A 127857-nucleotide genomic window follows, 5' to 3' on the forward strand; every position below is an offset into this window, starting at 1 on the left:
TACATAAGGGGGGATATGATCTCCATGTATAATACATAAGGGGTGATATGATCACCATGTATAATACATACGGGGGGTATGATCTCCATGTATAATACATAAGGGGGGATATGATCTCCATGTATAATACATAAGGGAGGATATGATCACCATGTATATTACATAAGGGGGATATGATTTCCATGTATAATACATAAGGGGGGATATGATCTCCATGTATAATACATAAGGGGGGATATGATCTCCATGTATAATACATACGGGGGGGGATATGATCTCTATGTATAATACATAAGGGGACATATGATCTCCATGTAAAATACATAAGGGGGATATGATCTCCATGTATAATACATAAGGGGGATATGATCTCCATGTATAATACATAAGGGGGGGGGTATAATCTCCATGTATAATACATAAGGGAGGATATGATCTCCATGTATAATACATAAGGGGGGGGGTATGATCTCCATGTATAATACATAAGGGGGGGGGGGTATGATCTCCATGTATAATACATAAGGGGGATATGATCTCCATGTATAATACATAAGGGGGGATATGATCTCCATGTATAATACATAAGGGGGGATATGATCTCCATGTATAATACATAAGGGGAGATATGATCTCCATGTATAATACATAAGGGGGGATATGATCTCCATGTATAATACATAAGGGGGATATGATCTCCATGTATAATACATAAGGGGGGATATGATCTCCATGTATAATACATAAGGGGGGATATGATCTCCATGTATAATACATAAGGGGGATATGATCTCCATGTATAATACATAAGGGGGGATATGATCTCCATGTATAATACATAAGGGGGGATATGATCTCCATGTATAATACATACGGGGGGGATATGATCTCTATGTATAATACATAAGGGGACATATGATCTCCATGTATAATACATAAGGGGGATATGATCTCCATGTATAATACATAGGGGGGATATGATCTCCATGTATAATACATAAGGGGGGGGGGTATAATCTCCATGTATAATACATAAGGGGGGCATATGATCTCCATGTATAATACATAAGGGAGGGGGGGGATATGATCTCCATGTATAATACATAAGGGGGGTATATGATCACCATGTATAATACATAAGGGGGGATATGATCTCCATGTATAATACATAAGGGGGATATGATCTCCATGTATAATACATAAGGGGGGGGGATATGATCTCTATGTATAATACATAAGGGGACATATGATCTCCATGTATAATACATAAGGGGGATATTATCTCCATGTATAATACATAAGGGGGGGGATATGATCTCCATGTATAATACATAAGGGGGGATATGATCTCCATGTATAATACATAAGGGGGGGGATATGATCTCCATGTATAATACATAAGGGGGGATATGATCTCCATGTATAATACATAAGGGGAGATATGATCTCCATGTATAATACATAAGGGGGGATATGATCTCCATGTATAATACATAAGGGGGATATGATCTCCATGTATAATACAAACGGGGGATATGATCTCCATGTATAATACATAAGGGGGGATATGATCTCCATGTATAATACATAAGGGGGGATATGATCTCCATGTATAATACATACGGGGGGGGGGATATGATCTCCATGTATAATACATAAGGGGACATATGATCTCCATGTATAATACATAAGGGGGATATGATCTCCATGTATAATACATAAGGGGGATATGATCTCCATGTATAATACATAAGGGGGGGTATAATCTCCATGTATAATACATAAGGGGGGCATATGATCACCATGTATAATACATAAGGGGGGGATATGATCTCCATGTATAATACATAAGGGGGGGGGGATATGATCTCCATGTATAATACATAAGGGGGGTATATGATCACCTTGTATAATACATAAGGGGGGGATATGATCTCCATGTATAATACATAAGGGGGATATGATCTCCATGTATAATACATAAGGGGGGGGGGATATGATCTCTATGTATAATACATAAGGGGACATATGATCTCCATGTATAATACATAAGGGGGATATGATCTCCATGTATAATACATAAGGGGGGGGGATATGATCTCCTTGTATAATACATAAGAGGGGGGGGATATGATCTCCATGTATAATACATAAGGGGGGGATATGATATCCATGTATAATACATAAGGGGGGGGGATATGATCTCCATGTATAATACATAAGGGGGGATATGATGTCCATGTATAATACATAAGGGGGATATGATCTCCATGTATAATACATAAGGGGGGATATGATCTCCATGTATAATACATAAGGGGGATATGATCACCATGTATAATACATAAGGGGGGATATGGTCTCCATGTATAATACATAAGGGGGGATATGATCTCCATGTATAATACATATGGGGGGATATGATCTCAATGTATAATACATAAGGAGAGATATGATCTCCATGTATAATACATAAGGGGGATATGATCTCCATGTATAATACATAAGGGGGATATGATCTCCATGTATAATACATACAGGGGGGATATGATCTCCATGTTTAATACATAAGGGGAGATATGATCTCCATGTATAATACATAAGGGGGGATATGATCTCCATGTATAATACATAAGGGGTATATGATCTCCATGTATAATACATAAGGGGGATATGATCTCCATGTATAATACATAAGGGGGGGGGTTATGATCTCCATGTATAATACATAAGGGGGGATATGATCTCCATGTATAATACATAAGGGGGATATGATCTCCATGTATAATACATAAGGGGGGGGGGATATGATCTCCATGTATAATACATAAGTGGGAATATGATCACCATGTATAATACATAAGGGGGGGATATGATCTCCATGTATAATACATAAGGGGGGATATGATCTCCATGTATATTACATAAGGGGGGATATGATCTCCATGTATAATACATAAGGGGGGGATATGATCTCCATGTATAATACATAAGGGGGATATGCTCTCCATGTATAATACATAAGGGGGGATATGACCTCCATGTATAATACATAAGGGGGGATATGATCTCCATGTATAATACATAAGGGGGGATATGATATCCATGTATAATACATAAGGGGGGATATGATCTCCATGTATAATACATACGGGGGGGGGGGATATGAACTCTATGTATAATACATAAGGGGACATATGATCTCCATGTATAATACTTAAGGGGGATATGATCTCCATGTATAATACATAAGGGGGATATGATCTCCATGTATAATACATAAGGGGGGGGGGGTATGATCTCCATGTATAATACATAAGGTGGGGGTATGATCTCCATGTATAATACATAAGGGGGGGGTATGATCTCCATGTATAATACATAAGGGGGATATGATCTCCATGTATAATACATAAGGGGGGATGTGATCACCATGTATAATACATAAGGGGGATATGATCTCCATGTATAATACATAAGGGGGGATAAGATCTCCATGTATAATACATAAGGGGGGATATGATCTCCATATATAATACAGAGGGGGGAAATGATCTCCATGTATAATACATAAGGGGAGATATGATCTTCATGTATAATACATAAGGGGGATATGATCTCCATGTATAATACATACGGGGGGAGATATGATCTCCATGTATAATACATAAGGGGGGATATGATCTCCATGTAAAATACATAAGGGGAGATATGATCTCCATGTATAATACATAAGGGGGGCATATGATCACAATGTATAATACATAAGGGGGGGGGTTATGATCTCCATGTATAATACATAAGGGGGGATATGATCTCCATGTATAATACATAAGGGGGATATGATCTCCATGTATAATACATAAGGGGGGGGGGGGGATATGATCTCCATGTATAATACATAAGTGGGAATATGATCACCATGTATAATACATAAGGGGGGGATATGATCTCCATGTATAATACATAAGGGGGGATATGATCTCCATGTATATTACATAAGGGGGGATATGATCTCCATGTATAATACATAAGGGGGGGATATGATCTCCATGTATAATACATAAGGGGGATATGCTCTCCATGTATAATACATAAGGGGGGATATGACCTCCATGTATAATACATAAGGGGGGATATGATCTCCATGTATAATACATAAGGGGGGATATGATATCCATGTATAATACATAAGGGGGGATATGATCTCCATGTATAATACATACGGGGGGGGGGGATATGAACTCTATGTATAATACATAAGGGGACATATGATCTCCATGTATAATACTTAAGGGGGATATGATCTCCATGTATAATACATAAGGGGGATATGATCTCCATGTATAATACATAAGGAGGGGGTTTATGATCTCCATGTATAATACATAAGGGGGGGGTATGATCTCCATGTATAATACATAAGGGGGGGTATGATCTCCATGTATAATACATAAGGGGGATATGATCTCCATGTATAATACATAAGGGGGGATGTGATCACCATGTATAATACATAAGGGGGATATGATCTCCATGTATAATACATAAGGGGGGATAAGATCTCCATGTATAATACATAAGGGGGGATATGATCTCCATATATAATACAGAGGGGGGAAATGATCTCCATGTATAATACATAAGGGGAGATATGATCTTCATGTATAATACATAAGGGGGATATGATCTCCATGTATAATACATACGGGGGGAGATATGATCTCCATGTATAATACATAAGGGGAGATATGATCTCCATGTATAATACATAAGGGGGGCATATGATCACAATGTATAATACATAAGGGGGGGATATGATCTCCATGTATAATACATAAGTGGGCATATGATCACCATGTATAATACATAAGGGGGGGGATATGATCTCCATGTATAATACATAAGGGGGGATATGATCTCCATGTATAATACATAAGAGGGGCATATGATCACCATGTATAATACATAAGGGGGGGGATATGATCTCCATGTATAATACATAAGGGGGATATGATCTCCATGTATAATACATAAGGGGGGGGGATATGATCTCCATGTATAATACATAAGGGGAGGATATGATCTCCATGTATAATACATAAGGGGGATATGATCTCCATGTATAATACATAAGGGGGATATGATCTCCATGTATAATACATAAGGGGGGGGGGGGTATGATCTCCATGTATAATACATAAGGGGGGGGGGGTATGATCTCCATGTATAATACATAAGGGGGGGGGGGTATGATCTCCATGTATAATACATAAGGGGGATATGATCTCCATGTATAATACATAAGGGGGGATGTGATCACCATGTATAATACATAAGGGGGATATGATCTCCATGTATAATACATAAGGGGGGATATGATCTCCATGTATAATACATAAGGTGGGATATGATCTCCATATATAATACAGAGGGGGGAAATGATCTCCATGTAAAAATACATAAGGGGAGATATGATCTCCATGTATAATACATAAGGGGGGATATGATCTCCATGTATAATACATAAGGGGGATATGATCTCCATGTATAATACATACGGGGGGAGATATGATCTCCATGTATAATACATAAGGGGAGATATGATCTCCATGTATAATACATAAGGGGGGCATATGATCACCATGTATAATACATAAGGGGGGGATATGATCTCCATGTATAATACATAAGGGGGGGGATATGATCTCCATGTATAATACATAAGAGGGGCATATGATCACCATGTATAATACATAAGGGGGGGGATATGATCTCCATGTATAATACATAAGGGGGATATGATCTCCATGTATAATACATAAGGGGGGGGGATATGATCTCCATGTATAATACATAAGGGGGGGATATGATCTCCATGTATAATACATAAGGGGGATATGATCTCCATGTATAATACATAAGGGGGATATGATCTCCATGTATAATACATAAGGGGGGGGGGGTATGATCTCCATGTATAATACATAAGGGGGGGGGGGTATGATCTCCATGTATAATACATAAGGGGGGGGGGGTATGATCTCCATGTATAATACATAAGGGGGATATGATCTCCATGTATAATACATAAGGGGGGATGTGATCACCATGTATAATACATAAGGGGGATATGATCTCCATGTATAATACATAAGGGGGGATATGATCTCCATGTATAATACATAAGGTGGGATATGATCTCCATATATAATACAGAGGGGGGAAATGATCTCCATGTATAATACATAAGGGGAGATATGATCTCCATGTATAATACATAAGGGGGGATATGATCTCCATGTATAATACATAAGGGGGATATGATCTCCATGTATAATACATACGGGGGGAGATATGATCTCCATGTATAATACATAAGGGGAGATATGATCTCCATGTATAATACATAAGGGGGGCATATGATCACAATGTATAATACATAAGGGGGGGATATGATCTCCATGTATAATACATAAGGGGGGGGGGATATGATCTCCAAGTATAATACATAAGGGGGGCATATGATCACCATGTATAATACATAAGGGGGGGATATGATCTCCATGTATAATACATAAGGGGGATATGATCTCCATGTATAATACATAAGGGGGGGGGGATATGATCTCCATGTATAATACATAAGGGGGGGATATGATCTCCATGTATAATACATAAGGGGGGGATATGGTCTCCATGTATAATACATAAGGGGGGATATGATCTCTATGTATAATACATAAGGGGGATATGATCTCCATGTATAATACATACGGGGGGGATATGATCTCCATGTATAATACATAAGGGGAGATATGATCTCCATGTATAATACATAAGGGGGGCATATGATCACCATGTATAATACATAAGGGGGGGATATGATCTCCATGTATAATACATAAGGGGGGGGGGATATGATCTCCATGTATAATACATAAGAGGGGCATATGATCACCATGTATAATACATAAGGGGGGGATATGATCTCCATGTATAATACATAAGGGGGGATATGATCTCCATGTATAATACATAAGGCGGGATATGATATCCATGTATAATACATAAGGGAGGGTTATGATATCCATGTATAATACATAAGGGGGGGTTATGATCTCCATGTATAATACATAAGGGGGGATATGATTTCCATGTATAATACATAAGGGGGATATGATCACCATGTATAATACATAAGGGGGGATATGGTCTCCATGTATAATACATATGGGGGGATATGATCTCCATGTATAATACATAAGGGGAGATATGATCTCCATGTATAATACATAAGGTGGATATGATCTCCATGTATAATACATACAGGGGGGATATGATCTCCATGTATAATACATAAGGGGAGATATGATCTCCATGTATAATACATAAGGGGGATATGATCTCCATGTATAATACATAAGGGGGGGTATATGATCTCCATGTATAATACATAAGGGGGATATGATCTCCATGTATAATACATAAGGGGGATATGATCTCCATGTATAATACATACAGGGGGGATATGATCTCCATGTATAATACATAAGGGGGGATATGATCTCCATGTATAATACATATGGGGGGATATGATCTCCATGTATAATACATAAGGGGAGATATGATCTCCATGTATAATACATAAGGGGGATATGATCTCCATGTATAATACATACAGGGGGGATATGATCTCCATGTATAATACATAAGGGGGGATATGATCTCCATGTATAATACATAAGGGGGGGTTATGATCTCCATGTATAATAAATAAGGGGGGATATGATCTCCATGTATAATACATAAGGGGGATATGATCACCATGTATAATACATAAGGGGGGATATGATCTCCATGTATAATACATAAGGGGGGATATGATCTCCATGTATAATACATAAGGGGGGATATGATCTCTATGTATAATACATAAGGGGGATATGATCTCCATGTATAATACATAAGGGGAGATATGATCTCCATGTATAATACATAAGGGGGGCATATGATCACCATGTATAATACATAAGGGGGGGATATGATCTCCATGTATAATACATAAAGGGGGGGATATGATCTCCATGTATAATACATAAGAGGGGCATATGATCACCATGTATAATACATAAGGGGGGGGATATGATCTCCATGTATAATACATAAGGGGGATATGATCTCCATGTATAATACATAAGGGGGGGGGATATGATCTCCATGTATAATACATAAGGGGGGGATATGATCTCCATGTATAATACATAAGGGGGATATGATCTCCATGTATAATACATAAGGGGGATATGATCTCCATGTATAATACATAAGGGGGGGGGGTATGATCTCCATGTATAATACATAAGGGGGGGGGTATGATCTCCATGTATAATACATAAGGGGGGGGGTATGATCTCCATGTATAATACATAAGGGGGATATGATCTCCATGTATAATACATAAGGGGGGATGTGATCACCATGTATAATACATAAGGGGGATATGATCTCCATGTATAATACATAAGGGGGGATATGATCTCCATGTATAATACATAAGGTGGGATATGATCTCCATATATAATACAGAGGGGGGAAATGATCTCCATGTATAATACATAAGGGGAGATATGATCTCCATGTATAATACATAAGGGGAGATATGATCTTCATGTATAATACATAAGGGGGATATGATCTCCATGTATAATACATACGGGGGGAGATATGATCTCCATGTATAATACATAAGGGGAGATATGATCTCCATGTATAATACATAAGGGGGGCATATGATCACAATGTATAATACATAAGGGGGGGATATGATCTCCATGTATAATACATAAGTGGGCATATGATCACCATGTATAATACATAAGGGGGGGGATATGATCTCCATGTATAATACATAAGAGGGGCATATGATCACCATGTATAATACATAAGGGGGGGGATATGATCTCCATGTATAATACATAAGGGGGATATGATCTCCATGTATAATACATAAGGGGGGGGGATATGATCTCCATGTATAATACATAAGGGGGGGATATGATCTCCATGTATAATACATAAGGGGGATATGATCTCCATGTATAATACATAAGGGGGATATGATCTCCATGTATAATACATAAGGGGGGGGGTATGATCTCCATGTATAATACATAAGGGGGGGGGGGGTATGATCTCCATGTATAATACATAAGGGGGGGGGGGTATGATCTCCATGTATAATACATAAGGGGGATATGATCTCCATGTATAATACATAAGGGGGGATGTGATCACCATGTATAATACATAAGGGGGATATGATCTCCATGTATAATACATAAGGGGGGATATGATCTCCATGTATAATACATAAGGTGGGATATGATCTCCATATATAATACAGAGGGGGGAAATGATCTCCATGTAAAAATACATAAGGGGAGATATGATCTCCATGTATAATACATAAGGGGGGATATGATCTCCATGTATAATACATAAGGGGGATATGATCTCCATGTATAATACATACGGGGGGAGATATGATCTCCATGTATAATACATAAGGGGAGATATGATCTCCATGTATAATACATAAGGGGGGCATATGATCACCATGTATAATACATAAGGGGGGGATATGATCTCCATGTATAATACATAAGGGGGGGGATATGATCTCCATGTATAATACATAAGAGGGGCATATGATCACCATGTATAATACATAAGGGGGGGGATATGATCTCCATGTATAATACATAAGGGGGATATGATCTCCATGTATAATACATAAGGGGGGGGGATATGATCTCCATGTATAATACATAAGGGGGGGATATGATCTCCATGTATAATACATAAGGGGGATATGATCTCCATGTATAATACATAAGGGGGATATGATCTCCATGTATAATACATAAGGGGGGGGGTATGATCTCCATGTATAATACATAAGGGGGGGGGGGGTATGATCTCCATGTATAATACATAAGGGGGGGGGGGGTATGATCTCCATGTATAATACATAAGGGGGATATGATCTCCATGTATAATACATAAGGGGGGATGTGATCACCATGTATAATACATAAGGGGGATATGATCTCCATGTATAATACATAAGGGGGGATATGATCTCCATGTATAATACATAAGGTGGGATATGATCTCCATATATAATACAGAGGGGGGAAATGATCTCCATGTATAATACATAAGGGGAGATATGATCTCCATGTATAATACATAAGGGGGGATATGATCTCCATGTATAATACATAAGGGGGATATGATCTCCATGTATAATACATACGGGGGGAGATATGATCTCCATGTATAATACATAAGGGGAGATATGATCTCCATGTATAATACATAAGGGGGGCATATGATCACAATGTATAATACATAAGGGGGGGATATGATCTCCATGTATAATACATAAGGGGGGGGGGATATGATCTCCAAGTATAATACATAAGGGGGGCATATGATCACCATGTATAATACATAAGGGGGGGATATGATCTCCATGTATAATACATAAGGGGGATATGATCTCCATGTATAATACATAAGGGGGGGGGATATGATCTCCATGTATAATACATAAGGGGGGGATATGATCTCCATGTATAATACATAAGGGGGGGATATGGTCTCCATGTATAATACATAAGGGGGGATATGATCTCTATGTATAATACATAAGGGGGATATGATCTCCATGTATAATACATACGGGGGGGATATGATCTCCATGTATAATACATAAGGGGAGATATGATCTCCATGTATAATACATAAGGGGGGCATATGATCACCATGTATAATACATAAGGGGGGGATATGATCTCCATGTATAATACATAAGGGGGGGGGGATATGATCTCCATGTATAATACATAAGAGGGGCATATGATCACCATGTATAATACATAAGGGGGGGATATGATCTCCATGTATAATACATAAGGGGGGATATGATCTCCATGTATAATACATAAGGCGGGATATGATATCCATGTATAATACATAAGGGAGGGTTATGATATCCATGTATAATACATAAGGGGGGGTTATGATCTCCATGTATAATACATAAGGGGGGATATGATTTCCATGTATAATACATAAGGGGGATATGATCACCATGTATAATACATAAGGGGGGATATGGTCTCCATGTATAATACATATGGGGGGATATGATCTCCATGTATAATACATAAGGGGAGATATGATCTCCATGTATAATACATAAGGGGGATATGATCTCCATGTATAATACATAAGGGGGGGTATATGATCTCCATGTATAATACATAAGGGGGATATGATCTCCATGTATAATACATAAGGGGGATATGATCTCCATGTATAATACATACAGGGGGGATATGATCTCCATGTATAATACATAAGGGGGGATATGATCTCCATGTATAATACATATGGGGGGATATGATCTCCATGTATAATACATAAGGGGAGATATGATCTCCATGTATAATACATAAGGGGGATATGATCTCCATGTATAATACATACAGGGGGGATATGATCTCCATGTATAATACATAAGGGGGGATATGATCTCCATGTATAATACATAAGGGGGGGTTATGATCTCCATGTATAATAAATAAGGGGGGATATGATCTCCATGTATAATACATAAGGGGGATATGATCACCATGTATAATACATAAGGGGGGATATGATCTCCATGTATAATACATAAGGGGGGATATGATCTCCATGTATAATACATAAGGGGGGATATGATCTCTATGTATAATACATAAGGGGGATATGATCTCCATGTATAATACATAAGGGGAGATATGATCTCCATGTATAATACATAAGGGGGGCATATGATCACCATGTATAATACATAAGGGGGGGATATGATCTCCATGTATAATACATAAGGGGGGGGATATGATCTCCATGTATAATACATAAGAGGGGCATATGATCACCATGTATAATACATAAGGGGGGGGATATGATCTCCATGTATAATACATAAGGGGGATATGATCTCCATGTATAATACATAAGGGGGGGGGATATGATCTCCATGTATAATACATAAGGGGGGGATATGATCTCCATGTATAATACATAAGGGGGATATGATCTCCATGTATAATACATAAGGGGGATATGATCTCCATGTATAATACATAAGGGGGGGGGGGGTATGATCTCCATGTATAATACATAAGGGGGGGGGTATGATCTCCATGTATAATACATAAGGGGGGGATATGATCTCCATGTATAATACATAAGGGGGATATGATCTCCATGTATAATACATAAGGGGGATATGATCTCCATGTATAATACATAAGGGGGGGGGGGGGTATGATCTCCATGTATAATACATAAGGGGGGGGGTATGATCTCCATGTATAATACATAAGGGGGGATATGATCACCATGTATAATACATAAGGGGGGATGTGATCACCATGTATAATACATAAGGGGGATATGATCTCCATGTATAATACATAAGGGGGGATATGATCTCCATGTATAATACATAAGGTGGGATATGATCTCCATATATAATACAGAGGGGGGAAATGATCTCCATGTATAATACATAAGGGGAGATATGATCTCCATGTATAATACATAAGGGGGGATATGATCTCCATGTATAATACATAAGGGGGATATGATCTCCATGTATAATACATACGGGGGGAGATATGATCTCCATGTATAATACATAAGGGGAGATATGATCTCCATGTATAATACATAAGGGGGGCATATGATCACAATGTATAATACATAAGGGGGGGATATGATCTCCATGTATAATACATAAGGGGGGGGGATATGATCTCCAAGTATAATACATAAGGGGGGCATATGATCACCATGTATAATACATAAGGGGGGGATATGATCTCCATGTATAATACATAAGGGGGATATGATCTCCATGTATAATACATAAGGGGGGGGGGATATGATCTCCATGTATAATACATAAGGGGGGGATATGATCTCCATGTATAATACATAAGGGGGGGATATGGTCTCCATGTATAATACATAAGGGGGGATATGATCTCTATGTATAATACATAAGGGGGATATGATCTCCATGTATAATACATACGGGGGGGATATGATCTCCATGTATAATACATAAGGGGAGATATGATCTCCATGTATAATACATAAGGGGGGCATATGATCACCATGTATAATACATAAGGGGGGGATATGATCTCCATGTATAATACATAAGGGGGGGGGATATGATCTCCATGTATAATACATAAGAGGGGCATATGATCACCATGTATAATACATAAGGGGGGGATATGATCTCCATGTATAATACATAAGGGGGATATGATCTCCATGTATAATACATAAGGGGGGGGGGATATGATCTCCATGTATAATACATAAGGGGGGGATATGATATCCATGTATAATACATAAGGGGGGGGGATATGATCTCCATGTATAATACATAAGGGGGGATATGATCTCCATGTATAATACATAAGGCGGGATATGATATCCATGTATAATACATAAGGGAGGGTTATGATATCCATGTATAATACATAAGGGGGGGTTATGATCTCCATGTATAATACATAAGGGGGGATATGATTTCCATGTATAATACATAAGGGGGATATGATCACCATGTATAATACATAAGGGGGGATATGATTTCCATGTATAATACATAAGGGGGATATGATCACCATGTATAATACATAAGGGGGGATATGGTCTCCATGTATAATACATATGGGGGGATATGATCTCCATGTATAATACATAAGGGGAGATATGATCTCCATGTATAATACATAAGGTGGATATGATCTCCATGTATAATACATAAGGGGGGATATGATCTCCATGTATAATACATAAGGGGAGATATGATCTCCATGTATAATACATAAGGGGGATATGATCTCCATGTATAATACATAAGGGGGGGTATATGATCTCCATGTATAATACATAAGGGGGATATGATCTCCATGTATAATACATAAGGGGGATATGATCTCCATGTATAATACATACAGGGGGGATATGATCTCCATGTATAATACATAAGGGGGGATATGATCTCCATGTATAATACATATGGGGGGATATGATCTCCATGTATAATACATAAGGGGAGATATGATCTCCATGTATAATACATAAGGGGGATATGATCTCCATGTATAATACATACAGGGGGGATATGATCTCCATGTATAATACATAAGGGGGGATATGATCTCCATGTATAATACATAAGGGGGGGTTATGATCTCCATGTATAATAAATAAGGGGGGATATGATCTCCATGTATAATACATAAGGGGGATATGATCACCATGTATAATACATAAGGGGGGATATGATCTCCATGTATAATACATAAGGGGGGATATGATCTCCATGTATAATACATAAGGGGGGATATGATCTCTATGTATAATACATAAGGGGGATATGATCTCCATGTATAATACATAAGGGGAGATATGATCTCCATGTATAATACATAAGGGGGGCATATGATCACCATGTATAATACATAAGGGGGGGATATGATCTCCATGTATAATACATAAGGGGGGGGATATGATCTCCATGTATAATACATAAGAGGGGCATATGATCACCATGTATAATACATAAGGGGGGGGATATGATCTCCATGTATAATACATAAGGGGGATATGATCTCCATGTATAATACATAAGGGGGGGGGATATGATCTCCATGTATAATACATAAGGGGGGGATATGATCTCCATGTATAATACATAAGGGGGATATGATCTCCATGTATAATACATAAGGGGGATATGATCTCCATGTATAATACATAAGGGGGGGGGGGGTATGATCTCCATGTATAATACATAAGGGGGGGGGTATGATCTCCATGTATAATACATAAGGGGGGGATATGATCTCCATGTATAATACATAAGGGGGATATGATCTCCATGTATAATACATAAGGGGGATATGATCTCCATGTATAATACCTAAGGGGGGGGGGGGGGTATGATCTCCATGTATAATACATAAGGGGGGGGGTATGATCTCCATGTATAATACATAAGGGGGGATATGATCACCATGTATAATACATAAGGGGGGATGTGATCACCATGTATAATACATAAGGGGGATATGATCTCCATGTATAATACATAAGGGGGGATATGATCTCCATGTATAATACATAAGGTGGGATATGATCTCCATATATAATACAGAGGGGGGAAATGATCTCCATGTATAATACATAAGGGGAGATATGATCTCCATGTATAATACATAAGGGGGGATATGATCTCCATGTATAATACATAAGGGGGATATGATCTCCATGTATAATACATACGGGGGGAGATATGATCTCCATGTATAATACATAAGGGGAGATATGATCTCCATGTATAATACATAAGGGGGGCATATGATCACAATGTATAATACATAAGGGGGGGATATGATCTCCATGTATAATACATAAGGGGGGGGGATATGATCTCCAAGTATAATACATAAGGGGGGCATATGATCACCATGTATAATACATAAGGGGGGGATATGATCTCCATGTATAATACATAAGGGGGATATGATCTCCATGTATAATACATAAGGGGGGGGGGATATGATCTCCATGTATAATACATAAGGGGGGGATATGATCTCCATGTATAATACATAAGGGGGGGATATGGTCTCCATGTATAATACATAAGGGGGGATATGATCTCTATGTATAATACATAAGGGGGATATGATCTCCATGTATAATACATACGGGGGGGATATGATCTCCATGTATAATACATAAGGGGAGATATGATCTCCATGTATAATACATAAGGGGGGCATATGATCACCATGTATAATACATAAGGGGGGGATATGATCTCCATGTATAATACATAAGGGGGGGGGATATGATCTCCATGTATAATACATAAGAGGGGCATATGATCACCATGTATAATACATAAGGGGGGGATATGATCTCCATGTATAATACATAAGGGGGATATGATCTCCATGTATAATACATAAGGGGGGGGGGATATGATCTCCATGTATAATACATAAGGGGGGGATATGATATCCATGTATAATACATAAGGGGGGGGGATATGATCTCCATGTATAATACATAAGGGGGGATATGATCTCCATGTATAATACATAAGGCGGGATATGATATCCATGTATAATACATAAGGGAGGGTTATGATATCCATGTATAATACATAAGGGGGGGTTATGATCTCCATGTATAATACATAAGGGGGGATATGATTTCCATGTATAATACATAAGGGGGATATGATCACCATGTATAATACATAAGGGGGGATATGATTTCCATGTATAATACATAAGGGGGATATGATCACCATGTATAATACATAAGGGGGGATATGGTCTCCATGTATAATACATATGGGGGGATATGATCTCCATGTATAATACATAAGGGGAGATATGATCTCCATGTATAATACATAAGGTGGATATGATCTCCATGTATAATACATAAGGGGGGATATGATCTCCATGTATAATACATAAGGGGAGATATGATCTCCATGTATAATACATAAGGGGGATATGATCTCCATGTATAATACATAAGGGGGGGTATATGATCTCCATGTATAATACATAAGGGGGATATGATCTCCATGTATAATACATAAGGGGGATATGATCTCCATGTATAATACATACAGGGGGGATATGATCTCCATGTATAATACATAAGGGGGGATATGATTTCCATGTATAATACATATGGGGGGATATGATCTCCATGTATAATACATAAGGGGAGATATGATCTCCATGTATAATACATAAGGGGGATATGATCTCCATGTATAATACATACAGGGGGGATATGATCTCCATGTATAATACATAAGGGGGGATATGATCTCCATGTATAATACATAAGGGGGGGTTATGATCTCCATGTATAATAAATAAGGGGGGATATGATCTCCATGTATAATACATAAGGGGGATATGATCACCATGTATAATACATAAGGGGGGATATGATCTCCATGTATAATACATAAGGGGGGATATGATCTCCATGTATAATACATAAGGGGGGATATGATCTCCATGTATAATACATAAGGGGGATATGATCTCCATGTATAATACATAAGGGGGGATATGATCTCTATGTATAATACATAAGGGGGATATGATCTCCATGTATAATACATACGGGGGGGATATGATCTCCATGTATAATACATAAGGGGAGATATGATCTCCATGTATAATACATAAGGGGGGCATATGATCACCATGTATAATACATAAGGGGGGGATATGGTCTCCATGTATAATACATAAGGGGGGGGATATGATCTCCATGTATAATACATAAGAGGGGCATATGATCACCATGTATAATACATAAGGGGGGGGATATGATCTCCATGTATAATACATAAGGGGGATATGATCTCCATGTATAATACATAAGGGGGGGGGATATGATCTCCATGTATAATACATAAGGGGGGGATATGATCTCCATGTATAATACATAAGGGGGATATGATCTCCATGTATAATACATAAGGGGGATATGCTCTCCATGTATAATACATAAGGGGGGGGGGATATAGATCTCCTTGTATAATATATAAGGGGGGCATATGATCACCATGTATAATACATAAGGGGGGGATATGATCACCATGTATAATACATATGGGGGGGAAATGATCTCCATGTATAATACATAAGGGGGATATGATCTCCATGTATAATACATAAGGGGGGGGGGATATGATCTCCATGTATAATACATAAGGGGGGGATATGATCTCCATGTATAATACATAAGGTGAGGATATGATCTCCATGTATAATACATAAGGGGGGGGGGGATATGATCTCCATGTATAATACATAAGGGGGATATGATCTCCATGTATAATACATAAGGGGGGATATGATCGCCATGTATAATACATAAGGGGGGATATGATCACCATGTATAATACATAATGGGGGATATGATCTCCATGTATAATACATAAGGGGGATATGATTTCCATGTATAATACATAAGGGGGAATATGATCACCATGTATAATACATAAGGGGGATATGATCTCCATGTATAATACATAAGGGGGGGGGGATATGATCTCCATGTATAATACATAAGGGAAGGATATGATCTCCATGTATAATACATAAGGGGGGGATATGATCTCCATGTATAATACATAGGGGGGATATGATCTTCATGTATAATACATAAGGGGGATATGATCACCACGTATAATACATAAGGGGGATATGATCTCCATGTATAATACATAAGGGGGGATGTGATCTCCATGTATAATACATAAGGGGGGATATGATCAGCATGTATTATACATAAGGGGGATATGATCTCCATGTATAATACATAAGGGGGGATATGATCTCCATGTATAATACATACGGGGGGGATATGATCTCCATGTATAATACATAAGGGGATATGATCTCCATGTATAATACATAAGGGGGAATATGATCTCCATGTATAATACATAAGGGGGGGATATGATCACCATGTATAATACATAAGGGGGGGATATGATCTCCATGTATAATACATAAGGGGGATATGATCTCCATGTATAATACATAAGGGGGGGATATGATCTCCATGTATAATACATAAGGGGGGGGGATATGATCTCCATGTATAATACATAAGGGGGGATATGATCTCCATGTATAATACATAAGGGGGGATATGGTCTCCATGTATAATACATAAGGGGGGATATGATCTCCATGTATAATACATAAGGGGGATATGATCTCCATGTATAATACATAAGGGGGGATATGGTCTCCATGTATAATACATAAGGGGGGATATGATCTCCATGTATAATACATAAGGGGGGATATGGTCTCCATGTATAATACATAAGGGGGATATGATCTCCATGTATAATACATAAGGGGGGATATGGTCTCCATGTATAATACATAAGGGGGGATATGATCTCCATGTATAATACATAAGGGGGGATATGATCTCCATGTATAATACATAAGGGGGGATATGATCTCCATGTATAATACATAAGGAGGGATATGATCTCCATGTATAATACATAAGGGGGATATGATCACCATGTATAATACATAAGGGGGGATATGATCTCCATGTATAATACATAAGGGGATATGATCTCCATGTATAATACATAAGGGGGATATGATCTCCATGTATAATACATAAGGGGGATATGATCTCCATGTATAATACATAAGGGGGGATATGGTCTCCATGTATAATACATAAGGGGGATATGATCTCCATGTATAAATACATCAGTGGCTCATATAGTGAACTCGGTGTAGTTATTCCCCCTGAGGTCATCACATAGGAAAAGGGGGCGCTCTTTACGTCTGGAGGAAAAGAAATGTAATCTCCAAACACGGAAAGGTTTCTTCACAATAAGAGCTGTGAGAATGTGGAATAGACTCCCTCCAGAGTTGGTTGTGTCCAGCTCAATGGATTGCTGTAGGAAAGTCCTGGATTCTTTCTTGGATACACAGAATATAACTGGATATAACATTTATAGGGAGAGTTGATCCCGGGAATATCCGATTGCCTCTCGGGGGATCAGGAAGGAATTTTTTCCCCTGCAGGAGCAAATCGGATCGTGCTTTGCTGGGTTTTTTGCCTTCCTCTGGTTCAACTGTAGGTGTAGGATTATAACTTTTTCTTTTCTTTATTTCTTTTATGGTGGAACTAGATGGACTTTTGTCTTTTTTCATCCAGGCCCTCTTAATACTCTAGTTTTTATTGCTTTGTAACTGTATTGTCTCCCTTTATAATGTAAAGATCTGTGCAAACTGTGGGCGCTATATAAATCCTGTATAATAATAACAGGACAGCTCTGAATTTCTGACATAATAAACAGGTATTTTTTTTAATTTTCATTCATTATTAAAACAAAATGTTTACAATGGTATATTTAATAGGCCAAACGGTAGGAAAAAAGAGATGTTCATTTTCAGTGTTTTCAGACAATTAAATTGAAATTCCCCATTATTATTATTATAATACAGGATTTATATAGCGCCGACAGTTTGCTCAGTGCTGTACATTATGGTGGGAGGCAATACATGAGACAATACAGTAACAATATGATTCAGTACATGAGGGGTTCGAGGGCCCTGCTCCTTGGAGCTTACAATCTAGGAGGGAGGGGATAGTGGTACAGGAGGAAATAGTTGTGGGGGATGGAGTGATAGGAAGAGTGGAGGAGTTCAGTATTAGCTGAGGGCGGGGTAGGCTTCCCTGAAGAGTTAGGTTTTTAGAGTACGCCTAAAGGTGAGCAGAGTAGGTGACAGTCTGATGGATTGGGGTAGGGGGTTCCAGAGGATGGGGGAAGCCCTGGAGAAGTCCTGGAGACATGCATGGGAGGAGGAGATAAGGGAGCTAGAGAGTAGGAGGTCTTGTGAGGAGCGAAGAGTACGGTTTGGGTGAAATTTGGAGACAAGTTTGGTGATGTAATTAGGGGCAGTGTTATGAACGGCTTTATATGTCAGTGTTAGCGTTTTAAATTGTATCCGTTGGGCAATTGGAAGCCAGTAGAGGGATTGGCAGAGGGGGGTGGCAGATACAGAACGGTTAGTAAGGTGGATGCGTCTGGCCGCAGCATTCATGATAGACTGAAGTGGGGATAGCCTGTGGTGAGGTTGGCCAATGAGGAGGGAGTTACAATAGTCGAGGCGTGATATAACAAGGGAGGGAATAAGTTGCTTAGTGGTTTCCGAGGTTAAGAACCGGCGTATCCTGGAGATGGTGCGGAGGTGAAGTCTACATGAGTTTGTCAGCAATTGGACCTGGGGCTGGAAGGACAGATTGGAGTCTGGGATGACACCTAGTACTCTTGCTTGAGGGGTGGGACTGATGGTGGTGTTGTTGGTCTTGATGGAGAAGTAAGGGGGGGCGCGGGCTGGGGGGAAAACTAAGAGCTCGGTTTTGGAAAGATTTAGTTTGACGAAGTGGAGTGACATCCAATCCAATATGTCGCTTAGTAGGCTTGTGATACGGGTGGAGACTGAAGGGGTGATGGTAGAGAGATAGATTTGCGTGTCCTCAGCATAGAGATGGTAATTGAAGAAGTGGGAATGTATCAATTGGCCAAGGGAGGAGGTGTAGATGGAGAAGAGAAGGGGCCCGAGGACAGAACCTTGAGGGACCCCAACAGAGAGGAGGAGTGAAGAGGAGGTGGCAGCATTATAGGTAACACTGAAGGAGCGCTGGGATAGATAGGAGGAGAGCCAGGAGAGAGAGGAGTCTCTGAGGCCAAAAGAGTTTTTTGAGGAGGAGGGGATGGTCAACCGTGTCAAAAGCTGCAGAGAGGTCGAGGAGTAGGAGTACTGAATAGTGGCCATTAGTTTTGGCTGTTAGCAGGTTGTTGGTGAGTTTGAGTAAGGCAGTTTCGGTGGAGTGTAGGGGCAGAAGCCAGACTGTAGTGGATCGAGGAGGTTGTTGCCGGTGAGGTGGGAACTCAGGCGATTATACACTTTTTGCCTATTTATTTTACATATCTTTTTTCTTTTCGCGTTTTTTTAAAGCACATGCTAATGTGCATAATGTGCAGCCTCTACACATAGGAGTTCAACTTTGTGATATCTATCTATCTATCTATCTATCTATCTATCTATCTATCTATCTATCTATCTATTATCTATCTATCTATTATCTATCTATCTATTATCTATCTATCTATCTATCTATCTATCTATCTATCTATTATCTATCTATCTATCTATCTATCTATCTATCTATCTATCTATCTATCTATTATCTATCTATCTATCTATTATCTATCATCTATCTATCTATCTATCTATCTATCTATCTATCTATCTATCTATCTATTATCTATCTATCTATCTATCTATCTATCTATCTATCTATCTATCTCCCACAATTCTCTGATGGAAATCCCATTGCTAGCTGGGAGACAACACAAGACAGTTCATTTCCTCAGAAGCTCTGACCCCGATGCTCATTGTGTTTGTATTGTTCTTCCTGCAGACAGTGAAAACTGCATAAAATGTCCTGATGATGAATGGCCAAATGAGAAGAAGGATCGGTGTGTTCCAAGAGTGGTGGAATTTCTCTCCTACACTGATGACACCATTGTTGCAGTATTTTCAGCCGTCTCCATCCTCTGTTGCCTTCTGACTGGTTTAATATTGGGGATATTTATACATTACCAGGACACCCCCATTGTTAAAGCCAATAACCGGAACCTGAGCTATCTTCTCCTGGTCTCCATCATGCTGAGCTTCCTCTGTGTCTTCTTGTTCCTCGGCCATCCAGTAGATGTGACCTGCATACTCCGTGTCACCTCTTTTGGTGTCATCTTCTCAGTTGCCATCTCTTCTCTACTTGCCAAAAGTATCATGGTGTGTATTGCCTTTAAGGCCACCAAACCTGGGAGTCCCTGGAGGAAATGGATGGGAACCAAACTGCCCAATTGTATCATTTGTGTCTTCTCACTGGTCCAAGTCATAATCTGTGTCACTTGGTTGTCTATTTCTCCCCCCTTCCAGGATCGAGACACTCACTCTTATCAGGGGAAGATCATCATTCAGTGTAATGAGGGTTCAGTTATCGGCTTCTACTCTGTCCTGGGATATATGGGGCTTCTGGCAGCTGTGAGCTTCATTATCGCTTTTATGGCCAGGACATTACCGGACAGTTTTAATGAGGCCAAGTACATCACCTTCAGCATGCTGGTGTTCTGCAGTGTCTGGATTGCCATGATCCCGGCCTATCTGAGCACCAGAGGGAAATACATGGTGGCTGTGGAGGTCTTTGCTATAATAGCATCAAGTTCTGGACTTCTTGGCTGTATATTTTTCCCAAAATGTTACATAATTCTGTTCAGACCTGACCTGAATACAAAGACAGTTATCCGCTGATATGTATGGAGCAGCACTGGGCTACCTGTAGTTATGGCATTATCTCTATTAGTGTTCATTTTAGTATTGTACTCATGGTTGGGAATTTAAATATTTAATACTTACCTCTTCGGTAGATGGTGAGTCTAACTGAGTCTCTCTTGAAGAGCTATGGATGCCACTATTATCAGATACTTTGGGTTTGTTGGAAACCTTGTCCCCTGCTGGGTGTAGTGATTCCTCCCATCAGCCGTTACATCACTACAGAACAATGTAGTCTCTTATTGAGGAGGAACCACAGTGACCAGAGGGGGACAAAGTATCAAAAACATCCTAAAGCGTCAGATACCAGAGACACCCATCACTCAAGAGAGGGAAGATTTCCGTCATCACCTTCCATAAAGGTAAATATTAAACACGTTCTCTTAGAAGATGATTGTGATGTCATTTGTCAGTGTCACATTCATTATATTTATCATTGTATGTAGATGTATCCGACTATATCAATAAATTCATAAAGCAGTAAAGGTGTACAGAAGAATGAAGTCATACAAATTACAGGAGCATAAATGACACGAAGAAAAACAGTAATGCAAACAGCAGGTCACATAGAATTAGTAGACTGAAAGGAAGTTTACAGCCAGTAGTAATGGTGGAGAACAAATGTCTTCATCTTGGGGATGTAAGAGGGAAGGAAAAGGGAGTATAGAGAGGGAAGTTAAAGTGGAGCTCCACCCAAAAGGGGAAGTTCCACTTGAAGCCTTTGTCCCCCGCTCCTCATTAAGGATTGGCACCTTTGGGGAGCGATTGCCCGAATTTGACAGGTACCCGCTCCCACTTCCCCTGCAATCGCCTGGGCGATCGGAAGCGGAAGTTGTCCTCCCCCCTCCCTCCCTGTAGTCTTTTGTGTCACGTGACAGGTCCCAGAAGACTATGGGGCCATTCAGGAAGCGCAACGCTTCTCGCACATGCTCAGTGGGCACCCCGGCTGTGAAGCTGCAAGCTGTCACAGCCGGGTGCCCACAATGAAGATGCCGGCGCTGGAGAAAGAAGACGGCCGGTGAAATCAGCGGTGGTGGTGAGCACATCTCTGGACCCAGGGACAGGTAAGTGGCTGTATTTTAAAAGTCAGAAGCTACGGTTTTTGTTATTTTTTTTCCATGTGGAACTCCGCTTTGCGGTTAAGGCAGGGTAGAAGGAGGAGAAATACTGGAGGAGGGTAATCAAACACGGGAGTGGACTAACAATACAAGGAAATAGTTCCAGTCAGCAATACAAGGCAATGTAAGTACATGTCATCAATCTTATAAAGTACAATCTGCGTTATTTAGCCATATGGACCAAATTAGAATGAATTTTTGTGCTAATAATTTTTATTTAATTCTGGTATTTTTTCCATTTCACATTGGTAGTTTAAATCTCTAAGAGTGTTGACCATACTGGGCTGTGAAAGGGAATTCCATATTCTAACAATGGTGCGTTCAGCTGCACAAAGTAGGTAGAGAACCACAAAATGTAACATTAAGGGGTATTTGTAAAGTACCTAAATTCAGTAATGTAAGGACAGTGTCAGGTAAGATCTAAGTGCCCTATAATATCAGAGGCTAGGAAGTAGATAGCATTCCAGTAAGGGTGCATAAAATATGGGGAAAAATCCTGTTTCTCCACATAGTAACCAGCACCTAGGGGACCATGTCAGGTATAATTTAGGTAACGTGAAGTGGGTAGAATACCAATGATGGAGTGTTTTTTGGTCAAGTTCCCGGTGACTGAAACAGTAGAGCTTGTATATTATTATTATTATTATACAGTATTTATAAAGCGCCGATAGTTCGCTCAGCGCTGTACATTATAAAGGGGGACAGAACATGTGACAGAACAATACCAATACAATGCAAAACATGAGGGAATTGAGGGCCCTGCTCTTTGGAGCTTACAATCTAGGAGGGAGGGGATGGTGGCACAGGAGGAGATAGCTGTGGGGGATGGAGTGGTAGGAAGAGTGGAGGAGGTCGGCAAGTTAGCAGGGGGTGGGGTAGGCTTCCCTGAAGAGATGGGTTTTCAGGGTGCGCCTAAAGGAGAGGAGAGTAGGTGATAATCTGATGGGTTGGGGCAGGGAGTTCCAGAGGATGGGTGACACCCTGGAGAAGTCCTGGAGGCGGGCATGGGAGGAGGAGACCAGGGAACTAGAGAGAAGGAGGTCTTGTGAGGAGCGGAGTGTTCGTGCTGGGTGGTACTTGGATATTAGGTCAGTGATGTAGTTCGGGGCAGTATGGTGGACGGCTTTGTACGTCAGTGTTAGGATTTTGAATTTGATCCGTTGCGCAATCAGAAGCCAGTGGAGGGATTGGCAGGGGGGGGTGGAGGCCAGTGGAGGGATTGACAGAGGGGGGTGGCGGAGATGGAGCGGTTGGTAAGGTGGATGAGTCTGGCAGCCGTATTCAGGATGGACTGAAGCGGGGATAGCCAGCGGCGAGGCAGGCCAGTGAGGAGGGAGTTGCAGTAGTCGAGTCGTGATATGATGAGGGAGTGGATGAGCTGTTTTGTGGTTTCTGGGGTTAGGAACGTGCGGATTTTGGCGATGTTGCGGAGGTGGAGTCTGCATGTTGCGGAGGTGGAGTCTGCATGTTGCGGAGGTGGAGTCTGCACGAGTTTGTTAAAGATTGGACTTGGGGCTGGAAGGATAGGTTGGAGTCCAGAATGACACCAAGTACTCTGGCCTGCGGGGCGGGTTTGATGGTGGCATTGTTGGATGTGATGGAGAAGTCAATGGGGGGTGGTGTCCGGGCTGGGGGGAAGACAAGAAACTCGGTTTTGGAGAGGTTCAGTTTAACTGCTTGCCGCCCTGCCACTGCATATATACGTGTGCAGGGTGGCACTCAGGCTCAAAACCACATTTTAAAATGGGTTCCGCGCTCCCGACATTTTCGCCGGCAGGGGGCGCGCGCACGCTCATGACGACCCGTGGGTGACACCATTCGATCCCGGAGGGATCAATCATTAGATTTCAGCCAGTGATGTCTGGCTGAAATCAGATGATCGCTCCCTGTCCTATCCTGTCCTGTGTTGACATTTACACATGACAGGATATGATGTCATTCTTCTCTGCCTGGACACATTCCGTTCCAGACAGAGAAGAAGACATACAAACAGTGAGTAAAACAGCACATACCCACAGTTAGAACACACCTAGGACACATTTAACCCCCTGATCACCCCCCCAGTTAACCCCTTCACTGCCCTCTCACCCGTGTCACTGGTCAGTGAACCGATTTTTACTGATCACTGTATCAGTGTCGCTGGCGACTTCCGATAGTGTTAGCGCCCCTCCCAGATAGTGCCAGATTGCCCGCCAGTACACCAGTAATCCCGTTTAACCCCTTGATCGCCCCCCCCCCCCCCCCAGTTAACTCGTTTGTGTTTGTGTGTCGTCGGCATAGAGGTGGTAGTTGAAGCCGTGAGAGTGTATGAGTTGGCCAAGGGAGGAGGTGTAGATGGAGAAGAGAAGGGGCCCAAGGACAGAGCCTTGCAGGACCCCAACAGAGAGGGGGAGCGAGGGGGAGGTGGTAGCATTATAGGTAACGCTGAAAGAGCGTTGTGACAGGTAGGATGAGAGCCAGGAGAGAGCAGAAGCTCTGAGGCCGAGGGAGTGTAGTTTTTGAGGAGGAGGGGGTGGTCGACTGTGTCGAAGGCCGCAGAGAGGTCAAGGAGAAAGAGCACAGAATAGTGGCCATTAGCTTTGGCAGTTAGCAGGTATATAGTGGAGAGTGCGGCTTTCCAGCTCGCCTTGGTGAGGACTTTATCTATGTTCCCCTCGCACACATTCTTGGAAGTACGGCTCATCAATGGTGGGTGCTGTAGTAACTACCAGCTGGGACTGGAAACATCCTAGACAAACGTACATATTCATACAAAAGAATAGAAAAATGCCACAATATCCAAATCTATCTATTATCTATCTATCTATCTATCTATCTATCTATCTATCTATCTATTATCTATCTATCTATTATCTATCTATTCTCTATCTATCTATCTATCTATCTATCTATTAATCTATCTATCTATCTATCTATCTATCTATCTATCTATCTATTATCTATCTATCTATCTATCTATCTATCTATCTATCTATTATCTATCTATCTATCTATCTATCTATCTATCTATCTATTATCTATCTATCTATCTATCTATCTATCTATCTATCTATCTATCTATTAATCTATCTATCTATTATCTATCTATCTATTATCTATCTATCTACCTATCTATCTATTAATCTATCTATTCTCTATCTATCTATTCTCTATCTATCTATTCTCTATCTATCTATCTATCTATCTATCTATCTATCTATCTATCTATCTATTATCTATCCATCTATTATCTATCTATCTATCTATCTATCTATTATCTATCTATCTATCTATCTATCTATCTATCTATCTATTAATCTATCTATTATCTATCTATCTATCTATTAATCTATTTATCTATTATCTATCTATTAATCTATCTATTCTCTATCTATCTATCTATCTATCTATCTATCTATCTATCTATCTATCTATTAATCTATCTATTCTATATTTATATATTATCTATCTATCTATCTATCTATCTATCTATCTATTATCTATCTATCTATCTATCTATCTATCTATCTATCTATTATCTATCTATCTATCTATCTATCTATCTATCTATCTATTATCTATCTATCTATCTATCTATCTATTATCTATCTATCTATCTATCTATCTATCTATCTATCTATCTATTATCTATCTATCTATCTATCTATCTATCTATCTATCTATTATCTATCTATCTATCTATCTATCTATCTATCTATCTATCTATCTATCTATCTATCTATGGAGACATCTATCTATCTATCTATCTATCTATCTATCTATCTATCTATCTATCTATCTATTAAAATTGATCTATTTTACTAAATGATTTGATGAGACATAACTTGTGTAAATCTGTTCCCTTGGTTAAGATACTTTTCTTGTGTCTCTCATGTGCTGTGTGTTGGGTGTCGGTGTCCCCCGGGAAGGTACAGATGATACTATAATAAAATCATTGTATTCTGCAGCTCAGTATAGCTATGAAAACCATCACATTGCCATCACTGTAATCAATAATCATCACTTAGCTGGTAGGGGCGTCTCGGCAGGGAGGGGTGTGAGGAGGTTCAGCAGCTGTGATCTGTCTTTCTATGAATGTGTCCCCCTCTGTAATTATGTCTCCAGGTGACAACGTCCTCTGTGTATGGATACAACTACTGTATACTGATAGACAGAGCCAGGTGAGGATGGAGGGAGGGGGAGGATGACGGGAGGGGGAGCGCAGTCTGGCAGATGCTAACACAATTCTTTTCCCAGAATATACAGATGACTTACAGTAGACATCCCTATGAGATAAAAAAAAAAAAAAGTTTATAGAAAATGACATTTCTGATCAAATTTATAGGAATGCCATTACACAGATACAATTAAAGTTTCACATTTCATTTACAGACCTAATAATTCCACAATACATTTTATTAGTTATGATACAAATCTGAGGCATTTATTTATTTAGTTATTGGGGGAGCAATGCTTTCATTTGGTGATATTGTCTGACAAGAGTGAACTAATTATCTGTATATTTAAAAGGCAAAAGAAGCAAAAAAATACTTAAGTTTGACCACTGATAATATTACAAAAAAATAAAAAATTGACCAGTGATAATTAAAAAAAGGAAAAAAAAAGTGTTATGAAAGGGAGTCTGTAAGAATTTCATGGCCAATGTATTTGATGTTGGCCCCAAATTTGCCCAATAATCTTTACCACCTTCCCACCTGCCCTATAGCAGATTGACAGCCGGGCGGGACGCTCCTCCTGCTGAGTGAACGTCATATGATGTCCCATCAGAAGGTGCCGCCCATGTGGCCACGGAGCCGCACAGAGTAGCACAATCTTACAATGGTAACACTCTATTACTCTGGTCACAGTGTGTTGAAAAAATAAAATTGTAAAAAAAAAAAAGAAAAAAATGTAATAAAAAAAGGAAAAATGTGAAAAAACCATTTGGTTTTGGTCACAACGGTCACATGGTACAGACAGGGCTAATCACACCCATCTGTATCATGTGATGAGCTTTGTCCAATCACAGCTAATCACAACAAAAGACTGAATGAATCGGTTTCATTCAGTCACAATGGTTGCAAATATCAATTAAATACATCGATCTTAGCAATCATAATGTGTAAAAAAATCCTGATCACTCGCCCATTGCTCCAGTTACAGTGTATTGAAAAGAATTAGTAGAAAAATAATTTAATAAAAAAGATAAAAATAATAAAAAATTTTAAAAAAAATTAAATTAAATTCTTCTTCATCTTTGTTTTTTGTTTTTTTACACACCAGTCAGTGCCTCTGATCACCACCACACCAGTGATATGATAACACTGTACTGGACTGGTGACAATATGTAAAAACAAAAATCATTTGAATCGTCCACAAATGAGTCATGTGGGGGGTATTTGTACTATCCTGGCTTTTCAGGCCTCACATGGTAAAAAAATGTAATACAAATTAAATAAAGGTAGAAAACTTAAAAAAAAAAGTTTGGTTTTGGTCACAAAGGTTACATGGTACACGGTCATAGGGTACAGACAGGGCCAATCACAGCCCATCTGTATCAGGTGATGAGCTTTGCCCAATCACAGCTAATTACAACAAAATACTGAATGAATCAGTTTCATTCAGTAACAATGATTGCTAATATCAATTAAATACATTGGTATTGGCAATTATAATGTGTAAAAAAAAATCCTGATCACTTGCCCAGAGTAGTACAATGTTAACACTGTATTGCTCTGGTCACAGTGTGTTGAAAAAAAAATAGTATAAAAAAAAGAAAAAAAATTAATAAAAATGAAAAATTTTGAAAAAAATATTTGGTTTTGGTCACATGCTACACGGTCACATGGTACAGACAGGGCCAATCACAGCCCATCTGTATCATGTGATGAGCTTTGCCCAGTCACAGTTAATCACAACAAAATACTAAATGAACCGGTTTCATTCAGTAACAATGGTTGTGTCACGTACCTGATGGGAGACTGAAATGACGAGGTTGGCCTCACTTGTGTCACTAGCCCTGACCCCACTGGAGTTGGAACAGAGGGAGTCTAGGACCCAGGGGAACAAGAGTGCCAGTAGTTGTTGTTTGCAGCTCTTGCAGATGATGACTCTGGAAGACCGATGATCCTTTGATTCAGGCACAGTAGTAACAAGCAGAGCGGGTCTTGTAGATTGCCAGGAGTGCACCAGAGCAAGGCAGGTAGTGAGGGTAAGAGACAGGAGCAGTGTCATGGGAATAGCCAACAGCATTGTCATGGGTCATCAACAGTCTTGCAGCGTGGTATAGAATCAGAAGGAAAGCCAAGGTCAGGAGTAGAGCCGAAGTCAGGAACCAGTATCAATCAGGAGAGCAATCAGAGTCAGGTGAGGAACAAGCCGGGTCAGCAACAAATGAATCACACAGGAACAAGCAGGACATGGGGGAGCTGAAGACCAGTCAGCATCTAACATGGGCAGAGACTCTCTTTAAATAGCCTGTCTGGTGCCAATCTTTGCCGTGCGTGTGCACAACTGACAACTCTTCTCCGGGAGTTCCTATGCGCATGCGCATTTCTAATCACGATTCATCTTGCCGGAAATCCCTTACATGTTTTCTCTTCTGTGAAGAGCTATCCAGCCTCTCCTGGTGTATCTCCTCAGACCCCAGATGAAATCTCCTCTACACCCAGCTGCCAGAGGGAATCTGTAACGGACCACCTGACAGCACCTCTAGCAACCCACTGGTCAGGCCTCCCCGGAGCACGGAGTCTAAGTCCCGGAGCACTTGTTCACCAGAGCCCCTGATGGTGGGGATGGACTTGGAGCGCTCCGAGACCAGGTCGCGACTACCGGGTATACCCACCAGTGGTAGAGGAGTCTGCCAGAGGCTCCCGCAGGGTGAGAGTCTGATGTGAGGAGACCGGAGGGTCCCAGTGGGAAGGATGGATGAGCTAAAGCTAGGTCAAACAAGCCGAGTCGGTAGCCGGGGGGTCGGTGCAGTACAAAGCAGTGGGCAAAGAATGGTCAGGTCACAGGCCAGGTCAATAACAGGAGATCAGATCTAAAGGGGAACATCCAGGAGCGAAGTCAGGCAAGCCAGGGGTCAGGACACGAGAAAGCAGCAGGGGTCAGACAATCCGGGTCAGTAGTACTCACAACACAGGTTTCAGGAAGCAGGAATCGCAGAAAGACCATTCGGCAACAAGTCGCTGTCATTGGTGCCAGGTGCGCACTCGCGCACGCTAGTGCGCATGCACGAACCTCGTCGCCGCGCCGGACCGAGCCCTAGCGCCCGTATCCCCGCATGAGAAGGCCTAATGCACATGCGCCAGGACCAGGACCAATCCCTGACATTGCCCCCCCCTTACGGGCAACCTCCGGGTGCCCAACTGATCTCTCCACCGCGGATGGCTACAAAAAAACTCCCGGACAAGTCTAGGGGCATGGACATTTTGTGCTGGTTCCCAAGAGTTCTCCTCTGGACCATATCCTTTCCATTTGATCAAGAACTGGGTCTGGCCCTCCCTCTTTAGGCAAATTAGGATTGCTTCCACTTCGAATTCCTCTTGTTCCTCAATGGTGATGGCTTCAGGGGGTCTGGATTCTCGGTCCGGGAATGGGTCTGGTACGACTGGTTTTAGCAGAGAGACATGAAATACCGGGTGAATCTTAAAGGTCTCCAGAAGAATGAGCTCGTATGCCACCTTATTAATCATGCGCTTAACATGGAATGGCCCCAAAAATGTGGGTCCTAGTTTCTTCGAGGGACACAACATCTTCAGGTTTGTTGTTGCCAACCAGACTTTATCCCCAGGTTGCAGCACCATTCCCCCCTTCGCTTCTTGTCAAAGGCCTTCTTATTGTCTTCCTGGGCCTTAGCCATGGCTTCCTGAAGCAATTTATTATTGTTTGAAAAAAAACTGATAGTGCTTTGGGTGGCTGGGACTGCATTTTTGGCAATCAGATCTGCAAGAAGGTGGGGTGAAACCCATAATTTGCAAAAAACAGGGATTGTCCCGTGGTTGAATGATTTGCATTATTATAGGCAAATTCCGCCAAAGGTAAGAGAGTCAACCAATCATCCTGTAGGAAGGATGTGTAACATCTTAAATATTGTTCTAGCATCTGGTTGGTCCTTTCTGTCTGCCCGTTGGTCTGTGGATGAAATGCAGAGGAGAGGGACAGTTTGATACCAAGTGCCTTACATAAGGCCTTCCAGAATTTGGAGGTAAATTGGACTCCTCGATCCGAAACGATATCTTCCGGGACTCCGTGTAGCCTAACCACTTCTCAAATGAAGATCTGAGCGGTCTCCAGCGCCGATGGGGTACTCTTCAGGGGTAAGAAATGGGCCATTTTTGACAGGCGGTCAATAATCACGAAGATAGCGGTATGGCCCTGGGACGGAGGAAGTTCAACTATGAAGTCCATAGCAATCATTTGCCAAGGTCGAACGGGTATAGGTAGTAGGCGTAGTAGCCCCCAGGCCTTGCTTCTAGGCAGCTTGTTCCTTTGACAAGTGGTATATGACTTGATGTACAGTTCGCAGTCTCCGGCCATGTTAGGCCACCAAAAGGTGCGTCTGAGCAGCTCGAGGGTCTTCGCCAGTCCGAAGTGTCCTGCCATCAGATGATCATGGCAATGTCCCAGGACCAGCATCTGGACCTCCTCTGGCACCACGATCCACCCCTCTTTCCATATCAGTCCCCCTTTGTTCAGGAGTGGTGCCCCAGGCGGGATGGGCATAGTTACTGATGCATCCTGCAGCTTAGTGCGTAGTCTGGAGAGCCAGAAAGTTTCCTGACGAAAGGATGGTATCAGGTCTTGGTTCTTCCTTAGGGTCCTCAAACATGCGCAAAAGAGCATCCGGCTTCGTGTTCTTGGATCCTGGTCTGTAGGTGATGTGGAATGAGAATCGGGAGAAGAGCACCCATCTCGCCTGGCGTGGTCTTAGGCAATTTGCCGTTCTCAAATATTTTAAAGTTTTTATGGTTTGTGAAAATTAAGATCGGATGTGCGGCCCCTTCTAACAAATATCTCCATTCCTCCAAAGCTGTCTTGATGGCCAATAATTCTCGGTCACCAATGTCATAGTTTCTTTCAGCTGGGGTAAGCTTCCTTGAAAAGAATGCCACCGGGTGCAGAAGTTCCTTCGTGCCCTTTCTCTGGGACAGAATCGACCCTACTGTATTTTCAGATGCGTCTACTTCTAGGACATAAGTTAGCGCAGTGTCCGGGTGGCCCAGAATGGGTGCCGTGGTGAACAAGCTTTTCAGGGACTCGAAGGTCGTTTGGGCCTCCAGCGTCCATTTAAAGCGGGTTCCTTGTTTGGTTAATTGTGTAATGGGGGAGACCAGACCTGAAAAGTTCCTGATAAATTTCCTATAGAAGTTAGCAAATCCAATGAACCGCTGGACGCCCTTTTTGTCAGTAGGAATTGGCCAATCGAGAATTGCCGAGACTTTTTGGGGATCCATCGCGACCCCCGCGGTGGAGATGATCAAACCCAGGAAGGAAATGCTATGTTGTTCGAAGCTGCACTTGTCAGCTCTGGCATATAGGCCGTGCAGGTGTAAACGCTCCAGGACCCTTGTCACATGATCCCTATGAGTCTCCAGTGAGGATGAGAATATCAATATGTCGTCAAGATACACAATGACGAAGATATCAAGGTAGTCTCTGAATATATTGTTGACAAAATGTTGGAAAGTGGCCGGGGCGTTGCAAAGTCCAAAAGGCATGACCGAGCACTCAAAATGGCCGAAATGAGTGCAAAATGCAGTCTTCCACTCGTCCCCCTCTCTTATGCGAACCAGATTATATGCCCCTTGCAGATCTAATTTAGTAAAGAAGGCTGCAGACTTTAAGCTTTGAAAAAGCTCTGGGACCAGAGGCAAGGGATAGCGATTTTTAATCTTGATCCTATTCAATTCACAGTAGTCAACACAGGGTCTTAGGGATTTATCTTTCTTTTCCACAAAGAAAATCCCTGCTCCTGCTGGTGAGGTGGAAGGGCGGATGAAGCCTTTTTGAAGTTTCTCATCAATATATTCTTTGAGAACCCCCAACTCTAATTCAGACAGAGGAAAGATTTGGCCAAAAGGAATCTCGGAACCTGGTAACAGATCGATGGGACAGTCGTATGGGCGGTGAGGAGGCAGGGTATCTGCCCCGCGCTTGCTAAAGTCATCCAGATAGCCATGGTAGGCCGCTGGTATGGCTTGTCTTAGACTGGGGTCCTCTTCTGAGCACAGGAGAATCTGGGGGGTTCCGGGGCCCGAAGCGTGACAGTGTTCCTGACAGTATGTCGAAAGGAACCTAATTGACCCGGTCTCCCAGTCGACTTGGGGGTTGTGGGCCTGTAGCCACGGAAGCCCCAAGATAACTGGGAAAAGGGGTGACGCGATGGCGTCAAAACGTAAAAGTTCCCGGTGTTGACCCGCTATGGTGGTGAGAATAGGGGGGGTTTCCTGATCAACTAACCCTGATCTAATCCGGGAGCCATCAGCTAGAAATAAGTTAAGACCCCATGTTCTAGGCTGTAGAGGAATCTCCTGCTGACATGCGTATTCAAGATCCAAAAAACAACTGCATGCCCGTGAGTCAATTATAGCCATCGTTTCCACGGTTCTTCCTGGGAGCTGGAAGAAGAGGGGTACAGCTAAGTAACTGGACTGACTAATATTCCCAATAGAACAAGAAGAAAATGAAGAAGTTGACTTAAGCGCTTTCAGAGGACAGGACCGTACTATGTGACTGGCTTCTCGACCGTAGAGACATAGATTCTTAGATCGTCTTCGTTTGCGCTCCTCGGGAGACAAGGTATGCCGAGCCAGGCCCAGCTGCATGGGCTCCTGGGTGTCCGCCGGAACAGAAGATCGGTTATCCGTTGGAACGGGCTGACCTGCCCCTATGACTGGGGCCCATGTAATCCCCTGACCCTGGCTAGACCTCTCGAACCTGCGTTCCCGCAACCTGCGATCAATTTGGATCCCCAGGGAGATAAGATCCTCCAGGGACTCTGGTAGGCCCACTCGGGCCAATTCGTCTTTTAGGGCCTCCGAGAGTCCGACCCAGAATTGGTGACGCAGAGCAGCATCGTTCCAGCGTGTGTCCCCCATCCACCGCCTGAATTCGGAAGCATATTCTTCCACTGCCCGGCGACCTTGTCGAAGGGAGTCTAGGACTGATTCAGCGGAAGCTGCCCGCTGCGGGTCGTCGTAAAGTATGGCCATCGCTTCAAAAAAATTGTTTACTGATTCCAAATGAGAATCATGGTTCTCCATCAATCGATGGGCCCAGTCCTGGGGTCCATCCTGAAGCAGTGAGATTATGAACCCCAGTTTAACCGACTCGGTAGTGAACGTGCGGGGCTGTAAGTCAAAGTAGAGGAGGCATGACTTCCGGAAAGCCCTAAAACGCGCACGGTCTCCCCGAAATCGTTCCAGTAGAGGAACACGGGGTTCGGTCAGAGGGAATGCGGTGGCAGCTCCCATGGCGGGCCCAGGGGTCTCCCCAGGCCTGGTGGTAGTGACCGGGGCCTGGGAGGTGGTGTCAGAAATGGTCAAAGTCTCAAAACGATTCTCTAGATGGGTGCATTTGTCTTGTAGTGCTGTGACGGCTTGGGTCAGGGCCGATAAATGCCTGCATATATCCTCCAGTGGGGAAGGTCTTCCTCCAGACTCAGTCATGGCCGAATGGTACTGTAACGGACCACCTGACAGCACCTCTAGCAACCCACTGGTCAGGCCTCCCCAGAGCGAGGAATCTAAGTCCCGGAGCACTTGTTCACCAGAGCCCCTGATGGTGGGAATGGACTTGGAGCGCTCCGAGACCAGGTCGTGACTACCGGGTATACCCACCAGTGGTAGAGGAGCCTGCCAGAGGCTCCCGCAGGGTGAGAGTCTGATGTGAGGAGACCAGAGGGTCCCAGTGGGATGGATGGATGAGCTAAAGCTAGGTCAAACAAGCCGAGTCGGTAGCCGGGGGGTCGGTGCGGTACAAAGCAGCGGGCAAAGAATGGTCGGGTCACACGCCAGGTCAATAACAGGAGATCAGATCTAAAGGGGAACATCCAGGAGCAAAGTGAGGCAAGCCAGGGGTCAGGACAGGAGAAGGCAGCAGAGGTCAGACAATCCGGGTCAGTAGTACTCACAACACAGGTTTCAGGAATCGCAGAAAGACCATTCGGCAACAAGTGACAGCACAGGGCGATTTAAATACCGCTCCCTGTGCTGTCATTGGTGCCAGGCGCGCACTTGTGCACGCTAGTGCGCATGCGCAAACCTCGTCGCCGTGGTGGACCGAGCCCTAGCGCCCGTATCCCCGCATGAGAAGGCCTAATGCGCATGCGCCGGGACCAGCGCCGCGGCGATCCCTGACAGAATCCCTGGCCAAGAGGTCCCAGAAGCTGCTATCTTAAATGAAAGCAGTCCCATATGGGGGATAGTCAGGTTTCCCAAATTCCCTTTCCCCTTATGCCACCCAGGGGGTGTGGGGTTACACACTCAGTCTGTCCTGTAATCTTGTGGGTTGGTGGCTGCCTTCAAGGCCTTTTGCTGGGCTAGCTCCTTCCCTGCTTCCCAGGCTGTCCTCTCTCAGGGGACGGTGAGGCTGAGAGATCCTCCCAGCTCCTCTACCTGTAGGTAACCCCTCTGCATTGACCCCCTCCCAGGCTCCACACTCCATCCTGCTCACTCCATCTTCCACCCATCTCTTCTGCTGCTGAGCAGACTTGATCACTCTTAAGGGATGTCCTGACCCCATGCCAAGCCTCGTTCTTGCGAATTGGCCAGGATCCTTTGAGAGTGCAAACCAGCCACTCCTCACCCCCGCACCCACTGACTTCTAGAGACTTCTCCAGATCAAGGGGAAGTTCCAGAGTGCTGGTCTGGAGAGCTTCTCAGCTCTGACCAAAATTTGACTGGGCTGTTCTAACTAAAAACAATCAGCCAGCTCCCCCTACATACCTAGGGGGGTGCTACAGAAGCAATAGACAGACATGTGCGTAATGATTCCTTACCTGATACTTTCTTATTTTCCTTTCTCCAGACCCTTATCTTGTTGTCTTCATCCTGCTTTGCAATTTGTTTAGGGTAGAAAACCTCCACTTTCACCAATGTGTACTTTTTATTAGCTCTTAATGTATTAATTATTCAAACCTCCCCCACCCCCATCTAATGATAAATTCAATAAAACTCTTTGGGGTGGCAGATGAGGGGTAAGCACGGCCATTTTTGTGTAAAGTGCTATTTTCTGCCTTAAGTGTTTGGAACATTTAATACAGTACTTTGACAAAGGCGCATCAATAAACACAAGTAGAAGCATTCATGCTCCACTCCAAACAGTCTGCAAGTGTCCTTTCATCTCTTACAGTATCTCTCTTCCTCAGCCTGCTTTTCCCCTCTCTTTCCCCTCTAACATGCTCTCACTGACCTTCTTTTTTGTAATAATGTCCACTCTCCTCAGACTCTCGTTTCTTTACCCCTCTCCTCCACCCCGCAACCTATACATATCACCCTCACTTCTGCACATTCACAATGGATGCAATTGTCATCTCCTGCTCTTTCTGAGCCCATATAATGTCATCTCTTCCAAATCACTGGGGAATTTGCCCTCATATTTCTCCTCTCACCTTCCTCACTCCCTCCCCAAATATTCCTAACTTCCAGGGATACCACCCCAGACCCTGGCCCTCCACCATAAACGTCTCACTGCCCAGAACTGGCAGTCTCTCCTCTCTGGCAGCAGCCACAATCCTCACTCACAATTCCTCTGCTTTCAGTTGGTTGAACTGGATGGACTTTGTCTTTTTTCAGCCAGACTAACTATGTAACTATATAAGCTAGTCCCTCCTTTATGAGTCCTTTGGAATGCTCTCTCAGTCTCTAACAAACCCTTCTCTGTTACTGAAACCTGGCTCCAGGAATGCCTCTCTAGTTGCCCTCTCCCATGGCGGCCTCCTCTGGACTCACTTACCCAGATCCAGAGGATGAAAAGAAGGCAGAGTTGGACTTCTTCTTTCCTCACAAAGCACCTTTCAGGTTCTTCCTACACCTCCCTCTCTGTCCCTCTGCTTTTTGGAAGTGCACCATATTCATCTTTTCTCTACAGTTTGTCTGAGGATTGCAGTCATTTATAGCCTCCTGGACCAATGTCATGCTTTCTTGATGACTTCTCTGCATGGCTACCCTACTTATTTATTTATTTCAGGTACTTATATAGTGCTGTCAATTTATGCAGCACTTTACATATACAGTCATGGCCGAAATTGTTGGCACCCTTGATATTTTTCCTGAAAATCAAGTATTTCACACAAAAAAGGTATTGCATTAACACATGTTTTGCTATACACATGTTTATTCCCTTTGTATGTATTGGAACAAATATAAAACAGAGGCAGAAAAGCAAATATGACATAATGTCACACAAAACCCCAAAAATGGGCTGGACAAAAGTATTGGCACCCTTAACTTAATATTTGGTTGCACACCCTTTGGAAAACATAACTGAAATCAGTCGCTTCCTATAACCATCAATAAGCTTCTGACACCTCTCACCCGGAATTTTGGACCACTCTTCCTTTGCAAACAGCTCCAGGTCTCTCTTATTGGAAGGACACCTTTTCCCAACAGCAATTTTAAGATCTCTCCACAGGTGTTCAATGGGATTTAGATCTGGGCTCATTGCTGGCCACTTCAGAACTCTCCAGCGCTTCTTTGCCATCCATTTCTGAGTGCTTTTTGACGTATGTTTGGGGTCATTGTCCTGCTGGAAGACCCAGGATCTTGGACGCAAACCCAGCTTTCTGACACTGGGCCCTACAGTGCGACCCAAAATCCTTTGGTAATCCTCAGATTTCATGATGCCTTGCACACAGTCAAGGCACCCAGTGCCAGAGGCAGCAAAACAACCCCAAAACATCATTGAACCTCCACCATATTTTACCGTAGGTACTGTGTTTTGTTCTTTGTAGGCCTCATTCCGTTTTCGGTAAACAGTAGAATGATGTGCTTTACCGAAAAGCTCTATCTTGGTCTCATCTGTCCACAAGACGTTTTCCCAGAAGGCTTTTGGCTTACTCAAGTACATTTTGGCAAACTGTAGTCTTGCTTTTTTATGTCTCTGTGTCAGCAGTGGGGTCCTCCTGGGTCTCCTGCCATAGCGTTTCATTTCATTTAAATGTCGACGGATAGTTCGCGCTGACACTGATGCTCCCTGAGCCTGCAGGACAGCTTGAATGTCTTTGGAACATGTTTGGGGCTGCTTATCCACCATCCGGACTATTCTGCGTTGCAATCTTTCATCAATTTTCCTCATCCGTCCACGACCAGGGAGATTAGCTACAGTGCCATGGGTTGCAAACTTCTTGATAATGTTGCGCACTGTGGACAAAGGCAAATCTAGTTCTCTGGAGATGGACTTGTAACCTTGAGATTGTTGATATTTTGCCACAATTTTGGTTCTCAGGTCCTCAGACAGTTCTCGTCTCCTCTTTCTGTTGTCCATGCTTAGTGTGGCACAGACAGACACACAATGCAAAGGTTAAGTGAACGTCTCTCCTTTTTATCTGCTTTCAGGTGTGATTTCTATATTGCCCACACCTGTTACTTGCCCCAGGTGAGTTTACAGGAGCATCACATGCTTGTAACATTCTTATTTATCCGCAGTTGTGAAAGGGTGCCAATACTTTTGTCCAGCCCATTTTTGGAGGTTTGTGTGACATTATGTCGAATTTGCTTTCTTTCCTCCCTTTTTTTGTTTTGTCCCAATACACACAAAGGGAATAAACATGTGTATAGCAAAACATGTGTTAATGCAATACGTTTCGTGAGAAATACATGATTTCCTGGAGAAATATCAAGGGTGCCAACAATTTCGGCCATGACTGTATATTGTACATTCACATCAGTCCCTAACCCTCCAGGGGTGTACAATCTAAGGTCCCTAACTCACATCCATACATACACATATTAGGGCCAATTTAGACAGGAGACACTTAACCTACCAGCATGTCTTTAGAGAGTGGGAGGAAACCAGAATACCCGGAGGAAACCCATGCAGGCACAGAGAGAACATGTAAACTCCAGGCAGGTGGTGCCGTGGTCAGGATTTGATCCAGTGATCCTAGTATTGCCAGGTGGAAGTGCTAACCATTTAGCCACTGTGCTGCCCTAACTTACTTTCTTTCTTCTGAAGTGCCCTCCATCATCCTTGGTGACTTTAACATTCCAGTCAATGCTAACACCTCAGCCTCCTCTCAGCTACTCAACTTAACCTCGACTTTTAACCTAACTAAATGGACACAAACCACCACTCACTCCAATGGCAACACCCTTGATCTTGTGTTCTTCCCCTGTGCACTTCCTGCAACCTCTCTAATACCCCTTTTCCTCTCTCTTATCACAATCTTATCTGCTTTACACTCTCCCTGTCTCCAACTGCCAATGTCACCAACCAGCAAACAGTTACCCATAAAAACCTTTGCAGACTCAACCCTTCCCTTCTTCACTCTTCTACTGACTGCCTTTATGACTATAATCACATTGATATATGTGCTCCTACTATGGCGGCTTTGGAAATTGTAGAGTTAGATCCACAGTATACAGAGGACTGCGGCTTACACATGTATTTGCAAATGTGTGCAAACACAACCCTCTGTTTTTACAGCAGAGTTCCACTCACGCTGTCAAAAAATAAAAGTCAGCAGCTACAAAAACTGTAGCTGCTGACTTTTAAAAAACAGCCACTTACCTGTCCCTCGGTCCCGCAGTGTGTCCCTCACAGCTCGTTTCACTGGCTGTTCTGTATTCCAGGAGGTTGGCATCTTCAGTGTGGGCACCCGGCTGTGCAGCTTGTGGCTTCACAGCCGGGTACCCACTGCGCATGCGCGAGTAGCGCTGCGCTTCATGAATGGTCCTGTAGTCTTCTGGGACCTGTCACGTGTCCAAAAAGACTACAGGGAGGGAGGACCGAAAGTGGGAGCGGGTACCTGTCAAATTCGGGTACCCTCCCCCCAAAGGTGTCAATCCTTAATGGGGAGCAATCCATAAAGCGGAACTTCCCCTTTTGGGTGGAGCTCCGCTTTAACACAAACTGTAAGAAAGGGCCTAATTGGTTGTTTTGCAGGCTGGCTGGTAAGTGTTGCTGGGATATCCTTTGTTTGTAAAACTTACTAATGACCTACTAGTTGCTAAAACCAATGAACTAATGACACCATTACTCCACACTTATACTTTTAGACTGTCTGCTGCCTTTGGCACAGTTGACCACCCACTCCTCCTCAATAAACTCCACTCCCTTGGCCTCCGTGACTCTGCTCTCTCCTACCTCATATTTGTCATTTCTTTATCAATCTTCTCATATTTTTTTCTGCCAACAAAAATAAAAGGAAAAGCAATATGTCATTAGGGTGATGGGCCACTTACACATACATAGGACAAGAAACCACCTACCTTTTAGAATCAATTGAGGGTGGTAACAACACATGAGGGCATCCAAAATTTGGGTGCTGTCCCCAAATCATATCTATCCTCTTCTTTTTTCCAGCAGCGGTGGCAGAGCAGATTTTTTTTTCAGGGTTGGCTGTGGTGGCAGGCATTGTGATTGATGCTGGATCTACTTCAGGGGATTTTTTTTTATTTTTAATAAAGGACTTACCTGATAGAGACCTTACCTGATAGAGGCATGCCCTTACCTGATAGAGACCTTACCTGATAGAGGCATGCCCTTACCTGATAGAGACCTTACCTGATAGAGGCATGACCTTACCTGATAGAGACATGCCCATCATACAGGAACGTTTGAGTCCTGATTCCCCAGACATTTAATTCATCCAATTACTGGAGTGATATAGGCTTCAATTACTTTTCATAGAAGTCTAGATAGAATAGGGTCACTTAAGTTCCAGTATTCATCAGTGCCTTAGTGTAGACTCCTTCTACTTGGATGGAGATAACAGGACCTGTGGCTCTCTAGCTGTTGTGGAACTACATTTCCCATGAGGCATTGCAAAGATTACAAAACTGACAGTTACAGCTATGACTTGCAGAAGCATGATGGAACGTGTAGTCCTGCAGCTCTCAGGTTGCCTACCCCTGCCCTAGGTCATCAAGAAGTTTGTTTGGGATAGGTTTGGCAGTACAAATATGGCTACCTTTCTTCTTTGGTGCTGGTTTCTCTTGAGATGGAGCTTTTGATAGTTTCCAAGCCTTAGCTAGCTTCTTTGGAGTTTCCTTCCTCCAAACCAAGGGATAGTTTCAATAGTACTTTCACAACTTCAGCTGTGAGTTCGGCCATGGTCTTCCCGCTAGTGCTTTGGGCTCTAGATGTATCTCTTTTCTCAGCAATGTTAGCACTTTCTAACTGGGCATAGACTAGGTTCCTCTCTGTCTGAGCCAATGTCATCACTATCTGCTTCACTTCAGTCAGTGACTGTTGCATATTAGTATGAGCTTCCACCACTTGTCTACAGTCTTTTGGATTTTACATAAATCCTGCTGTAGAGTAGTTTTCTTCTGCAACATTTGGGCTATGGCCAAAGTCATCATGTCTGTAAGTGCAGATACCCCTTTTCTGGGACCAGTGTTCAAGCTAACTTGAGAGAAATAAGTAGTGGCACAAGATTTATATCTTTTGGGGGTCTCTGACTCAGTGGCAATGAGAACTTCTTCCTCCCTGATAGTCTTTATTAATTTAAAGTACATCAGTGAGTCATTTGGATCTCTAGCCCTAAGTTGGGACTGAATGGGATCTAAAGGCTGGGCCCCTTTCTGAACGTGCTATAAAAGGCCTTAATGGCAGCTTCCACTTCCATACCACCTTTCACTATAACTTGGTGAAGAATTTTGCCTAGTCTCCTGACATAGTCTGACAGCTTCTCATTCTCTTGTTGTCAAGTATGCTTGGAGAGATATATAAACTCAGTACAATTTTTGGCTCTCACATAGATTTCTCAAAGAGCCTCCAGGCATTCAGGTGCAGTGCATCTTATCATTCTTTAGATTCTAGATCGTGTCTAAATATGGACCCCGTAGCCTCTTGATTACTCTCTGACTCTTGACATTGCCAGCCACCTCCCACTCCTCGATGGCTTGAATTGAAGACCTTCTAATGGCTTTCCAAACTCAGCCACAAGAGAAACTGAGAGTCCTTTAATAAAGGCAGAAGTGGAGGTGACTACTTTTGGGTCAGATGTGGCTCACCCAGAGCTTTCTGAATTTGGTCTTGGTCTGCCTAATTGGATTAACTGGGCTTCAATTGAATCAGCCAGTTGGAGTCTTCCCCCTTGCAGCACAGCAGGAATCCCTTTCTTCCATTCTGTCAGGACACAGGTGCGAAGAGTGTATGGATTTGTCTTCACATTTAAGGATGAATACTTGTTGGCCAGGGACCAACGCTACTGGTGTCTGTCTTCAGACCATGTTCCCCCAGGTACCAATCACCACACAATTCCAGTTTTTGTTCTTGGTACCACTTATCAGCTGCTGTGGACTCCATGTTATCTTCTGGCTCATTAAATGACTTACTGGCACATACAGCAGAGGAATCCTGGACCAGCCCCCACATGTAGTGCTACACCCTCAGGGACCGATGGTTGATTTTGGTGCTCTGCTCTTGTTTAGCCCCACGTGAGGCCTCAGTCCCACTGACACCACCAGTTTATCTTTCTGTGGACCTTACATATACTGTGATCCCCAACGGCATAAACAGTAGTTCTCTATATGAGATGATTGCCCCAAGTGACCACAAAAGTAATAACAGAGATCAGGCTATGCCACTTGAGAGCTCTCAGACAAGGGGACTAGGGTTAGTCCCGAGGAGAAGAATTTAAAGTTAAACTTTATGCCTTCAGGATAAAGTTGTCTAACTATAGTCCTTAAAGTGAATCTTCTACCGGCTAGGTTGGGGCCCTTGAAGACATTGGGACTAGGACATGTCAACTTCTTGCAAGTGGACACCATCAAAGGCTCAGACTAACTGTAGGTCTGTGACCCACTCACCACTCTCTCTGTCTGGAATCCTCCTGTATCGGTTGGCTGAATGTTGGGGGGACCCTCCTTTATTTGCTGACTCTTACTTGTGGCAGGAAAGATGACAACACTCTGGCAGTTCACCTTTGTGATTCCTTAAGTGGGTCTGAATAGCAGCAGCCTGGTTCACAGACTTTTGATCCAGAAAGGGTACTGGAACAGCTCATGGCAAAACAAAGCCTATCTTGCTGGGTCAGGGTACATCAGCGATCAGCATACTGCAGATCAGCGGCTCTTGCCACTCCCAGCGAGACTCAGCACAGCACCTTTTTCTCTCAGCCACTGGTTGGTGTTCTCCACAACTGCCTTACTCTTTCATGGGCTTTTCTATTCTTAAGACTTCTCCTGATCTCAGGCATCACTGGATGCTGTAGTCAACGGCAATGATTCTAATCCTCCTCCAAACTACATCTCCCAGAATGCCGCAGCCTAAAGACAATCACAAGCACACCTGCTGCTGCCATCTCGTGGATGAAAGGGAGTCCTGCAGCGCCAGTAACATTACTTTCTATTACATCCCCATACATTTAACACATCCCCTTTTAGTCGCACTGTCATTTGCAACTGAGGGAGGAGTCAGGAAATATTTCCCCAGTTTAGTTGTGTCATGGAAATTTTGTATGGTTGGTTGAACTTTAAATGTGTCATATATTAGTGTTATTCATATGTCTCTCGTGTGGCTTAATTAAAGCTCTGAAGGCTGCAATTGGGCCATGCGCATGTACAATGTATGTATTACAGTACTCAGCTCGGTAATGGATGAGATGGCAGATCTGCGCTTATAGACCGGCGTGTATACCACCACGGCATTCGATGCGAATGCCGCCGGCGGTAGGCCGTGGGCCTGTATCCACATATCAGCAGCATAGTACCACATGGACTTCATAACGCAAGGCGCCAAGCGGTGTGAACTCCATGTGTAGGCTTATGCATATCTTACAAACCATTACCAACCTGAAACTGTATCTGGATGGATGTGTTTTAATAAAGATTGTATCGGGCCCATCCGGGTACAGACTGATGTTTCTAGGGAATGCTTGTACAGAGAATGAACATATCACTAGGAGCTACTAGGACAGGAAATATGCTCTCCATGGAGAGTTCATGGGGGGAGGGGAGGAAGCCTGCTGACCTCAGAGGGCTCATGGGGGAGGACTGGTGATAGATAAAAGGAAAGGCTATGCTCCAATCAGAATGTACATTCTGTGTATAGGCACTCCCCATTGCATTGTTCTGTGGGAGGGGATTGACCTTATTCATGTGGGGGGCATGTGTGTGTTTGTAATAAAACCAGAGGCTGAGAATGAAAACTTCCTCTATGTGAATTCCAACAGCAACCTGAGAGTGTCGTGTGATCATTCCTGGGTAACGGAGCTCCAATTCCCCACATCTCAACAGAAGCTAACCCAGTTGGGGGCGCAGGAATCTTGTAGTTTAGCTGCAGTCCTGGTAAGCGAGATTCGCACAGATTTATGGGGGATTGCTGCGCATCCAACTGCGAGTACTCACGGTAAGGAGAAATTCGTTAAAAGCGAATTTCCAAGACAGTTTGGCGAGCCAGGTAGGAGCGATTTTCGCGTTAGCAACAGGGGTTATTTTTGGCGCAGTTTTTCGGTTCACCTCTGTGTAATTGTTTTTCATAAGGATCCACTTTGTCCTTTTTAATGGTTTTTCAGGTTGAAAAGGGGTTTTTCTGTGTGTTTTAGGAAAGTTTTTTTCTTTACACAAATTTCCTAAAGGTCAGTTAGCAGGTTTCCGGCCAACCAGTGACCCCTAAGTAACATCCAAGAACCCCTCTTTTTGTTTTGACTTGTGTTAGCTACTGTGTGCAGGGAGAGAAAAGCCACTTTCATCATTGTGCGGTGTGGCCTGCCAAACACAGTGGGTGATGAGAACCACATAAATTATGCTGTGGGAGTGGGCGGTCCAGGGAAGTGTAACGCTTAGCCTGGTCACCACAAACACTTCGGGTGGTCAGGATCACATAAATTGCGCTGTGCGAGTGGGCGGTCCAAGGAAGTGTAACGCTTAGCCTGGTTACCACAAACACTTCAGGTGGTCAGGATCACATAAATTGCGCTGTGCGAGTGGGCGGTCCAGGGAAGTGTAACACTTAGCCTGGTTACCACAAACACTTCGGGTGGTCAGGATCACATAAATTGCGCTGTGGGAGTGGGAGGTGTGCTCTCAGTCTGACCGCCACTTGATGCGCTTCGGGTGATCGATAAGAATCACATAAATTACGCTGTGCTGGGAAAGTGGTGGAATCAGGCCTCTCGGTAGGATCCCACCGAGTGCTCCAGGGGGTAAACAGGTACCCGGACGCAGGATATATACCAGTGACTAGTCACGATGGGCAGTAGTCAGTCCATGAAGAGAGAGGGGGAACCAGCCCTCTTCAGGGTAAGGACAGCTGCACAACTGATGAAGGTGAGTTTGGGGGGGAAGTCTACAGAACCCCTCAAAAGGTGGAATAAATGGTCGAAGGGTACCAGATGGGAAATTCCCCGGGAAGGTACATTTGACGCATGGAGGTGGGAAAAATTAATCTCTGAATTTGGACCACGGATGCAGGCGTCAGAACTAGAGATCGCACAGCTATGGCTTCACAGGTCAATCCAATTAGGGAAGCAGGGCATACAGAAACTGGTGTCTGTCCGGAAGAACCAGGTGATGTATACCTGGCCTCCAGAGGGAATAAAACAGGAGGATCCGGTGTCAGAGGGGGAGGAAGCTCTTTCAGGGCTGACTCTACTAAGGCAGGCAGGGTCAGGGTCTGCTGGGGTTCCCCAACAACCAACAGTGGCTGAGAGAAGTATAACTGCACCTGTCTTTTCTGCTAGTGACGTCACTCTTGACGTGTCTTCTATATCTATGCCTCAGCCTCTACCTCTCCTCTCTCCCTGCTTCACCCCAGCTCCTTCTGTTTCCAACTACGAAGTCTTCTCAACAGCCGATTTGCAGACTATCTGTGAATCAAGGGGAATAGACACCCGGTTAAGAAACAGGGCGGATTGCATCAAAGCGCTACGAGCCACTGATCAGACCCCTGCCCCCCAGCTATACCCTGATCTGAGGGACCTCAAACCTGAAGGTGCAGTAAGCGAGGTGGTTAATCTAAGCCCACCGATGAAGCTGGGCCAGCCCTTGCACTCTTCCCGGACCGAGGCCTATCCAGTCAGGGTGCAGCAATTTGAAGGTCCTCCCAATGCACAGGGGGAACGGACTTTAGGGGAACGGGTAGTTTGGCATGTCCCCTTCACCCCAGCAGAGATCCGCACTATTCTGGCTGAGCTCCCGGACTATCGAGTCAATCGCTCCTCTATTCTGCAGATACACTTAGAGGAGCTCTGCAGATACACTTTTTGCCGGCTTGGAATTCTTCTTATTTTCATCCTACTTCTTCTTCTTCATCCTCATCCTCATCCTCAGAAGAAGAAGAGGATGAGGATGAGGATGAAGAAGAAGAAGTAGGATGAAAATAAGAAGAATTCCAAGCCGGCAAAAAGTGTATCTGCAGAGCTCCGCTAAGTGTATCTGCAGAGCTCCGCTATTTCTGACACTTCTCTGACATTCCCTCCATACAGCGGTTGAAACATTGTATCTATTTGTTTCCATAAATGGATTTATGGAAACAAATAGATACAATGTTTCAACCGCTGTATGGAGGGAATGTCACAGAACTGTCAGAAATAGCGGAGCTCTGCAGATTTATGCAGATACACTTAGCGGAGCTCTGCAGATAGATACAGTGGTTGAAACATAGGCTATGTTTCAACCGCTGTATAGAGTGAATGTCAGAGAACTGTCAGAAATAGGCTATTTCTGACAGTTCTCTGACATTCACTCCATACAGCGGTTGAAACATAGCCTATGTTTCAACCGCTGTATCTATCTGCAGAGCTCCGCTAAGTGTACCTGCAGAGCTCCGCTATTTCTGACAGTTCTGTGACATTCCCTCCATACAGCGGTTGAAACATTGTATCTATTTGTTTCCATTTATGGAAACAAATAGATACAATGTTTCAACCGCTGTATGGAGGGAATGTCACAGAACTGTCAGAAATAGCGGAGCTCTGCAGATACACTTAGCGGAGTTCTGCAGATACACTTTTTTCCGGCTTGGAATTCTTCTTATTTTCATCCTACTTCTTCTTCTTCTTCTTCATCCTCATCCTCATCCTTCTCCTTCTTCTCATCCTTCTCCTTCTTCTCATCCTTCTCCTTCTTCTCATCCTTCTCCTTCTCCTTCTTCTCATCCTTTCTCCTTTTCCTTCTTCTCATCCTTCTCCTTCTCCATCTTCTCATCCTTCTCCTTCTCCTTCTTCTCATCCTTCTCCTTCTTCTCATCCTTCTCCTTCTTCTCATCCTTCTCCTTCTCCTTCTTCTCATCCTTCTCCTTCTCCTTCTTCTCATCCTTCTCCTTCTCCTTCTTCTCATCCTTCTCCTTCTCCTTCTTCTCATCCTTCTCCTTCTCCTTCTTCTCATCCTTCTCCTTCTCCTTCTTCTCATCCTTCTCCTTCTCCTTCTTCTCATCCTTCTCCTTCTTCTCATCCTTCTCCTTCTTCTCATCCTTCTCCTTCTCCTTCTTCTCATCCTTCTCCTTCTTCTCATCCTTCTCCTTCTTCTCATCCTTCTTCTCATCCTTCTTCTCATCCTTCTCCTTCTTCTCATCCTTCTCCTTCTTCTCATCCTTCTCCTTCTCCTTCTTCTCATCCTTCTCCTTCTCCTTCTTCTCATCCTTCTCCTTCTCCTTCTTCTCATCCTTCTCCTTCTCCTTCTTCTCATCCTTCTCCTTCTCCTTCTTCTCATACTTCTCCTTCTCCATCTTCTCATCCTTCTCCTTCTTCTCATCCTTCTCCTTCTTCTCATCCTTCTCCTTCTTCTCATCCTTCTCCTTCTTCTCCTTCTTCTCATCCTTCTCCTTCTCCTTCTTCTCATCCTTCTCCTTCTCCTTCTTCTCATCCTTCTCCTTCTCCTTCTTCTCATCCTTCTCCTTCTCCATCTTCTCATCCTTCTCCATCTTCTCATCCTTCTCCATCTTCTCATCCTTCTCCATCTTCTCATCCTTCTCCATCTTCTCATCCTTCTCCTTCTTCTCATCCTTCTCCTTCTTCTCATCCTTCTCCTTCTTCTCATCCTTCTCCTTCTTCTCATCCTTCTCCTTCTTCTCATCCTTCTCCTTCTCCATCTTCTCATCCTTCTCCTTCTCCTTCTTCTCATCCTTCTCCTTCTCCTCATCCTTCTCCTTCTCCTTCTTCTCATCCTTCTCCTTCTTCTCATCCTTCTCCTTCTTCTCATCCTTCTCCTTCTTCTCATCCTTCTCCTTCTCCTTCTTCTCATCCTTCTCCTTCTCCTTCTTCTCATCCTTCTCCTTCTCCATCTTCTCATCCTTCTCCTTCTCCATCTTCTCATCCTTCTCCTTCTCCTTCTCCTTCTCCTTCTCCTTCTTCTCATCCTTCTCCTTCTTCTCATCCTTCTCCTTCTTCTCATCCTTCTCCTTCTTCTCATCCTTCTCCTTCTTCTCATCCTTCTCCTTCTTCTCATCCTTCTCCTTCTTCTCATCCTTCTCCTTCTTCTCATCCTTCTCATCCTTCTCCTTCTTCTCATCCTTCTCCTTCTTCTCCTCCTTCTCCTCCTTCTCCTTCTTCTCATCCTTCTCCTTCTTCTCATCCTTCTCATCCTTCTCATCCTTCTCATCCTTCTCCTTCTTCTCATCCTTCTCCTTCTCCTTCTTCTCATCCTTCTCCTTCTCCTTCTTCTCATCCTTCTCCTTCTCCTTCCTCATCTCCAAGGGCATTTAAATTAAAGGTACAGTGTTCTGCACTAATTTAAAGGCTCTCTGAAGCCTAGAAACCCTTTTTATAAGTTAACTTCGTAGCGAATAAATTTGCATCTAATCAAATTTCTTCCTGAAATTCGGCGAATCAGCCGAATCAAATTTTTGAATAATTCGCTCATCTCTACTCTCTATCAAACGATGCACTATTCTTAACCCAGCTTCTCTTCTTCCTGTGTTGGAAGATGAGAAGGGGGGGGAGGACAACAACGACAGTGCTGAATCTTGCAACCCGACTAACAATACTAACACCTCTTCTACTAACATGTCTTCTTTGTCCACTACTAACCTCTCCTCCAAAGGACACGACTGCATTTCTTTGATGGAACTGGAGTCAGCGGCGATCAGCCCAGTGAAGGAAACGCCACTACCGGAAGCAAAAAATCTTTTTGTCGATGGGTCCAGGTACTACACCCAAGACGGTAAGCCACACACTGGTTACGCGGTCACGACTGAAAGTGACGTTGTGGAAAAGGGCTCTTTGAACGCACATATGTCAGCTCAGGAAGCTGAGCTGTGGGCACTGGCCAGGGCATGTGAGTTGCATGAAGGTCAGAGGATTAATGTTTATACGGATTCGAGGTATGCGTTTGGTATTGCACATGACTTTGGTCCCATCTGGAAAGTGAGGGGATTCCTCACAAGTTCATGTAAACCGGTGAAGCATGCAGAACTGATTGACAGGTTGTTCATTGCCTTCGGTCTGCCACGGGAGATAGCTGTTCTTAAGGTGAAGGCTCATACCACTGAGACTAGTGTGGAAGCATGTGGAAACGCTTTGGCAGATCGGTCCGCAAAGGCCGGTGCACTGGTTCAGGAAAGGGGGTTCTGATGCTGGCCATTCCTTCAGAGGTTTCATTAGACGAGTTTAAAAAACTGCAATCGCAGGCGGGTTTGCAGGATTAGGCTAGATGGACAGCAGCAGGAGCCTCCCAAGGGTCGAATGACATTTGGTGCCTGAACAAAAGATGGTGTTTGCCAAAGTCCCTTTTCCCCATGATGGCCCACTTAGCTCATTACCCTGGGCACCAATCTAAGATGGCTATGTGTGCGTTGGTAGACGAGCATTGGATTGCACCTGGGTTCAGTACTGCTGCAGCTACCTTTGCAGCTTCTTGCCTAGTTTGTGCCCTACACAACCCTGGCAGAACGGTAGTAATACCCCAAAGGCACTCACCAAAACCTGAACACCCCTTCCAACGCATCCAGATCGATTACATCTCGTTACCAAAGAGTGGGCCGTACGAATACGCCTTGGTCTGTGTAGATATGTTTTCAGGCTGGCCTGAAGCGTGGCCTGTCACGTGTGCCAACGCTAGTACCACGGCGAAGAAAATCCTGTCTGAGGTTGTGTGCCGCTGGGGTCTACCTGAAACCATCGAGTCCGATAGGGGGTCACACTTCACTGGACAGATCTTTGCAGAGGAATGTAAAGCCCTTCACATCAACCAAGGGCTACACACCCCGTATCACCCCGAGAGTAGCGGTAAGGTTGAACGTCTCAACGGAATCCTTAAAAACAGGATCTCCAAAATCATGGCCGATACCAAAAAACCTTGGCCTGAGTGTCTCCCCATTGCCCTCTATTCCATCCGGAATGCCCCTCGGCAACCACATGGGCTGTCACCCTACGAGGTGTTGTTTGGGGGACCTCCCAAAACAGGGTTGTACTTTCCTCAACAGTTGTCGTCTTTGCATTCACAGCTTACAGGTTACGTGCAATCTCTGCAACGGGAGCTGCAGAAGATACACCATCGGGTTCGCAAATAGCTCCCGGATCCAAATACAATAACAGGTGTTCTATTGAGCCAGGTGATTGGGTCGTCCTAAAGAAACATCAAAGAACCGGACTCGGGCCACGGTTTACCGGACTATACCAAGTCCAGCTGACGACACCTACCTCACTCAAACTCGAGGGACGAGACAACTGGGTGCACGCAAGCCACTGCAAGAAGCTTTTCAGCTACACCAGAGCATGAGGGGTGTTATTTTCCTTTTTCTTTTTGTTTGTATGTCTTACATGTGTGTGAACGGAGGAAAAGACGGCAGATACCCCAACCTTTTATTTAAAATGCATCTGCGTTTAGCCAGAACCGCCAACAAAACCAACTGTTGGGTATGCTCTAAGCCCCCACCCAGTCATCACATGTCCGCAATGGCCGCTGTTCATGCCCTATATGACATCCGCGTCGGCATGAAAAAGCAAGGGACCCCTGGTCAGCCCCCACGTAGACATTTGTCGGTAGAACTTAATGACACATTTTTAGCAGGTAACATCAGTTTTAGCACCAATATTAGCTCTAGCTCTTGTAGGGCCCTCGTCAGTCCATTATGGGTAACTGGACAGCTAGGCAGCCCTCAGGTGTGCTTTAACATCAGCTTTGGCACAGGTAACAAGTTTGTTGGGACTACCACCTGTGAGGGAGGTATAACTGTCAATCTGACTAACCAGACTTCCTTTCTGAGTAACCACACTGACCGACCAGACCACGTTTGTTGGAAGGACGGATGTGATGTGCAGACTGAGGGAGCAATCCCCCAGTCTGTGCAACTGTTGCTCAGTGCCAGAGGCCAAACGAGGAACTCCTCCTGCTCTGCTCTGACAGATCCATACTATTTTCTGTGTGGTTCGGCAGCCTATAGAACATTTACCCAGAACGCGAAAGGTTTGTGTGCCCTCATAAAGCTAGTCCCCGCATCCTATGTAGTGATGGATCATGAAGAGTTGATGGTCCACAAGAAGGTAAGGATGGCAGGGAGAGTTCGCAGGGAGCTGTTCTCTGAGGGCAACCAGGCATGGGCTTGGTTCCCCTCATGGACAGGTTGGGGAATAGAACTTATGAAGCACCTGAACAATTTTTCTGTCATCGTGGATAGTATGTTTAACGAGACCGTAGAGGCTGTCAGAGAAATTGCCCAAGAACAACGGCAGATGGGAATTTTAGTGCTTCAGGAGAAGATGGCCCTTGATTACCTTTTAGCCGCCAAAGGGGGGTTCTGTGAGTTCATCGGAGAGGATTGTTGTACTTGGATAGAAGACACCGATGACAAGGTCCAGGCCCATATGGACAAAGTTAGTAAACTACAGGGAAAAGCTAGAGCTATAGCTAGTGAGGGTTGGAATCCGTTCAAGGGTTTGGGAGGATTGGGAGATTTCCTGTTCTCCATCGGATCTTGGTTGAAGGAAGTGGGAGTGTATGTCCTGATGCTTCTCTTTTTCCTATGCCTCTTATATGCCGCGGTGAGATGTTCCTGTTGCCTCATCGATCGTGTAAGCCAAGCTCGGGCAGACAACCACATCTCCATGCCCGCTCCTGGGATCCCACTCCAACCACTGATCGGAGGAAGACCTCACCAACCAACCACCTTCTCTGCAGATTACGTCCTGGCTTCCCTCTAATTTATCTCCCTGAAGACCACATTCTCCAAGACCTCCAAGCAAGCTTCAAGCCTCATCATGGTTTATGTCTGCGATTTGGAAAACTGTCTGGGTCGAGACCAGCCTTGTGTGGCCCCGTCTGCAGGGGCAATTTGAGAATCTGCTGCTGGATCTCCCCAGACCACCGTGGGATCACAAGCCTTATTCATACCACAAGTCTGTTTGTGGTTTTTGCAGGAGCCTTCCTGTAGTGAAGGTTCCAACGCTCTTGAGGATCATTGCTTCAATCAAGCCTGTTTGCGTCGAGTCTGCGTCGGGTCTTGTTTCAGGTACCCCATGGAGCTTTATTCTCAGGGACAACTACAGGAACTGTGGTCTAAGATCAACTCTTTGAGGTTTTGAGACTACACCCATCAAGCTGAAGAAGATCAAGAAGGGACACGAGGAGAATATGATAAAACAGGAGGGAATGTCATGGAAATTTTGTATTGTTGGTTGAACTTTAAATGTGTCATATATGAGTGTTATTCATATGTCTCTCGTGTGGCTTAATTAAAGCTCTGAAGGCTGCAATTGGGCCATGCGCATTTACAATGTATGTATTACAGTACTCAGCTCGGTAATGGATGAGATGGCAAATCTGCGCTTATAGACCGGCGTGTATACCACCACGGCATTCGATGCGAATGCCGCCGGCGGTAGGCCGCGGGCCTGTATCCACATATCAGCAGCATAGTACCACATGGACTTCATAACGCAAGGCGCCAAGCGGTGTGAACTCCGCGTGTAGGCTTATGCATATCTTACAACCCATTACCGACCTGAAACTGTATCTGGATGGATGTGTTTTAATAAAGATCGTATCGGGCCCATCCAGGTACAGACTGGTGTTTAGCCTGGGGGATGCGTGTACAGAGAATGAACATACTGCTAGGAGCTAGGACAGGAAATATGCTCTCCATAGAGGGCTAATGGGGGGAAGGGGAGGAAGTCTGCTGACCTCAGAGGGCTCATGGGTGGAAGGGGAGGAAGTCTGCTGACCTCAGAGGGCTCATGGGGGAGGACCAGTGATAGATAATAGGAAAGGCTACTCTCCAATCGGAATGTACATCCTGTGTATAGGCACTCCCCACTGCATTGTTCTGTGGGAGGGGATTGACCTTAGTCATGTGGGGGGCGTGTGTGTGTTTGTAATAAAACCAGAGGGTGAGAATGAAAATGTCCTCTATGTGAATTCCAACAGCAACCTGAGAGTGTCGTGTGATCATTCCTGGGTAACGGAGCTCCATCCCCCACATCTCAACAGAAGCTAACCCAGTTGGAGGCGCAGTAATCTTGGGGCTAAGCTGCAGTCGTGGTAAGCGAGATTCGTACAGCTTTATGGGGGATTTCTGCGCATCCAACTGCGAGTACTCACGGTAAGGAAAAATTTGTTAAAGCAAATTTCCAAGACAGACCCAACTGCTGTTTTTGAACCTTGGCTTCCTATAGGTCCATTAACACCCAATTGCATACCAGAACCTTCTCTAACAGAATTGGACTGAGCAACTGTCCTACAGGAACCATTGTTGGACTCATGCTTTGCGCCCGGAATTCTTTTTTTGCGGCATTAATCAGGTTGGGTGTAAGATCCTCTTTAGACGGATTAGCTTGGTGTCAGAAATGCATAAACCACACTTGTCTTGAATACATGTTTAGCTTTGAATCCCTCTCTGGTTAGATGGAACATGTTTGTTGTCATTTAATAGCTTAAGCCCATCCCATGAGGAACCAACACATTCTGCCATCATTAACCCCTCACCTTCCTGAGCATCCCCCCCGACCACGCCATATTTCTTAACAAATAGAACTTTCTTTCGGTGGTATTTGATCGCCTGTGCGTTTTTATTTTTTGTGCTATAAATTAAAAAAGATTAACCATTTTGAGAAAAAAACAATATTTTGGACTTTTTGCTATTAACCTCCCTGGCGGTATTCCCGAGTGTAGCTCGGGGTAAAGTTTCAGCACCACAAGCGGTAACCCCCCCGAGTTACACTCAGGAATACACTGCAGCGTTGCTCTGGGATCCCTCAATCACTTACCTTGTCCTGTCTCCCCCTGCAGCTGCTGGCCGGCACAGCAGCTCCATTGCTTTGAGGAAATGCCCCACAATTGATGGATGACTTAAGAGCCGGTTTGTACTGCTACACTGTAAGTGTTTTTACCCGCTTTGATTACAAATTGTCCTTGGAATATTGCACTTAGAAGAGCCTTCCTGTTTCATATTCCTGCTGGGAGGACTGCGCCCGATGATGGAGATAGGTTGTGAACCCTCTTGGGTCTTGGGCAGCTGCTTTTTTGGAACGGCTTTTAGGTTGATTCCACATATACAGTAAGACTGGGCCGAATTGAGAAGAGGAAGAGTGCCTGGTATCCAAAAGAACGGTGAGTTTGGAAGTCAATTCAAGAATTGCTATTTAGAGCAGCAACAAGTGCATCAGCCTAACGCGTTTCAAAGAAAGGATTCTCCCTTCTTCAAGGATCATAGAGCCCAGACCTTCCAGAGCACGCGGGTTCTATCACCAGAATATCCTTTCTCCTGAAATGCGTTAGTGTGATGCTACTCGAAATGTAATTCTTGAATTGACTTCTAAATTTGCAATCCTTTTAGATACAGAGCACTCCTCTCCTCATTTCGTCCCAATGAACTACCAGGGCGAGGTTGAGTGCTCTAGGTAGTCCATTGCTGCTTCCGGTCAGTGTGTAACTGCCTGCCCGTATGAGGTACGGACACCTTACGCTGATTGTGGGCAGGGCCATGGATAAGGGGATACCACCAGGGCACTTCTACCCCCTTCCTGCCCAGGACAATTTTCAGCTTTCAGTGCTGTTGCACTTAACAAAGATAATTGTGCGGTCATGCAACACTGTAACCATATGCAATTTTTATCATTTTTTCACACAAATAGAGCTTTTTTTGGTGGTATTTAATCACCACTGGGTGTTTTATTTTTTGCACTATAAATGAAAAAAGAGCAAAAAATTAAAGACATAAAAGGTTTCCTTTGCTTCTATTCTAAAATTTTGCAAACAGGTAATATTTCTTCTTTGATGTGCGTTGGTGAGGCTGCACTGATAGGCAGCACTGATGGGCATTGATGAGGCGGCACAGATAGGTAGCACTGATGAGGCGGCACTGGTGAGCATTGATGAGGAGGCTCTGATGATGCACTGATATGCAGGAAATGATGGGCACTGATAAGCGGCACTGACAGCACCAACTGGAGGCACTGACAGACGGCACTGACCGGCGGCACTGCTGGGCATCATTGATGGGTGGCACTGATGGGCAGCACTAATGAGGTGTCACAGATAGGTGGCACTGATAGGCGACACTGATAATGGGTACTGATAGACAGCACTGATAGGTGGCACTGACTGACATCACTGCTGGGCACTGACTGGCACAACCGCTGGGCACTGAAAGGTGGCACTGACTGGCAGCACTGCTGGGCTGCACTGATGGGCACTGGTGGGCGGCACAGGTGGGCACTGGTGGGTGCATTGCTGGGGACAGGTGGGCGCACTGTTGGGCACAGGTGGGTGCATTGCTGGGCACAGGTGGGCGCACTGCTGGGCACACATGGGTGCATTGCTGGGCACAGGTGGGCGCACTGCTGGGCATAGGTGGGCGCATTGCTGGGCACAGGTGGGCGCACTGCTGGGCACAGGTGGGCGCATTGCTGGGCACAAGTGGGCGGAACTTGTGTGTGGCACAGGTGGGCACCGATCATCAGGGCACTGATGATCAGTGACCCTGATGATCGGTGCTGATCCCTGTTCTGACAACTGCCGGTTTTCGGCAGTACTTTCCTTACGATCTGACAGCGTGAGGAAAGTGCAGCCAAGAACCGGCATTTGCATTTCCCGGTGATCAGCGTGTCATTGGACACGGCTGATCACGTGGTAAAAGGCCACTGTGATTGGCCTTTTACCATGTCACGTGATCAGCTGTGTCCGCAGGAAACAGCGATCACGGAGATCGCCCAATTCGTGCCCCCGGAGGTGCGCAGGAGAGCGCGTTCTCTTCCTCTTCCTCTCTTCCTCCTGGTGTGCCCACTGAGATGGCTCTGCGTGCCAGCTCTGGCACGCGTGCCATAGGTTCGCCATCACTGCTATAGAGGAAGACATACTGTAGAGGAAGACATACTGTAGAGGAAGACATGCTGTAGAGGAAGACACGCTATAGAGGAAGACACGCTATAGAGGAAGACACGCTATAGAGGAAGACACGCTATAGAGGAAGACACACTATAGAGGAAGACACACTATAGAGGAAGACACACTATAGAGGAAGACACACTATAGAGGAAGACACACTATAGAGGAAGACATACTATAGAGGAAGACACACTATAGAGGAAGATATACTATAGAGGAAGACATACTATAGAGGAAGACATACTATAGAGGAAGATATACTATAGAGGAAGATATACTATAGAGGAAGATATACTATAGAGGAAGACATACTATAGAGGAAGACATGCTATAGAGGAAGATATACTATAGAGGAAGATATACTATAGAGGAAGATATACTATAGAGGAAGACATACTATAGAGGAAGACATGCTATAGAGGAAGACATACTATAGAGGAAGATATACTATAGAGGAAGACATACTATGGAGGAAGACATACTATAGAGGAAGACATGCTATAGAGGAAGATATACTATAGAGGAAGACATACTATAGAGGAAGGGTTACTATAGAGGAAGACATACTATAGAGGAAGACATACTATAGAGGAAGACATACTATAGAGGAAGATATACTATAGAGGAAGACATACTATAGAGGAAGACATACTATAGAGGAAGATATACTATAGAGGAAGATATACTATAGAGGAAGATATACTATAGAGGAAGACATACTATAGAGGAAGATATACTATAGAGGAAGACATACTATAGAGGAAGATATACTATAGAGGAAGATATACTATAGAGGAAGACATACTATAGAGGAAGACATACTATAGAGGAAGACATGCTATAGAGGAAGACATGCTATAGAGGAAGACATGCTATAGAGGAAGACATACTATAGAGGAAGACATACTATAGAGGAAGATATACTATAGAGGAAGACATACTATAGAGGAAGACATGCTATAGAGGAAGACATACTATAGAGGAAGATATACTATAGAGGAAGACATACTATAGAGGAAGATATACTATAGAGGAAGATATACTATAGAGGAAGACATACTATAGAGGAAGATATACTATAGAGGAAGACATACTATAGAGGAAGATATACTATAGAGGAAGACATACTATAGAGGAAGACATGCTATAGAGGAAGACATACTATAGAGGAAGACATACTATAGAGGAAGACATACTATAGAGCAGTGGTTCTTAACCTTGTTGGAGGTACTGAACCCCACCAGTTTCATATGCGCATTCACCGAACCCTTCTTAATTGGAAAAATAAAATATGATTTTTAAAATTCAAAACATAGGTATATATTTATACATAGGTGCACAAAATGAACAAAACCGTTAAGAACAAAGAACAAAACCATTAAAACATGATTTTCACACAAAAACATAATAATGAATATTTACTGCACGAATCATATGAGTCGGGTGTGGGTCTTCACCTCTGCCGAACCCGCGAGACTGACTCACTGAACCCCTGGGGTTTGATCCAACCCAGGTTAAGAACCACTGTTTTATAGTAATTCATCCCCCATAGTAATTCATCCCCCATATAGTAATTCATCCCCCACAGTAATTCATCCCCCCTATAGTAATTCATCCCCCATAGTAATTCATCCCCCATATAGTAATTCATCCCCCATATAGTAATTCATCCCCCCTAGTAATTCATCCCCCCTATAGTAATTCATCCCCCATATAGTAATTCATCCCCCATAGTAATTCATCCCCCATAGTAATTCATCCCCCATATAGTAATTCATCCCCCATAGTAATTCATCCCCCATATAGTAATTCATCCCCCATAGTAATTCATCCCCCATATAGTAATTCATCCCCCATAGTAATTCATCCCTCATAGTAATTCATCCCCCATATAGTAATTCATCCCCCATAGTAATTCATCCCCCATAGTAATTCATCCCCCATATAGTAATTCATCCCCCATATAGTAATTCATCCCCCATAGTAATACATCCCCCATATAGTAATTCATCCCCCATATAGTAATTCATCCCCCATATAGTAATTCATCCCCCATAGTAATTCATCCCACATATAGTAATTCATCCCCCATAGTAATACATCCCCCATATAGTAATTCATCCCCCATAGTAATTCATCCCCCATAGTAATTCATCCCCCATAGTAATTCATCCCCCATATAGTAATTCATCCCCCATAGTAATACATCCCCCCATATAGTAATTCATCCCCCATAGTAATTCATCCCCCATATAGTAATTCATCCCCCATAGTAATTCATCCCCCATATAGTAATTCATCCCCCATATAGTAATTCATCCCCCATAGTAATTCATCCCCCATAGTAATACATCCCCCATATAGTAATTCATCCCCCATATATTAATTCATCCCCCATATAGTAATTCATCCCCCATAGTAATTCATCCCCCATATAGTAATTCATCCCCCATAGTAATTCATCCCCCATATAGTAATTCATCCCCCATATAGTAATTCATCCCCCATATTAATTCATCCCTTATATAGTAGTAGTAAGTAAGTAGCAAGTAGTAAGCCAAGTCCCCCCTGTGTCAATTCACTTACCTTTGCTCCGCGCGGTCCTCTCGCCGTATTCCCGCGTCGTTCCGGTCTTCAGGGCGGACTGTGAGAGGAGCCTAGCTCCTCTCACGTTTGTCACGCTGCCCCGCCTACACACATCCTGACAGCCAATCACTGGCTATCAGGATGTGAGTGGCAGCGAGACTGGCCAATCATTGCATTTGAGCGCGCTGCCCTGGCTGTTTTTTTTTTTGGATCACGCTCCAGAGTCCCTGCCGCCCGAGAGGAGGGAGGGGAGCGGGCGCCCGGCACACAAGAGCCGCATTAAAGCGTGTAAAGAGCCGCATGTGGCTCGCGAGCCATGGCTTGCCGACCACTGGGCTAAGCGATGTTGCGTGACCACCTGCAGCCAATGATGGACAAGCGGGGCATGTCATCACGAATCACATGAGTCGGGTGTGGGTCTTCGATCGAACCCAGGTTAAGAACCACTGCTATAGAGGAAGACATACTATAGAGGAAGACATGCTATAGAGGAAGACATGCTATAGAGGAAGATATACTATAGAGGAAGACATACTATAGAGGAAGACATACTATAGAGGAAGATATACTATAGAGGAAGATATACTATAGAGGAAGATATACTATAGAGGAAGATATACTATAGAGGAAGACATACTATAGAGGAAGATATACTATAGAGGAAGACATGCTATAGAGGAAGATATACTATAGAGGAAGATATACTATAGAGGAAGACATACTATAGAGGAAGACATACTATAGAGGAAGACATACTATAGAGGAAGACATACTATAGAGGAAGACATGCTATAGAGGAAGACATGCTATAGAGAAAGACATACTATAGAGGAAGACATACTATAGAGGAAGACATACTATAGAGGAAGATATACTATAGAGGAAGACATGCTATAGAGGAAGACATACTATAGAGGAAGACATACTATAGAGGAAGACATGCTATAGAGGAAGACATACTATAGAGGAAGACATACTATAGAGGAAGACATACTATAGAGGAAGACATACTATAGAGGAAGATATACTATAGAGGAAGATATACTATAGAGGAAGACATGCTATAGAGGAAGACATACTATAGAGGAAGATATACTATAGAGGAAGATATACTATAGAGGAAGACATACTATAGAGGAAGACATGCTATAGAGGAAGATATACTAGTCCAATTGAGTTATCTGGACTCCAAGCCCCATTTGAATCTAAAGAACAGCAGATCATATAACAAAAGAATATATTAAGGTGCTTAATCAGCTTTCCCCCACATAGGATACACATCACATAGGATACACCTCGCATAGGATACACCTCACATTGGATACATAGGATATACCTCACATAGGATACATAGGATATACCTCACATAGGATACATAGGATATACCTCACATAGGATACACCTCACATAGGATACACATCACATAGGATATACATCACATAGGATACACCTCACATAGGATACATAGGATATACCTCACATAGGATACACCTCACATAGGATACATAGGATGTACCTCGCATAGGATACACCTCGCATAGGATATACATCACATAGGATACACATCGCATAGGATATACCTCGCATAGGATACACCTCGCATAGGATATACCTCGCATAGGATACACCTCGCATAGGATATACATCACATAGGATATACATCACATAGGATATACATCACATAGGATATACATCACATAGGATATACATCGCATAGGATATACATCACATAGGATACACATCGCATAGGATATACCTCGCATAGGATACACCTCGCATAGGATATACATCACATAGGATACACATCGCATAGGATATACATCGCATGGGATATACCTCGCATAGGGTACTGTCAGGGCAGTGGCCGAGGAACGGACAGGCAGGCCTAACAATGTAACGCACTGGCTGACGACAACCACTACCCACAGACCGAAGTCCCTCAGGGCGCGGAGTCTAAGTCCCAGGCTGCCCTTCACCAGGGCCCCTGATGGTGGGGATGGACTTGACGCAGCCAGGAACCAGGTCGCGGCCCCCGAGACACCTCAGCTGCGGCAATGGCCGCCGCCAATGGCGTGTAGCTGGTGGAAGAGACAAAAGAGTAGTCAGACAAGCCGGGTCAACAACAACAGGACAGAACAGTACAGGACAGCAGACGAGAATCACAGGTCACGAGCCGGGTTCAGCAACAGAGGGTCAGATCAAAGGAGAATACAAAGAATAGTCAAGTCACAAGCCGAATCAGATACCAGGAGAGTCACGAGAGTCAGAACAGAGTAATAGTGACACCAAGACACAAGACACAAGTGCAAAGAGCATGTGCGGGCCACAGGCTTATATGTCATCAGCCACACCCCTCTGGGGGATGGACCACAGAGACCTGAAGGCATAAAAGGATTCCCATCATGCACAGCAGAATCCAAGATGGACGCCAGCACATGGAGTAACATAACCTCAGGGAAAAGGTAGGACCTTGACAGATACACATCGCATAGGATATACCTCGCATAGGATATACCTCGCATAGGATACACCTCGCATAGGATATACATCACATAGGATACACCTCGCATAGGATATACATCACATAGGATATACATCGCATAGGATATACCTCACATAGGATGTACCTTGCGTAGGATATACAGTTGTGTTGAAAATAATAGCAGTCAGACATCACTAACCGGATCAATCACTGTTTTTGGTGGAAATGATATTTCTACATGGCAAATAATTTCCTAGCAGGTGTAGTAGAGGAATAGAAATCCAACAGACCCGACAGTCATGACATGCATGCTGCTGATTCTGTGTCATTGAATCACTCATTGAAAGGGGCGTGTTCAAAATAATAGTCGTGTGGAGTTCTATTAGTGAGGTCATTCATTCTTTGATAAACAGGTGGCAATTATTGCCCTTATTTAAGGAAGGAGGGCAGCAAATGTTGGACATGCTGGTTACAGTGCATTTCTCTCTGAAATTTTGAGGAAAATGGGTCGTTCCAGACATTGTTCAGAAGAACAGCGTACCTTGATTAAAAAGTTGATTGGAGAGAGGAAAACATATAAAGAAGTGCAGAAAATGATGGACTGCTCAGCTAAAATGATGGCAAATGCTTTAAAATGGCAACCAAAACCTGAAAGACGTGGAAGAAAGTGAAAAACTACCATTGGAATGGATAGAAGAATAGCCAAAATGGGGCAGACTCAGCCAACAATCAGCTCCAGGAAGATGAAAGAAGGTGTGACGTTCCCTGTGAGGACTGTTACAATTAGAAGACGCCTATGTGAAGCCAAGCTATCTGCAAGAAGTCCCCGCAAAGTCCCACTGTTGGGAAAAAGACGTGTGCTGAAGAGGTTACAATCTGCCAAAGAGCACATTGACCGGCCTAAAGAGAAATGGCGCAACATTTTGTGGACTGATGAAAGTAAGATTGTTCTTTTTGGGTCTAGTGGGCGGAGACAGTTTGTCAGACGACCCCCAAACACTGAATTCAAGCCACAGTACACTGTGAAGACAGTGAAGCATGGTGGTGCAAGCATCATGATATGGGGATGTTTCTCATACTACGGTGTTGGGCCTATTTATCGCATACCAGGGATCATGGATCAGTTTGAATCCATCAGAATACTTGAAGAGGTCATGCTGCCTTATGCTGAAGAGGAAATGCCCTTGAAATGGGTGTTCCAACAAGACAACGACCCCAAACACTCCAGTAAACGTGCAACATCTTGGTTCCAGACCAACAAGATGGACGTTATGGAGTGGCCAGCCCAATCCCCAGATCTTCATCCAATAGAAAACTTGTGGGGTGACATCAAAAATGCCGTTTCTGAGGCAAAACCAAGAAATAGAGAAGAACTGTGGAATGTGGTCCAATCATCCTGGGCTGGAATACCTGATCACAGGGGCCAGAAGTTGGGGGACTCCATGCAACACAGATGTACAGCAGTTCTCAGAAACAGTGCGACTACAACCAAATATTAGGTGATTCAAAGGAAATCAAAATCGTCAAACATTTCTCAGTTTATATAGTGAATGTTGTAGTTTGTAAAGAAGAATACAAACACTGCGATTTTTTTGAACTGTCTAATATTTACTTTTCTTCCATTTTTTTAGAGGAACAACACAAATTTGATGTATTTTTCTTCATGTTGTGATTTGGAATAGAATGTGTCGTGTTCCCAATGCATTTGTGTGGATGGAAATAAAAGCTATTAGAAGGATTTTCAGCTTTATTCACTTTTTTCAACACACTGCTATTATTTTGAACACAACTGTACATCACATAGGATACACCTCACATAGGATATACCTCACATAGGATATACTGTATATACCATAAAATATACTCTTTGTAAATGATAAACTAACTGTTAAACACATATATTTATTACCTGGTATTCAGGACTGTTTTTAGAAAGGTCTTAGGTTAGGTACACACTATTGTCCCCTTTTAATCTAAACACACAAATTAACCCTCAACACAACTTTGATGTACTCTAAAAATAAGGTTGGGTTTTGATTTTGTCCAAAATACATCTGTGGGAATTTCTTTCAGGTGTTATGATAATTATATAACATTTTGGGAAAAATATACATCCTAATAATCCAGCACTGGAGGCCAGTATGGCAAATACCTCCACAGCCACCATGTATTTCCCTCTGGTGCTCAGATAGGCTGGGATCATGGCAATCCAGACACTGCAGAACACCAGCATGCTGAAGGTGATGTACTTGGCCTCGTTAAAACTGTCCGGTAATGTCCTCACCATGAAAGCCAGAATAAAACTCACAGCGGCTAGAAACCCCATATAACCCAACATAGAGTAGAAGCCGATAACTGACCCTTCATTACACTGAATGATGATCTTTCCAGGATAGGAGCCCATGTCATACTCTTGGTAAGGAGGAGACACTGACAGCCAAATAACACAGATCACAACTTGGACAGAGGAACAGATTATGACAACAGAGTTAGAAATCTTCTCCCCCAACCACTTCCTCCAGTAGCTGCCAGGTTTGGAGGCCTTGAAGGCAATGCAGACGGTGATGGTCTTGGCCAGAACACAAGAGACAGCAATGGAGAAGAAGACCCCAAATGACACTTGTCTCAGCATGCAGGTTATATCCACAGGACGTCCGAGGAACAAGAAGATGCAGAGGAAGCTCAGCAAGATGGAGGTCAGGAGGACGAAGCTCACAGTCCAGTTATTGGCTTTCACTACTGGAGTGTCCCGGAATAAAATGAACAATGTCAGTATATAGAGAGTTCCCGCAGAACATAATATAGAGACACCATAGAAAGCTAGAGCTATGATATTTGTCTCGGAGAGATAGTCATACGTTTTGGGAATACAGATTACTCGTCTCTCATCTGGCCAATGGTCGTCAGGACATTTGTGGCAGATCTCACTGTCTGTGAAGGAAGAATAGAATACAATATGCCACAAATTATTACAATTATTAACTGATTAAAAGATAACAAAATAACATTTTTTGAGCATCTGTTCTTTAATGATTGTGCGCTGGTATTTGTCACCTGATACATTGGAGATTTCCCCATCAGAGCACGGCACACAGTGATAGCAGCAGGAATGGATTCCTCCAGTTGGACCTTTCCTGTGTCCCGGAGGACACGGCTCATTGCAGCGAGCTAGGGGAAACTGAAAGAAAAACATTTTTTTTTGGTCAGAATTAGAAAAATACTTCAGGTTCTCATACATGTAGGAAAACAACTGTTTTTTGTACACACTAAAATAATGTACGTATGGGGAGGGGCAGCACGGTGCGGGCAGTAAAAACACAGAGTCTGGTTTCAGTAAAACTTGGAACTTGTATTAAACAGAATGCCAATGTCACAAACACCTTGGCGGGAGAGCACCGCTAGGGAAATAAATCTCAGTTCAATGTAGTCAGATGTGGAGGTGGTGCCAACAATGGCTGTTTCAGAGGGTGAAGCGCGCCCTGGCCGATCCCAAGAGGGAAGCTCCTTTTCAGGACAGCAAGTCCTTAATCTTTCCCTTCTCATCAGGAACCTTTCCCTACAGCTAGTTACTTTTCCTAACAAATAGGGTCTCTGTCACGGTCAGGCAGAAGTTGGTATTAGGCAGAAGCGTAGTCGAGAACAAGACAAGGTTGGTAATGAGCAGCTGTAGGTTGCGATCAGGCAAAAACGTAGTCGAGAACAAGCCAAGGTCGGTAATGACCAGTCTCAGGTTGGGATCAGGCAGAAGCGTAGTCGAGAACAAGCCAAGGTCGGTAATGAGCAGTCCCAGGTTGGGATCGGGCAGAAGCGTAGTCGAGAACAAGCCAAGGTCGGTAATGACCAGTCTCAGGTTGGGATCAGGCAGAAGCGTAGTCGAGAACAAGCCAAGGTCGGTAATGAGCAGTCACAGGTTGGGATCAGGCAGAAGCGTAGTCGAGAACAAGCCAAGGTCGGTAATGCACAGTCGCAGGTTGGGATCAGGCAGAAGCGTAGTCGAGAACAAGCCAAGGTCGGTAATGCGCAGTCGCAGGTTGGGATCAGGCAGAAGCGTAGTCAAGAACAAGACAAGGTTGGTAATGACCAGCCACAGGTTGGGATCAGGCAGAAGCGTAGTCGAGAACAAGACAAGGTTGGTAATGACCAGTCTCAGGTTGGGATCAGGAAGAAGCGTAATCGAGAACAAGCCAAGGTTGGTAATGCGCAGTCGCAGGTTGGGATCAGGCAGAAGCGTAGTCGAGAACAAGCCAAGGACAGTAATGAGCAGCCACAGGTTGGGATCAGGCAGAAGCATAGTCGAGAACAAGACAAGGTCGGTAATGAGCAGTCGCAGGTTGGGATCAGGCAGAAGCGTAGTCGAGAACAGGCCAAGGTCGGTAATGAGCAGTCGCAGGTTGGGATCAAGCAGAAGCGTAGTCGAGAACAAGCCAAGATCAGTAATGAGCAGCCACAGGTTGGGATCAGGCAGAAGCATAGTCGAGAACAAGCCAAGGTCGGTAATGACCAGTCTCAGGTTGGGATCAGGTAGAAGCGTAATCGAGAACAAGCCAAGGTCGGTAAGGAGCAGTCGCAGGTTGGGATCAGGCAGAAGCATAGTCGAGAACAAGCCAAGGTCGGTAAGGAGCAGTCGCAGGTTGGGATCAGGCAGAAGCGTAGTCAAGAACAAGCCAAGGTCAGTAATGAGCAGTCTCAGGTTGGGATCAGGCAGAAGCGTAGTCGAAAACAAGCCAAGGTTGGTAATGAGCAGTCTCAGGTTGGGATCAGGCAGAAGCGTAGTCAAGAACAAGCTAAGGTCGGTAATGACCAGTCTCAGGTTGGGATCAGGCAGAAGCATAGTCGAGAACAAGCCAAAGCCAAGGTCGGTAATGACCAGTCTCAGGTTGGGATCAGGCAGAATCGTTGTCGAGAACAAGCCAAGGTCGGTAACGACCAGTCTCAGTTTGGGATCAGGCAAAAGCGTAGTTGAGAACAAGCCAAGGTCGGTAATGAGCAGTCTCAGGTTGGGATCAGGCAGAAGCGTAGTTGAGAACAAGCCAAGGTCAGTAATGACCGGTCTCAGGTTGGGATCAGGCAGAAGCGTAGCCGAAAACAAGCCAAGGTCGGTAATGAGCAGTCGCAGGTTGGGATCAGGCAGAAGCGTAGTCGAGAACAAGCCAAGGTTGGTAATGAGCAGCTGCAGGTTGGGATCAGGCAGAAGCGTAGTCGAGAACAAGCCAAGGTCGGTAAGGAGCAGCTGCAGGTTGGGATCAGGCAGAAGCGTAGTCGAGAACAAGCCAAGGTCGGTAATGAGCAGCTGCAGGTTGGGATCAGGTAGAAGTGTAGTCGAGAACAAGCCAAGGTCGGTAATGAGCAGCTGCAGGTTGGGATCAGGCATAAGAGTAGTCGAGAACAAGCCAAGGGTCAATAATAAGTGATAGCAAAATATGAATAATAACAGAGAAGGCAAGGAGCAAAATACTGGCTGGAGAGCACAATAATCTGGCAAACAGGAAGTGCAGAGACATAGCTTATATCAGGAAGTTCATGGGAGGAGCAAGGGGTTCAAGGTTCATGAAAAACAAGGTCAAGATAGGATCATCCAAATAGTTGTCAAGGGAGCTGTCCAGCAGGTGGCTCAGCAAGAAGAAACATTGCTACTCACCGCAGAAGGCCCAGGTTTGGGTTTCTCCCTACACTGGCAACACACTAGAAGCGCACAGAAATTCCAGAGCAGGGACTTAAATAGCTGCTTGATAAAGGAGCGCACTTCCACCTTTCCCGGCTAGTGCATGCTCTGAAACGCTCCTAAACGCGTCGCAGTGCACCTTGGGTATCTGACGTTATCACGGCCACACTGTCGCTGCGTTCCAGCATGCATTCCACCCGGCTTTGAGTGAGGACGTGCACGCCGGCTGGCTCCACAGCTGTTTGCCTCCAGCCACCACGCCGCTCCAGCGGCACGCTGACTACTACATACTCCACATCGATGACAGCTCTTCACCCTGTATACCCACCTGACCGATGTTTACACCATACCATGGTTTTTATGCTATTATTTACCTCAACTATGTGAGTGTTCCTACCTTTAAACCTGAATAAAGTGATATACTGCACTTAGAGGCGCTTCTTCTCCTTCTCTCAACTTAAATAGACCCTGCTGACCCAAGATGGCCACCGCCAATCACATGGGCACAGTGTAGTCAAACATAATGCTGCTCTATTGACCTAAGAAACCATAGAGAAAGGTTGCTTCTCTTGGACTTCCTCTCCAGGCTGAGGTATCACTCGATCTACAAGGGCTCACTACCACAGACACCTGACTAAATGTTAGGACTTTGAAAGCCATAATGCTGGGCAGCTCCACTATACAGTTGCAAGAACTGAAGCTCCGCAGAGGATGGGTGATGCAACAGGACAATGACCCAAAGCATACAAGTCATTAAACAAAACAATGGCTGCAACAGCAGAGAATACGCCTTCTGGAGTGGCCCAGTCAGAGTCCTGACCTCAACCCGATTGAAATGCTGTGGCATGACCTTAAGAGAGCGATTCACACCAGACATCCCAAGAATATTGCTACACTGAAACAGTTTTGTGAAGAGGAGTGGTCCAAAATGACTCCAGATCGTTTTGCAGGTCTGATCTGCAACTACAGGAAACGTTTGGTTGAGGTTATTGCTGCCAAAGGAGGGTCAACCAGTTATTAAGTCCAAAGGTTCACATACTTTTTCCTCCCTGCACTGTGAATGTTTACATGTTATGTGCAATTAAACCATGGCAACATCTAATGTTTGTGTAGTATTATGTTCAGCAGACTGTGTTCTTCTATTGTTGTGACTTAGATGACGTTCAGAGCACATTTTATGCCCAATTCATGCAAAACTCCACGTAATCCCAAGGGGTTCACATACTTTTTAACTGTACATATAGTGACTTTAGCTAGTAAGTTGCTGCTTTGGTCTCCTGCCACCCCTCCCACTTATTGATCATTGAAGCCGCTACTCCTCACTTAACCCCCCTGGCGGTATTCCCGAGTGTAGCTCGGGGTTAACTTTCAGTACCAGAAGCGGTAACCCCCCCCGAGCTACACTCGGGATTACCCTGCAGCGTTGCTCTTGGATCTTTCCAGGGGGTCCTGCGGTCCCGTGATGTCCCCCGTGCAGCGTCTCTGGCCGATGCCGTCTTCCGGGTTCCGTTCCCTGTGTATAAGGATAAAAGTGATCCTTACTATATCCTACATCATAGTAATATATTCTAATTAAATAAGTGTTTAAATTGATTAATACATATATATATACAGTGGGGATCGAAAGTTTGGGCACCCCAGCTAAAAATTTGTATTAATGTGCATAAAGAAGCCAAGGAAAGATGGAAAGTTCTCCAAAAGGCATCAAATTACAGATTAGACATTCTTATAATATGTCAACAAAAGTTAGATTTTATTTCCATCATTTACACTTTCAAAATAACAGAAAACAAAAAAATGGCGTCTGCAAAAGTTTGGGCCCCCTGCAGAGTTAATATCTTGTACTGCCCCCTTTGGCAAGTATCACAGCTTGTAAACGCTTTTTGTAGCCAGCCAAGAGTCTTTCAATTCTTGTTTGAGGTATCTTTGCCCATTCTTCCTTACAAAAGTCTTCCAGTTCTTTGAGATTTCTGGGCTGTCTGTCACGCACGGCTCTTTTAAGGTCTATCCATAGATTTTCAATTATGTTGAGGTCAGGAGATTGTGAAGGCCATGGCAAAACCTTCAGTTTACGCCTCTTGATGTAATCCCCCGTGGATTTCGAGGTGTGTTTAGGATCATTATCCATTTGTAGAAGCCATCCTCTCTTTAACTTCAGCTTTTCCACAGATGGCATCAAGTTACCATCCAAAATTTGCTGAAATTTTATTGAATCCATTTTTCCTTCTACTCGTGAGATGTTCCCTGTGCCACTGGCTGCAACACAACCCCAAAGCATGATTGATCCAACCCCATGCTTCACAGTTGGACAGAGGTTCTTTTCATTCAATTCTGTGCCCCTTCTTCTCCAAACGTACCTTTGCTCATTTCGGCCAAAAAGTTCAATTTTAACCTCATCGGTCCACAGAACTTGTTTCCAAAATGCATCAGGCTTGTCTATATGTTCATTTGCAAAGTTCAAACGATGATTTTTGTGGTGAGGACGTAGAAGAGGTTTTCTTCTGATGACTCTTCCATGAAGACCATATTTGTACAAGTATCTCTTTATAGTGGAATAGTGTACCACAACTCCAGTGTCTGCCAGATCTTTCTGGAGGGATCGTGCAGTCAAACGTGGGTTTTGAATAGTTTTTCTCACAATCCTGCGAGCTGTTCTGTTTGATATTTTTCTTGGTCTTCCAGATCTTGCTTTAACTTCCACTGTTCCTGATGACTGCCATTTCTTAATTACATTCCGAACAGAGGATATTGACATCTGAAAACGCTTTGCTATCTTCTTATAGCCTTCTCCAGCTTTGTGAGCGTCAACTATTTTCAGTTTCAGTTTTCTAGACAACTGCTTAGAAGAACCCATGGTGCTGATTGTTGGGGCAAGGTCAGATGAGTCTGGGCATTTAAAACCTTTGAGATTGACATCACCTGGTCTTCCCAGACGATGATTGAGAACAATCCATGACACTGGCAGGTCTCAGCTTGGCAAAGGGGGCAGTGCATGCTATAAATTCTGCAGGGGGCCCAAACTTTTGCAGACGCCATTTTTTTGTTTTCTGTTATTTTGAAAGTGTAAATGATGGAAATAAAATCTAACTTTTGTTGACATATTATAAGAATGTCTAATCTGTAATTTGATGCCTTTTGGAGATTTTTCCATCTTTCCTTGGCTTCTTTATGCACATTAATACAAATTTTTAGCTGGGGTGCCCAAACTTTCCATCCCCACTGTATATTAAGGTTTATTATATTAGATATGGCTATTATTGCCATCATTTATCATTAAGTGAATGTATTCTGCTCCATTAGCATTTAAAATGGCTTCTGCTGCTTCCAAAGGCTTATAAAAGATATTTTATGCAAGTTTGTGTAAGTTGTCAAAAACTGCCGAGTAATGATGAATGTTTGACAAAATGTCTCGATAAGATATCCTGCAGTGTAAAAGGCAAATATTGTGGAGTGTAACTGATAAGCAGAAAGGTGGGCAACAAGCCATGAAAAACCCTATAAATGTATGGACTGTCACATATCTAATCAGAGCATCTGATGGGCGGGGCATAGGCGGGGCATGGGCGGGGCATGGGCGCTCTCATACAATTGTATTATCACTAATAAACATATCATTCCGAGCTCTCGTCTGCAAGGTTGTATATTTCAGGTGTAAAGCCGTGAAATCCCTAATCACCTGCAAGCGTGGGGACGGAACCGGCGGGAATTTCAAAAATGTAAAAAAAGTGACATTCACTAAATACACTAAAATCACATAGTATAACATTCCTGTATCCAACCATTTCACATACATTTTGTCCCGAGTGCTTTGTCCGGCGCCCTGCCTGCATTTTTACCGCCCTTTCTGCCTGGAAACTGAGAAACGTCCATGGCGTCCAAAAAGCGTCCCTTTAGGTCAGACGCGGTTTTAGACCGGCTAGAGAACAGCGATAGTAAATCAGAACCACTTGCAGAATTGAGTGATAATGATTGGTGGGGGAAATTCCTCATCAGACACTGAAAACGATTCTGCGACTGAGCTCAGCGATGTGCAAACTTGGCGCTCTATTTCACATTTCAGTGTTTTTGGTTTGATTACATTATTGAATAAAATGTATTATTATTATTATATTATTATTTTTTATGATTATTTATTATATTGTAATTTATGATTTCGTGTTTCAAGTTTTACCATACCGGGATGTTTACTAGACTCTTGTTTGGACAGATTTCAGTGAGTTATTCCTAAAAATTACAGGCCTACAATAAAAAAAAAACATATTTCCATGAAAAATAATGTACAGCTTTCAGCACCAAAAATTCCTAAAAATTACAGGACTACAATTCAAGAGTATATACACAGAATAGGGATGGGCTTCATGTTCGAATCTAACCTAAGTTCGACTTGAACATTAACCATTCCTGTGTTCGGCGAACACATGGATGGTAAGGGCGTTCAGCCGTTCATCTGCTGTGCCCCACAATGCACTGCACCCTGACAGTGCATTGTGATTGGTCAAAGCAATGCACCTGACCACAGCGCGTGAGAACATCACAAGGGGGTGGGGTGAACCCCACCCCCTTGTGACATCATGACAGTATTTAAGAACTGTCATCTGGGGCACAGCTGTCAGACGGCAGGAGCTGGCATTGAGAGCGTAGCGCTTTTTTTTTTGGTCTTTTTTTGGGTAGTGCCGGTGGCAGGCATTGTGATTGGCATTGGATCTACTTTGGGGGACATTTTTAATTTTTTTATTTTTAATAAAGGACTCATCAAAGATTGTCTCCTGTCTTTTTTTACACTACACTTTTTTTTGTGTGTGAATGGGTAGCAGTTCCACATCCTCCCCCCCAACAGCCCCTCGCTCTTCTGTTGACAGCAATCTGGCCCCCTGCCGAGAGAGCATCCTGCTCCCCTGGCCAACGCCAGAAAGTGGGCCCCTCTGCAGTGGGAATCCACGTGCAGGCTCCCTCCTGTCACCCCGCTCCCTGTCCCCATGTGCACGTCCCGATCCAGTCTTCCTGCGCTCTGTGCCCGACATGGACAAAGGCTGCGTTCCCTGTGCTGGGCTGGAGACACAGGGAGCTGGGCCCGTTGCCATGGTAACCAGATGCTAAGTATTTAATGCAGAGCGTGGTCCCAGGGTAGATCTCCTGACTGTCGTCCCTGCTAGTGTGAGCAAGGTCTGAGCTCCGGGCCAGCCTCCCCATTGATCCAATCCCCCTCCTCTCACTGAGCTCCACTGCCTGCCAGTCGCTGCCAGGTCCCTCCCCTGTGTGGGGTTAACTCTCCACTGCCTGGAGCTGCTCTGTGTGGATTAACCCTTTGCTGCCTGGATCTCTCGCCTGACGGACTTAACCCTTTGCTGCCTGAAGCTTCTCTGTGCGGATTAACCCTTTGCTGCCCGTGAACCTGGTGGACTTAACCCTTTTCTGCCTGTGAACCTGATGGACTTAACCCTTTGCTGCCCGTAAGCCTGGTGGACTTAACCCTTTTCTGCCTGTGAACCTGATGGACTTAACCCTTTGCTGCCCGTAAGCCTGGTGGACTTAACCATTTTCTGCCTGTGAACCTGATGGACTTAACCCTTTGCTGCCTGTGAGCCTGGCGGACTTAACCCTTTGCTGCCTGTGAGCCTGGTGGACATAGCCCTTCGCTGCCAGGAGCTGCCTGTGTGGATTGACCCTGTGTTGCCTGTGTGGACTGTAACCCTCTGTGTCCAGCTCCCCGCATCCAGTAAGTGGACTAACCCGGTGCTACCCGAAAGACTGAGCCCAATTCTCCCCCAATTCTCCCCATGAACCCCAATTCCCAAAGAACCCCCAACACTCTGTCCTGTTGAACCCTGTAGACTATCGGCCCCCTGTTTTCCCATATTGCCATCCAGAGAACTTTACTGTGTTGCTCTGTCTGGTGTTGATCTGTGGACTAATGGACCTATTGACTGTACCCCGCAAAAATCCCCAATGAATGCCCACATGTTGGGTTCTGTGCAATCTCCGTGTGCTCTCTCCCTGCGCTCCAAATACATTACATGCCTGATTTTTACTTTCATTTTTTTAATTCACAAATGTTGATGTCTTATTGGGAGAATTGTGAATTGAGCAATTCAGGAGCCAGAAAATTATGAATTTTATATATTTTCTGCACACTGGATAAATCTGTATGAATATATAAATGTATGTGAATATCACACGTTGATTAGCAGTTATAGAAGTATCACCGCTTCCTGGAGTCCTTCAGTGCGGTCTCGGAGGTTGGCCTGAAGACCTTATAGATAGAGCTCTACAATGTTCGGAGGTCTGCAAATCTCTTGCATGTTTGGGAATTTTTTTTTTTGCCTGTGTGGTGTATAGCTGAGTCTTTCCTATCATTAGACCATCAATATCTGGAATGAGAAATCAAACTGCACCATACAGAAACATGGGAAAACTTACTTTGCCCCATTTCCACTGGACCCCTCCGGAAAAATCTTCCCACTTCTGTTTTTCTAAAGTCGAACTGCTTGTCATGTGTTCTGCCTTGAGTTTAACATTTCCCTCTGAAGGTTCATAATAGATCAGCTTTCCTAAATAAATGTCGATGGGTAGTTCTCCTCGCTCATTAAAGAAGACCTCCTCTCTGTCCGTGCTCATGTAGTGAATCGTCCGGACATATCTGTGCAGCTTTCAAAGGAAAAAGATATTTACTGGAACATCTTTCTTCTAAATTCACCATTTCAGAGTCAAATGAAAAATTACCGCTCTACCAGCTTTGTGACACTAGATGTTGTAAAAATGTTCACATTTGTAAAATACTGTTTATTTGCTCTGTGCTTTCACTGATGGAGTCACATGTCTCAACGATGGTGTCACATGTCTCACCGATGGAGTCACATGTCTCACCGATGGAGTCACATGTCTCAACGATGGTGTCACATGTCTCACCGATGGAGTCACATGTCTCACCGATGGTGTCCCATGTCTCACCGATGGAGTCACATGTCTCACCGATGGAGTCACATGTCTCACCGATGGAGTCACATGTCTCAACGATGGTGTCACATGTCTCACCGATGGTGTCCCATGTCTCACCGATGGAGTCGCATGTCTCACCGATGGTGTCCCATGTCTCACCGATGGAGTCGCATGTCTCACCGATGGAGTCACATGTCTCAACGATGGTGTCACATGTCTCACCGATGGTGTCACATGTCTCACCGATGGTATCACGTCTCACTGATGGAGTCACATCTCACTGATGGAGTCACATGTCTCACCGATGGAGTCACATCTCACTGATGGAGTCACATGTCTCACCGATGGAGTCACATGTCTCACTGATGGAGCCACATCTCACTGATGGAGTCACATGTCTCATTGATGGTATCACATGTCTCACTGATGGAGTCACATCTCACTGATGGAGTCATATGTTGGGCAAGCATTTGCATTTCCTATCGTTAGTTATCTAGGATTTCGTAGTCTAGTGGAATCCCTTTTTGTTGAGCAGTGGGTGCAGGCCCCTTATATTCCCCACAATCCTCTGGGCTACAACAAACCCCAGGACTCCTGGTCACAGTGTCACACACCTGGTGGTATACCCTGACATGAAGAGGTAGGCCTTTCTTATAGCTCTGGTAGTGAGACAGTGACTGCAAGAGCTCGGTGGGGTATAAGTGCCTGTAGTGTGTCCAGCGGGTACGTCACTTGTGCTTCCCCAAAGATGAGCCAAATAGGAGACACCAGGGCAGGGACATGGAGTGGGCAGGAGGGACAGCTGCCCTGGGCTCTTTGCTATCATGTGAGGTGGGGGGCGCTGCATAGAGAGTGCCTACCTACAAGCTGGCAGGAGTACTGGAAGAGTGGGGATTTTTGTTTGAAGGGAATTTGGCTTGCAAAGAGAATTTATGCTTGGGGTAAGCATGCAGATTAGTGCTTAGATTTTTTTTGGAAGGAAGGTAGGGGACTATTGATGACACATAATGCTCATACATTCTGGGGAGGGGGGCACCATTTGGCATCTTTGCCCCAGGCTATACATGACCTTGTCACAGCACCAGGAGAGACATCAGATGATGGGCAGATGAATTAGACCCAGGACTGGCAAGGGGCAGACTGGCTGGAGCTTGGCTGGCAGATGACTGGTTGCTGGTGCTGAGCAGGCTGGCAGAAAAGGTAGGCAGGACACCAGTCAGGGAGCACTTGGCAGACAGAACAAGGCAGGCAACTGAGTCAGGTGTGTTGGGTCCATAACAGAAGATCTGACCAGGTATAAGCAGCAGGCAGCAGAGTAGTCAGGATACAGGCCAACAGGTCAGTAATGGTGGAACAGATTCCAGAGACAAGCCGGGGTCAGGGTAGTGTCATGGAAATTTTGTATTGTTGGTCGAACTTTAAATGTGTCATATATTCGTGTTATTCATATGTCTCTCGTGTGGCTTGATTAAAGCTCTGAAGGCTGCAATTGGGCCATGCGCATGTACAATGTATGTATTACAGTACTCAGCTTGGTAATGGATGAGATGGCAGATCTGCGCTTATAGACCGGCGTGTATACCACCACGGCATTCGATGCGAATGTCGCTGGCAGTAGACCGCGGGCCTGTATCCACATATCAGCAGCATAGTACCACGTGGGCTTCATAACGCAAGGCGCCAAGCGGTACGAACTCCGCGTGTAGGCTTATGCATATCTTACAACCCATTACCAATCTGAACTGTATCCGGATGGATGTGTTTTAATAAAGATCGTATCGGGCCCATCCAGGTACAGACTGATATTTTTAGGGAGTGCTTGTGCAGAGAATGGACATACCAATAGAAGCTAGTAGGACAGGAAATATGACCTCAGATGGCTCATGGGGGGGAAGGGGAGGAAGTCTGCTGACCTCAGAAGACTCATGGGGGAGGACCAGTGATAGATAATAGGAAAGGCTATGCTCCAATTGGAATGTACATCCTGTGTATAGACACTCCCCATTGCATTTTTTGGTGGGAGGGGATTGACTTTATTCATGTGGGGGGCATGTGTGTATTTTTAATAAAACAGAGAGCTGGGTCTAAAACCAGCCCTTATGTGAGTTGCAACACCATCCTGAGAGTGTCGTTTGATCATTCTAGGGTAACGGAGCTCCACCCCCACATTTCAACAGAAGCTAAAAGTATTTGGATGGGCAGGTATCGTGTAGTTTAGCTGCAGTCGTGGTAAACGAGATTCGCACAGCTTTATGGGGGATTTCTGCGCATCCAACTGCGAGTACTCACGGTAAGGAGAAATTCGTTAAAGCGAATTTCCAAGACAGTTTGGCGAGCCTGGTGGATACTAACGCGTATTCTTGCGTAGCTAACCAAGAACGGGGGGGGGAATAGCCATCATGAACTAGCAAAAAGTATGCCGGCACATTTCAGGTCTCTCTGCCATTAAGAGGATCGCTTTTTGCGTGTTCGTGTGGCTGATTTCGCTCTCTGTTAGCTAACAAGAATTACCGCTTGGCAAGGACCTAGTTTTTTGTCCTAAACTCTTGATTTGTGGGTGAAAGACGAGGGTTTGTCTCTGCGGAGAGCAGCAGAGGGGTGGGTTTGGTTGGCTGGATTTGGTCAAGTTTAAAAATCTTCCAACCAAAAATTAAACGGGTATATGTTTTAGCGGGTAAAAGTTGTTGCATAGTGTTAGGTAAGTATTGGCGGGTTGTAGGTACTGTGGTGATTGCTCTACCCCCCTCCACGTGAGGTAATTATTACAGTGCTGAAAGGTTTAGGTTAATTGTTAACTGTTGTAAGATCTTTGTGTATGTAGTCTGTACAATGTTTTGTGGTACTACTGCTCCCAGCAAGCATGCAGCAGGGGGTCCTTTCTGTTACATGTGCATGTTAGTGTGATATGTTGGTGTTTTATGTCTGTTCTGTGATCGTGCCAAATTGTGTTGTATGTGTGCTGTATATTGTTGTGTAATTGTCCAGTGTATGTTCTGTCCAAAAGTCTGTTTTATGTAAGAGGTTAGAGGCAATTTTGAGGCTAGAGTCTGCCGTGTGCTCCTCTGTGGGGGGGCCATTCTAGTGTTACCATGTGCTTCCCTGTGGGGGGTCACTCTAGTATCTACCATGTGCTTCCCTGTGGGGGGTCATCTTCTTGACTAACCACATGGACTCCTATTGTTTGGTGGCCATTTTGTTGGCTACCATGTGCTTTCCCTGTTGGTGGCCATTTTGTTGACTACCATATGTGCAGTAATCTCTATGCAATGTGCATGAAGTTTCCTATATGCATTTGACCCATATTGTGTTTTTAATCCAAATTTTTTACAGTTTCATTTGTTTGCTTTTAGCTTTAAATTTGCGTATTGCCAGCCAATTTAAAGTGTGTTAAGCGAGTTTTCCCTTCACGTGTTCCACATTTAGTGAGCGCGGTGAAGTCTGGGTTTTTGCACATAGATTTCTTGCATAGTGATTATGTTTTTCTTGTGTTTTTTCCTGTTAAAAGTAGTTCCTTATTGTAAAGCGGGTTTGTTTTAAGCTGCTGTGTCACGTGTTTCGCGTCCAGCAGACTTTTTGTGTAAACGGTTTTAGGTGGTTTCAGCGAAGATTGCGTGTATAACGTGGATCGTTTAGCAGTGCTGGTATGAGTGATTTTTGCGTCAGCAACAAGGTTACTTTTGGCGCAGTTTTTCGGTTTACCTCGGTGTAATTGTTTTACTGTGAAACGTCCCGTGTTTTTCATAAGGATCCACTTTGTCCTTTTTAACAGTTTTTCAGGTTGAAAAAGGGTTTTTCTGTGTGTATTAGGAAAGTTTTTTTCTTTACACAAATTTCCTAAAGGTCAGTTAGCAGGTTTCCGGCCAACCAGTGACCCCTAAGTAACATCCAAGAACCCCTCTTTTTGTTTTGACTTGTGTTAGCTACTGTGTGCAGGGAGAGAAAAGCCACTTTCATCATTGTGCGGTGTGGCCTGTCAAACACAGTGGGTGATGAGAACCACATAAATTACGCTGTGCGAGTGGGCGGTCCAGGGAAGTGTAACGCTTAGCCTGGTTACCACAAACACTTCGGGTGGTCAGGATCACATAAATTGCGCTGTGGGAGTGGGAGGGGTACTCTCAGTCTGACCGCCACTTGATGCGCTTCGGGTGATCGATAAGTATCACATAAATTACGCTGTGCTGGGAAAGTGGTGGAATCAGGCCTCTCGGTAGGATCCCACCGAGTGCTCCAGGGGGTAAACAGGTACCCGGACGCGGGATATATACCAGTGACTAGTCACGATGGGCAGTAGTCAGTCCATGAAGAGAGAGGGGGAAGCAGCCCTCTTCAGGGTAAGGACAGCTGCACAACTGATGAAGGTGAGTTTGGGGGGGAAGTCTACAGAACCCCTCAAAAGGTGGAATAAATGGTCGAAGGGTACCAGATGGGAAATTCCCCGGGAAGGTACATTTGACGCATGGAGGTGGGAAAAATTCATCTCTGAATTTGAACCACGGATGCAGGCGTCAGAACTAGAGATCGCACAGCTATGGCTTCACAGGTCAATCCGATTAGGGAAGCAGGGCATACATAAACTGGTGTCTGTCCGGAAGAACCAGGTGATGTATACCTGGCCTCCAGAGGGAATAAAACAGGAGGATCCGGTGTCAGAGGTGGAGGAAGCTCTTTCAGGGCTGACTCTACTAAGGCAGGCAGGATCAGGGTCTGCTGGGGTTCCCGAACAACCAACAGTGGCTGAGAGAAGTATAACTGCACCTGTCTCTTCTGTTAGTGACGTCACTCTTGACATACCTTCTGTGTCTTCTGTCTCTATGCCTCAGCCTCTACCTCTACCTCTCCCTTCTTCCTGCTTCACCCCAGCTCCTTCTGTTTCCAACTATGAAGCCTACTCAACAACCGATTTGCAGACTATCTGTGAATCAAGGGGAATAGACACCCGGTTAAGAAACAGGGCGGATTGCATCAAAGCGCTACGAACCACTGATCAGACCCCTGCCCCCCAGCTATACCCTGATCTGAGGGACCTCAAACCTGAAGGTGCAGTAAGCGAGGTGGTTAATCTAAGCCCACCGATGAAGCTGGGTCAGCCCTTGCACTCTTCCCGGACCGAGGCCTATCCAGTCAGAGTGCAGCAATTTGAAGGTCCTCCCAATGCACAGGGGGAACGGACTTTAGGGGAACGGGTAGTTTGGCATGTCCCCTTCACTCCGGCAGAGATCCGCACTATTCTGGCTGAGCTCCCGGACTATCGAGTCAATCCGAGAGGATTTGCTCGAATGTTTGGACAAAACCAGTTCAGCTATGGTATGAGCGGGTCAGATTGTGCACAGATCCTACGGGCAAAGGTGGGCATGGAAGTGGCCAGTACAGTGATTGCAGGGTGCTCTATAACCATTCATGAGGAGATGACTTCAGGGGGCAAAGAGTTCTGTACACAGCTAAAGGCAAAGCTTCCAGAAATGTATGGTGCTACCTCTACTACGGACATGATGAAGCTCACCCAGGGTCCTAATGAGGAAAGCACCTGCTTCTGGCGCCGTCTCAAGCAGACGGCACTGGATGCGGATCTGGAAGTTGGACCTGATGCTCCAACTGAAGGGGTAAAGGTGACCGCGACGCACATTCTGTTGCGGGCCAAATTTTTGGAAGGCATCAATATTAAAATTCGGGAAAGGCTGGTTCTGGCCCGACCCGAATATAATGAGATGTCTATCCCTGCTATCCTTTCCACTCTTGCGGCAATAGAGAGGGAAATGGATAGAAGAAAACAAGACAAGGCCAAAGTTCTTATGTCCCAGACCCCACACGAAAAACCAAGGGATCTGGGTCACAGGAAGGATAGGCCCCCACCCAGGTGCTTCCAGTGCCACCAAACGGGGCACATGAGGAGGAGCTGTCCCCAATTACCTAAAGGTTGGTGGCAGTTCATTCCTGATGAGTCCTCCGCCCCTATGACCACCATGGTAAGTAACTCCTATGAATCCTCATAGGAAGTTGGCAAATCGGTGTCGGCCCAGATCCATCTTTTTCTAGAGGAATTAAAATATCCCCTCCCTTGCCTCACCGACACCAGTGCAGCAAGAACGGTCCTGCGAAAACAGGACATCCAAGGCAAGGTACCCCTCTCAGGGGAAAGCCCTCCTAACCCCTACTAACCTCACTATCAAACGATGCACTATTCTTAACCCAGCTTCTCTTCTTCCTGTGTCGGAAGATGAGAAGGGGGGGGAGGACAGCAATGACAGTGCTGAATTTTGCAACACGACTAACAATACTAACACCTCTTCTGCTAACATGTCTTCTTTGTCCACTACTAATCTCTCTTCCAAAGGACACGACAGCATTTCTTTGGTGGAACTGGAGTCAGCGGCGACACACCCCATATCACCCCGAGAGTAGCGGTAAGGTTGAACGTCTTCCGATACCCAAAAACCTTGGCCTGAGTGTCTCCCCATTGCCCCCTATTCCATCCGGAATGCCCCTCGGCAACCACATGGGCTGTCACCCTACGAGGTGTTGTTTGGGAGACCTCCCAAAACAGGGTTGTACTTTCCTCAACAGTTGTCGTCTTTGCATTCACAGCTTACAGGTTATGTGCAATCTCTGCAACGGGAGCTGCAGAAGATACACCATCGGGTTCGCGAATCGCTCCCCGATCCAAATGCAATAACAGGTGTTCTTTCTATTGAGCCAGGTGATTGGGTCGTCCTAAAGAAACATCAAAGAACCGGACTCGAGCCACGGTTCACCGGACCATACCAAGTCCAGCTGACGACACCTACCTCACTCAAACTCGAGGGACGAGACAACTGGGTACACGCAAGCCACTGCAAGAAGCTTTTCAGCTACACCAGAGAATGAGGGGTGTCATTTTCCTTTTTCTTTTTGTTTGTATGTCATACATGTGTGTGAACGGAGGAAAAGACGGCAGATACCCCAACCTTTTATTTAAAATGCACCTGCGTTTAGCCAGAACCGCCAACAAAACCAACTGTTGGGTATGCTCTAAGCCCCCACCCAGTCATCACATGTCCGCAATGGCCGCTGTTCATGCCCTATATGACATCCGCGTCGGCATGAAAAAGCAAGGGACCCCTGGTCAGCCCCCACGTAGACATTTGTTGGTAGAACTTAATGACACATTTTTAGCAGGTAACATCAGTTTTAGCACCAATATTAGCTCTAGCTCCTGTAGGACCCTCGTCAGTCCATTATGGGTAACTGGGCAGCTAGGCAGCCCTCAGGTGTGCTTTAACATCAGCTTTGGCACAGGTAACAAGTTTGTTGGGACTACCACCTGCGAGGGAGGTATAACTGTCAATCTGACTAACCAGACTTCCCTTCTGAGTAACCACACTGACCGACCAGACCAAGGATGGCAGGGAGAGTTCGCAGGGAGCTGTTCTCTGAGGGCGACCAGGCATGGGCTTGGTTCCCCTCATGGACAGGATGGGGAATAGAACTTATGAAGCGCCTGAACAATTTTCCTGTCATCGTGGATAGTATGTTTAACGAGACCGTAGAGGCTGTCAGAGAAATTGCCCAAGAACAACGGCAGATGGGAATTTTAGTGCTTCAGGAGAAGATGGCCCTTGATTATCTTTTAGCCGCCAAAGGGGGGTTCTGTGAGTTCATCGGAGAGGATTGTTGTACTTGGATAGAAGACACCGATGACAAGGTCCAGGCCCATATGGACAAAGTTAGTGAACTACAGGGAAAAGCTAGAGCTATAGCTAGTGAGGGTTGGAATCCGTTCAAGGGTTTGGGAGGATTGGGAGATTTCCTGTTCTCCATCGGATCTTGGTTGAAGGAAGTGGGAGTGTATGTCCTGATGCTTCTCTTTTTCATCTGCCTTTTATATGCCGCGGTGAGATGTTCCTGTTGCCTCATCGACCGTGTAAGCCAAGCTCGGGCAGACGACCACATCTCCATGCCCGCTCCTGGGATCCCACTCCAACCACTGATCGGAGGAAGACCTCACCAACCATCCACCTTCTCTACAGATTACGTCCTGGCTTCCCTCTAATTTATCTCCCTGAAGACCACATTCTCCAAGACCTTCAAGCAAGCTTCAAGCCTCATCATGGTTTGTGTCTGCAATTTGGAAAACCGTCTGGGTCGAGACCAGCCTTGTGTGGCCCCGTCTGCAGGGGCAATTTGAGAATCTATTGCTGGATCTCCCCAGACCACCGTGGGATCACAAGCCTTAATCATACCACAAGTCTGTTTGTGGTTTTTGCAAGAGCCTTCCTGTAGTGAAGGTTCCAACGCTCTTGAGGATCATTGCTTCAATCAAGCCTGTTTGCGTCGAGTCTGCGTCGGGTCTTGTTGTTTCAGGTACCCCGTGGAGCTTTATTCTCAGGGACAACTACAGGAACTCTTTGAAGTTTGAGACTACACCCATCAAGCTGAAGAAGATCAAGAAGGGACACGAGGAGAATATGATAAAACAGGAGGGAATGTCATGGAAATTTTGTATTGTTGGTCGAACTTTAAATGTGTCATATATTCGTGTTATTCATATGTCTCTCGTGTGGCTTAATTAAAGCTCTGAAGGCTGCAATTCGGCCATGCGCATGTACAATGTATGTACTACAGTACTCAGCTTGGTAATGGATGAGATGGCAGATCTGCGCTTATAGACCGGCGTGTATACCACCACGGCATTCGATGCGAATGTCGCTGGCAGTAGACCGCGGGCCTGTATCCACATATCAGCAGCATAGTACCACGTGGGCTTCATAACGCAAGGCGCCAAGCGGTACGAACTCCGCGTGTAGGCTTATGTATATCTTACAACCCATTACCAATCTGAACTGTATCCGGATGGATGTGTTTTAATAAAGATCGTATCGGGCCCATCCAGGTACAGACTGATATTTTTAGGGAGTGCTTGTGCAGAGAATGGACATACCAATAGAAGCTAGTAGGACAGGAAATATGACCTCAGATGGCTCATGGGGGGGAAGGGGAGGCAGTCTGCTGACCTCAGAAGACTCATGGGGGAGGACCAGTGATAGATAATAGGAAAGGCTATGCTCCAATTGGAATATACATCCTGTGTATAGACTCTCCCCATTGCATTGTTTGGTGGGAGGGGATTGACTTTATTCATGTGGGGGGCATGTGTGTATTTTTAATAAAACAGAGAGCTAGGTCTAAAACCAGCCCTTATGTGAGTTGCAACACCATCCTGAGAGTGTCGTTTGATCATTCTAGGGTAACGGAGCTCCACCCCCACATTTCAACAGAAGCTAAAAGTATTTGGATGGGCAGGTATCGTGTAGTTTAGCTGCAGTCGTGGTAAACGAGATTCGCACAGCTTTATGGGGGATTTATGCGCATCCAACTGCGAGTACTCACGGTAAGGAGAAATTCGTTAAAGCGAATTTCCAAGACAGTAGGTAGCGTTCAAGTGTAGTCACAGGCAAGCCGGGTCAGTAACAAGGAGCCAAGCACAGGAACTGGTAACAGGATACACAGAAATGCTGTAGATAGGACAGAAATGAACCAGTGCAGCCAAGGCCATGGAAAAGGGGCTACCACCAGCCCTCCTGTATGGGGCCCAGGCCAGCAGGGGTCCCAGACAGCTGGGTGAATCGGACGTGGGCACAGAGGGTGATAAGCATGGTGGGGGGGGGGGGGAATTACTGGAGCCGATCCCCTGTATGGCTCTCTCTGCAGCAGCTGAAAGCCAGCTTCTCCTCTCCCTCCCGCTGGCTTTCAGCTGCTGCAGAGAGAACCATACGGGGGATCAATTCCAGTAATTGCCCCCCTCCCACCACACCCATCACCCTCCCTGTGCTCTATATGTTTCCTCCTACTGCCCAGGCACCCCAGTGTGCCCCCACCCCAGCAGTGATGCCGGCTTTCCTCCTCTACTTTCCTCCGGCAGCTGCAAGCACACAGCAGAATCCTTCAGGATGGAGAATATATATACACTGTATGTTGAAGTGAATTTTTTATATTACAAAATAAATGAAAAATATTTTTAAAAATACATATTTTTTAAATATACTCTTCAAATTTTTTTAACATATACAAAAGTCATTTTAACATATATTTGTAAATGCATTCTAAAAATGTAGATTTTTATTTTAAAGACAGGCAGTATATTTGAAATGTAATTCTAAAAATATTTTTCATATATTTTGTAATAACAACTAGAGATGAGCGAATCGAAGTATCCGAAGTGGAATTCGAGTCGAATATCGGAAAAATTTCGATTCGTGCCGAATCCGAAAAATAGCCTAATTCGGACGCGCGAATCGAAATTTTTCAGAAAATGGCGGCTGACATGTGCGGCGACGGAGCGGGGATGCCTGGGAAGGTGCGCAGACAAGGCGCGCTGACCCATAATGCATTCCTCAACGACATGTGATCGCATCAGCCAATCAGCAGCCAGCCAGCCAGCACTGTGTAATGGTCGAGCTATAAATAGCGGCCATTTTGGAATTCTTCATTTGCCTGCAGTCATTGAACAGAGGCAGACCGCTCTGTACTAGGGACAGGGACAGAGTTAGGGCCACAGAAACGATACTTGGGGACAGAGAAAAGTTACTTAGGGACAGAGAACCATTACTCAGGGACACAGACTTGTTAATGAGGGCCACAGAATCGTTATTTAGGGACAAAGAAACGCTAGTTAGGGCCACAGAATTCATACTCAGGGACAGACAGAATTGTTACTCAGTGCCAGAGAATTGTTACTTAGGGCCACAGAAACGTTATTAGGGCCACAGAATTTTTACTCAGGGACAGACAGAATTGTTACTGAGTGCCAGAGAATTGTTACTCAGGGACAGACAGAATTGTTACTGAGTGCCAGAGAATTGTTACTTAGGGCCACAGAAACTTTACTTAGGGCCACAGAATTGTTACTCAGGGACAGACAGAATTGTTACTGAGTGCCAGAGAATTGTTACTCAGGGACAGACAGAATTGTTACTGAGTGCCAGAGAATTGTTACTTAGGGCCACAGAAACTTTACTTAGGGCCACAGAATTGTTACTCAGGGACAGACAGAATTGTTACTGAGTGCCAGAGAATTGTTACTCAGGGACAGACAGAATTGTTACTGAGTGCCAGAGAATTGTTACTTAGGGCCACAGAAACTTTACTTAGGGCCACAGAATTGTTACTCGCACAGACACAGAATTGTTACTCGCACAGACACAGAATTGTTACTGAAGGCCACAGAACTGTTACTTAGGGCCACAGAATTGTTACTCGCACAGACACAGAATTGTTACTCGCACAGACACAGAACTGTTACTGAGGGCCACAGAACTGTTACTTAGGGCCACAGAATTGTTACTCGCACAGACACAGAATTGTTACTCAGGGCCACAGAACTGTTACTTAGGGACAAAGAAACGCTAGTTAGGGCCACAGAATTCATACTCAGGGACAGACAGAATTGTTACTCAGGGACAGACAGAATTGTTACTGAGTGCCAGAGAATTGTTACTCAGGGACAGACAGAATTGTTACTGAGTGCCAGAGAATTGTTACTCAGGGACAGACAGAATTGTTACTGAGTGCCAGAGAATTGTTACTTAGGGCCACAGAAACTTTACTTAGGGCCACAGAATTGTTACTCGCACAGACACAGAATTGTTACTCGCACAGACACAGAATTGTTACTGAAGGCCACAGAACTGTTACTTAGGGCCACAGAATTGTTACTCGCACAGACACAGAATTGTTACTCGCACAGACACAGAACTGTTACTGAGGGCCACAGAACTGTTACTTAGGGCCACAGAACCGTTACTTGCACAAACACATAAATTTTTACTCAGGGCCACAGAACTGTTACTGAGGGCCACAGAATTGTTACTCGCACAGACACAGAATTGTTACTCGCACAGACACAGAATTGTTACTCAGGGCCACAGAACTGTTACTTAGGGACAAAGAAACGCTAGTTAGGGCCACAGAATTCATACTCAGGGACAGACAGAATTGTTACTCAGGGACAGACAGAATTGTTACTGAGTGCCAGAGAATTGTTACTCAGGGACAGACAGAATTGTTACTGAGTGCCAGAGAATTGTTACTTAGGGCCACAGAAACTTTACTTAGGGCCACAGAATTGTTACTCGCACAGACACAGAATTGTTACTCGCACAGACACAGAATTGTTACTGAAGGCCACAGAACTGTTACTTAGGGCCACAGAATTGTTACTCGCACAGTCACAGAATTGTTACTCGCACAGACACAGAACTGTTACTGAGGGCCACAGAACTGTTACTTAGGGCCACAGAATTGTTACTCGCACAGACACAGAATTGTTACTCAGGGCCACAGAACTGTTACTTAGGGACAAAGAAACGCTAGTTAGGGCCACAGAATTCATACTCAGGGACAGACAGAATTGTTACTCAGGGACAGACAGAATTGTTACTGAGTGCCAGAGAATTGTTACTCAGGGACAGACAGAATTGTTACTGAGTGCCAGAGAATTGTTACTCAGGGACAGACAGAATTGTTACTGAGTGCCAGAGAATTGTTACTCAGGGACAGACAGAATTGTTACTGAGTGCCAGAGAATTGTTACTTAGGGCCACAGAAACTTTACTTAGGGCCACAGAATTGTTACTCGCACAGACACAGAATTGTTACTCGCACAGACACAGAATTGTTACTGAAGGCCACAGAACTGTTACTTAGGGCCACAGAATTGTTACTCGCACAGACACAGAATTGTTACTCGCACAGACACAGAACTGTTACTGAGGGCCACAGAACTGTTACTTAGGGCCACAGAACCGTTACTTGCACAAACACATAAATTTTTACTCAGGGCCACAGAACTGTTACTGAGGGCCACAGAATTGTTACTCGCACAGACACAGAATTGTTACTCGCACAGACACAGAATTGTTACTCAGGGCCACAGAACTGTTACTTAGGGACAAAGAAACGCTAGTTAGGGCCACAGAATTCATACTCAGGGACAGACAGAATTGTTACTCAGGGACAGACAGAATTGTTACTGAGTGCCAGAGAATTGTTACTCAGGGACAGACAGAATTGTTACTGAGTGCCAGAGAATTGTTACTTAGGGCCACAGAAACTTTACTTAGGGCCACAGAATTGTTACTCGCACAGACACAGAATTGTTACTCGCACAGACACAGAATTGTTACTGAAGGCCACAGAACTGTTACTTAGGGCCACAGAATTGTTACTCGCACAGTCACAGAATTGTTACTCGCACAGACACAGAACTGTTACTGAGGGCCACAGAACTGTTACTTAGGGCCACAGAATTGTTACTCGCACAGACACAGAATTGTTACTCAGGGCCACAGAACTGTTACTTAGGGACAAAGAAACGCTAGTTAGGGCCACAGAATTCATACTCAGGGACAGACAGAATTGTTACTCAGGGACAGACAGAATTGTTACTGAGTGCCAGAGAATTGTTACTCAGGGACAGACAGAATTGTTACTGAGTGCCAGAGAATTGTTACTCAGGGACAGACAGAATTGTTACTGAGTGCCAGAGAATTGTTACTCAGGGACAGACAGAATTGTTACTGAGTGCCAGAGAATTGTTACTTAGGGCCACAGAAACTTTACTTAGGGCCACAGAATTGTTACTCGCACAGACACAGAATTGTTACTCGCACAGACACAGAATTGTTACTGAAGGCCACAGAACTGTTACTTAGGGCCACAGAATTGTTACTCGCACAGACACAGAATTGTTACTCGCACAGACACAGAACTGTTACTGAGGGCCACAGAACTGTTACTGAGGGCCACAGAATTGTTACTCGCACAGACACAGAATTGTTACTCAGGGCCACAGAACTGTTACTTAGGGACAAAGAAACGCTAGTTAGGGCCACAGAATTCATACTCAGGGACAGACAGAATTGTTACTCAGGGACAGACAGAATTGTTACTGAGTGCCAGAGAATTGTTACTCAGGGACAGACAGAATTGTTACTGAGTGCCAGAGAATTGTTACTCAGGGACAGACAGAATTGTTACTGAGTGCCAGAGAATTGTTACTCAGGGACAGACAGAATTGTTACTGAGTGCCAGAGAATTGTTACTTAGGGCCACAGAAACTTTACTTAGGGCCACAGAATTGTTACTCGCACAGACACAGAATTGTTACTCGCACAGACACAGAATTGTTACTGAAGGCCACAGAACTGTTACTTAGGGCCACAGAATTGTTACTCGCACAGACACAGAATTTTTACTCGCACAGACACAGAACTGTTACTGAGGGCCACAGAACTGTTACTTAGGGCCACAGAACCGTTACTTGCACAAACACATAAATTTTTACTCAGGGCCACAGAACTGTTACTTAGGGCCACAGAATTGTTACTCGCACAGACACAGAATTGTTACTCAGGAACACAGAATTGTTACTCAGGGACACATAATCGTTGAATTAAAGAGTATGTCAGACAACATGCAGAGGAGTGGCAGAGGAGGCAATTTTTTAGGAGCGAGCAGACGTGGCAGCAGAGGAAGGGGTCGAGGCAGCACTATTCGCAGCCAGAGGCCAGTGCTCCCGGTGTCATCCAGCGGTCGTGTCTCCACCGACAACCCTGCCGTCATTGATTGGTTGGCTCGGTCGTCTTCCTCTTCCCAGGTCACCTCTGACACCTACAGCCAACGGTCGGTGGGTACGTCAGACACAACCGTTAGTTGGCATGGCCCGGGAGCAAGCCCACTGAAATCACATGTCCTCTACCTGCCCCTGTCCTTTGCTGTTCCCTCACCAAGCGAAGTATCGCATGCTGTGGGCTCAGCCCCACTGTACAGTGAGGAAGAGCTAACAGAGGGCGGTCAGGAACGGGGGGAGACATCGGCCTTTTCAGCAGCCAGGCGAAGAAGTACTGGCGAGGAGAGTGGCTCTGTAGCCGGTCTAGAGACAGGTCTGTCTCCTGACCCAGACGCAGCCGAGGGGGCTAGTAGTGAGGCGGAGACCGTACTTGATGATGAGGAGGTTGATCGCACTTGGCTGCCTCGTCGTCATCAGGCAATTTCTTCCGCATCATCAGGAGAAGAGGGTGCCAGCTTGGCAGCGAGCGAAACAGTCGGTGGGTTGCCCAGGAGGCAGCAGGGTCGCATCAGTGTCAGTGGAGCCAAACGTCCACGGAGTAGAGCACCAGCTCCACTGCAGCCTACCACCACGGCCAGTAGTGGTGCCGGTGCGCACGGAGGAAGTAGCAGTCAGCCAGTGAGGAGTAGCGGGGGCAAAGTTTCCTACTCGGTGGTGTGGCAATTTTTCGTCAAGCCGCCCGAGGAAGTAAACGTAGCCGTATGTCGACTATGTGGCCAGAAATGCAAGCGTGGCCAGGGGGCCCATGTTGGGACTACAGCGTTGCGTCAGCATATGCAGCGTCACCATTCGTTGGCCTGGGAAAACCGTGATAAAGATACGGCGGTTCTGCCTGCCCCAGCCCCCGCTCCATCACCCGCTCCGTTACTTGCTCCGTCACCCGACGTCGTCAATCACCCTCTATCAGCCAGTCAAGGCTCCAACACCTCTGCTGAGGGGAGTTGTCGCTCGTTGGCATCTTCCGCTCGTTCAGATGCTCCTTCTCCTGCTACTCCTCTTCTCGGATTCCGTCAACAGTCTTTCTTGGAATCCGTTTCCAAGAGACAACAGTTTGCGAGCACGCACCCGACGGTGCAAAAGCTGAACGTCCTCCTGTCCAAGTTGCTGGTGCTGCAGTCCCTCCCTTTCCAACTGGTGGACTCAGCACCTTTCCGAGAAATGATGGCTTGTGCCGCGCCGCGGTGGAGAGTGCCAAGACGTCATTTCTTTGCCCAAAAGGCAGTGCCAGCCCTGCATTCACATGTAGAAGAGATGGTGGGCCAGTCTTTGAGCATGTCGGTCTCTGCCAAAGTGCACGGCAGCGCCGACGTGTGGAGCTGTAACTACGGTCAGGGACAGTACATGTCATTTACGGCCCACTGGGTGAACGTGGTGCCGGCACAGCCGCACCAGCAACTTGGACAGGTCACGACGCTTTTGCCTCCACGTTTGCACGTCCTTGGTCCAGCAAACATGTCCGCCTCTACCACCTCTTTTTCCGCCGTGTCCTCAGCCGCCACCCCCGTGCCAAGTCCCATTACCCGACCGGCATATCACATGTGCAGGGCGCAACGGTGTCACGCTGTGCTGCACCTGGTATGCCTTGGCGAACGTAGTCACACAGGGGAGGAACTGCTGAGTGTAATGAACAGAGAAATCGACAGATGGCTGTCTCCGCGCAAACTGAAAATCGGAACCATGTTGACCGACAACGGAAAGAACATGGTGTCTGCTCTGCGTCAAGGAAGGTTGTGCCATGCGCCATGCATGGCTCACGTGTTCAATCTGGTTGTCAAGCGGTTCCTAAAATCCACCATCCCACTGCAAGACATCCTTAAAATGTCACGTAAACTGTGCATGCATTTCAGCCATTCCTACACCGCAAAGAACACCCTCATTGAGCTGCAGCGGCAGAACGGAATTCCACAGCATCGCCTGATCTGCGACGTTGCAACAAGGTGGAATTCAACCCTACACATGTTAGACCGCCTTTACGAGCAGCGAAAGGCCATCACTGATTTCCTGATGTTACAAGCGGATAAAGGTACTCCCCTGTGTAACTTAGATGTCAGCCATTGGCAGCTCATGCGTGACACCTGCCGCTTGCTCAGGCCCTTTGAGGAGGCCACGCTATTCGTGAGTCGGCAGGACTATGGGATGAACGACGTCATTCCTCTGTTGCACGTCCTGGAACAAATGCTGTTAACAATGGCTGGTCAGGGTGCGGTAGACGTGGCGCACAGATCTCAACGCCACATGACCCCTGTGGGGGCAGGACAGGAAGAAGAGGAGGAGGTAGAGGAGGACATTTGTGCTCAGGAATTATTGAGTGAAATGGGTGGTTTTTCCACTCAGCGGACAGGAGTGGAGGAGCAGGAGCATCTGGTAGAGGAGGAGGAGGAGGAGACAGAGGACCCAGACGCACCGTAGCAGTATGCTGTGGAGATGGAGGCAGGGAGTCCCTCGCATTCCTTGGCACAAATGGCCCATAGCATGCTCGGTTGCTTGCGTAGCGACAGCCGAATAATAACCATCAGACAGAGGGATGACTTTTGGCTGTCCACCTTGTTGGACCCTCGCTACCGGTCCAAAATGGTGGCCTTTTTCACACCTGCTGAGAGGGAGGCCAAAATTACGTACTATAAAAAACACCTATGTAGTCAGTTGGTCTCTGCCTTTGTGCGCCAACGTCCATCCTCAGACACTGTGGGCCCTGTGCGCTCGCATTCCGCTGCCATGGCAGCAGGGGAGGGGTGGGGTGGTAGGAGCAGTGGCAGCTCCACCAGCAGCGGCTGCCTCAGTCTGCAGTCGATGATGAGTAGCTTTCTTCACCAGCGCAGTGAGGAAACTACTAACCAGCCGCAGCAGCAGCAGCAGCATCAGGTGGACCTGGAGCAGGAGCTCAAACAACAGGCTTGGGCCTACTTGGACAGCACCCTGCCAACCGAGGTAGACAATCCCCTTGACTACTGGGCAACGAAACTTGACCTTTGGCCCCAACTAGCTGAATTTGACCTTGAAAGGCTGTCATGCCCGGCCAGTAGCGTGGCATCGGAGCGCGTGTTTAGTGCGGCAGGAGGTATTGTAACTCCGCGGAGGACACGACTGTCCACCCAAAGTGTGGAGAGACTCACGTTTGTGAAAATGAATCAGGCGTGGATTAGTCTGGATTTCAAACCACCAGTTCCTGACACAACTGACTAAATCCGCCATGAATCATGCCTCAAACATGTGCCACTTTCAGGTCTCCTCACACTGCTGGTGTGTTGAATTTTTGGACATAGGGTGCTGCCAGATAACGGGCCTCCTATAGCTGCTGCCAGGCCCCTAATCTGCCATGGGCCCCTATATACCGCCTCCTCATGCTGCTGCTAGGTCCAGAGTCTCTCATGGGTCCCTGTACGGCCTCCCATTGCTGCTGTCTCCATCGCCACACTCTGCCATGTGCCACATTCAGGTCTCTTCACACTGCTGGTGTGTTGAATTTTTGGACATAGGGTGCTGCCAGATAACGGGCCTCCTATAGCTGCTGCCAGGCCCCTAATCTGCCATGGGCCCCTATATACCGCCTCCTCATGCTGCTGCTAGGTCCAGAGTCTCTCATGGGTCCCTGTACGGCCTCCCATTGCTGCTGTCTCCATCGCCACACTCTGCCATGTGCCACTTTCAGGTCTCCTCACACTGCTGGTGTGTTGAATTTTTTGACATAGGGTGCTGCCAGATAACGGGCCTCCTATAGCTGCTGCCAGGCCCCTAATCTGCCATGGGCCCCTATATACCGCCTCCTCATGCTGCTGCTAGGTCCAGAGTCTCTCATGGGTCCCTGTACGGCCTCCCATTGCTGCTGTCTCCATCGCCACACTCTGCCATGTGCCACATTCAGGTCTCTTCACACTGCTGGTGTGTTGAATTTTTGGACATAGGGTGCTGCCAGATAACGGGCCTCCTATAGCTGCTGCCAGGCCCCTAATCTGCCATGGGCCCCTATATACCGCCTCCTCATGCTGCTGCTAGGTCCAGAGTCTCTCATGGGTCCCTGTACGGCCTCCCATTGCTGCTGTCTCCATCGCCACACTCTGCCATGTGCCACTTTCAGGTCTCCTCACACTGCTGGTGTGTTTAATTTTTTGACATAGGGTGCTGGCAGATTACGGGCCTCCCATTGCTGCTGCCAGGCCCGTAATCTGCCATGGGCCCCTGTACCGCCTCTTCATGCTGCTGCCAGGTCCAGAGTGTCTCATGGGTCCCTGTACGGCCTCCCATTGCTTCCACTCTGCCATGTGCCACTTTGAAATCTCCTCACACTCCTGCGGTTGTCCATTTTGTCATAGGTTGCTGGCAGATTACAGGCCTTCCATTGGTGCCACCAGGCCCCATATCGGCCATGGGCCCCCGTACCGCCTGGTCACGCTGCTGCTGGTCCCACAGTGTGACCTGGGTCCCTGTACGGCCTCCCATTGCTTCCACTCTGCCATGTGCCACTTTGAAATCTCCTCACACTCCTGCGGTTGTCCATTTTGTCATAGGTTGCTGGCAGATTACAGGCCTTCCATTGGTGCCGCCAGGCCCCATATCGGCCATGGGCCCCCGTACCGCCTGGTCACGCTGCTGCTGGTCCCACAGTGTGACCTGGGTCCCTGTACGGCCTCCCATTGCTGCTGCCAGGAGGCAGCAGGGTCGCAGCTGTGTCAGTGGAGGCAAACGGCCACGGAGTAGAGCAGCATCTCCACTGCAGCCTACCACCACAGCCAGTAGTGGTGCCGATGTGCACGGAGGAAGTAGCAGTCAGCCAGTGAGGAGTAGCGGGTGCAAAGTTTCCTACTCGGCGGTGTGGCAAGTTTTCGTCAAGCCGCCCGAGGAAGTAAACGTAGCCTAATGTCGACTATGTGGCCAGAAAGTCAAGCGTGGCCAGGGGGCCCATGTTGGGACTACAGCGTTGCGTGAGCATATGCAGCGTCGCCATTCGGTGGCCTGGGAAAAACGTGATAAAGATACGGCGGTTCTGCCTGCCCCAGCCCAGGGTTCCATTTTGTCATAGGGTGCTGGCAGATTAGCAGCCTTCCATAGGTGCCGCCAGTCCCCATATCGGCCATGGGCCCCCGTACCGCCTGGTCACGCTGCTGCTGGTCCCACAGTGTGACCTGGGTCCCTGTACGGCCTCCCATTGCTTCCACTCTGCCATGTGCCACTTTGAGGTCTCCTTACACTCCTGCGGTTTTCCATTTTGTCATAGGTTGCTGGCAGATTAGCGGCCTTCCATAGGTGCCGCCAGGCCCCATATCGGCCATGGGCCCCCGTACCTCCTGGTCACGCTGCTGCTGAGCCCACAGTGTGACCTGGGTCCCTATACGGCCTCCCATTGCTTCCACTCTGCCATGTGCCACTTTGAGGTCTCCTTACACTCCTGCGGTTTTCCATTTTGTCATAGGTTGCTGGCAGATTAGCGGCCTTCCATAGGTGCCGCCAGGCCCCATATCGGCCATGGGCCCCCGTACCTCCTGGTCACGCTGCTGCTGGTCCCACAGTGTGACCTGGGTCCCTGTACGGCCTCCCATTGCTTCCACTCTGCCATGTGCCACTTTGAGGTCTCCTTACACTCCTGCGGTTTTCCATTTTGTCATAGGTTGCTGGCAGATTAGCGGCCTTCCATAGGTGCCGCCAGGCACCATATCGGCCATGGGCCCCGTACCTCCTGGTCACGCTGCTGCTGGTCCCACAGTGTGACCTGGGTCCCTGTACGGCCTCCCATTGCTTCCACCCTGCCATGTGCCACTTTGAAATCTCCTCACACTCCTGCGGTTGTCCATTTTGTCATAGGTTGCTGGCAGATTACAGGCCTCCCATAGGTGCCGCCAGGCCCCAAATCGGCCATGGGCCCCCGTACCGCCTGGTCACGCTGCTGCTGGGCCCACAGTGTGACCTGGGTCCCTGTACCGCCTCCCATTGCTCCCACTCTGCCATGTGCCACTTTCAGGTCTCCTCACGCTCCTGCTGGTTTCCATTTTGTCATAGGTTGCTGTATGGCCTCCCATTGCTGCTGGCTCCACCGCCACACTGTGGCTCCAAACACTGGTTTTGGCCCCGTGACTGGCCAAATGAGTGAAGTGTGCGGTGATTCTAAGATCGACGGCACTCATCTGCATGTCATACTGACTGACAGTATTATTTCTCTTCCCCAGCAGACTCCAAGGGCATTTAAATTAAAGGTACAGTGTTCAGCACTAATATTAAGTCTCTCTGAAGCCTAGAAACACCCTTTTTTAAGTTAAATTCACAGCGAATTTATTCGACTCGAATCGAATATTGTCCACGAATTCGCCGAATCAGTCGAATCGAATTTTTCATTTCTTCGCTCATCTCTAATAACAACGCATTTCAACATACAGTATATATATATATATATATTTTTTTTTTTTTAAATATATTCAATATGGCCAAATTTTAGCATTTCAAATATATGTCAATATATTTGGGAAGAATATTCTTAAAATATATTTCAAATATATTTTTCTTCCATGTGGGCACTTAGTCTTGGAAAAGTGATACTGTATTTGGATACATAATCATTTTTTTTAATATTAATATTGTTTTTGGAGCTATTTCTTCACGTGTCAGTAGAGGACTATCATTGTATTTCTGATGTTTGTATGTTATCTAACATCAAGCATAACACAACAAAGATGGACGCTCCATTGTTGAATAACATGAGCTACACGTAACACGTATGAGAGCTGATGTTCAGAAATACAAACAGGAATACAATACCTAAAAAAGAATAAAAAAAAGAAAACAAAAGAAAGCTGAGGCAGACTCTGGTGAAAAGAGAGAGGAGGAGGAGGAAAAAAAACAACGTTTTGGGGATCCAAAAACCCCTTTCCTCAAGAACCTCCTACCGGTAGCTGATTGCACATATATGCATGCGTGTTCTTTGCTGGGACTGAACAATGTACATCTTTGTTGTATTATGCATCATGTCAGATGCTAGGTGATTGTATGTCCTGTATATCGATTGTATGTCCTGTATATCGATTGTATGTCCTGTATATCGATTGTATGCCCTGTATATCGATTGTATGTCCTGTATATCGATTGTATGTCCTGTATATTGATTGTATGTCCTGTATATCGATTGTATGTCCTGTATATCAATTGTATGTCCTGTATATTGATTGTATGTCCTGTATATCGATTGTATGCCCTGTATATCGATTGTATGTCCTGTATATCGATTGTATGCCCTGTATATCGATTGCATGTCCTGTATATCGATTGTATGCCCTGTATATTGATTGTATGTCCTGTATATCGATTGTATGTCCTGTATATCGATTGCATGTCCTGTATATTGATTGTATGCCCTGTATATCGATTGTATGTCCTGTATATCGATTGTATGTCCTGTATATTGATTGTATGTCCTGTATATCGATTGTATGCCCTGTATATCGATTGCATGTCCTGTATATCGATTGCATGCCCTGTATATCGATTGTATGCCCTGTATATCAATTGTATGTCCTGTATATCGATTGTATGTCCTGTATATTGATTGTATGTCCTGTATATCGGTTGTATGTCCTGTATGTTGATTGTATGTCCTGTATATCGATTGTATGCCCTGTATATCGATTGCATGTCCTGTATATTGATTGTATGCCCTGTATATCGATTGTATGTCCTGTATATCGATTGTATGTCCTGTATATTGATTGTATGTCCTGTATATCGATTGTATGCCCTGTATATCGATTGTATGTCCTGTATATCGATTGTATGCCCTGTATATCGATTGTATGTCCTGTATATCGATTGTATGTCCTGTATATTGATTGTATGTCCTGTATATCGATTGTATGCCCTGTATATCAATTGTATGTCCTGTATATCGATTGTATGCCCTGTATATCGATTGCATGTCCTGTATATTGATTGTATGCCCTGTATATTGATTGTATGTCCTGTATATCGATTGTATGTCCTGTATATCGATTGCATGTCCTGTATATCGATTGTATGCCCTGTATATCGATTGTATGTCCTGTATATCGATTGTATGTCCTGTATATTGATTGTATGTCCTGTATATCGATTGTATGCCCTGTATATCGATTGCATGTCCTGTATATCGATTGCATGCCCTGTATATCGATTGTATGCCCTGTATATCAATTGTATGTCCTGTATATCGATTGTATGTCCTGTATATTGATTGTATGTCCTGTATATCGGTTGTATGTCCTGTATGTTGATTGTATGTCCTGTATATCGATTGTATGCCCTGTATATCGATTGCATGTCCTGTATATTGATTGTATGCCCTGTATATCGATTGTATGTCCTGTATATCGATTGTATGTCCTGTATATTGATTGTATGTCCTGTATATCGATTGTATGTCCTGTATATTGATTGTATGTCCTGTATATCGATTGCATGCCCTGTATATCGATTGTATGCCCTGTATATTGATTGTATGTCCTGTATATCGATTGTATGTCCTGTATATTGATTGTATGTCCTGTATATCGATTGCATGCCCTGTATATCGATTGTATGCCCTGTATATTGATTGTATGTCCTGTATATCGATTGTATGTCCTGTATATTGATTGTATGTCCTGTATATCGATTGTATGCCCTGTATATCGATTGCATGTCCTGTATATCGATTGCATGCCCTGTATATCGATTGTATGCCCTGTATATCAATTGTATGTCCTGTATATCGATTGTATGTCCTGTATATTGATTGTATGTCCTATATATCGGTTGTATGTCCTGTATGTTGATTGTATGTCCTGTATATCGATTGTATGCCCTGTATATCGATTGCATGTCCTGTATATTGATTGTATGCCCTGTATATCGATTGTATGTCCTGTATATCGATTGTATGTCCTGTATATTGATTGTATGTCCTGTATATCGATTGTATGTCCTGTATATTGATTGTATGTCCTGTATATCGATTGCATGCCCTGTATATCGATTGTATGCCCTGTATATTGATTGTATGTCCTGTATATCGATTGTATGTCCTGTATATTGATTGTATGTCCTGTATATCGATTGCATGCCCTGTATATCGATTGTATGCCCTGTATATTGATTGTATGCCCTGTATATCGATTGTATGTCCTGTATGTTGATTGTATGCCGTGTATATTGATTATATGCCTTGTATATTGATTGTATGCCCTGTATGTTGATTGTATGTCCTGTATGTTGATTGTATGCCCTGTATGTTGATTGTATGTCCTGTATGTTGATTGTATGTCCTGTATATTGATTGTATGTCCTGTATATTGATTATATGTCCTGTATGTTGATTGTATGTCCTGTATATTGATTGTATGCCCTGTATATTGATTATATGTCCTGTATATTGATTGTATGCCCTGTATATTGATTGTATGTCCTGTATATTGATTGTATGTCTTGTATATTGATTATATGTCCTGTATATTGATTGTATGTCCTATATATGCCTAATACAAACGTATTGCAAAAGCAGTTGGCTATGTGGTGTGCTTACTCTCTACAATAAAAGCCTTCCCGGACACCCAGAGTATTTACATTTCATTGTTTCCTGTCCTCAGGTGCTCGTTTGGACCACACATGATGGGATATCAGTGACTGGAAACATTAGATGTCACCAGGTGGAGGGGGGGACCCCCTATAGGACTTGGGACTTTGAAGGCATAGATGTATACCGAAAAATGCTTAGTAAAAAGTACAAGCTTTTTATTGTGTCAAAAAATGATTTTAGCATGTAGATATACCATACAATACGTCATCCAAAGTCATAGTACAGCATCACCATCTAAGTATTAATTGCATGACAAGGATCCCCAGTATGACTATGTTTGGCCAGCCATTAAAAATGTTGTAACATCACCATCCATACATATGATTACAGAGATAGCTTCTATATAATCAACGCGTTTCGGTGTGTCTTCACTCCTTCTTCAGGGAAAAAGAACTCTTAAATATCTAAGGGGTGGGGCCACCCAGTGACATCAACCAGGTGAACCTGCCCCCTTGTGATGTCATTGTGTTCTGCAACTGTGGTCAGGTGCCTTGCTTTAGCCAATCACCATGCACTGTCAGGGCGCAGAGCATTGTGGGGCGCGGCGGGCAAACAGCATGCCAAACGCCCTTACCGCTCGTGTGTACACCGAACACATGATTGACCGATGTTCGAGTCGAACATGAAGCCCAACACTAGGTATTACTAAAACCAATACAATGTGAATGCAGAGGCAACCATTTAGTATGATAACGAGTAGATACATTTATACAATCTTACAGACACAACCGGCCCTTTGAGGGCAACCATAACGCTGACTCGGCCCGCGATGACATTGAGTCTGGCACCCCTGCTGTAGAGGAAAAGATAAACATAGAAAATAAACGTACCTTTCGTCCTAATCCATACTTTCCAAACGTATTTCTACTTAGTTTCATATTGTTCAAAGCCTGAGCCAGAGCGTACACCGCACTGTAGATGGAATAAAACTCTGAGCCATGCTTTCTGCTGAATCGATATGCGATCCGTTCCCGCCCAGTGCAGGTGACATTAGGAAGAAAACCTAAAAATCTGAACATCTTATTTTTAGCTTCATTAGAAGACAGACAGTTGAACATTGAGAGCCAAATATCTTCCAGCAATGGATCGGCTGGCCGTTTGGATGGATGTAGGTTCTCCATGTAAAGATCGAATCCTGGAATGTAGTGGAAAGGATACATCGGTAATAAGCTACAGTTACAGGTTTCCATTAGAATGACCTCTGGATATGAAATGACATTCCATGACTGATTGAGAATTAATGTGATATTTTCTCTCAGAGCTTTGGATTCTGTACAAAAGACAAGATATTCAATTAAAAAATGGCCGCATACTACAACAACGTCGGTGGTTGACTTCTCAATAATCATCATTCTCCGTCTGTTAATGTCCACATTCTTGGTCAGGTAGATGACAAATTCTATACAGATCCCGTGTCTGGTCATCTCGTTTCTCAGCTCCCTCAGTTCCATTTCTCCGGTGCCGTCATTCGATGTGATGATTCCGACCCAACTCCATCTAAACAGTTTTAGGACCTTTATAACCATCTCATACCAAACCCAGCTACTAGGAACGGTGCGGTAAAAATTTGGGAACTTTTCTCTATCGCTCAGGAGAGGGTCGGTAACTCGATGGCTGATCTGAAGAGACACAAGAAACACGAGAGAGGTTGTGGTAGTTATTGCATTTAGCTGGACTTGTTCCATAATGTCATGGATGATTCAAAGCTTCTCCAAACTTCTCCTTCACTTCTGAAAAAGTGGCTTGTTAATCTACAGAACATCTTCAACATCACAGGACAGGTCCAGCTGAATGTGACTACAACTAGATAAACCATGACTTGGATAAACTAGATAAACCATGACTAGATAAACCATGACTAGATAAACCATGACTAGATAAACCATTACTAGATAAACCATGACTGGATAAACCATGACTGGATAAACCATTACTAGATAAACCATGACTAGATAAACCATGACTGGATAAACCATGACTGGATAATCCATGACTAGATAAACCATGACTAGATAAACCATGACTAGATAAAACATGACTGGATAAACCATGACTGGATAAACCATGACTGGATAAACCATGACTGGATAAACCATGACTAGATAAACCATGACTGGATAAACCATTACTAGATAAACCATGACTGGATAAACCATGATTTGGATAAACTAGATAAACCATGACTAGATAAACCATGACTAAACTACATTTTTTTGTAGTTGGGGGAGGATTTGGGGAGATCATTTGTTCTGGGAGGAGTATTTTTTGGGGGCTGGGGAGGGAGATTTTTTTTAATGTTGGGGAATTTGTGTTGGAAGGAGAGATTTGGGGGGATACCTTGTGCTGGGTGGGGGTATTTTGATTGGGGGGGCTGGGAAGGGGGATTTTATGGGGTTTTGTGCTTGAAGAGGGGATTTTTTTTGTTGGGGGGGTTTGCATTGGAAGGGGGGGGTGCTGGGTAGGGGGGATTTGGGGAGATGGGGATGGTCGATGCTGGGAGGGGGTATTTTGGAGGAATTTTACTGTGTGGAGAGAATTATTTTTGTGCTGGAGGGGGTTGGGGGTAGATGGTTTGTGCTGAGAGGGGCAATTTGAGGAGGGGGATTTTGGTGTGTTAGAAGAGGGGTCTTGAGGAGGAGAAGGATTGTTTTTTTTTGGGGGGGGGGGTTGATTTTGGTGTGTTAGAAGAGGAGACTTGAGGAGGAGAAGGATTGTTTTTTTTTGGGGTGGGGAGGGGGGGGTTGATTTTAGTGTGTTAGAAGAGGAGACTTGAGGAGGAGAAGGGTTGTTTTTGGGGGGGGATTTTAGATGGGAAGAAAAGCAGTGCTGAGGCAGCCCCCATTATCGCTGTTTTCCGCTCCCTTCAGATCTGGGTGTCTTACGTGGCGACTAAAATGCAGCGCGGTTGTTGCACAATAAATCGCTCTGCAATTGCAGCGAACCTCATCCCCCGAATCTCGTGGCCTAAGAAGGAGCTGGGGCTTCTGTTGGGGTGTCAAGCGTCACAACATGTGACTTCCGCGATTGCAGCTCCATTTATCATACAACAATCACGGGAAGAATCGCACCGCGTTTTAAGTGCCATTAAAAATAAATGGCACCTGAACACGCCTGGTAGGTGTCCAGATGTGATTTGTCATTTTTGCACAGCGGATTGGGATCGGATCAAACATGCCCAGATGTGAATGGATCCCAAGGCATCAGAGGACTGGAGGCATATTGTCCATTATTGTGGATGATGTCACAGTGAGGAACTGGGCTCTGAGGACGTTGGGTTCTCTGCTGGAGGCAGCTTGTGGTGAATGCCATTTTTTAAGGGAGGACCAGAGTAAGAGGAAAGGAGAAGACATGAGCGGCGGGCCGGCATGACAGGGGTTAAAGGGGTGGAGAGTCATCGAAGTTGGCAAGAAATAGGATGGGGAGTGCTAAGTGGTTAAGATAGGAGCGGGTGGAGCCATGGGGGGGGTGGTTTGAATGGGGTGTGGGAGGGGGAAGACTAGAAAAGGAACGTTTTCTTCACTACACGTTGTGTCTTGCCCGTTTTTTTGGGTGGTGGTCGTGTTGGTTAGTGCTGACTGGAGCCAGCTGGGTGCATAGTCCTCATAGGTTACTGTGAGCACAAAAAGGTACTTTGTAGGGACCCGTCCGAGGTACGGCTTCCAGTTTTTTCTGATGGTGGTATCTGCGGGTGGTTGTCTCCGAGTCGGTGGTGTTGCGGCTGAAGGTCTATTTTAAGTAGGACGCAGGTAGCTTTGTTTATTGATGCCTTCTGGGACCTGGAAGACGCAGGTAGCTTTGTTTATTGATGCCTTCTGGGACCTGGAAGACGCAGGTAGCTTTGTTTATTGATGCCTTCTGGGACCTGGAAGACGCAGGTAGCTTTGTTTATTGATGCCTTCTGGGACCTGATGAGCTCCACTTATAGTGGATTTACATTATTTACAAATGTTATTTATTGTTGTAATAAAAGGCTGTTTTAGCCATTAACTCCAGCTGGTTGTCCAAGTGGTTAATTAATGTGAAGGGGAGAAGGTAATGGTCCAAGAGAAAGGGGGACAAGCCATCTTTACTCCCCTGGTCATGATTGAATGCTTGTGCAAGACTCCAGAATTTGGGTCATTAACGAGAGGCTCAGGTTTTGGATGGGCACGCCTTTAGATCTCGAGACAAGGGCAAAAGCCAGTACTTTGAGGAGATGCTGCCTATGCACCTATTATCCAGTACCCCTTTGAGGAGGTGCTGCCTATGCACCTATTATTTAGTACCCCTTTGAGGAGATGCTGCCTATGCACCTATTACCCAGTACCCCTTTGAGGAGGTGCTGCCTATGCACCTATTATTTAGTACCCCTTTGAGGAGATGCTGCCTATGCACCTATTATCCAGTACCCCTTTCAGAAGGTGCTGCCTGTGTGCCTATTATCCAGTACCCCTTTGAGGAGGCGCTGCCTATGCACCTATTATCTAATACCCCTTTGAGGAGGTGCTGCCTATGCGCCTATTATCCAGTACCCCTTTGAGGAGGTGCTGCCTATGCGCCTATTATCCAGTACCCCTTTGAGGAGGCGCTGCCTATGCACCTATTATCCAATACCCCTTTGAGGAGGTGCTGCCTGCCTATGCACCCATTATCCAGTACCCCTTTGACGAGGTGCTGCCTATGTACCTATTACCCAGTACCTCCTCAAAACGCTGTACTTTACCCCGGTTTCTCTCTTCATTGACCCAAGTCCTGGGATCCTTGTACAGCATTTGAGCATAAAAGACCTCCTTCATCACAAACTACCTCCAGCAGACGACCCGAAGTCCCCTAAGTCCAATCTGTCCCTACAAACTTCCAACTCCTGGGTTTTGGGAGGTGTGGTGAGGCTGTTGAAGATTTCATCTTTTTGCCACAAAATATTTAGAAAATGCAGAATGAAAATGAAAATGTATTTTTTTTAAACAAATTTGTCAAATAACAAGATATTTCTCACACACAGCATGGGCATAGTAAGAATTGCACCCCAAAACACATTCTGCTACTCAGGGCTTTTTTTCTGAAAGAATAGGTTCAGGAACTCTTTCTTTCCGGTCACGCCCTGCTTCCGTCCCGCACCATCCCTGCTTTCCTCCCCTTACCTGCTTCCCAGTACCGCCCTCTTAGAGAGTACAGAACCAAGTATCAATTTGTATGGAATTTGTAATGATAACAAGAAAAGCAGCAAAATGATCCCCTGCAGCCAGCAGCAATAGACCCCCACCCAGCAACAATGGACCACCTGCGACAAAATACCCCCCACCCCATCAGCAATGGTCCCCAGGCAACATCAGCAGGTCTCCCCACAGCCAGCATCAATAGACCCTCCAGCTGATAGCAATAATAGATCCTGCCCTCAATAGTAGATCCCTCCCAGCAACAATTGACCCCACAGAAACATAAGACCTCCCAAGCAACAACAGACCCCCCACTATCAAAAGAAGACCTCCCCAGCATCAATAGACAATCCCCCCCCCCCCAAAAAAAAAAATAGATCCCCTCCTATGACAATAGATCGACCAGCAGCCAGCATCAATGGACCCTGCAGTACACCCTACCACCTCTTGCAAATAAATACATTTAGTGCTGTTGATGCCGGAACTGTGTTCCCCCCCCCCCCCCCGTGTTCCCGCTGAAAAAAAGCCCTGCTGCTACTCCCCCTGAGTAAGAGGGTAACATGTGTGTGAGACTTTTCACAGCCTAGCCACATAGAGAGGCCCAAAATCCAAGGAACACCTTCAGACTTTCTAGGGGTATATATTACACATCTAATTTCCTGACCACCGAATTCGTTTTTGGACACCCCACCACCTCTTGCAATTAAATACATTCATTACTGGAGGTGCTGGAACTGCATTTTCCCACATTCCTGCTGAAAAAAAGCCCTGCTGCTACTCCCCCCGAGCAAGGGGGTACCATATCTGTGAGACTTTTTCACAGCCTAGCCACATAGAGAGGCCCAAAATCCAAGGAGCACCTTCAGGCATTCTAGGGGTATATATTACACATCTAATATCCTGACCGCCGATTTAGTTTTTGGACACTGTAACTGGCTGCACTTTTCTGGCTCATTCACATGGGAGGTTGTGCTGCAGAAAGCACCCCACATGTGGTCGAGGCCCTTTCGTGACACTGGCCTGGTATAGCGGTGATTGGGGACACTGACTGCTAGCACTGTTAGGGCTCATTCACACATGTGGGTGGAGGTGGTAAAACCTTGTGGTTGAGCAGTGGTTTTACCACCCCTAACTGCTGCCTTTTTAGCTGCAGAGACAGAGGCCAGGGGTGTACATATGTCGCTGCAATTCTTTGCTTCATAGCTGTAGCAGAAGTTATACCCCCTGTCACTTTCAATTGAATGGGGGTGCTTGTGCAGGATCCAAGGGGTTAAAGCAGGTGGTGAGGGGGCCATAAAACACATTTGAGTGCAAAAGTGAAAATACATTCGTATTCCTGAAGCCCTGACTTCACCCAATTCAATGTTTTTGGATGCAAATCCTCTTTTTGCGTAACAGGAGTGCTAGCAGCAGCTCCTGTGTGAAGGGAAACTGCAAACACTTCAGGCTTCATTCACAAATATATTGTAACAAGGTTACGGGCAACACAGTGGCTAAATGGTTAGCACTTCCGCCTGGTTCGAATCCCAACCACAGCACCACCTGCCTGGAGTTTGCATGTTCTCCCTGTGCCTGTGTGGGTTTCCTCTGGGTACTCCGGTTTCCTCCCACACTCCAAAGATATGCTGGAAGGTTAATTGGTTCCTGTCTAAATTGTCCCTAGTATGTGTATGTATGAATGTGAGTTAGGGACCTTAGATTGTATGCCCCTCGGGGGCGGGGACTGATGTGAATGTACAATATATATATGTAAAGTGCTGCGTAAATTGATGGCATTATATAAGTACCTGTAATAAATAATATTGAAAACAACAATGTATCTATTTTACTATTTCTCTTACTATATCTGCATATTATGACAGTGAAAGAAAAAAATTTCAGTGTGTTATTAAAAACAAATTATGCAGATACACCATATTGCCCAAAGTATTGTCCCCGCCCTCCCAATCATGTGATTCAGGTGTTCCAAACCTCCCCCAATCATGTAACTCAGGTGTTCCAATCCCCTCCATATCATGTGATTCAGGTGTTCCAATCCCCTCCATATCATTGGATTCAGGTGTTCCAATCCCCTCCATATCATGTGATTCAGGTGCTCCAATCTCCTTAATGGACACAGGTGTGTACAATCAAGCCCCTAGGCATGCAGACTGCTTCTACAAACATTGGTGAAAGAATGGGTTGCTCTCAGGAGCTCAGTGACTCCAAGCGTGGTCCCGTGATAGGTAGCCACCTGGGCAATAAGTCCATCCGTGACTTTTCCTGGCTACTAAATATTCCACATTCAACTGTTAATGGGATTATAAGAAAGTGGAAGCAACTGGGAACAACAGCCACTCAGCCACCAAGTGGTAGGCCACGTCACATGACAGGGCGGGGTCAGCGCATGCTGAAGCGCACAGTGCGCAGAAGTCGCCAACTGTCTGCAGAGTCAATAGCTAAAGACCTCCAAACTTGGTGTGGCCTTCAGATGAGCCCAACAACAGTGCTTAGAGAGCTTCATGGAATGGGTTTCCATGGCCGAGCAGCTGCATCCAAGCCTTCCATCACCAAGTGCAATACAAAGCGTCGGATGCTGTGGTGTAAAGTATGCCGCCACTGGACTCTAGAGCAGAGGAGACGTGTTCTCTGGAGTGTCCAATCACGCTCCTCTATCTGGCAGTCTGCAAATGGGTGTGTCTGGGTTTGGTGGTTGCCAGGAGAACGGTACTTGCCTGACTGCATTGTGCCAAGTGTAAATTTGGTGGAGGGGGGCTTATCTCTTGGTGCCAGTCGCACGCAAATGTGCGGCCTCCCGGCGTCTGGGCCTTGACACATTTGTGTGCAATTAAGAAAAACATATGTGCTGAGAGTGCACGCCCTGTGTGCTACCAGCACAAATGTCCGGTACTCACAGAAAGTTCTCTTTCTTGATTGAGACCTTTCCTGATCATGTGACCGCTGTGACGGCGAATCACGGGAGCACATGACCCTAAAACCCCGTCCCACCTCCCGGCTTCTGAAACCCTCAGGAGGTGCCGGCGTCAAGGGGTTAAGGTGACATTCTGGACAGTTTCATGCTCCCAACTTTTTGGGAAGATTTTGGGGATGGCCCCTTCCTGTTCCAACATGACTGCCCACCAGTGCACAAAGCAAGGTCCATAAAGACATGGAGGAGCCAGTTTGGGGTGGAGGAACTTGACTGTCCTGCACAGAGTCCTGACCTCAACCCCATAGAACACCTTTGGGATGAATTAGAGCAGAGACTGCGAGCCAGGCCTCCTCCCCCGACATCAGTGCCTGACCTGACAAATGTGCTTCTGGAAGAATGGTCCAGCCTTCCCATAGACACCCTCCTAAACCTTGTGAATGGCCTTCCCAGAAGAGTTGAAGCTGTTATAGCTGCAAAGGGCGGGGCCAACTCAGTATTGAACCCTACGGACTAAGACTGGGGGGCCATTAAAGTCCATGTGTGTGGAAAGGCCGGCGGGCCAATACTTGGGGCAATATGTAGCAGAATACATATTGGCCTAAATTTATGAAGAAATTAGATTTTTCTAATATTTTCATTAGATATGTTTTATAGCAAAAGGAGATATTGTTTATACACCCCATACATCCCATACACCCCATACATCCCATACACTCTGTACACCCCATACATCCCATACACTGTGTACATCTCGTACATCCCGTACATCCTGTATACCCCCTACATCCCATACACCCCCTACATCCCATACACTCTGTACACCCCATACATCCTATACACCCTGTACATCCCATACACCCCATACATCTTATACACCCTGTACACCCCATACACCCTGTACATCCCATACATCCCATACACCCCATACATTCCGTACACCCCATACATCCTATACATCCCGTACATCCCATACACCCCGTACATCCCATACACCCCGTACATCCCGTACATCTCGTACATCCCATATACCCCGTACATCCCATGAACCCCGTACACCCCGTACATCTCATACATCCTGTACATCCCATACACCCCGTATATCCCCTACACCCCATAAATCCCATACATTCTACCGACCCGGCTTGCTCTTGGATCTGTCTTCTCTGCCTGACTCCTGACCTGACCCTGGCTTGGCTAATGGATATTCTCCCCCGCTCCTCTGTGTATGACCCCAGCTATCCTATTGACTACGTCTGCTCCAATCTCCACCTGGCACTTGACCTTGGTTTTGAACTGACTACCCTGTGGTCTTCTGCTTCCCTGAAGGCTTGCATACCTCTCAGAGGTGCCACCTGTCTGCAAACTCCATTCCAGTGCATCAGCTGTGCTCCTGGGTGTACCTCTGAGAAGCACTCCTACAGGCGACCCGTGCTTCTTTGGGCCCGACTCCTGCTGTCTCATATCCAGGGGAGTCTCGAACTTAGCTGCAAGGGAAGCCCTCTCTCCATTGGCCTCCATCACTGGGTACGTGATAGTGGAAAAGCCACTGTATGGGGGGGTTCAAGCGGGGAGAGTGGGGGGCAGAGCGCTTAAGTACACTAATATGACCAGGAGAGCGCATGGGCCCCCTAGAGCTAGGGTCGGGGTTGCAATCACGACCTCTGCAGCCCATGCTGTCCAGTTCTACAGTATGATGCCCACAGCTGTCCCCAATATTGTAGATGTGGCTTTACAACTGACTTAAAAAAGGAGTGACACCAAAATTCCAACTTATTTTTTATAGCCACTACTTGGTTGGCACCAAAGAATGATATGTAAAGGTGATCTTCACCCTCCAATACTACATCCCTCCACTCCACACCTCCTCCTGTCCTCTGCATGATTAGGGCTGGGTTTTATTTTCCTTTAGTTACCTTTTTTTAACATGAATTGTTGCCCCCGCATGTCATTCGCCTAGGTCTCCCCTTGCTTCCTGGGATACTCACGTCACATAACCCAGAAGGCATAGGCTTTCATTGGAGAAACAAGGAGGGGGCGGGTCTAGTGTTGTGCCATTGGGAGGCTGAACCCAGAACATCTGGCCACCTATCGATGACATCACAATAGAACATGATGGCATGGGACCAACCACTGCCAGAGAACAGGATCTCAGCTGGACAGTGATGGACCTGCAGGGTGGGTGAGTTTCGACAAGAACTCTCTAGAGTACCAAGAAGAACTCACTACCAGGTAATAGTGGGCAGGATCGTAAAAATCTTCTTTAACTTTCTATTAACTAGTATTCCTGAGCAGGGGCGGACTGACAGCTCATGGGATTCCCAGGCAATAGGGGATCATGGGGATCCTGTGTCCTCACCCACACTCAAACCACACCCAAAAAAGCCTATGAAAGGTTCCAGGGGCATCTCATGGGGCCCCCTACTGATCCTGGGCCTTCAAGCAGTGCCCGAGTGGTCAGTTTGCCCCTGTTCCTGAGACATCTCCAGCTTGCATACATTGCATATCCAGACCTGTATAGAAAAATAATGTTTCAGAAGTGGCAATCTACCTGTGTGTACTGGTAAATATTCAAGACCTCAACCATGGCCAGTGTTGTTAGGAAAGTGGTATCACCCACAAAGCCAACAACCTCTGAACTTTCCATACAAGAGTAGTTTGGAGCATATCTTCTATAACCAGAGAGTATCCTGAAGATGAAATCTATTGCTTTCTTTGGATACCCACATGAATCAAACAAGTGATAGCCCAGAGTAACGTTGGGAAGGATGTCGGGATCCTTGTTAATCTCTTCAATTGCAAAGAAAAACGCCATCAAGTATTCATACTCTGTTGCATCCAACCTGCAAAGAATTTGGAAAGTATGACATATAACATGTAGATTGTGCAAACATTTAGAACGTGTGTTTTTAAATAATAAAATAAACATTAAAAAGATGTAAAAGATCCGTTACTAATGACCCTCTAAAGTATGATGTAGATGGACATATTGTTCCTGGTTTATTGAACGATTAAATTCAAAACAGAGACAAGGTGAACCGAGGCACTGAAAACATACAGCGTCTGATAAAGAAACATCCCGGTAATATAGGGCACAGTAGGCGGCAACAAGAAGTGAAGGCTGAAGTAGATGGATACATAGATTTTCAGCATACAATAGGTGGGAGCAAAACAGATGTGCCATATCTACACTAGCAGGTCCTCTTTAATTATGTGACTCTTTCACTGAATCTCTACCCCCCACCCCCGCTTTCCCTCCGTTACAAGTAATTTCTTCCCCCGAAGACCTAACCATTTGAGACATATTCCTACAATATGTGTATACTGTATACAGGGCAGTAGTTAGAAACCATGGGGCCCCATAAAGCCAACCTGAAAGAGCCCTCCCCCAAAGAAACACAGTTTACTATGCTTCGGTTTATGAATGAACACAGTGAGCAATTGGTACCATTCACTAATTGCATTCATTCAGGAAAGGAAGGGCCTGGTAAATGTGACATGTTTACTGTGCCCTTCCCCCGCTCTCTATGAAGGATCCTATTGTGTTCTTGTATCTGCCGGTGGGAAGGAGAGGAGAGAATCCAGCAGCACTGAGGGGGTAGGGGCACGCAGGGGGGACCTGGGCAGCAGGGGGAAACATGTGGTGCACAGAGAGAGTGATAGGTGCAGCTAGGGGGCAATTACTGGGACTGATCCCCTGTATGGCTCTCTCTGCAGCAGCTGAAAGCCAGCAGGAGGGAGAGGAGAAGCTTTCAGCTGCTGCAAAGACAGCCATTCATTGGGTCCAGTAATTGCCTCCCCCCGCCGTGCCGATCGCTCTCACTGCCCACATCTGGATCACCCAGCTGCCTGGGCCCCCCTGCCCCCCTGTACAGGAGGACTGGTGGTACCCCCTTATCCACAGCCCTGACTGTATATACAATATATACTGTATCTTCAAAGCTGGAATAGTTATATTGCCGCTCAGTGGATGGATAGTATTCATCCCTTCTCTCCTTACAGCATACAGACCTACAGCCTTGCTTCCGGCTGGCCAGGTCCATACGCCGTACGGACCTGACATTCCTCATGTTCCTGTGTCGGCTGTAAGCTCATGGTCACTTCAGAGGTCCTGTCCTCATAGCAGAAATATTCAGCTGACTCTGCTGGACAAAATGATAGCTTTGAGTATCAACTAACAAGTGATCAGAGCTAGTAACCTAAAATGTGACCCCCGCCCCCCCAACTCACCTGTTGCCTTCTCTCCTCTACTTCTCCTCTCTAGTTTCTAAACTGCCCCCCCCTTACTTGTCGCTTCCTCCCCCTTATCTTTTCCCCCAGCTCTGACCCTACCCACCCCAGCCCCCCTTCTACCTCACCCAGCACCGACCTTCTGTGGCTCCCATTCAATTTCCAGCATCTCTCCTCTGCCTCTCCCGCCAGCAATTGCATGGGATTCATGGCCTAAAGGGTTAAAGAATCCCTGCTGCTGTGACTCCCGTGCAACCAACCCCCCCTGTGGCACCCCTCGATCCCCCACAGTGCCCTTATGCAGTGCTGCTAGCTGGCTCTCCCTTCTCACCCTCCCCCCAGCCAACTGCTGTGAGGATGGAGAGTATGATCGGCAACGTATCGGTACATTGCTGGAATTTTGGTGGTCATACCAGGATGACGGTCGCAGCTGCCGCCATAATTCAAGTATTGTTTTTTCAGCCAGTTGAATTTCTTGTAAAAGCAAACCTAGTGGCCAATTAGCTGCTGGATTGCTTTTACAAGCAGAGGGAGAGGAGGTTCCCCCCACCCCCCCTCATTCCACCCTCCGCAGCTTTCTCAGACTCTGTCCCATCGGGAGACCCAGATGTTCAGCTGGTGCTTCTGCCGGATAATTGGAGAACAGAATGGCTCCAATCATCTCTATGGTCTCAGAAAGCAGAAACGATGGGCATTCATCACTTCCGGTTGCTCCAGATGTAAATAGCTCCATTTTTAAATTGAGAAAGCATCTGATCATGATGTGATTTTTATTTTTTTCAGGTACAATTTACGTAGCGCTTTACATATATTGTACATTCACATCAGTCCCCGCCCCCGAGGAGCGTACAATCTAAGGTCCCTAAATCATTCATACAGTCACATACTAGGGCCAATTTAGACAGGAGCCAATTAACCTACCAGCATGCCTTTGGAGTGTGGGAGGACACTGGAGTACCTAGAGGAAACCCACGCAGACACAGGGAGAACATGCAAACTCCAGGCAAATGATGCCATGGTGGGATTTGAACTGATGACCCAAGTACTGCTACGAAGAAGTTCTAACCACTTAACCACTTTGCTGCCCAGATGCTGTGAAGGGCAGAGAAGAGATCTGGGATCTAATGACCTGTCACTTCCTATTCCTATCACAGGGGATTGTTACATTCCATGAGATAACAATAAAAGTGATGAAAAAATAATAATAAACGGACAGAGTAAAAATGGGAAAAAATAAAAAAATGGGAAAAAAATATGAAAGCGCCTGTGTTTGCACGCAAAGACAATCGCATGCATACATAAACAGCAATCACACCCCACACATGGGGTATCCCTGCGAACCTCAGATCGAGGGCAAAAATTCTACCACCAGACCTCCTGTGTAAATCTAAAGTGGAAACCTGAAAGGATTTTACGGTGTTGCCGATGGAGAATAAAATGTACGTAGTTTGTCAGCGTCGCACGGGCTTGCGCAAGTTTAAAGTCTCACAAGTTTGGTATCTTTTACTAGACGTAACATCGTCTTTTACATTTTACCAAAACAATCGGGCATTATATTGTTTTCTTGTACATTAAAATTACAAAAAGTGTATTTTTTTTCCTCCAGAAAATTGCTTTTGAAAAACCACTGCACAAATATAGTGTGACATACAAATTGCAATGCCCAGCAGCCCACCATTTTGTTCTCGAGGGCCTCTATTTAAAGAAAAAAAATATATATATATATGTATACACACAAAATGTTTGGGGGTTCTAAGTAAAAATGCAGTTTTTTTTTTATTTTAAACAAAACAAATTCAAATAATAATATACTCACACGCACTGATGTATTTAGTTCACTAAAATTGGGAGCCCCCCACCACCACCAGCACTGCCCCACAGCCGCCGCCACTCTATGCCAATAACCCCCCTGGCCACTACTGCCGCCATTTGGCCACTCTCCCATCCCACCTGAAGAGAGAGAATTAGTCAAGAACTAACCTCAACCTCTCCAGAAATCAGCCGGCCATCTCTAGAGCCAAGCCCAGTGTCTTCCTTCCTTGTGTCCTCCTTGGCCAGGAAGCTTACACCTTCTAGCAGCATGCAGCCACCTCGGATTCCATGGTGAAGCCTTACCAGGCCCCCATCCCTGCCACGTGTGTCCCTTCTTCCCCGAAAAATGCCGACCTAGGCAAATACTTTGTTTGCTTCATGGTAAATACGCCGCTGCCCACACGTGCAACATACGTACATGCATACATGAAGGTGCCAACCCAAGACCTCACCCTGGAGACTGCTGTACAAGGAGGGAGGTCTGCTAAGTATGATCAAGGTGCACATCTGGAATCAAATTGGTGCAAATTGCTTTGGCAAGAATATCTAAAATTCCACCAAATTCTGCCTCCATGAAAGTGGTCCAATTTCCAGAGAAAAGTCGTTGAATCGCTTTCCACTGATTTTAAGGCCAGTTGAAGCCCAATTTAATCTCTGTGTTGTAAGAGAAACACCAGAAAACCGAGATGAAACACACAGAAACAGAGTGAGAACATACACACTCCATGCAGATAGAGCCCTGGCGGGGAAGAACTGCAGTGATACAATGTATGTGCTAATGACATTGTACTTCCCTTGCAACTTCATATGAAAGTTTAAAATGTTACAATAAAAAGAAAAGCAATAAACTGATGGCAATGTACTTACTGTGAACATAAATGAAATGGAATGCTTCCGAAGAACATCTTTTCAATGGCTTTATGTACAGAGAAGAGTCCTCCAATGGTCACATCTCCTGGCTGGTAATACTCATAAACAAACATGGTCTGCAGAGGGGCAAGGTAACACAAGTCTAAATTCTGACCTATAGATGTAGTGAGAGATTGTCCTTGAAAGACGGAGACCAACCCGGAGAGGACAATGAGGTTCAGAAATCCATCCATGACAGAGAACACTCACCAACAACTGTGTGCGTCCTCCGCACTGGAGGGATCATCTCCAGCACTTTATATACCATTCCTGAGACTAATTTAGACTCTACGAGAAATGTCTGAGGAAAACTAGAACAGGAACATAATTCTCAACATTTAAAATCAAATCTTGATTTATCTTTATAATAATATCAATTCTTTGGTGGCTTCAGCCTGAAGGCTTAACCAGTTATTGTTCTACAGATGTTAGCCTGAACCCCTGTACATGTGAAAATCCCAACATGCTACCTGAGGACATGGCTGGACACTCGATCTCTGCATTGGTGGGCTATTCAAGGCCCAGCACTCTGCATAATACCAGATCTGCTAGTGGTAATGCTTATGAATGAAAGCACGATTGGCAATCCAAGGGCGATTACTTTCTGTTGCGTCCCCTCCTCTAATGGGAGATGCCTAGCACCGGCCCTTATGTGCCAACTGATTGGATTTCACACATAGAAAGAGGTAACCATATTAAAAAGGTACCCCAAATAAAACTGGGTAGGAAGGAACATGCCAAAGCTCCAAGATGGATGATGGTACAAAAAAACGGCCACTGCCCCAGTCTATAACTGGCCTTCACAGCAAGGAGCACATGGACGGGTGACGCATGTCAAACAACAAAACAGAAAAATTCCCAGCCAGCCTGCATCAAACCAAATTAACCTGCCTAGCAGTGTGCGTTAGAAACAGGGGTTTAGTTAGCACACATTTTCAAATACATGCGTAAGCTACAAAGCCATCTTACGACACCCCAATGTTCTGTAGTTCCCAACTCTACAAATTTAAGAGCCCCCATAGTTGTCAGGGCCTGGGACCTCTACTGTGTCAGGCAGTAACTCTTCTCACTGAGCTACCTGGGATGCTGGACAATCCTACCTTGTGCCTTGTTTTCTGATGAACCTTTAAGTCCTTGCTCCTCCCATGAACTTCCTGATTTAAGCCATGTCTCTGCACTTCCTGTTTGCCAGATTATTGTGCCTTCTCCAGCCAGTATCTTGCTTTTGTCTCTCCTGCTGCCGTCCATACCTTCGCTACCGACCTTTGGCTCGTTCCTTGACAACGATTCTGCCTCATCCCAACCTGCTACCACTTGTTACCGACCTTTGGCTTGTTCCTTGACTATGTTTCTGTCTCATCCCAACCAGCAACCACTTGTTACCGACCTTTGGCTCGTTCCTTGACTACGTTTCTGTCTCATCCCAACCTGCTACCACTTGTTACCGACCCTTGGCTTGTTTACTGATGACGCTTCTGCTAGATCCCTACCTGTCATATCAGTTACTGGATCCTGGCTTGCTCACTTCCTGGTGGGGTGATCCTGAGAACTGCAACCTGGTACCAACACGCAGCAAAATCCATCTCCACCATCAGGAGCTCTGGTGAATACTGGTTAGTGCTTAGACCTCGCACCTCAGGTAAGCCTGCGTCATCTCCCAGGGTGACCTGCTTGTTTACCTATCCTGTTGGTGGTTCTGTTGCTATAGCTACTGGTCTCTGAACCTGACCTCTGACCATGATAATAGTAGATGCACATGTATTTAATGGATAGACCAAGGGCAGGTGGACCTGAGGAAGCCCACCCCTCCTTAAAGGTTCAGGAGCGCACTGGACACCCAGCATGTAGTACAATGGCAGTCATGGTGTCCAGTGCGCCCCCCACCAACAATTCAAAAGTACAAAAGATTGGCCACTGCCCCAGTCTATAACTGGCCTTCACAGCAAGGAGCACATGGATGGGTGACGCATGACAAACAACAAAGCTCCAAGGTGGATGATGGTACCTGCAATCTGCACATCTAGCCCATATCTAGCCAACTGATGGAGAGGAGGAGGAGGAGAGCAAAAGAGAGCTGAAATTTCCCACCATCACTCTCATTTAAACCCCTGCTGGTGCTGCCCTCAGAAATGTCATTTCTGGTTTTGGACCCAGTTGCCTCCCACCAGAAAGAAAACAGGTGCCTCATGCTGGAGCGAATACGCCATCACCAACATGCGGATGTATGATGGGGTCACCCGGCACCTATCAAGAGCTGTAAACCACACACAGCTCAGGTATCCCTACAGAACGTCCATGGCATGTTTCATCACCAGGTTTCTCCACAGGGGAACATGGAGGCAACACCATATTCCTGGTAAGGAGAAGACACTGACAGCCAAATAACGCAGATCAGAACTTGGACAGAGGAGCAGGTCAAAACTACAACATCTGCTTCTTTATCTCCCACCCACTTCCTCCATACACTGCTGGGTTTGGTTGCTTTGAAGGCAATACAGACTGTGATAGTCTGAACACAGGAAAAAAGCAATGGAGAAGACCCCAAATGACACTTGTCTCAGCTTGCAGGTTAAATCCACAGGAGGTCTGAAGACGACACAGAGGAAGCTCAGCAAGATGGAGGTGAGAACTAACCTGTTGGGTGTTTCTATTTGGTTCTTGACTTTATATCTCCCTTTTTGTGTTGATTTTTTTCTTCGATGCTTTAGGTGCCCATTACCTACTAGGCATCTAAGTACTCTATTACCATTGCATCCTCCAACTTTAACTTTTCGCTGCCAGGCCCTGCGCTCCACTTTTAAACTCAGGTGCTCAGACCATTTTTGCAATTTTTCCATTACTTTTTTATTTTTCCCTTACAGCTTTTAGAGTTTGTAGAAGACCCCCCCCCCCCCAAAACCATATATTTTCTGAAAGCACATGACCTATAGAATAAAAAAATTTATCTCTGAGTCACCGAACTCCTTAACCTCCATTCGTCTCAATCCTGACTTCCCCCCAGGCATGCACAAGTCATTCCTATCTGAGCATTGGCCTCATGACCAGATTTTGGTTAAACACTTTATCCGCGATGGCAAAGTAAAATCATTCCGCGAACTGCTTGATAGCCTAGATAGCCGAGATTTTCCTTTCTGGGCCTATCTGCAGATAAGACACTTCTTGCTCTCACACAAACTGTTCCGTAACTGGACTCGTCCCCTCACTCCTTTTGAATCCCTATGCTCTAGAGCTGAACCGCGCAAACATTTGATCTCGGAGATTTACCCTCTCCTTGTTGAGAGTAGGGATTATGATTCTTTACCCGCCTGCCGTGCTTGGAACAGAGACCTGGGAAACAGCTTGGCGGACGCCGATTGGGACCTAATATTCATGCATACTCATAAATGCTCCCTCAATGTTTCGACTCAGGAAAACGGTTATAAACTGGCTTCAAGATGGTACCGAACCCCGTCGAGAATCTCTCGTTTCAACGCTTCCGTCCCCAACAGCTGTTGGAGATGTGGAACTTCGGATGGGTCCTTTCTCCACATTTGGTGGTCTTGTCCCAGTATCCAACCATTTTGGCAGGAGGTCCACAGGCTTGTAGTGTCTGTGACCACCTTGTCCCTAGCTTTCTCTCCAGAGCAGTTTCTTCTCCATCACTCCTCCCTGCCCAGGGGACAATATCTCAAATCTTTAGCCATGCATATGGTCAACGCAGCCAGACTCTGTCTTCCCACTCTTTGGGGCTCCACCCGCCCTCCCTCCATAGGCGGTTGGCTGATCCGTGTGGGTAAAATTGCGGAAATGGAAGAACTGATTGCGACTGCACTCGATTCCCCCACTAAATTCTCCCATACTTGGGCCTGCTGGACTCACTTTAAAACCACTCCTACGTACCGGTCCTTTATGGACCATCCAACCAACACGCCTGATTGAATACTAACCTCCATTGTATGTTACTCCACACTTTAGATCATTTGGTAGGCGACTTCCTCACCTTCAGGGCTTTATCCCCACCTACCTGCTCCGGTTAATAGACTTATGCTCGAATCCACCCATAGAAGACCCTTGGGGTTGACGACAATAAGAACCCAGTTCGCCCCCACCCTTCCCCCCAACCTTTTTTTTTTTTTCTCTTCTATCTCTCTCTTTTCTTGTTCTCCTTTTCTTTCGTCTTATCTTCCTGTTACACGCCCAGTCAACCACTGGGTTCCTCTTTAGAGAACATTAGGCATGCCATTGTCATACTTATCCTATTTACATTAGCGACCCTCACGACGATCTAAGCTTACTTACAGGCACCTTCACTCTAGTAAAACAACTAGCTTCGTCTTCAACGGTTGTGCTGCATCTACACTGCCTCCTTCTGCGGCGCTCCAATGAGAATTACATACTAAGGAGGTCCGACGCGATAACATTCCCATGCACATTACTATACTGCCTGAGTATTACAGACTTCCCCGTCGTGGACTGGCACAACCATGTTCCATATGTGGTTCTTTGTAAGAATATTCCTACTTTTTCCCGGTATGCATTGCCAAATGTTGTATATGACTATCATTCGCATTTCTTTTGTATTATTTTGCACTTTCTCAATAAACGTTTTTTTTTTGGTAAAAAAAAAAAAGAATAAAAAAATTAAGGTGCTACTGAAATTTAAGGCACATTTTTATTAAGTATTAAATATATGCTATGAAATGTATTAAATTATTTATTAAATGTATTAAATATTTGCACAAATGTTTATCAAAACAATGTTTTCGTTAAAAATACCATAAAATCATTATTAGCAAATACAAACACAACGAATGTTACACAATTACTGCTAAATATAAAAGATTAACCTGTACTGAGTTAATAAATAACAAATGTTTGTAAATTTTAAATTGCTCCTTTTTGCAAAATGGTGAAAATCGAATGTCAATAACCAAATTTCTCTACAAATCTGGAGGTTTTCATTTTTCAGTTAAAGCTTTCAGAGTTTGTAAAAGACCCCCAAAGCATATATTTTCTGAAACCACGTGACCAGTAGAATAAAAAGTTACTTATTTTTTTAAGCCCTGCAAAAGTTGGGCAAATGTTTATCAAATCACTGTTACCGAAGTGGACTGACAACTCATGGGGCCCCCAGGCAATAGGAAATCATGGGGCCCCTGTGTCCTTGCCAACACTCAAACCACACCCAAAAAAGCCTATGAAAGGTATCAGGGGCATCTCATGGGGCCCCCTACTGACCCTGGGCACTCGGGCATTGCCCGGGCGTCCAAATGGTCAGTCCTCCTCTGTGCTATTATATCCTGGGGAAAAATGGGGAAGTGCTGCAAAAGCCCTGCAACTGCATGCAATGCATGCAGTTGTGGTTCATTTGACTGCAAAAATGGAGTTAACACAGGTGGGGAGGAGGTGTTGAATCGCTTCCTCACTGCCTGTTAGTAGCCCCTGCAGCGTAGCCTCCAGCTTCAGAGGTAAGGGAGATTTAGAACCCTAGCCCTGGTTCACACTAGCCCGCAGGCTGCTGGCTGGTTGTAGGTGCAGGAATCGCACCTGTTCCCACACCCACAATGAGACGCCTTGGGCTTCCATTCATTCTGAATGGCACCAACCACACGCATCTCAGCCCACAGCGCAATTGTGGGTGCTGTAACCACAGGAAAGCTGTAAGGTCCCAAAAAAAATTTTTTTTTTTTGCATGAAACATCAGACTGGAAGCCCATTCAGATGAATGGGCTGCCATGCCCATGCAAACATGAACTGCACCGCCCGCACTAGTGTGAACCTAGCCTTACTATTTTTTTATTATTTTTTTTACAATTTTATTTAATTATTTTTGTTAATCAAAAAAAATGTATTTTTAATTTTTTTTTTACAGTTATTTGGGGGGAAGCGGGAGCTTTGGAGAGAAAGCAGTGGTCTAAACAGACTTCTAATGTCTCTTTTTTTGAGAGAGAGAATGGGACTGATGACAGTCCCTTTTCTGTGCAGCCTGAGCTGCACTGTAGATGAATGGATAGGAGTCTGTATAGACTTCTATTCATTCATAAAATGGAACACAGGACACAGTGTTTGCTATCTTTTATTCACAAACTGAAACATAGTAAACACAGTTTACTATGTATCAGTGATTAACCGGTTGCCGACCAGCCACAGTATATATACTGCGGCAGGGCGGCACCACTGCACAAAATCACGTATATAAATGTGATTCGCGCTCCCGATGTTTCTGCGCTCAGGGGGGCGCACACGTGCCCCCGCCGACCCACGGGTGTTACAATTCGATCTCCGAGGGATCAATCATTCGATTTCAGCCAGTGAAGTAGGATGATCAGTTCCTGTCCTATCCTGTCCTGTGTTGACAGTTACACAGAACAGGATATGATGTCAATCTTCTCTGCCTGGGCACATCCTGAGAGAGAAGACACATAAAACGTGAGTACAAAGCACTACACTAACAATTAGAACACACCTAGGTCACATTTAACCCATTGAACGCCCCCCCAGTTAACCCCTTCACTGCCCTGTCACCAGTGTCATTGATCACAGTGAACAGATTGTTACTGATCACTGTATTAGTGTCACTGGCGACTTCTGATAGTGTTAGCGTCAGTTAGCGTCAGTTAGCGCCCCTCCCAGATGGCGTCAGATTGCCCGCTAGTACACCAGTTATCACATTCAACCCCTTGATTGTCAGGAACACGCTCACTTGCACGCTAAACCTCCATTGCTAGTATAGTGTCTGATTGGATCAATATCTTCGATCAGATCAGCGCTATACCAGCATTCACATTAGTATGTCCCCAAAAATGCAGCATTAGCGGGATCAGCCCCGGCACCTGCCAGCACCTGCGTTTAGCCCCTACGCCCCCCCCCCTTCTCTCCCAGCAAGTGCAGTGTCAGTAGATAACTGTCACTTGATACATTGTACACAAAACCGCAGTGTTGGCAGAATCAGGCCTGATCTCTGTTAGCACTTGACTAATGCACCATAGATAGGCTTGTCCACTCCGACTTCCACCTTTACTTAACCATACCACTCCACACACCCTTAACCGACTAAACTTTACAAAAAACATGACACCATTTTGGAGTAAATGGCCAACATGGCCTTTTATTAACCACTTCACATTTTAACATACATCAACCGTTCCTTAACAGAAACCAAAGAATTGTTGTTGGTCTTCAAAGGCACCCACAAACGATCCAAAATGCACCTGCGGACAACCCTATACACCAGGCCTCCAGCCGCAACCAACCAGCTCGGAGACAACCATACCGTCCGCAGTGCAGCACCACCACCTTCCAGTTAAACCTTGGTTAACTGGGAATATCCACCGGGCCCCCCATACCACGGATGGGGTCCCACACCATTGTTTTACCTTCCAAGATGAGAACCGCCTCCAAAGACCAACAACCGCCCACGAACCAACGGGAAAAACCCCCCTTTTCAACCCGGTTCCCTTTTTTTTTTTTTTTTTTGTTTCGTAGTTATTCTCACCTGCCTCCGGACGAGACCCTATACCCAACCAAACAGGGAGGGCGGGAGGGAAGCTCTGTTCCTTGCTACGTCCAGCTCCACTGACGCCCCTTCCGCAGAACCCCCCACCCTAAGGTACCACAAACCCCACCTACACTCCACATCTGGCCAATGCTATAATTCCCCAATCAATCCCCACCCCCTGGAGCTAAATTTAACCCTTTCCGTTCCCTACACCACTCTGGGCCTAGTCATGTATGCCCTGCGCTATTTCCATTCTTCCCTATTCGCTACGGGCATTTCTTGTCGGTAAATGTTTTGTAGCAGTTCAAGCAGTCTCTGACAGCCAGGAGCTCTTTTTCCCATGAGTTGCACTAGGCACCTATAAATTTAGTGGCCCAAATGTCCAACAAAAGGGACTCTTTTTTTCCCATAATATTTATTTAGGAACTCAGAGCATACAGCGGATACAAGCATTACAGGGGAACAAATATGCAGACAATAGTTGACAAAATGTAGGTAACAATCAGCAAGATATAAAACGCTATCAGAGTATCAGGGGTAATAAGGAATGGAGAGGCACGTCTGGTCTCAGTTCCCAGTACAGCGTATTGGAGTCGCGACACTGGCAGAATTGGTGATATGAGGCCTCAGTTACCAAGCAAAAGCCAATGAAGGGGCAGAAGTGTCAGGAGAGCACATTGTCAATACGTATGGTGATGGCAGGAAGTTGGGTGTAAAGGCATATAAGGCATAACCCCTAATGATACACTATTGAGGTAACCCGACGAAAGCTGCCGGTGTATGTGTGAAAAGCTAGGGAAGAAAGAGATGTCACGGTTGGGGAGCAAATAGGTGTTAGTGCTCCTGCAAGCAGGTTAGGGTATCCAAAAGTAAAGAAGAGGAGGAGAAGAAAAGAATCTCTGAGTGGAATAGCGAGAAAATGGGGATGAAGGAATAAAAATAATCATAAAAGAGGGGGAAAGAGAGAAAAAAAAAGGGGGGTGGGGGAAGGGATGGGTAAATGGGAAAGGGAATGGCAGGGAAGGGGTGAGGGGGGGGTATGAGGGCAGATGAAGTGCCTTCACTAAAAACTGCCAGGGAAGGACATTTGCCTAAAAAATCCTGAGAAGAGGCGAGATGGGAACGCTTGCTTACATAATTCGGTATGAATAGAGCTCCCAACAATGAGGGGCTGCAAGACCAGGGATCCTGAGCAGAATCGGAAAGGAACAAAGAGCCGACAAAGCACCAGGAGTACTACAGGGCATAAGAGGTATGCAAAGTCAATCAGCCAGGCCCAGGAGAGAGCGGTATTCCGGGGTCGTTCGAAAATGCGTCCAGCAGGACCAAGTATGGGAGAATTAGTAGGATTATCCAAAGATGAGGCAACTCTTCCATTTCAGCAATTCTATCAATGCGCATGAACCAGTCTCTTAGAGTGGGTGGATGGGTAGACCTCCAAAGCACTGGCAAACAAAGTTTAGGTGCCGTGAGCATGTGCATTGCCAGAGATTTGGAGTATAGACGTTTGAGGAGCGGAGTATGGTGAAGGAGGAGTTGGGCCTGAGAATATTCAAGGTCAATGGCTGAAACTGAAGAAGTAATTTGATTGTCAGGGAACACCGCGGCGCTGGTCCCGGCGCAGTGTGCCGCCTGGTGCAGGGACACGGGCACTAAGTCCGGGCCGGCCGCGGCGTCTGAACTCACGCATGCACACTAGAAGCAGCGGGCGCGAGCCTGGCACCAATGACAGCACAGGGCAAAAAAATGTAAAAAAAGGTTGATATTAATTTTTAATAAAATAGAAATAAAGCAAAGTAACAATCTGCAGGATAATAATAGTACAAATAGAAAGCAGAGACACCACCCCCATCACACAGCACATAGGAACAGAGCTGAAGTTGTCAATCACAGTCTGCTAGAGCTGCCTCCCGTCACCATTTTTCTCTTAGTGTCAGGAAAACTTGTCAGATGTGATTCATGCTGATAGCAGAGAAAAAAGACAGCAGACAGATAAGACACTAAGGGGTAGATTTACTGAAAGTAGTGCACTCTGGAATCCGTAGCATCTATGCATGGAGGCAATCAGCTTCTGACTTCAGCTTGTTAAATGCAGCTTTGGCAATATAAAACCCGGAAGCTGATTGCTTTCCATGCAGAAGTGATTTTGTACTCTCCAGTTTTAGTAAATAAACCCCTAAGTGTTCTGGATTGAGGCAAGTGCTGTATTGGGGTGCAATAGTAGCCTATTCTGTGACCGAGAAAAACATTCATTACAATGAAAACTTTGGGGGAAAAAAATATATATTTTTATTTCTTTGTTAGCAAAAAAATTGTGGAAACATTTTTTAGCTCACTATGACTCTTACTAAATACCTTGGACTAAGTACTTTCAAAAAAGGAGGGTATTTGTACCGTCCTGACATCTGGGGGTATTTATACCGTCCTGACATTTGGGGGTATTTGTACCATCCTGACATCTGGGGAGATTTGTACCGTCCTGACATTTGGGGGTATTTATACCCTCCTGACATTTGGGGGGATTTGTACCATCCTGACATCTGGGGGGATTTGTACCGTCCTGACATTTGGGGGTATTTGTACCATCCTGACATTTGGGGGTATTTGTACCATCCTGACATTTGGGGGGTATTTGTACTGTCCTGACATTTGGGGGGATTTGTACCGTCCTGACATTTGGGAGGATTTGTACCGTCCTGACATTTGGGGGATATCTGTACCGTCCTGACATTTGGGGGATATCTGTACCATCCTGACATTTGGGGGTATTTGTACCATCCTGACATTTGGGGGGTATTTGTACTGTCCTGACATTTGGGGGTATTTATACTGTCCTGACATTTAGGGGGATTTGTACCGTCCTGACATTTGGGGGTATTTGTACCGTCCTGACATTTGGGGGTATTTTTACCGTCCTGACATTTGGGGGTATTTATACTGTCCTGACATTTGGGGTATTTGTACTCTCCTGACATTTGGGGGTATTTGTACCATCCTGACATTTGGGGGTATTTGTACCGTCCTGACATTTGGGGTATTTGTACTCTCCTGACATTTGGGGGTATTTGTACTGTCCTGACATTTGGGGGGTATTTGTACTGTCCTGACATTTGGGGGTATTTGTACTATCCTGACATTTGGGGGGATTTGTACCATCCTGACATTTGGGGGTATTTCTACCGTCCTGACATTTGGGGGTATTTCTACCGTCCTGACATTTGGGAGGATTTGTACTCTCCTGACATTTGGGGGGATTTGTACCGTCCTGACATTTGGGGGTATTTCTACCGTCCTGACATTTGGGGGTATTTCTACCGTCCTGACATTTGGGAGGATTTGTACTCTCCTGACATTTGGGGGGATTTGTACCGTCCTGACATTTGGGGGGATTTGTACTGTCCTGACATTTGGGAGGATTTGTAATCTCCTGACATTTGGGGGTATTTGTACTGTCCTGACATTTGGGGGGATTTGTACCGTCCTGACATTTGGGAGGATTTGTACCGTCCTGACATTTGGGGGATATCTGTACCGTCCTGACATTTGGGGGTATTTGTACCATCCTGACATTTGGGGGGTATTTGTACTGTCCTGACATTTGGGGGTATTTATACTGTCCTGACATTTAGGGGGATTTGTACCGTCCTGACATTTGGGGGATATCTGTACCGTCCTGACATTTGGGGGTATTTGTACCGTCCTGACATTTGGGGGTATTTATAGTGTCCTGACATTTGGGGGTATTTGTACCGTCCTGACATTTGGGGTATTTGTACTCTCCTGACATTTGGGGGTATTTGTAATGTCCTGACATTTGGGGGTATGTGTACCATCCTGACATTTGGGGGTATTTGTACCGTCCTGACATTTGGGGTATTTGTACTCTCCTGACATTTGGGGGTATTTGTACTGTCCTGACATTTGGGGGGTATTTGTACTGTCCTGATATTTGGGGGTATTTGTACTGTCCTGACATTTGGGGGGATTTGTACTATCCTGACATTTGGGGGGATTTGTACCATCCTGACATTTGGGGGATTTGTACTCTCCTGACATTTGGAGGGATTTGTACCGTCCTGACATTTGGGGGTATTTCTACCGTCCTGACATTTGGGAGGATTTGTACTCTCCTGACATTTGGGGGGATTTGTACCGTCCTGACATTTGGGGGGATTTGTACTGTCCTGACATTTGGGGGGATTTGTACCGTCCTGACATTTGGGAGGATTTGTAATCTCCTGACATTTGGGGGTATTTGTACTGTCCTGACATTTGGGGGGATTTGTACCATCCTGACATTTGGGTGGATTTGTACCGTCCTGACATTTGGGGGGATCTGTACCATCCTGACATTTGGGTGGATTTGTACCGTCCTGACATTTGGGAGTATTTGTACCGTCCTGACATTTGGGGGGATTTGTACCGTCCTGACATTTGGAGGGATTTATACCGTCCTGACATTTGGGGGGATTTGTACCGTCCTGACATTTGGGGGATTTGTACCGTCCTGATATTTGGGGGGATTTGTACCGTCCTGACATTTGGGGGGATTTGTACCGTCCTGACATTTGGGGGATTTGTACCGTCCTGACATTTGGGGGGATTTGTACCATCCTGACATTTGGGGGGATTTGTACCGTCCTGACATTTGGGGGGATTTGTACCGTCCTGACATTTGGGGGGATTTGTACCGATGACCAATCTCATTTCTTGAAGCACTTACAATTCCAGAACAGTACAAATACCCCCACCCCCCCCAATTACCCCTTTTTGGAATGTAGATAGTCCAAAGTATTAAGTATGAGGCTTGGTGAGTTTTCTTAAGTTGTAGTTTTTTGTCACAATTTTTAGGAGATGAAAAAAATGTGTTTTTTTTCATATTTTTTTTTACGTTTTGTCACCAAGCATAGTACAGCATCATCATATAACTGGTGGTGGCATTTGGGGGGTTGTACTGTCCTTACACTTGGGGGTATTTTTACCATCCTGACATTTGGGGGGGAAGGTATTTGTCCTGTCCTGACATTTGGGGGGATTTGTTCTGTCCTGACATTTTGGGGGGATTTGTTCTGTCCTGACATTTGGGGGGATTTGTTCTGTCCTGACATTGGGGGGGATTTGTACCGATGACCAATCTCATTTCTTGAAGCCCTTACAATTCCAGGACAGTACAAATACCCCCACCCCCCCAATGACCCCTTTTTGGAATGTAGATAGTCCAAAGTATTAAGTATGAAGCTTGGTGAGTTTTTTTTAACCGTTTCAATACCGTGCAATTTTCCCCCTTCCTGCCCAGGCCATTTTTCAGGTTTCAGCGCTCTCACACTTTGAATGACAATTGCGCGGTCATACAACACTGTACCCAAACTAAAATGTTATCAATTTCTTCACACAACTAGAGCTTTCTTTTGGTGGTATTTAATCACCGCTGGGGTTTTTATTTTTTGCTAAATTAACAAAAAAAGACCAAAAATTTTGAAAAAAAAACACATTTTTCTTTGTTTTTGTTATAAAAGTTTACAAATAAATAATTGTTCTTCGTAAATTTAGGCCGAGATGTATTCTGCTCCATGTCTTTGGTGAAAATAACCCAAATTAGGATGTATTTTTTAGTTTGTAGGAAAGTTATAGAGTTCACAAACTATGGTATAGATCTGAATATTGATCAATCCTGAAGTACTGACGGCCAATCTAATTTCTTGAGGTCCAAGAATGTCAGAATAGTACAGATATCCCCCAAATGTCAGGACAGGACAGATATCCCCCAAATGTCAGGACAGGACAGATATCCCCCAAATGTCAGAATAGTACAGATACCCCCCAAATGTCAGAATAGTACAGATACCCCCCAAATGTCAGGACAGTACAGATATCCCCCAAATGTCAGGACAGTACAGATATCCCCCAAATGTCAGGACAGTACAGATATCCC

General features: G+C 45.0%; 1 protein-coding gene and 1 pseudogene across 1 annotated transcript; one reads left to right on the forward strand and one right to left on the reverse strand.

Moving 5' to 3' along the window:
- Positions 1-22140: 22140 nt before the first annotated feature.
- On the forward strand, positions 22141-23572 carry LOC149431233 (vomeronasal type-2 receptor 26-like; annotated as a pseudogene).
- Positions 23573-64569: 40997 nt separating this feature from the next.
- LOC149431234 (vomeronasal type-2 receptor 26-like) lies at positions 64570-120042 on the reverse strand. Its single transcript, XM_089665770.1, has 9 exons — positions 119975-120042; positions 114659-114759; positions 114407-114563; positions 110049-110340; positions 100285-101073; positions 74763-74990; positions 69760-69858; positions 65738-65861; positions 64570-65614 (listed from the first exon to the last, which is right to left on the reverse strand). Exons 1-9 carry the CDS (start codon positions 120040-120042, stop codon positions 64698-64700), a joined length of 2775 nt encoding a protein of 924 aa, XP_089521896.1. The 3' UTR covers positions 64570-64697.
- Between the last annotated feature and the right edge of the window lie 7815 nt (positions 120043-127857).

Source organism: Staurois parvus, unplaced genomic scaffold (assembly GCF_062004578.1).
Source record: "Staurois parvus isolate SC_StPar_1 unplaced genomic scaffold, SC_StPar_1.0 ptg002334l, whole genome shotgun sequence".
Classification (NCBI taxonomy): Eukaryota; Metazoa; Chordata; class Amphibia; order Anura; family Ranidae; genus Staurois; species Staurois parvus.

What these genes read in the sequence shown, in the direction of transcription:
- LOC149431234 (XM_089665770.1), bottom strand. Translation starts at nt 120,042, where the DNA reads ATGCGTGTGGTTGGTGCCATTCAGAATGAATGGAAGCCCAAGGCGTCT. An exon ending in ATATTTACCAGTACACACAG is followed by an intron (nt 101,074 to 110,048) that starts GTAGATTGCCAC and finishes GTGTCTCTTCAG; the next exon opens with ATCAGCCATCGAGTTACCGA. An exon ending in AGTATGGATTAGGACGAAAG is followed by an intron (nt 74,991 to 100,284) that starts GTACGTTTATTT and finishes TTCCTTTGAAAG; the next exon opens with CTGCACAGATATGTCCGGAC.